A 142,450-nucleotide genomic window follows, 5' to 3' on the forward strand; every position below is an offset into this window, starting at 1 on the left:
TTTATGGCTTTCATAGCCTGGACGGGAGCAACGTACTTTCCTTTGCCGCAGTAATTCGGCAATCCATACCTGCATCTATTAGCTTTCCCCACGCTTTTAGAAAGCAGTCAATTCACTTTAACAAGATTCTGTAAAGCGCTTTAAACATATTTCCATGTTTTTCACCCTGCTGACCAAGCCAGGAGCTGCCCCTAAGGAATAGCCTGGTTCCTTTCCCTGTGCTAATTGTCTCTGGATAATTGCCACAAAATTACCTGAGAGAGAGTATTCGCCCTTGCTGCTCTCACTGTCCCGGACGAGGAAGGAGCCGTGCTGGTTGGGAGGCGAGAGGAGGAGCTGCTCAGCTTCGTTTCGGCTGATCTTGCTGAAGTACCAGCTGGGGAGGCAGAGCAGAGGGGTCAGTGCGGCGCAAGGAGATGGTGCACGGACGGGGCCGCATCCACCCCAGGGGCTCCTGCACCTTCTGAGCCAGGGAGGGGGAGCAGCTCCCTCCCACCATTTGCTCATCCCTGGCAGCCACCAAGCGAGCGGCACGGCAGCTAGCCCACGGCTCAGTGCCTGTGAATGCGGCTGCCACGCACGCCATTGCCAGTCTGCGTCGGGGCTGCTTCATTGGATTGGTTTTGCAGGCACTTGTTGCGTTTTATTGCAGCTTGCTGACTTCAAACCATTTCCTCCAGCAGTGGCAAGCTGTATCACCGCTGTATCAAGGTGGCCAGGTCTCAGCTCCATCCCAAAATCAGGAGGTTTACACCCGTGGCTCAGTGCAGCAGCTGGGCTGACAGCCTGCCGTAAATAAAGCACCAACCACCTGGTGCTGCGTGGAAGATGCTCTGGTGGGGTTGCACCCATGTGTCCCGCCACGAGAGCAACAGCTACAGGCACAGGATCGCTTTGCGCTTCTTGACCTGCAGCTCATGGACACAACCAGCTCTCAGAGCCCACAAGCAAATTGCATCAATGAAAACATCTCTGGGAATTGCCCTTTGCTGCTCCGGACTGGCAGCGCTGGTTGGGGACCTCAGCAGCACCAAGCCAGGAGGGAGACACAGCCAAACCCCTCTTCTATGCCTGATGAGCACCGAGATTCGTCACTGACTCTCCAGCAAGAAAAGGCAGGTTGGCTGGCTGGGTCCCGACTCAGCGGGACACACAGGAGCGTGGGGAAGAGGCTGTTTCATCCAACCTAATACAGCCGGGACGTGAGAAGCCAAAGGTTTCGTCATTAGCTGGGATCGCCCGCGTCTGAGAAGCCGTGCAGGAAATTATACGTGATGGGGTTACAGCAGCTGAACAAATTACCACCCAGCTCCGACCTGCGGCTCCGCAGAGTCTGCGTGCTCGCGGCTCACTCCGGCTGCAAAGCCACGCACCTTTGCTGCCAACCGCCCTCCCACACCCCGGCATCCCCCTCGCCTCCGTCCTCGCGATGGGGCTGGGCACGAACTGCGCACAGGTTGTGCACACACACACACACACACACACACACACACACACTCAGCTGTAGCCTGCCCGACTGTTTTGTGCAATGAGACTAAAGCAGCGAGACGACCCCGCGGTCCTCACCGGTGTGGTCCCAGCACGGTGCAAACCAGACTGGATTTGCCTTTCCCCAAAGCACACGCAGGGAGGCGAGCGAGGGAGGGTCTCTCTCATCCCACTGGCTGCAATCACTGCCCCTGCACATCAGGGCCCCTTCCCAGGCTCCCCCCGCTCCTTTCCTTTACCCCTGCTCCCGGCCAGCGCACGGCAAGTGCCGGGGGAGTCTGCAGGGTGATTACAGCCGCCCTGTCTGTGTGCTCCCCATCACTCGGCATGACTCAGGGCCTGGTACAGAGGGAGCAGCAGTGTCTCGGGGCGCTTCGCCCGGCGTGTCGGGACCAGGCTGCCTTACGCAACGATAAGCCTGGGCTTTCCCCAGCTGAGAGACGACTGAGACATCAACCTGAGCTCCATGTCGGGTGGGAGAGGCACCGACAGGGAGGGAGCCCCCGGCCCCAGATGAGCAGGAGGCGGATGGCAGCAGCACCACCACGGCTTGGCCCTACAGAGCTCCACGCTTCCCGGCAGTTCTCAACCCAAACTGCTTTTCCCCATGCTCCCGGGCCCTTTGAAGCTGGCAGGGCTCAGGTACAAACTTCCCCAGCTCCCTCCCTCCCTGCTGCCTCCCCTTTAATGCGGGGCAAGAGGGAGAGGAGCCGGAGCAAGCAGGAGCCCGTTTATTTGGCACTGTAGCTGCACCCATGCACACCATCGCACCGTATCCCAGCCCGGAACCACCCCATCCTGTGCAAGGGTGATGTTCCCGGGAAGGGGGACCAGCATCTCTGCCGCTCGGCGCATCCCCCAACCCTTGCTTGCTGTGCTTGAATACCTCTACCCCACTGCTGGGAGCTGCAGGAGCTTCATGGCAGGGATGCCCAGGGGAGGGCAGATCCCCACTCGGTCCCACCACCGCTGATGGCAAAAGCAGGGGATGAGGAGTTCGTGCTCCCCGCCTTCACAGAGGGCGAGCGCTGCCTTTCCCTGGGCAGGGACATGCTACCCTGGTCCAGCCTTCATCCCCCTACGATTCCAGAGCATCGGATACTTACGGCCGGTGAGCGGAGGTGCCCTGGCTGAGGTTGGCCACGTACGCAGCAGGAACGTACCCCATGGCCGGCTCCCCCAGCAGCCGCCGGGCTAAGACATACTCTCCTTCTTCTCTGAGGACACGCAGTTTGTCCCCTGCGCTTACGCTCAGTTCCTCCGCGCTCCGGGCTGTGAAAGCGTATAAAGCGATAAAGAGAGAGGACTTGGGGATGAAGGAAATGGAGTTCGGCTCCGAGTGCAGCGAAACAGAATCGGAACCAAGATACCCCAGCGAGCAGCTCTCCGGCATGGAGCGGGGACGGAGCTTGTTCCAGAAGGATGTCAGGAAGGTCAAACGCTTCCGGACAAACTGCTCCATCCCCGGCGGATGCAGTGGATGCGGTGGTCTACGCCACCGCACTTCTCGAGGCCGGAGGAAGGGGAGATCCCAGGCTCATGCCGCCGGCCGGGCAGCTCATGCTGCCGTCCCGCGTCCCTCGCGCGCGTCTGGGCGCTCGCCGGCCCTTCCCGGCGAACTTCCTATTTCTGAAAGTGAAACTGGTTGATCTGGTGGGGCGAGTCTGCAGGCGGGACGAGTCTGCAGGCAGGAGTCCCACGCTCAGACCCACGGGCACATCTGGGAGACTGGCACAGCTGGAGCCGGGCTCGCCGCTCTCGAAGAAGGAGAACGGCTTTTTTTTTTTTTTTTTAATTATTATTTTAAAGTGTGCTCTCCTGCTTGTTACCAGAGCACCGGTAAACACAGCTCTCTGTTCTTCAAGCAGCTCTTGTGACAAGTGGCTGACTCCAGTTAATAGTCTTGATCTCACTTGTGTGGGAGGGTATTTTTTTTTTTCCATAGGAAAATAATTGCATCCACCAATGTGCGAGAGTTAAAACAGAATTAAGGAAATAACCTTAGAAGAGATCTGAAGTGGTCTGGATATTTGCCGGGTGGATATTGCGGGGTTTATAACACAAGATCCTTTTTTCTTTTGGTCTGCAATGACCTCCCAGGGTTACCCCGCTAGACCATTTGTCTCCTCCCACTAATTCCCCACTGCAGAGGATCTCTAGGGAATCCACTTCCCAGATCTACCAGGATCTGGTGCTTGCTCAGCCTCCAGCAGAGATGGGTCCCCCTCAGCATCAGGAGGTCCTCATCTGATGCAGGGTCTGGATCAGCCCCAGGTGCCTGCGTGGCATCCGGAGCCGAGCCCTGGCACACAACCCCCGGCTCCTGCCGCCATCGGCACACCCACGCTCCTCACGGTCCTGGTCACACTTGGACGCAGACACACCACAACCCCCCTGCCAAACCCCAGCAACCACAGGCATCGGCCAAAGGACGGAGATTTCCACCTCGCATCTTGTACGTGCGCTTTAAGCCACCTGAAGATCGCGGCTCCAGTGACAAATCCCAACTCCAGCCCCCTCCAGCCCCTGCCTGGGTTTTGTCATTTAACTGTTCCATCTAATTAGCGGGAGTTTTGTGCCTGGCAACTCCGCTCCTGGCCTTGAGCCCATTATTTCGATCCTCCTCTGCTTGTAATTGGTCTGGGTAGCTCATTTTAGGTGTGCAGTTGGGTTTTCAAAAAGGCTGCTTTAAAAAAAAAAAAAAAAAAAAAAAAAGGAAAATTAATTGTAGGGGTCTAGGCTGCAGACTGCAACCGTATGGTGTATGAAGAACAAACTGGACCCAACCCTGGGTCAATAGCTACAGGCCTGCCGTGTCCTGTGTCCTGGGTGTCCCATGACGCCCAAACCACCTGTAAAAGCTGGATTCCAGTATCTGGGTTTGGGGGTCAGCTCTTTCCTCACCCCCTCCCAGGCAGCGAAGCCTAGGGCAGGAGTACACAGCGCTCCGTGAGCGTGCCCTGCGTGTGGCTGCACAGATGGGAACTAGGAAAAAAGGGAGTCTTTGATAAAATATTCTGCTCCCTACTTACCAAAGCAGCACCTGAATATATGGGTAATTCCCCGAAGATCTGCCCAGCACACAGCCTCGCTCTTGGTGGCACGCAGGGATGTATAATTTCTCTGTGTGTTTTTTCCCACTTCAGCATGGGGAGGGGAACAGAGGACGGAGCGCAGGAGGGTTTGCGACACGTGGGGAAGGGACATCCCCTCTGCTGTCCTTCTGCAGCGCTTCTGACACGTCTGCTCCTCAAGTCAGGCTCCATCAGGAGGAAAATGGGCTGCTTGGTTATGCATTTAGAGATTATCTGATTAGATCAAGCACCGAACGTTTATGCCTTACTGTTTTGAATGAGGACTTGGTAAACTTGTGGTTTGCAGAAGGAGACTGGAGACTGATTTACCTTTATTGACCTTTGCCAGGTTAGATTCTCTAGCGATAGACAAGTGCAGCTGATTTATAACACGCAAGGCTTTGGATCTTGATTTGCACCTAAATGAAAGAGTACTTCAAAATGACAAACATCCCTGAGGACTAAATACTGCCTCTGAGCTGAACTTACCAGACATGCATAACACACACTCATCACTGCAAACCTGCGTCTGCACAGGACACACACGCACAGCTCAGAGTCCCACGCCAGGAAATAGCTGATAAATCACAACCTTTTTCTAGTATCTTTTTTTATTTTCCTATTACGTTCCAGGAGCATCCCTGCTGCTTTGAATCCCTTTGGTACTATAAAACACCTAAAAAATAAAAAAGAAGACAAGAAAAAGCATGTTCATAAAAAGTTTCTGGTCCTTGCACCATGGGAAGGAAGGTGGGAGGATGCAGGAAAAGTGAGAAGGATAAGGATGGCACAGATATCTGGTGGATCAAGTATTTTCTCTTTAGTCCCTGTGACCAGTTTACAAGGATGTACTAAAAACCAATCTGTCCACCGACTTGGGGCTATGGTGGATACACAGGGACTTTGGTTCTAGCACCACTTAAAAGCACCTCCAAAGAGCAACAAAACCAGAAGACCTGTTCAGCAGAGCTGGTTTAGTTGCAGAGCACCTGGGAGCAATAAACACAAACAGCACTTTGCCTTCATCCGTGTGTCAAATACTGCACATCGTGTTCTCCCGTACTAATTGACAGAAACCAGCAGCTCCCCTCCGCTAATGAGAGCGCCCATTGCATCTAATTATCTGAGGTTCTGTTCCAGGTCCTGTTACATTTACACTCGAAATACATCTTCCAGGAAAGAGCCTTTTGGGGGAAAAAAAAAAACCACAAGGAAGAGAAACATAAATCCAATAAAACCCCTAAAGGGGCAGAAAGCTGGAGAATAAGGGGCATGCCGAGGAAAATGTTTTTGAGCACTGGGCACGTAGCGGTAGGTCACTTGCAGGGTCATGTAACCGAGGATGTGCCGCTTGTTACCCAACGACTGGCAAAGCGCAGCGGCTGATCGCAGCATTGCGGGCAGCCGTGGTCTGCTGTGCCTGGCATCCCGTCCTGAAGCACCCAAACAGCCGGGAGACTTCCCCGGGCCTTGGGTTCACCTCCTCGCTGCTGGCAGGGACTGCAAGCCCAGCCCAAACGGCGCTTGCCAGGGCCCTGAGGTTCCTCTTGCTCTTTCTGTTGGCATGAGAAGACGGCTGGGGGTTTGTTTTGGGTTTCACGTTTATTTAATTTTATTTCTTCTGTAGATTTCTTCAGATTCTTCCTGGCACCACAGTGCATTTGAGAAAGGTTTTGCCTCTTAATGAGTTGTTTCATTAAGGTTGGGTGCCCATGCGACATTTCAGAGAAGGGGTGGTGGATGACGACAGCATTGCGTGGGAAGAGAAGAGGAGCAGAACAGTGGCACTAAAGCAGCTTCGATTATTCTCCATTTCCTGGGGACCGTGGAAGAAAGCGGTATCTCAGCAGACTGCTGGTCTGTCACCATCAAAGAGGGCAGAGCCCATCCCCAGGAGGCTGATAAGGGCAGGAACGGTCCAGGGGCTGAGGGGCTCGTAGACAGTCAGTGCAGAGGGTTCAATACAGGCAGAAGTACGGTTGTCCTGGGACAGGGAACGGTCCAGGAGGTGTGAGAGGAGGCAGAGCATCGTGGGGTCTCGTGGCTGCTGTTTCTGAGCCCTGTAGGAGTGGGTTGGACTGGCTGGTGGAGAGCAGGAGTGCAGGTCACAGGGCACCTGAAATGGCACAAGGAAGCAGAAAAACTCTATGGGAGGCAGCCGGAGGCAGAGCAAGCTGTTCGTACAGTGCCTGGCAGGTCTGGGGCATGCACGACTGCAGCACAAAAACAGCAACAGCCCTTTAAACCCACAGAAATACTTTTCAGGGACCCTGTAAACCCTAGAATGCTCTTCAAGGATCTGAAATGATGGCAAGGAAAAGCCAGCTCATGTGTCACACTGCAATTTATGTCAAATTTCTAAAAGGGAATCGTTGTTCAACTGGAAAATCTGTAAGGACCAACACACCAAATCAGAGTGGAGAACAGCGTGGCCAGCCTACAGGCTTCCCCTTCTGCTTTCTGCTGAGATTATCAGCACAGACCAGCCTTTGCTTGCCCTATCCTGTAATCTAACTTCCAGAGGATGCTCCTTCTAGTACAGACTGCCTGGCAGAACAACACTTCTGCATAACTCCTCTGCTCCTGTCCCTGGAGTAATCATCTGCAACACATAAAACCCATTAAACACCTCCTCCAGACTGGCAGGTGCCAGCGAGTTGTTCATCCTCTCTTTCAAGGCTGCAGGGATCTCCACGGAACGCGGGCTAAGGGAGCTCAGTCTGCGCTCTCTGCGCCTCTGAACACCAGGGACCAGAGGTCTGGCGGCTTTCTGCCAGCACCCTGCCACAGCTGAGCAGCAGCCGGAGTCCCCAGGCTGGCAGGGCCTGACAGTGACTTTAAACATGCGCTTCACAGCCTTGCTCCCTTGGCTCGAGCTGAGCAAACAGAGGACTGGTGCCTTCAGAAGAGAGGTGCACGATGACTCAGACGTTGAGGGGGAAATCTCTGCCAATATGTAAGCAAATGATGGATTGCTCCATCTGCCCAGATGTCCTTGTTACCCTGAGGAGGAACCAGTCCATCTACTCCATCGCTGAGCTTTGTGATATCTCTCCCCACAAAGGTCCTTTAGAGGCTGTTGGATTTGGGGTTATGATATTAAGTGTTGTTAGAAGAAACCTACCCAGAGTCCCAGGAGAAAAGGCCTGAGAGACGTCGCCCAGTCCACCTAGTCCATCCTATACTTATGTCTTTCCCCATCTTTGCCAAACCAGTCCTTAAAAGACCTCCAGGAATGGATACGCCACAATGTCCCCAGACAACCCGTTCCAGCGAGTCACTAATCATTACTGGTAGACTGAGTGTCTAACCTGCTGCACTTAAGCCTATTACCTCTTGTCCCATTCATCACCGCATTGCTCCATTCCTTTCTGCAACAGTCTCTTCTGTACGTGAAGACTACTGCGGTGTCCCACCGCATGCTCAGCAGCACCACATCGATCCACCTCTTGGACCCCAGCCCAGAACAAACACACTGACCTTATACGAACGGACAACACCGTCATCTTTTTCTCCATTTGTCTCCAGCCTTCCTCCCCTGTCCATGCGTGCTGGTGTTCCTGCGGTGCCACCTCAGCTGGCTCTCTAGTGCATTCACCTGGTGGGGATGAGAAAGCAGCAGCTCTAAGAGGAGCCTGCACCATTGCACAGATAATCTTTAACCTGTCCCAAATACAAGAAGAAAGTGCTGGCTCAAGTTACCTTCACTGAGGCTCAAACCTGCATTTTACCCTACAGTTGTAGAGGCCTGAGCTCACAGAGCTCAGCTTTCTCTCTTCTCTCCCTACTCTGCCTCTTCTGTACCTGCCACTAGTTCCCTCTGATCGGATGGTTGCTCTTGGCTCTGGAGGACACGGAAGTCACAGAGGCTGCCCGTAGCAAATAGCTAAATCCTGCTCCTGGGGTGACTCCATGGAAGACAAACATTGGGGCACAAAGTTTTACCTGTTTCCGTAGGGAAGCAACTGTCTTCTCCAGTTCAGCCACAAGGGACTCGAGATTCTCTCTGGAGGAAGGGCTTGGAGAAGGCGCCTCATTTCTGGGGTCAGGGATAAAAAGTGAAAGGGATTATGCAAACGTCAGCTTCCTGGATGAGAGAATCATTCTGCCTTCTCCAGCATCAGCCTCCAAGTAAGCATCAAACAGAAGGGCCCAACTGCCAGATTCGCCTGCCAAGAGATGCCAACCAAACAGCCACTCAGCCCAGGTTTTTAAATATCAGAGTCGGGCTCTGCACTAAAGCATTGGAGGACTTTGACCAAGCTCAGCATCTATCTACTGAAACATCCCTGACCTCCAGACCCCTGCAGAATGCCGATTTCAAAGGTCTGAATGGATTGAGTTATTAAACACATTTCTTATGCTTCATAAAATGGAGGTAAAAGAGGTGGTGATACTACACCTGGGGAAGGCAGGCTTATGCTTGGCAGGGTTTTCCTCTGGATAGCTGAAGCCAGGAGACCTCTTGCTTCGGAACCGCTGAGAAAGAGCCCTCAATTGCCCACGTGTCTGGCAGTCTTGGGAAGGAAGGGAAAGTCTGCAGTGAGCGCTCGTGTTTAAAGCAGAACCATGTGGACTGCAGGCAGCACAAGGCAGCGCTGCCCTCCTTCACCATCCACCCTTGACACATCTCTTATGCTGGAGGGGAGGAGGCAACAAAGGGGTGTAACAGGGCATGCATCATGCATGGATTCCCATGTCTCAGCAGGACATCTGTACCCAGAATATAGCACAAAGGGACCACGGCAGGGTCTGTGGTTTAATGGTGGAGTTTTACAGACTCCCAAATGAATCTGTAAAGTGATACGTGGTGGGGATCACCATGCCTACGTCCCGTTTCAGTCTCTCCCCCAAGCACGAGCTATTGGCTGCTGCCAGAGACAGAAGCCCTCAGCAAGGCAGACCTTCAGCCAGATTCAACAAAGCTAACAGGCTTCCTAGAGAGGTGGTCGATGCCCCAAGCCTGTCAGTGTTTAAGAGGCATTTGGACAATGCCCTTAATAATTTGCTTTAACTTTTCGTCAGCACTTCAGGCAGTTGGACTGGATGATCATTGTAGGTCCCTTCCAACTGAAATATTCTATTCCACTCTCCTCTATTCTACTCTCCTCTATTCTACTCTCATCTTTGCATCCATTTGCTGACACACGGTTCTCATGGCATAGCATGAAACCAGCTCTTGGCATTTCATATAGGCTGACGGCATGTGACGAATGCTACCCAGAGCCATCCCCACGTCAGTCAGTGCTAGAGCAGCCTCCTTCCTTACCCTCACAACAGTCCTGCCACAAGCGGAGGTCCACTGCGGGAATCTCTTCACAGCCGACTATGCCCTGCGGGTACGATGCCACCCGGAAGACGTCTCTCTGGAGCTGCTGGATGTGGTCACTGTTGTCACAGATGACACGAGCAAGGGACGTCTGTCTGATCTGAGTCAGCTGTGCCGGCGTGAAGACTCCAGGATTCTCGTACCAAAATCTGCAGTGGGTTGTAATCACAGCATGACTCAGGAGTAGGAGAAGAGGATGGGGAGTGAGGCTGGGAGAGGGAGAAGAGTTCCCCTACATCTGTGTGGCAGCACCCACACCCCTCAAAAGGAGCTTTTATTCTGGTGTCAGGCGGCTGCGAACACAGACTGCCCTTTTCTGAACCCCTGAACCCCCGTGAGCTGCTGGCCGGAGCTGCAGGGTGCCACCACCTGCAGGTACAGCCCCTTGCAGGGGAATCCCAAGGCTCAGACAGCTCTGCTGCAGCAGGTTGGGACACGGGTGAACAATGCTCCTGCCCTAAGTGCATCACCAGGCAAAGACGTGTCTCATTCACACAAGCAGCAAACAGGAATTAGAAGGAAGCTCCTGCGGACATTTTCTAGCATTTTCAGGAGACATTGGGCACATCCTTAATGGTGCCCAGTGTCCTGCAGTGAAATGAGAATTATTACATCAGGAAAGGACACATTGACAGTAACTGTGGCAAGTCCTTTTGCAAATGCACTGGACAGAAGAGACTCTTCCTTGTATCATAAGAAATAATCAAAAATTACAGGTTCTGTTCCTCCCTGTAGGGAGCACGTCCCTCCAAACAGAATACCAAAGACTTTGGGTTGACTCTGATGAAAATACCTGTCTCCATCCCTCAGCCTTCTGAACTGCGTTGTTAACAGGCACATCAGCGTTGGTCCAACTCTGGTACCAGGGACAAGATCCTCCACCATCAGGGCTGGAAACAGGTCAATATTTTTGGTGGTTCCATATAAACTGCAGGATAACACATATTAAGAAAAAGTTAAAAGACTATCAAAGAGTGGAGATAATATAAATCTGATCCCATCATAGGAATTTGTGTGCAAGGAACTCATCTGGACAATATTTATAATGGTCTTATCTAAAGGACAATGGGATAAAGGCCTGCCGTGGAAAGAGGCAGCCAGTGCAGATAGGATGCAGTTTAGTCTCACTGGGAAATAGCTCCAAGGCTCAATCTGCTCCCAAACTACACCACAGCAGTGCCCGATGACATTCCACTCAGAACCAGACTGATCACTTGGAGAGACCTCATTTGTCTTACCCCGTTCTTAAACCACAGCTATTACCCTATCTTAACACGTGTGGGTAGCAATATCTGGGAAGGTTATTCGATGGGTGTCCTGGGAGGAGCAGAAACTTTTCACTGACCGATCTCCACTGATTTTGATGCTTCCAAGTCCAGGCTACAGTACCTCCTGAGCTTTTCCCTGATCTCCAAGTTCTTTATCTCATTTCTGAGGTCCTCAAACTCCTGTGCAGATGAGAGGTTGCAGAAGACCCTGAAGTCGTTGTAAGGTGGGATGCCATGGTCTCGCCCTCTCTGGATGTTGATAGCGGCCAAGTCCAGTGAGACAGAGTGTGCCATGGAGAAGAGTTTCTCCGTCAGCTCCATGTTGAGGAGTTCGGAGGGAACCCGCATTTTCCCAGGAACCCCAAACAGCCCGCGGAGGAGGGGGTCGATCCCACCCTCCTGCGTGATCCTGAAAGGGGAGAAGAAGGCCTTGTGCAGGGGGATGTGGCCTTGGCGGATGGGCTGGAAGGTTTCGTTCAGCCGGTACAGGATGGGGTTGATCAAGGTGTGCCCGAAGCGGAAGGCAGCAGTGGCAAAGGCGTTGAGAATCCCCGCATTGATGTTGGGGTCGTAGCCTTTGTACTCACCCAGCATCTTCATCCCAGCTTCCCCAAGGACCTTGGGGAGCCACTGGGCGTAGGTGATATGCTGCATCTGGGCACCCACAATCTTCCGTGCCTCGTGATACAGGAGGTCTCCATCCCAGTGGGGATTGAGGGCCGACAGCTCCGTGGCAATGCGGTTGTGTTCCCTGAACCAAAGCGTGTGCATGGCTGTGAGACCCAGCTGCTCGTTGGCACGGTGGTCTCCTGCCAGGAAGCACGGCACGGGGCTCTCGTTCTCATCTCTCATGCACTCAGTGGGTGGCCCCACAGCAAAGGGAAGGAGATGCTTCCCCGAGCTGGGCACAACTTGCCCTTGCTTCAGCAGTCCATTTTGGCTGCTCAGATCCCGCAGCTCCCGCGATTCCTGCTCTGTGCTGCCGTAAACGTTGGAGGCATCGATGTAAGACGTCAAGTGGTTGATCTGCTCCCTGGCGTAGACGGAGTTCATCAGCAGGGAGGTCATCCCGCTGCCGCACACAGGGCTCGAGCGGACAAAGAACATGCAGCGCCCGTTCCTCACGCGAGGGTCATTGGCAGGGACCATGACGGAGAAGCAAGGCGGGTCGTTGCTGCACACCTCGCTGCAGGGTGCTCCATCTGAGAAGCGGGACATGCTAATGGCTGCCACCGTCTGGTCCATGTCGTGGTCCAGAAACTGGCCCCACTGCATAAGCATGTGCGTGAACTGGTCATCAGGGGTGACGGTCTCAGTCCCGACCATGGCGGTGGAGACAAGGCGAGGTAGAGGAAGGGGCAGGTCCCTGGCATCTTCTGCCAAGGAAAACCCCCGGGGGAGGTTAAATCCGTTCTGGTAGGCGGGTTTGAGGAGCCTCTGGAAGGCTGTGAGAGATGCACCCCACATTGGGTGCTGGAGGTTGTTGCAAGAGCCGTCATGGGTCCTGTACTTCTTGTGGAAGCAGATATCCGAGCAGTTCGGCGTGCGGCGGTGGGCAGAGCAGCCCGACAGGTTGGCAATCATGTTCAGGTAGTGAGGGGACACCAAGTCATTGTACCGATAGCCTGCGAAGGTAAAGGCAAAGCACCAGGTGAGACCACGGCCACTGTAGCCATCCGGTTCCTACCATCCCGTGTAAGGGCTCCGTGTGAAACCCGCTGCTGGGACTGTCAGGGTGGGCACGGGACGGCCAGGTCTCTGATCGTGGTGTTGCTATGTAATTTATGGAAGGCAAACGAAGCACGGGATCATATCAGGCCCACAAAGAAGAAAAGAAGGGGAAAAGAGTTTAGAATAAACTGCACAGAGGTGGAAACCAGAAATGTTGTGACTGGTAGACCAAACTGTGGGGGTGGTCTCGGTCTCCATTCTAGGTTTATTTTACGTCTCTCTGGGTTATTACTGCAACCTCGAGCACCATCAACCATCCAAACTCTACGTGACGAGCAGCAGGGAAGCTGTGGGTGACTGCCAGGGCGCTACGCCATGCGAAAGCGCTGAATAATGCTGTGCTGTGCGGATGCTGACAGGGCAACGAGGAGGAGAGGCTGACAGTCCGACCAGCCCAGACAAGACCTGCAGCCTGGAGAGAGACTCCTCGCACCCTGGAATACATCCAGGCAGGAAAAAATACTTACAGGACCCAAACGTACATGCCTGCTACACGATGATTCACACGTATAGGTAGAAACATGCAGTGTACAGGAATGTCTGTTGTATATAAAGGAAGTCCCAGCTAGCAAGTTTTGGAGTCCAGCTGCTGGATGCTTGGACCTCACTAAGTATTTTTGGTGTTGCATTACTTTGTGGCTTGCTACCCTGCTTCGATAAAAGGAACCTGAGTGGCTGGAACCCATCTGAGTTTGTAGCTAAAAGGTCAAAGTAGCAGAGAGACAGAGGAGCGATATCCCCCTTCCTCCGTGACAGCACCCAAATACCCCAGAGTTTGGAGGGCAGGAAACATCTCTGACCATGCTGCTGAGGGACTGAACCTCAGATCCACAAAGGTACTCCTTTGTGAGTTAGATGGCTAAATATTTTTAAAGATTAGGGCTTTCATAGCCAGTCAAGAAATCTTTAGCAAAACAGGGAACTGAAACACTTTCCTGAGTACCGGGTTGGTACGGTAAACGCAAGACCAGCCGTCTGGCTGTTACGAAAACCATGAGATGTAAGAGAGAATTGCAACCCAGACAACACATTTCTTGATATACCCCAAACTGATCTGGCCTTTTGGTACACCGTTGCACTTTTTAAACTTTCTGGATGTCTACACATTGTTGTTTTAATTTAATCCTACGCACAAAGCTAAGAAGGGAAATAAAATCTCTCCTACCTGTGACATTCATATCCACGATTAGACCTTGTTGCACGTGTTCCTGAATCAGCTGCAAGGTCCTTTCAAAGATCTCACCTGCCCTGGCTGTTTCAATGGTGTAGGGGTCCCGGGGGTAACGGAAGAGAGCCAGCAAGTCATTGGGCGTCTTGGGGCGTCTGTTTCAAGGAATTAGAAGTGATGCAGGAACATTAAAATAAATAGACTGTGTTCAGAGCAATGAGATTCTACAGGCAGCAAGAGTCAAGGCTCTAAGCCTGGTCTGGTGCTTGACCCCCAAAACTAGTGCATAAGACCGATGTGGCTTGCCTGCATATTGCAGATGATTAAAGAAAGGGTATTTTCCCCCAGAAAAATACACTTATTTAATTTCCTCAGCATGTCTGGTTTTTTCTGCTATAGTAATTTATTTTTCCCTTTTCAACAGCTGAAACCCAGAGGTTTTGGGCTTAATACAAACTATCAAGCTTTTCAATAAAAACCGATATTGGGGTGGAAGAGGAGGGAATTACCATTCACTCGAGAAGTCATTTTTCATTGAGGAAATGGTTAGAATTATTATATTATTATTTCTGTTCACCCTACACAAAGTCCGTTGCATTTATAAAATGACTATGCTGATTATTTTCTTTTCTATGCACTGTCTCTGGAGCCATCTCCAGCTGACAGAATGTACGTTGCACATATAAGTGACATAAGAGGCGATATTCATGTATCGGATTTTTCCAGAATCCCAAATGCTTGTTATGAAGCTCTCTCACATCCTCACATCTACCTGGCGCAGCTTCAACCTCCAATACTCAAAACAATACTGTAGCTTTCATTTGCAGATTGTCAACGATAAAATGAGATTTGAGAAAGCTTCATTCATTGTCTTTTTTATCTCTTTTCTGCTTCAGGTCTCAGATCGTGGCGCTTCACGCACTTACTTGCTAAACAGCTCAGTGCGTGTTGAGTTGATGGCGTGGTCCACGCTGCTGATGGCTTCCCGTATCGATGTGGCTACAAACGTGTCGCCGCTCCGACCGACGTCCGTGGCTTTCCAAAGCAGAAAGAAAGAACAAAATATCCTAAATTTACTTTGATATTAATTTGTCTGCCAAGCGCAAGAAAATCTGCGTATCAGTACAAGCCTCGTAGTAACTCCACTCCAGGTCGAACTGAGTTTCCATTTGCGACGTAAACACCATGAATTTATTTTTTTAAACAGATATTCTGAAGAAGAAATTAACTGCCTGAAAAAGAAGGTGACTTTTTCAGGAGAGGGCTGTGGAACACATATTCAGAGTTTGCTCCTGTACAGCTTAGCAAATAAATGCCTGTTTTGGTGGGTGGTTAAACTGGAAAAATGTAAAAATCACAGTGGGTTAACCCAAAATAATGTATTTACTTCCCACAAAGGAAACTTCTAAAAGTCATGAAATTCATTTGAATGTATTGCTCATATATTCATTTTCCGTTTGTGGAACACTTCTAATTCAGTTCAAATTTAGTGTTAACACATCAGATACATCATTTTAAATCAAAAAAGAAAGCTGTTGTTTGAATACCTTCAGAAGTAAACACAAGAATTCTTGAAAAGTACTACAGAATGCATTTTTTAAGCCAGGGCCTTTGTCACAGCTGAACAAACCAGTTCCCGTTTGGCTACTGGCATATGCAATAGCCAGCTGGAAAATGAGGTACCAATCAAGAATAAATCACAGAAATTATCTTAGGAATAATTTCAAACAACAAAGAAATTTCAGATTATTCTCAACTCCTTGCATACAATCCCTGTATAGAAAATGATACTAAATTCATCTAATAAGCTACTCACTATCCACGCTGGTTATTCCTGCGTGCTTGAGGAATAGCCCTTTACTTATATTTTGAACCTTATTGCTTGCTTTTCATTTTTTTTTCCTTGCCAGTTCTTTCTTACCCTCTAAGAAGTACAATTTCCACTCTTGACCTCTGGTTTGACTAGCAGAGGAGTGCTACTCCTCTTTATTCATTACAGCTTCCCTAATGCACGGAGCAGTAGCTTGAAAATGAGCGACTTATTTCCCATCCCCAAGGGACTGAGCAAACATTTAAAACCCTGTATTTGCAGCGACAATGTTGTTCTCTTTCTCCCTCCCCTGGCGTGCGAGGTTACGGTCAGACGATGACTTGTGAGCGTGTTGGCACATTTTAATAAGTTTCTCCCTCCCAGCAGAGGCAGTAACTACACGCACGCCGACAGCTCGGCTTGCAGGAGGAGGTTGAAGACAACACCTTCGGCTTTGCATGGAGCAACTGCAGCTCAGCTGAGAAAACAGCGAGGAGCAGCTGGGAGGTGCATGGGCTTACACAACAGAGCGACTCCGATCACGCCTGCGAGGGCCCTGTCAGCAAAGAAGCTAAAGAAATAACAGAGTTATCTGTTCAAAGTGTAGATGTCGACACAGCATAGCCCCTCCTTACACGAGAGCCAGAGAAGACTCAAGAGGACCACAGGAGATACCCTACCCGTGATGGTGAGCTGCATAGCGCTGGAGGTGAAGCCAAAGGGGTTTCTTGCTATGCACTCGTATCTGCCCTGGTCAGCCACGCCGAGGTCTTGAATGGAAAGGGTCCCGTCTTGGCTTATGTGGAACTTGCCACTCTCTGTGATCTGGATACCGTCCTGTTGCACCATCAAAAGACAGAAAACGTGTCAGGGTACGGAAAGCTTCCCATCATCCCAGCCTTCAGCCTATTCAGCAAACCCGCAGACGGATGCGATGAACTAATGTGGCCACCAGATGTTAGCATTGCTCTTCCAGAGAAACCAGAAAGCCATCCAAGGACATCTGCTCCTGCCTGGACCCACTGCGAGGAGGTCCTTGCTCCGTTCCTTCACCCTGCTCCACCTCCAGGCACTCACTGCAGGGCACAGACACCCCACGCATTTCTCTGCACTTCTTACAGATGGGCTGGCTGGAGCGAGTGCTGTGCCCTGACGCTGTCACAGAAGTTTCATGGCACATAAATAAGTCTAAAAGTCTTCAGTTTTGGGATAACCCGAAATTGATGGATTTTTTGCTGGCCTTGAACTGCAGATACCAGTTTTTGCTGGCTCGGGGCAGCATTGCTGATCAAAGTGCTGCGAGCAGCAGCTCGCTCAAAGCCCACCTCTCAACCTGGCTGGTGGCTTCAGGTTTTACTTTTTTATTCTCCTATTTCTTAACACCTTTCTGCTGCCCTGCCCCAATCTAATGCTTACTCTGCTGCCCTCCCAGGCTCTTTTCTTCTGCTCCCACTGCTGGCTGGAGCCCAAGGCAAGCTGCAAAGTCACCTCCCACGAGACCTCGGCAGGGTAACCGAGGCTCAAGCATTTTCCCCTCTAATCTGTTCTGTGCCTGACTGGGCTCAAAGGCAGGTCAGGTCCCAGTGAAGGTCACAGGTGTTGTACTATGGCACAGCAGGAAAAAGCCTGAAGAGCTTCATCTAATGAGTTCTTGAAAAGAGCAGCCAGGCTGCAGTGTGATTTTGAGGGATCATGGCTTTGCCCCATCAAAGCTGGAGCCCACCAGCATCATCCAGTTCCACCAGTGGGAATCCTGGAAATAAGGACAAACTACTTAGAAAAAAAATCCATCTTCAGTTTTTTCCAGGAATAGTCAATCAAGCGTTTCTAACATCCTGGAAGGTCACTGGCTTCAAGTGGCTCATTTGGAAGGAAGAACAAGAGAAAACAGGAATGTGCTTTGCAAGGCTTCGAGCCTGAGACAGAGCAACATTCTTTTAGACCGTTAAAAAACCCAAATCAGTGGAAATGTTGGTCCTTAAATTTTCATCAAACACAATTCCTTCCATGTGTATTGCCCAAACTGATTTAACTAGTTGAGCCGGGAGAGGTGTTTAACGAGAGAGTTGTTTAACGCCCCCACGGAGGAGCCATCCTGCTTCCCAGTGACTGTCGAGCACACGATACCATCTCTTACTTTGACCCAGGTTATGGTGGGCCGCGGATCTCCTTGGGCGGCGCAGGTAACGGCAACGTCCTGGCCCGTCTCTGCCACCACGTCTTGGGGGGGATGAAGGAACACGGGTATCACTGTGCAACACGGGGGAGAAAGTCACAAGTGCAAGAAATGCATCAAGGAAAATAGAGAAATCTGCGTGCAAAACATCTCAGCACGGGCATACCAGAGCTGCTGGGCTCTGCCTGCTGTTGCGAGGGCTCTTCAAAGGGGTGTCAGTTTACTCGTGCTCTCTGTCTCTCTAGCAAGTCCTCTGTAATTTACGTTCATTATTTTCTGCTCCTGTGTGTCTCTACTTGGGGCAATTACATAGGAATGTGCTGGGTTCTCTGTCATTTAAAATCGTTAATTCAAAGGCTCTCTAGAAAAGATGCTCTAGCTGAAACAAGGATCGTGAATTGATTCAGGAATTATCGGATGAGGCTCTCTGGCAAGCGTTAGTCAGGTCAGATTAAATAATTATATTGATCTTGCTGGTCTTAAAATATTCTGTGAATTCTGTGCTTGAAGCATCACTAATTTCATGTTTCTAGATAGTTGCCTTCCCTCCAGTCTACCATTAGTAAAATTCTGCCATGTTTGTGAACAAGCAGGGACGTTTGCTTATTTAGAATAATTATTTATATGGGAACAAAAAAGAAAATTAAAATATGAAAGCATTCCTGTGTGACTTGGATTTTACAGAGGCTTGATTTTAGAATACCTAAATTTAGGTTGAATCTATGACCTCGTAGCTAATGTTTAAGACAAATATATCCGGAGCCAGAGTTAAATCTTCCTCAGAAGGAATCATTTTGTTTTGCAGAATATTTCACTTAAAAAAGAATCTTACAATACATTCTGTAGGAAAGCCAAAATTTAAAAATAGCAAAAAAAAAAAAAAAAGATTACTAAGAACTTAATTAATACAATTTTTTGTAAATTATCCAACAAAAATCCTTTGTTTCCTTTCCTTTACCAAAATCATTTCCTTAATGACAACTCCCAAACATATTAAAGGGCCCGATTTTTCACTCAAACTGGTCAGATATCAGAGCTCATCCGATGGCCGTTCAAGGTCATTTCTGATCACATAACCTTGCCCTAGTGTTTATTTGTGCAGATGCCAACCGATACCATCCCGTTCCCTGGCCACACCAGATGAGTTCCATTCCCACGCTTATACTTTTTCTAGACTACCAGATAAATTTTCAAGGAAAACTGAAGCAGCTTCTTCCAATTTACAAATCTGGAAACCTCTTTAATGTTTCCCACCAACTGATGGAGCTCTCATGGTTAGACATCTGCTCCCAGGCAAAAGCAAAATCCCATCCCAGAGGAAACAGGGCAATTCTCTGCCTTGTCAGATAGTGTGTTATTTACCATAACGTTAAATTAATGACACACATTTGCCAGCCCTTATTCCCCACAGCCTCACCAGCTTACCTCGTGGGGTCACCGACAGCTGTACTGGGAGGGTCCTCACTCCGATGGCACTGATGGCATGGCATTCGTACTGGCCTTGGTCATGCAAAGCAACCCTCATCACCCGCAGGGTACCCGTGGAGAGGATACTGTGCCTCCGGTCATTCGGCAGTGGCCCACCTGGTTAAACAAGCAGTACGATTTGCTAATTGTCTGTGAGATTTCTCTTCCCATCACTGGAAGTATCTGCGCGATAGTTAAAAATTTCATTTCCTTCCCAATATGACAACAGTCACCCTGAAAAACCATCTTGCTAAGTGAGGAACAGGACAGATGCTGCTCTTCCCACACCCAGGATCATGACTGAGTTTTCTTGTCTAAGCGACGGGAAAGGAGCTGGTACCCTTTTTCTTTCCTCATAAGTCTTTTCTTAGTGCAAACTGCAGATTTCATGACACCTGATGGATAGCAAATCTGTGTTCAATTATCCAAACTGGCTGTTTAATCAAATAAACGGAAACATTTAGCATTGTCTTTTTTTAATTTGTATGTTGATTTTCTTTGGTTTGGAAACGATGTTGTTTCAATATTTCCTCTATTTAAGGAGAAAAGTTGAAAATTAAAATGCTTTACCAAACCCAAACAAAATTATTAGAACTTCTCAGTTTAGCGACTTTTTTTTTTTTAGTATTTCATTTTCCTCCAAATAAAGGCTCTATTTATTCATCCCAAATACCAAAAGGAATCTGAATCCTCCCTACACTGTCAAAAGTGGCTTTGAGATGAGTGATGCTCCATCACGTCTCCTCCCTTGTCTTGCTCTTAGCATGCCTTCTGTGAAAGCACTGCAAAGCCTGGTTGATCTTTGGATTTGAGTGACCTAGCAAACCTGGTTACAAAGCAGTTATTAACCTTAGTTCTTGTCACTGTGCTCCTTTCCACATCTCTAAGAGATGTCTTCTGAAATCTGGGCAGTGGAGGAAAACAGGTTAAAGGAGATGGAGAACATGCTGTTGGAGGAGAATTTCAGCTGGTCCTTAACTCCGCGTCAGGGCTATTGCTGTGGAAGCTGAATACAATAGCCATGAATCCTCCACAGCACTAAACCATTAATTATGGCTTGTGAAGCATAAGGAAAAGTTGGATGGCCTCTGGGCCAAGCGTTACTGGCTTCTGTCCCAGAAAGTGTTGGATGGGATCAGTTCAGCGGAGCCAGCGCTAACAATCATCCGAGACTTTAAAAGTTCACCACCACCTGTTGGCCCAAAGTGTTTTTTCCTAACCTAAAAGAAACCTCAGAGGTGTGTTGGCGGTGAACAGTGCTCTCCTGCAATGTGTTCCCCAGGAGAGGCAAATCAATGACAATGACGGAGAGCTGGTACACGGTGATATCCACTGACTTGGAGTGTCCAGACCTTGCCTTTTCAAAGGAGGTAGGAAGCCACCGCAGGAGGAACTTCGAGGCTTTCCATGGGTTTCACGCTGATGAAAACCAGCACACTCCTTCCTTCTGACACAATGACTTAGTGTGTCAAAGACCTAAGAGGCTCCCTCCTCAGTGCTTAACATCATCCTTGGTGATCTACAACATACCTCCTAGTGTGACTAGGTCTGTGCTGATCACCATCTGTCCTGTGTCACCACTGCAAGTCATCGCCCTGGACCATCAGCTCAGCTGTTCTCACCCACATCCCGTGGATGATGGCATGGGAGAGAAAGAAATCATGAGTCCAGTGAGGCAGTACCTGCCCTCGTCCAGGCAATCACGGGTGGAGGGTGACCCTCAGCAGAGCAGGGGAAATCCACGCTTTGTCCTTCAGTTACTGTCTGATCAGTGGGAATGAGGAGAAACCTGGGAGAATCTGGAGGGGAAAGCAATGACTGAGCAGCAGGAAAAACTCAGGCAGCAAGCTCAGGTTAATTCTCAGTTCATGGGAGCAGAACCAGCCACAGGGCTTAAACACAGCCCCCCTGACCGAACACCGTATCCCAGAAATGTCATCAGCCTGGGACTCCTCACCTTGCACTATGATCCTTGCTGTCGCCTGGATGGATCCCTCAGTGTTGCTGGCATTGCAGTTGTACTGCCCCTGGTCCGAGAAGGTGACGTTCTGAATGAAGAGTCCTCCAGAGCTGGTGATAGCGAAACGGGCATCCTGCGGTAAAGGAGAGCCTGTGCCAAGGGTCCAGCTGATGCGAGGGTGGGGGTGCCCAGAGACCCCACACTCCAAGGTGACGCTTTCCCCAATCAGCACTTCAGTGTTCTGCGGCTGGATCACAAAAGTGGGCTTGGCTGGAAGGAAACGAGTGCTTCAGAAACCAGAAGCTCTGCTGCCGGCTCAGTTATGGGCAGAAAGTGCTCGGACTCCTCACGCAACCCAGCTAGCAGTCACCTGGCTCTTCCCTGACCTCCAAATCCTCGCTGTGAGCAATTCCCCCAGCGCTGCTTCTTCCTACCACCTCCTCCCTCCCAGTCACTTAGTGCTGGCGCATCCCCACTCCTGTGTCCCCTTCACCCTTGATACCTCTGTGCTGCAGAATTCATCCCAGCCTCCAAACCCCCTCCCCAGCCCCAAATTACCGTCAATCTCTAAACCCCCAGTTTCCCGCTCCCGTGAAGGAACCCCCTAAAGCTCAGACCACGCTACGCTGTCAGCCACTCTCTTCCCTAGCACACCAAGAACATCTTGGCACATACAAAGCTGGGACTGTCTCTGACTTAGCTCCACTCCCAGCCCCAACCCGAGCTGGGCCTTCAAGGGGTGCACAAGGCTCAATTACATGGGGTGCCAAAATAGCGCAGCACAACTTCTTGTGTCTTGACCTCCCCAGCTATGTTCTTGGCCATGCACTGGTAGACGCCTTTGTCCGACTCCTTGGTATTCTGGATCATCAAGGTACCGTCTTGCAACAGGTTCAGGCGGTTGTCATCTTTCATGTCAATCTCATTACTGAAAAACAGCCATAAACAGGCAAAATCTGAAAGGAGTAAAGACTGGTGGTCTTCCCTCGAGCTGCTGGGGGAGTGGCGGGGCTTTGCCTGCATTGCAGTAAGTTGGTGTTCCTTGGAGCTATTCTGAGACTTCATGAAATTTATAGCAAGAGTTACGATTTATGGCACTGAACTTCAGCTCCAGCTCTGATTTACTCCCTGGGTGAGCTACTTTTTCTCTCACCACTGATTACATATGACATTTACAGCCCATCAGGAGAGCATACTGTTCCCATGCAATATCATCATTTCTATTGTCAGGGCATCTAGACCCAGAAAGCTTGTTCTCATTATTTACTAAGTGCAAATATAATAATGAATTAATATTGTTATTTTGTGCAGCCATTTCTAGTCGAATGCACTCAAAGGCCTCAGGGGGGGCAAAAAGCTCTGAGTAAGTCACTATGGGACCCCAACACAGCTTGGACTCCAACCCAACCCGAGAGCTGTGAAACATCTTCCTTCTTTCTACAATGACCTGCGACTCCTGGATCCCAGCCCGTGGCAGAAGGTCCCACTGCTGCATCCTATTTGTCCCAGCACGAAGGAATCTTGGATGGCTGCAGATGATTGAAAAGGGAGAAGGGACCTCTCTCCCCCTAGGACAAAGGCTGAACCCACTATGCAAACTAATATGCTTGCTGGGCATTTATTTAATTCCCCTGATGTCTCCTCACTCTAGTCATATCTCGTTTGCAGAACATTTATTATCATTACCCCTCTTACAATGCTATCTTTGGGAGCCTGCCAGCATTTCCCTAACAAAACCTTCCTTCCAGGGGGACTTAACTCAACCATAAACTTTTGCTCTGTGCTGAAACTCTGCCTGGTGGGGAGTTAGCCGAAGAAGCATACATTGATCATTTTTATTAATAACCGAGCCCTATTCAGGCTCCCACAGACAAGAAGCTCGTAAAGCAGCAAAGTAACTTCACTTCCACAGTGGGTGACTGCTTGAGCACAGAATATTTTATTGTGTAGCATTTCCCAGAAACACTTTGGCATCTAGCATAGCCGTATATTTTTTCAGCGTTGCTGTATAGAATGATAATCTATACACTGCTTTGCAAGGTCTGTCTTTCAGTGGAGCACAGTGATTTTTCCCTTTGAAAAAAAGCCGTTCTCCCAGCATGCTAGGCCTTTAGTGAGGAAAACCTAGAGACTAGAAGCATTTCAGCAGTTAATAAATGGCAAGCATGGTGGCTTGCAGCAACACGAAATACTAATTTTATTTTTTTTCTGATCAAAAGACAATTGCTTTCAGCCTGCAGAGTATGTTTACGGGAAAGTTATAAGCTCTTGGAAGCCATTACAAATGCAGATGAAATATTTCAAATGTAGATGAAAACACCACTTGGATTACGTGGTCACCAGAGAATGCTACTAAAAGGAAGGTAAATACAACCCATGGAATATCCTTTTTTTTTTTTTTTTTTTTTCTTTTTTTATGTTGCGTGAAACAGCTTTTGTAATTACAGGCAGTCACTGAAGAGCTCAGTGCTTGAAAACCTTCGCTACCCCAGGACTCATTGTGTGCGACTTACTTGTTGTGCAGCCAAATAATCGCAGGCTTTGGGTTGCCTTCTGCCCTGCAGGTGAAATAAACTGTGTTTCCCAAGAGGACGTCGACATCGTGGGGTTCTGAGGTTATGCGAGGCCTCTCTGCAAAAGACCATTTTAACACAACCCAGTCTAGAGCAGCACAAAACCACCTACAGCCCAACCAGAGTGTCGTGGGTAACGGACGCAACACCCATCCTGCAACCCCCGAGCAAGCAGGCACCAGCAGAGCCCCAGGCACAACGGCACCCACTCAGAGCCAGCCCAGGACTCCTCACCAACATCAGCAAAAATGATGTCAGGGAGGGAAAAGCATCATTCACCCAAGCCCCCTAAAAGCCCTGGAGAATCGAAGTGGCTGTTCCTATTGCCAGTGTGCTGGGCAGTGGATCAGCTCCCCGCACAGCCCCAGGCAGCACTGAGAAAAAACAGACCTGGCTGTACACTGGTTCGCTATAGCTGCCCCAAGAGTTGGTCCCTGTCTCCCCCAAAATAAGCGAAGAAGTGGGTGGCATCCTCACTTGGGTTGTTTTTCTGCCCCTGGCAGCCTGCTGCTCTCAGCAACTGCCTGCTCCATCTGAACAGAGGGCCAGCTCTCTGCAAATCACACCATGCCAGCTCTCTGCAAATCACACCATGCCAGCTCTCTGCAAATCACACCACTTCCCCTTCGACAGGATTTCATTCATTACGTCCCTAATTCATCAGCCGATCCCTATTCAGCCAAGGCTTTCACTATGTGCTTCGCTTAAGATGTACTCAAGCACTAAGCAAGTTAAACATTTAAAGGATGTGCTAAAATAGGAAGGAATTTATGTACATGGTCTGGAGCGCTTGATCTTGATTCAGCAGAATACTTACCCGTCTAACAATCTGTATGCTCACCAGTAACCCAGTAAAACCAGCTGGATTATTCATGAGATTAAGTGAGAACTTGCCACCTTCTCCAGTGGAAGGTCAGTGCCCTTAGTCCTTAGACCGCAGGTTAATGGCTGGGCAACTTATCCCCAATGGCAACGCCAGTGCGGGACCAAACCCACCACAGCCCCGTGGTACAAAATGCTGATCCAGGGCAGATTTGCTCCGCGGGCTCACATCTGCTAAAAAGCGGTGGGTTAACTTGATGCCAGCAGGCTTCGTACTGACTCAGATATCAGCTGCCTGCATCATTAGAGCTTTACGCTGAATTATGCATCATTTGTCTTTCCCAGCTGGCACAATACCAGCGTAAAAGCCTAATGCCAGCAAAATCTTCCCACCAGGTGCTCTGGCTCATTTGACAGACATCCCACTGTGCGCCCATGCCTAAACCAGAACAAATTTACATTAATGGCTGTACCGTGGCACCGGGTGTGTGTCGGGGACAGCTCGTTGTGCGGCACATCCACTTGCAGCGGGTCCCACTCCATGTGTCCCCAGCTGCTTTCTCTATTCCTTCTTATTCCTCCCTCCCTTGAGGTTACAGACCTATTTGTGCCAGCTCAACTCTTTGCATGGCTGTGCCCTAAATTAAGCTGTGAAATGGTCAAGATTCTTAAAAAAAAAAATAATAAAAGCATAGGAGAAAAGCTGAATTCAAGGGAGAGCTCTTCAAAATCCAGCTGATCTCACACATCTGGCTCACAGCATGGCCACGCACACAGCTGGACTGGGATATCCAGGAGGGATGCTAATAGCTGGCCCGGGCGAGAGGGAACATCTCAGACTGACTCTGCCAGCAGTGAAGTATCAGGGAACCACAGCCGACGCTTGTGCCATCCTCCGCTGATGGCTGCACTTAAAAGTCAGAGTTCTGTCTTCTTCTGTATGAAATATTTAACTTTGAAATTTTTCAGGACAAAACCTTTCATTTCAAAATGGCATTTTTCAGTGAGCAATTATCTAAATTTAAAGAATAACAGCTTAACAAACGCAATACGCTACCAGTCAAACAAAGCATTCAGCTATGTATCTACTGTGCGTTCACTTAGGTTTTCAGTTGTGTTTCCAGCCATTGCAGCTCTCCCAGCGTTCCCCTTCCATTCAGCCTAATGCAGGACATTTCTTCTGGTTGCTGGTTTAGCCACTGACCGCAGCAGGTCCTTTACTGGCCCTACTCTATCTAAAAACCAAGACGAAACCTGCCAGCCAAAACAGAGCTGCCTTCAACCCCGACGCGACCGTCAGCTTCCTCTGCGTTATCCTGATAACTAACTTGTGTGACCGCACTGGGACTTTCCCATTTCAGCAGTAAAAGGAGGGAGAAAGCAGGATGCCAGGACAGGGAAGAGGGAGGGAAAGAGGTGAAGGAAGCAATTCCCAGACCAAAGCCCAAGTCCACCGGCTGAGGGTGGCCGGTGGAGGGAGTTTGACCTCACTCACCGCAATTAAACTCCTGGGCGGTCAAGGTGACGATGGAGCGCCCGTGCAGCTCCCGAGGAGCCTCGCAGGTGGCGGCTGTCTGGATACTGCCCTGCTCAGCGTATTTCTTCAGCAGCTCAGCCAGCCACATCAAGTCGCAGTCGCAAAGCAAGGCGTTGGAGTCCAGCCGCCTGCAAGACCGAGGAAAAGGCAGTTCATTTCCCAGCCTCTGACTGCTGCCTCCTCCTCCAGGACACAGGAGGGGAACAGTCCTCCGGAGTGAAGGATCTCTTGGCTGTCTTTCCCTGCATTTGATTATATCCCAAATGAAAATTTGAGGTATTTCATTCCCACAACGTTTAAATAGGATGCTTAACCAAGTCAGAAGGATTTCGTTGAAAAACTAACATTACCCATCAGCCGTTCCAGTTTCAAATGAAAATTATTCTGTTAAACAGGATTATGCATTTTTAGCTTAAATTGAGGCAAAGAGAGACACTGAAATATTGGGTTTTCCCCCAGGATGGAGATTTCAGCCTTTACTGAATTCTATAAGAACAGCAGATAACACTGCCTCTGTTAGAGCTTTCCATTCTCTTTTACTCCTAGCTCCAAAAATCTCCCCCTTGATTTTAGCGTGCATCGGATCAAGCTCGCTCTCTGACCAGCTGCTAGAGGTTGTAGCATTTCTGCACAACTACAAGAACTTTTATTACCGCAACGTACGCCTGAACCATGCCGAATGGAGCACCGGTGACCTCCCAGCGCACTCATGCTTTTCCCTCCACTGAATTCATTCCTACGTGCAGTGCTATGTGTAAGGACAAATAAAGACTATAGGGGAATTAGTTTATGCCTCCTTCCCCACTGACAGTTTTACAGTAGATGGGTCTGGGCCATCGAAAAAAAAACATGGAAGAAAGGTCTAATGTTTTCAGGGACCAACATGTGAGAACGTGAGATTTCACACAAAGCCATGATAGAGCATTTTACAGACACCCCACCTTTTTCGCTAGACACGTACAGACAACATTTCACAAGTTATTCCCTGTTAAAGAAAAGCGAAGCATTTTACCTGCTTGCAGAAATCACAGAGGGCTGCAGTGAGAGACACATTATTTTCCTGTAGTTTAAAATTGTGGCAGAACACCAAAATTCTTTAGTTTGGGGTGGGTTTTTTTTTTCCCAAAACGCATCATAGAACTTATTTCCAGAGATCACAAAAGACAAACAAAGCAAAGCTCTGGGGGGTTTAAGCAAGCAAGAAGTAAGCTTAAGAGACAGCCAGGTTACGTGGAAGTAACACACCAGGGCATTCCTGCATGGGAGGAGAGTCGTGCACCTTGGCACCCCTCTGAGTATTTTCAATCTCTAGAAAAAAAGCCTTTGCTTTTATGACTATGATTTTTCCTTCCATGTTAGATACTGATCTGAAGACAGGATCGAGGTCATATCTGTGACCTGGACTTTCTACATTTTTGAAGGAAGTTTCATGGTTTCAAACCGTTGTGAGGACTTTCCAGGAATGTTCATTCCTGTGGCGTTATTGAGCTGTAAACAGATTATAGTTAGATTATAATTAGACACCAGCATGAAGAAACGACTAACTGGTTAAATCAGCTCTCATGTCCAATCAAAACTGTTTTATAGACTTAGTGGTGGCCTTAGAAGTGCAACAACTAAAAGCTTTGCCAACCAGGCACATTTTTCCCCAGGTCCTGGCCATCTGATCAAAGATAAACAATTGCTCTTTGCAGGCAATGTTTTTTACTTACAGCCGTTTGAGGGATTCCAGTTGAGAGAATGTCCCTGGATGAATCCTGGAAATCTTGTTGTTGTGCAAGAATCTGCAGTGGGAGAACCCATGCCAAAACATTATTCACTATTTGCACTACACGGGTGATAACATCCCAGGTCAAAACTCAGTTTAAATACAAAGGCTGCTCATCAAAATGGAGCTTAGTTTTTAAATTTACTGTGTTTGTTTCCATGAGCTATAAGGATTTCATTCATCTGCGAGTGCCATGCAATACACCAAAGCGGAGAGCGGGTGTGGACTGGAAATGGTGACTCAAGATGTGATGTCACAGGTTTCAACTGGAACCTTAATCTGCTTCATGCTCTGCAAAGGGAGGAGAAAGGGCACAAAATCCCCACAGACCGGACCCACCCTAGGTTTTCTGTGCCTGGGTCAGCTCCAGTTTAGAAGGGACCTTTTCTTTCCCCCCCCTGCAGAAGATACGGCAATTTTACAAGGGCAGCCATTGAAGTAAGGCTCCAGCAGAAGACGCTAGACAACTCATGCCCTAGACTCAATGTAGTTATTAACCCAAATCCATGAGTAAATCTAATTCAGACAACAACAGCCTAAGCCAGGCCTACCTCTGAACAAAGCCAAGGCAAATTCTCACTTCCAGAGTCTTAGCACACAGATGAGACTCCCCAGTTCTTAGAAAAAAAACCCTGATTGCACTAAAATGCATCAGTGGGGACCAAGATGGGATAATTAACTCTCCATTCCCATAATGAGGGGGGAAATTTAGTTATGTTGGTTACATCTAAAACTCATAAGAGACCACTGATAAAAGACAGGAAGCAATTTACTAGTAGACGGTGGAACAGGAAAGAAATACAAAAGCAGTACAGCTTGTGTGCAAACGTCTGCATACACACATGTACATGCAAGTTCAGCCTAGTTGCCCAGCTTGGATGCTGACAAACCTTCCTCTAAAATTTAAATCCAGAATTTTTGTTGGATCAAATACAGTGACTGAGATCAGCCATGGTGTACTGATCCAGGTCTGAATTTTCCTAAGGGTGTTTGGATCCCATGGTTTTATTTTCCTAGCATGTATGGATATAAAGCACATTTCCATGCAGCACAGAAGGGTCTGCTGGTTTCACCGCGGAGTAGGAACCACCATGTGAACTTTTGTCCTAGTGGCTACATTACTACTAGAAGCAATCCCGGGGAGCAGGAGACACAGGACTTCATTTCCTAACTGCTTTCAAGAGGGATGCATGTTTTTCTTGTTAGACTTTCTTCTGACTTTATTCCCTTTCCACCCCCCTTTTTTTGTACACACTGCCCAACAGTGACTAATGTTGACCTTATGGTCAGAGTAAAATTTCAGTTGGCTTGGCCAAGGGTAGGGCTTTCTGCAGATTTAGCCCTACTTAGGTGGAAACGTGAACATTACACAACATGGGAAATTCCCTTCATATTCTCAGTAACTCTTCTATTTGGCAAGTACGTAAAATCTCCTTCTTCAAGGAAGCTGCTTCTTGCATTTCCCTCCATTTTGAAGATCACACTTCATGCTACCGAAACTGTTACACAAAAAGAAGGGTTTTTTCCCCTTCTCCTTGCCCTCTTACTCACACGAAAGGTCCCATCTTTACTTACAGCCTTTCAAGTTTAGGCAGGTCACTAAAAGTCTCCGGCTCCAGACTTTCCAGGTTGTTGAAATGCAGGTAGCTGTCACACAGAAAATCACAAAGGGCAGGCTTACAGACTGCAATTTAAAAGACAGAAGATCTTTCCAGATCGATCCACCAATGCCCCCCCCAGTTGGTCACCACGCATCTCAGGGCAGTTGTGGAGAAGCCAGCATCCACTTTAGTGTCTCCACTTTCCACGTGCAAACATAGTAGCCAACACTGGCTTTTCCCTATCCTGTCAATTATTTAACCTCTCTCTTAATAAACTAACACACACACAGAAAGGAGGACAGATTTGCTCTTCCCTGAAGCCTAAGACCACCACCATCACTGTGAATCGCCTGTTAAGGGTCAGGATGAAACTGCTGCCCATGGAGAACCAGCAGCAGCTGCTCCCATCTGAGCACCGTACGGGAATTTTCCCTGCCCTTCCCCTGGTGCCTCGGCATTCCCCAACACATCCTTGGATCGTTGGGGAGGAAGAAATAGCCATACTACAACGTACTTGTTCCCAGCCTAGGGATTGCAACGTTCCTCAGTGGGATCATGAGTTTGCTGAGAATTAATTTGTAGAAGGCCCTGAACAACCTGACAAAACTTTGAAATTGGTCCTGCTTGTTGCTGAAGGTGGGACTGGAGACATCCAAAGTCTCTTCCAGCCTGCATTTGCCTGTGATTCTAACAGGGGCTCCCAGCTCGTGCATCCACCCAGCAAGAGCAGAAGCATCTCAAAACGGCTGCCATAGGGCTATTCTGTTTCTGCGAAGAGAAGGCACAGTCTCCAAAGACAGAGATGGTGCAGTCAGCTGGAACACTTGGATCTAAATGGCACATTAACGTGAATAGCCCAGTTCTTGCTAATACAGGTTAATGTTTTTAGTTCCACTAAAATCTCAAGCGTGACCTGCTATTCCAGAGGCCTGGGAGACCTTCTGCACTGCCCCAGTGCAGAAACCTGGGGTCTACAGAGCAACACACCACGATACCTGAGACTCCCTGTTCCCATTAGCTGCGACATTCACTGGCATAACTGACATGTGCCTGACCTTTAGATGCGTTTCGGTACGCTTTCAAAGTTGCCTAAACTCTTCCCCCTTCTTTTTACACAGGCATAAATTTCACAGCGGACACTGATTAATCGCAGATCTACAAATACTCATTCTGCTATTGTAGCTGACTGCATTGAGAAATAATTGCCTAAGCCGCCACATGGCTGTTTGATTTGTAATGGAAGGATTCATGATAAATGGTCCGCTATCAGAGCGCAAACTGAGAGACGGTGACTCAGATTCTGCGGTGGAGGGCAACAGTGGGGAGAGACATACGTGCTTTAATACATCTCAGATGTCTGCTGTCATTGCTTTGGACCTTGAGGAAAGCATCTGATACTGTCCATCAATCGGGTTATACTTTTTCTTGAAAAGCTGGTTTGTGGGATACAGGAAAACGGGGTAGGATTTGAGCAAAGCTAATTCTTTTGGAATCACGCCTGCCTGAGATTGAAAACAGATGGGACTTTCAGCGGGTTGTTTGTTGGTTTTGCGGTTTTGTTGGTTTTTTTCTTTTTTTTCTTTTATTCGTGACATCAAGTCTGGAACGCTCATTGTTAAAATATCACTGTGGCCAGCATCATCTCCTCTCTAAGCACAGCTGAGCCGGTATCTGCTTCCTATGTTTTCTCCCAGGCATCCTTGCTGAGCTGGCTGATGAAAAACCATCTTGTACACATGGTCGGCAGCACACCTATTATTAAGCTTGCCTGAAAGTTCCCGTTATACTCTGCCCACTTCTGCTGTCAGCCTGGAGACCAAGCTGGATCCTATCCCTTTTACAGCAAAATCCTTAGTTACATTCCAGCCCTATAAACGCTGCCATGGCGGACAATCCATGAATTAGAACGGTTTCACCTTTGGTCCCTGTTCTCCAATGATGCAAATAATTCCTATACTTCAAATATCCACGCTCCCACTCTCTCCACATGCATACATGTATTTACACACATGCACATAATATATCGTGACCCCTGGCACAAAAAATCCAATCCCAGTTTAGCAAGACACTTTAGAAGAGTCAGACCTCAGTCTTCCCACCTCACCTTGAGCATGGAGCACTAAGAGTCAAAACCCAAAACTTCTTTGACTGAATAAACAGCACAGATTTGCCATTCACAGAAAGGGAGCAAATACGGACTGCTAGAGCATCACTGCGATGGGCTCCAGCTGCCAGGAAAACATGGGAGGCTCCGTTCATCCCAGAGTGCCACGCAGCTTGGAGGGAAGGTCATTACTTTGTTTGTTTGGATCCATCATCTTCCCCCCGTTGCAACTTCCAGATGCTTTACAGCATGCGAGCACCACCATCCTGGTAGGTCCCACGAATACCCCGCTGCCCCAGCTCTCAGCTTGCACTTCATCCATCCGTTTTCAGCAAAGGTTTGGATAAGAGAGAAACTCGCCCAGCACCCTCAATTCAAGCAGAGGGCCAGAGCCTACTCGCTGCTCCAGGAGTCCCAGCAGACATAAACACAGCAGGCCAGCTGCCTTCTGCTTCAAGCCATCCTAGAGACCCCTATCTCCTCCCATCGTAAGGTCCCTGGCCATAAAGGGAATCAGAAGCACAGCTGGGCTTTTCCTATGCTCCAGAGGTTTAGGGTCAGGAAAAAACACATGGGACATCAGTAGGAAGAGACCTCAGCATTAACTAACCAAAATCAGCACTGGGGCCAGCTGTAAGCCAGTGTAGTCTTGCAAAGCTGGATGATAAAACAGTAGAAGTCTCATCCTACTCCTTGCTAAGCGTCTGGTACTCTCCACTACTGGAAACACAGCACTTGGGTTAGAGGAGCCAATAAATCAGCTCTTACGCACGTCACATTCAGCAACAAACAAGGCTCGTTTGTACTTACAGCTGTTCCAGAGAACGGAGCCCGTTGAAGGCATGTTGCTGGATGCTCTGAATTTCATTTTTATAAAGGTAGCTTTCAAAAGGAGAGAAAGAAAAAAGCATTAGGCTAACTGATCAGCAGTTGTGTTTTAAAAAGACATAGGAAACAGCTATGAACCTCAACCCAAAGCAGAGCTTGCTGATTGAATTCAAGGGCGATGTTTTACAGCTGTGACATTAACATCCAGAAATTCTGAGCACAGAAAATACATCCTTGACTGGCAAACATTAGAAGTGGGTTGTTAAATTTCAAAGAGGTTAAGAAATCACTGAGCTACCAACTCACAGGTATTTCAGGTTCTCCAGATCTTCGAAGGATCTTCTCACAATTTGTTTTATCTGATTATTGTTCAGCAGCCTGTTCAAATCAAGAAATAAAAACACAACCAGTGAATTCAGCACGTGTGAGACTTGTGGCATTTCTGTTCCTGGATGCCCACCGAAAAATCCTGAGCCCATGTTTCACAGAGTTTAAGATTTAACAGGGTTAGCAGATCAAAGTTTGGATACTCACACCAGCTAAGTCAATGAGAAGGTTTCTCACCCAGAGGTGCCAAGTGCTTCCAATACGTACAATGTTCAAAGACTTTTCTTTACCACTTACCACAGTGGCTTTCACCCCAAGGTTACAATTTTGGCCAGGAAAGGGATGAGGGGAAGGGAAACAGGCAGAAGGAAGTGGAGGGGAGGGAGAAATTAAATCGTTGCTGCCACTCTTGTACAGCCGCAACCGTTTTTGAAGGTGCATGGTTGTGTTCAGCAACATGTGAGCAGGGGCGTGCAGAGCCAGTTTTTAAGAGTACAAAAGCAGATTAAAATACCAGTTCACCGTGGAGTTATAGGAGTTATCAAATGGTAACGCTTTGCTCTAATCACTTTGTATACAAATATCTGCATATGAAAAATAAATAAATACAGATCTGACTCCTGAGGCTATTCAGAGACAGCCTCTTTCGATCTAGAGAGCCTCCTGCCAGATTTTAACACAAAACCTATGGACAACATCGCATTGGCAAGCAATCTCTGACTTGTATGTGCAGTTGCCATGACTGTGCATGCAAATGACGGCCGGTGCCAATGACCAGAAACACAGCTCAACCTTGTAATAACCACGCTGTGTGCAACAGCGGTAACCACGCAGCTGAACGCTACAAAAACCTCTTCTGCAACCACTCCCAAGCCCAACACCGAGAAAACGAAATAAATCACTTATAAATAGCTCTTTAATACCTGACATTTAACTATTCATCGTGGCTGCCCAACCGCACTCCTGTGGGTCTTTCGCTGTGGTATCCCACCGATGCTCAGATCGACAAACCTTGCTGCGGCTGCAATGCTGGTGGAGCTTACAGCTGAATATCTCAGAGCAAGGATTTCACGGGCTACACTTATTTTTAAATGGAGATGTGGATGGAGAGGAGAGCTGTGACCGTATACTGCAAAGATTTGTTTTTCTAGTGTTGTAGGAAAAACTGCTATTCCCTCTGCAAGCAGCCAGACCTGACAATGTGTCAAACTCGACACTTGCATTGGATGTGAATTTTCTATTTTACAAGCTCCTCTTTGTGATAGCTATGCTCCTCAGAAATGATCTGCCACCAGACAGCAGGTGAGAAGACAGTTCAGCACTTTCCCAGCAGTAAAGCCCAATCTTCTGCGCCCCTTTGCTGGAGAAAATAGGGTAAGCAGTGCATCAGCCAGCCTCTGGCACTACAAGCAAACGTCTCTTCCTGGGAAGAACAGTTTGTGTAGGTAAAGGATGGAGAGAAAAGATGAAAAGGCAGGGAGAAATGGAAGAAAACGTGTGGGAAAAGAAGAGGAAGATAAAATCAAACGCCTCAGGGATGCAAAGATAAAAGGTGCCAGAAACACACACATGTTATGGCAGCTTCACAAGTTACCGCCAGGCACCTGAGTCACACCAGCTTTCCACCAGCTTGTTCTCAGGTGGAGTATTACATGAAGGGTCCAAAAAGCAGGCAAGAAACTCGAGTGCAAAGAAACCTTTGGAAGTCAGAGCAATAAAGGTTTGAGAAAAATCTCAGTATCCTTGATCTGACCATCCTCTCTTGATTAGCTACCCTGCTACCACGGATGTGGGTGCCACTACCAAACTGCACGTTGCCAGGGTTGTACGCAAGCAGCCCGAAGAGGTTAAGGCAGAAACTTGCTGGAAAGTTTCTGCACAGCTGGAAGCAATGGCTCAATACACACGGCTGAGGTTAAACAACCCGATTTCACTCATAAGGATGCAAAAATGATGTCAGGTCCTTGGAACACACGATCCTGCTTTGACAGCCAGATACGCTGAGTGGAAATACAGCCCCTGAACACCAACCCAAAGGTTTATTTGATGATTGAACACCCAAGGACTGGAAATAACTGCTTGAGAGCAGCGCAGGAGAGGGCTTTTGTCTATTTACCCGCAGGACAAAGACAACACAGGCACCAACCGTGCACGCTTCCTTCCCTGCCCTCTATCAGCACGCTTTCATCTTCAGCCAGAGGAGAACGAAGGCAGCTTGTTCTCTGTTATCTGATCCTTGGCCCCACTTCTGAGGACGCTAGATGGGCTGATAGACAGGTGCCAGCTCCGACGTCATTCCCACGGACGTGAGCACCTACCCCCGGCCACGCAACTGGCATCGGCCGCTTGTTTCACGGGGGGCATGAGACAACGACCAGGCGAGCAGGTCCTGGAGGCAGGGTCACGCCAACAGCCTGAGCAGCCCCCCACGCCACCATCGCTGGGACTCCTTCACTGACCCTTTATCTTTAACGCAATGAGTTCGGACCAGGACTGAAGTCCAGGGGGGATTTCAAATTGCAATATGTTGCCTGACTGCATTTTGGTGCTATTTAAAAGCATTAACCTAGTCCGTTTTGTTGTCTTGGCCATTTAGGACAGTTCAAGGGGGTGTAATCAGCGATCCAAGCCAAGTAAGACAAATACTGGAAGTTCAGATGGCATGCAGCACACAGGCCTCTTATCTCATCGTCTGATACTTAAAAATTTGTTCATCGCCCGATTAAAGGTTAAAAAGCGTACGGAAGAAGCCATCTCTGTTTCCTGTCTTAGGATTCCCCATTGTAATAGAAGGATATGTCCTGGAAAAAACTCAAAAGTGAGATAATTTATGAAGTCCATCGTAGTCTACATATTCCAAAATGCTGCTTTCAGAGAAATCCATAGACAAGACAGCACATCTGGCTCCTAGAAAGACTTTAGATGGCTTGTGCACAGCTGTCTGCTCCTCGACTTCTGTGCAATTCACCCAGGCAGAGAAAAAAAATGTGCAAAATCCTGGCATGACCTGGATATTGATCCCAGCTACAATCAATACCAAAACCGCCCAAATTCCTGCTAACGTTAAAGAGGATTGAAAGCTAAGATCTACTGCTAACCAGATCTGCTGGGAATAAACGCTCTGGCAGACAGAAGCTGGAAAGATCATTATCGATGCATGTCTTAAGTATACCCTGTAGCAAAACAAGCTAAATTAAAAGTATGAGAAGTACGTTTCCTGGAGCTTATCAAAAGATAGCAAAATGATGTGGCATTCCCCTTCGTGCCAGCTGGTGAATTGGGCTCCAAATGAGTAGGTGGACTCAATCATACAGGTTTTATTCCTGAAAAATTCTTCTGGGAGGTTTGAGATATACAAGCACCATGAGATCTGGCCCAGATTCACTCAGAGAACATTTTACATTCAGTTTCCTTTAGGTTTTATGTCCTGACCGCCCCTCCCTTCTCCTTCCCCACCCTCTCTCTGGGTTGCCAAGCACAGGCTTAAGTTGCACTAAATGAGTCGTTTTCTGTTTTGAAGAATGTATTAAATGATGTGACAGTACAGAATTCAGACTCAAACCGTGTACTCTTTCCTCTCTTCGTTTGACAAACCACATGCTACAGTCGTTGTGACATAACAGCTATTTTTTTCCTCCTACCATTAATAGAAATCATCACATAGTGTCTTTAAAGGGGGAGAAAAAGTGAGTTTAATGTTCAGCCATGCATTCTCCCTTGTTGACAGAATGATCTGGAATAGCCATTTCCCATATTTGAGGGAAAAACTTTTATCCTGAGATCCAAGCAGGCTCCGACATCCCCTCCTTGCTGGCAGGAACACATTCTCTCAAGAGCTACTAGAGGGTTCAAGACAGAGCCTCCATGTTACTCCTGTCATTCACCCTGAAACCCTTTACAAGCAGCATCTAAAAGAGAGCTGCAGAGCTCACCAGAAGCGCCTTTTGCTCTCACCTAAGCAGAAAGAGAAATATGATGTGAGCAACCACATTGACAGGGCAAAGGTACAAGCAGAAGCACATACCACGATGTGGTCTCCACAGAGTCTCTATTCTCTAGGGTGCCCATGCCACAGGCAGACAAAATACATACTGGGGAAGTTAAGAAACAGCGTTTTGGTCCCAGGGCTGGACATTTCTATAGACGATGCTGGAGAGACTCAAGTAGCAGCAACCATTTGGTTGTGATGGCCTTGGTTTGAAAATACAGCAATCGACCAGTTGGGTCAACATGGCAGGGTGCTGAGCTCCTGTGGGAACACGTAAGGGGACAGTCATGCAGGGGTGTCGTCATCCATCCCCACCCAAAGATGACTTAAAGGAGCAAAGGCTGGAAAGCAATGAGACGCTATGCCTCACCACGGGCTCGCAATGTGTTTGTTCTCTTCCACAGTCCACCGCCTGCTGTGAGCTAACGTTGGGTTAAGCGATGCGGCTGGCGTGGCAAACTCAAGCAAAACGGCTGTTGAGGAGCTGTGGGTATTTTGTGGATGGCATACAAGAGTTTTTTCTCTCCCTGCTACCCTATTGTTTTTTTTACCAAGGGGACATTATTAAGAGTTTAGAAATACATGAAGGAGATCCTGACACCAACATCTGCACGGGAACTGAGAAGAGGCAATAGGAAGGGACGAGGAAACCTTACAACTCTAAGACCTTCAGCCCAAGAGGACTTCTCCAACGCACACAACATTGCAGACAGACGATGGGCCAAGCTCCCAGTGGTGCGGCATTTAGGATAATTGCTTATTACCTGTGGTGCTGTACCAGGAATCCCCAGCCAGAAACATAATGACTGTATCTCTTCCACAGACAAACAGGGCTCCTGTTTTTAATTTTAAAGCAGTGATCTGTAATTCATCAAATCTCTGCACTACAGAGACAAAAGAAGAGAACAGAGCCAGGGGAAGGTTTGAACTGTTGAAAAGCCCCACTGGACATTCACGGCAGACTCCCCTTCTGTCAGTCTCTCAGTCCACCTCCCCGCATCCAACGGAGGCTACAAAGGTTTCCTTATCAGGGTGGTTTATAAACTGTCAAACTTGGATATAGTACAGCCATCCTGCCCAAAAGGAGATGCAGAACAGAAGCTTCACCAGGATCTGCTGCCCTTCCTCTGCCAGGCCAAAGTATTGTAGGAAAAGGCTCTTTTAAAAGCATTTATTTCCTTAAGGAACATTTATTTAAGTCCCATGGCAGAAAGTTGCAAGCTCAGAGCTCTGCATATGGAACCTGAGCTACTCTGTCCTCCAAACCTCTCGCTTCAAATATTCTGGCCAAACTTTCCCAGCAAGTCTCTCAGGGATTTTAAAGGATTTGTTCTCTTTATCACTTGAAGACCTATATGAGACCTCAGGCAAAAGTTTACCATCTAAGAAACATCAGCAAATTCTTCAGCTCTTGTCAGTTTTGATGTGGGAATTGGACAAACCAAAGCTCCTGGAGAGAAATTTGCTTTAGGAGTGCGAAGTCTGACGTTCTCTCATTCAGTTATCAAGCTCCTCATCCACGGGAGTTAACTACGAGTGTGAAAATGACTGATTTTTCCAGTTTGCTGGCCAGACCAGGAAATACAACTAAGCACACAAAGTACTATTTAAATGGAAAGGTTTCATTTGCAAAACCAGTTGATTTTCAGAATTCAAATATAAAAATGCAGTATTTTGTTAGAGCACTGTTTCACCTAGTCCAGTACTCCAGCTATGACGATGGCCGTAGGACAGTATTTAGGGAAAGCAGGAGAGCCAGCCCACCATCTGTGCAAAACACAGTCCTCTTAATGCCCCGGCATCCATAGTCATGAGATTAGGGATGTTAGGGGGTACATTCATGCCTATTCCCTTTAGTGTCTGTTCATGGACGTGCTGTCCTTGAGGTCCCTGTCTAGGAGGGTGTGGAGACAGCAAAAAGAATGGGACAAATTCATGGAGCATAAACAGGTATTATAGAGAGACAGGTCTTTCAATCTCAGCCAGGCTGTGTATCTATATCTAGCTTTAAGCAGAGTGGTAGGAGTCAGAAAGACGGAAGCAGAAGTCTTGCAGATGTCAGGGACCTGCCTAGACCGAGACACTGGCAGGGCAGCAACTGGGATCTCTTACAAAGCTCCGCAGGTTGGGTGGAGCGTCTCTCCAAGTGAAGGCCTGCCAGCATCCTTAGTTTCCCCAGGGTTCGGCTGGAACTAGCCTGGCGGTCCTGCCGAGCTGCCTGCCAAACATCTGTCCGCATCACACAGAGATGACATAATTTGGAACGGTTTGTTTTCTCGACTCAGGAGAGCTTCAGGGGTGGGAGAGCAGGTCTGGAGGCCAAGATGCCTCAGCAGAGCTTTGTGATAAGGTAAAACCCTACCGACTCAGACTCTATTTTCTCTCTAAATATTTTAGTCACATTTATCACCCTATCTGACCCTATCTCAAATGACAGAAATCCATCCAAAGTATCCTTTCTCGCTATTATTTCTGGTAATTAGATACCACACGGTGCTGTCTGGAAGACTAACGTGGGCTGTTCTTGTGCTCTGGACGAACAGCATCATTGGCAATAAAGTTTTCTACCAGACTACTAGTTGACCAGCTGTCCTATGAGCAGGGGCCTGGGCCACGACCCGGGTACTTTGAAGCATCCTGCAGTCACGGTTTGGCCAATCAGTCCCCCCCACACAGTGGAACAATCTTTACCAAATGTTGATTTTTTTTAAAAGATTGAACAGGTCTCTATGATAAAGTCCTGCTGTATTCCCACTCTTCCTACAACTTCTTACAACTGACTGAACGCCTTATCGCCCAGGTCTTCCTTCTTCCAGCATTGCCATCTTACAGGATCAGGGACTTCAGATCTCTCAAGGTCAGGCAGAAAAAACCCAATCTGGACTTTCTCTTGCCATTTGGGACCGTGAATGTACGAACCCAGGAAACCTGAGCATGTCTGTTGTGCAGTGCAGGTTCCCAAGCTCGCCAGTTTACCTCACAGAGAGATTCAAGCTTGGACCTGGAAATCTTATAGCTGCTAGCACCGTGTTACAGCTCGAACAATCAGATCTGAGTCGCAACAGGCCAATTACATCCAGCACAGTGCTGTGCTGACACAGCTTCTGTTCCTGATTTGGGAGCTGGTTTGTTTTCAACTTCTTGGCTACACGGTGCAGATGTACTCATATCTATCTTCAAACCCTCAGCCTTACAGCTGCAAGAAGCAGCAAGGGCTCCCACTATTTCCTCTGAGCAGAGTGAGAAACTTGTTAGTAGAGTAGTATATCACACCGACGTGAGCGTGCCTGCTCTGGCTGGGATGCAAGACTAAAGCAACTGCCTTCTGCTCCCATTCCTATCTGCGATAGGGTAGGTGTAGGCATTTATTCTAGGGCAAGGCATAGGGACAAGATGGCATTTGGAAGGATGCACTCTCACCTCAGTCAAAATCACGTAGAGCAACTAATGTGGTTCATGCATTTGAGCAGGCCATGGAAAGGAAGAAGCTTTTAATGCATCCCTCCACTATCTTGATCCCAGGCCAGAAGTGTTTTTACGGACTACTCTAAGGCCATACCTGCTCAAACATCCTCAGTCAGTAACAGTATGCATCAGGATTTTAATTTTTTTTTAAAAAAGACAGGTTAATTGTGAAAAACGGAAGTTATTAAACGTCACATTCAACTAAAACAGGTAAGAAACATGATCCAGGGTAGAACAGAGAGCATTTTAAAGCTTTAGCTGGATATGCACAACTTGGCTGAAATAACTAAAAGACCAAGGCCATCTTTAAGCCATTACAGGGGATAGTACTAACACGAGTAATAAATGGATATCCTCACTGCAGGATCACTGAGTGGAACTTACAGCGTGTTGAGGTTCTTCAGTCTCCTGAAGGCTTCAGGTTGTATCTCCTTGATGTGGTTGAAACGTAAATCTCTGAAAGCAGAAAATACAATCAGTGCACTCGTGATACAAACAAGCCATTAGCAATCAGCATCACCCACAGGAGGAAGGGAGAAGGGCTCCTGGGAGAGTCTGTCGTACCAGGCCTACACGAACTGGAGAAATGGAGACAAAGACCAGGGAGGAGAGTGGAGAAGGAGTGGGGATGATGGCTGGGGTCTACTATTGTCTGCAAAGTCAGCCAACAGCCAGGACAAGCCTACGTTCACAAAATTCATTTTAATTTCATAGAAAACTAAAGACTGAAAAGACTCAAGTGATCATTTCCATGCACACCGGACAAGGTCTGCTGCTCAACACCCCAAGTTCACGTGCAACTACACTTGCATCTCATACTGATTTGTAGAGGAATGCATATTATCACGTGGACCCATTTTTTAGCTCCCTAGCAAAATTATCTTTGCCCTAAAATGGTTAAATCTGATCAAATAACCTCATCTAATAAGCATTTCACATTCTGCTCTGCAATGCTCCAAGACTCAGAACAGCTTATCGCTGCCTGCATTTCAAATTTGTGCCAACTTCAATTAGAATTAGTGGAGTCCAGGGGATTCTGGCAAATTTCAAGGGCTGTCCATGTAACTACATCGACTTGAAGCCCTAAACCATGGGTTTTTGATTGCTAATGAGATAATAAAATAAGAGCTAAGTGGTTTAACCTGGTTAACCAAGTAGAAACACTTCTATAGGGAACATGCATTGATTTGGCACCTTCCATGGCCCAGCGTATAACAACAAATCGCAAAAGGCTGACAAATGGGGTTTGCTGCTAGTTTCTATCCAAAGCACAACAATGAAGTTGCTTTTTTTTCTCCTACGCTGCCTGATCTATCCCATTTAGAGAACAAGCACCTATTTCTTGGTTTAAGGCAGCCTTTTAAGGGCATTTGCTTTAAGAGGAAAAAAAAATGAACATGCTGAATTGCCCGTCATTCTGGTGGTAAGTTACAGAGCATTTGGAGGCAGAGTTTAAAACAAGAACTCTACAAATAGCTACAAGTTCAACAATTATTTTTAGAACAGGCATCAACAAGAATTGTGGCCTTTATAAAATTAAGATTAGAAAGAGGTGCATTCATTGCAGGTGGCTGTAAACTCGGACGGACAGTGAGTATCCAAGGGGGCTGAAACATCTTTGAGCAAGAACTCGAGAAGAGGATACACAGTAAGTAAAGCTGATTTTATTTTAAGATGTAATGTTTCTTTAGCTCAACAGTTGGCAAAACTAGTTATTGTATGTTAAAAAATTCCCACTAAATTTTCTTACTTTTTAGGCAGAAAATGCACGGCATTTTTACTTAAGTTACACTGAAATATTAAATCTCTGCTCTGTTACCACTGAATGCAACAGAACACACGCCAGTGGAAGCTGTCTTTTCTGTTGTGTTGTTTCCTTTCTGTAACTTTTCAACCTTGAATAAAGGGATGAGAAGACTGATGTAGGGAGAAGTCTCTCCCCTTTCTTAGTGGTAAGTATTGCACAGAGAAGAGTTAGAGGGCAGGAAGGAACACAGCTTCAATATTTCAAAAAAAAGTGTTGGAACTGTAATTTACAAGCCCCATTTGTCCACTGCAAACTGCAGTCCCGAAGGATCACCCTTTGGAATTGCAGTTTTTAACAGTAACTTTACCTTTGACATTTTCTGGCGCGTTTGGCTTTACTTGCATTGCTTCAAAAGCACGTTTCTTGCTCTTCTTGTTGGAAGGTGTTAAATATCCCTCTTCCCGGATGATGTGAATTTGAGGGTATCTGTACGGATTTTTCAAGGCAATGGCTGACACCGTAAAGCCAGATACAATCAAACACTGGCAAAGGTGATAGCACAACACGCTGACTATTCTCCACGGCCTCATTATAAGGAAAGGAGGAAAGACTAGACCATGAAAAAAGGTGAAGAAATGCAAACTTGATTTATACACCGTAACGCACAGACACCAACTCTGCCTGCCCGGGGGGGCTGTAAAGAGCTGTGTAATTAGTCCAGGCAGCTGGCTACAGGTAATAGGGAACATAACAAATAAATGGAAGAAATACACAGGGGTCAGGGCTGAAGCTGTTGATGCTCATGGAAGGCAGCGGGAAGCAGGCAGTGAAGTGTAAAATACCACTTTGGGTCACAGGCTGCAGGTGGGGAAAAGAAAAAAATCAGACTATTTTCATGAACAAAGACAACTGCAATCCTTTACACCCCAGCGTTCACACATAAGCGCATAGCTTCCACAGCTGAAACTAAAAGCAAAACCCAGAGCCACAGGTGACTGAAAACATCTCTGAAAACCCAGAAAAATAAAACACAAGCTCCTCTGCTCCCAGGGTTGTTCTCACTCTCGGTTGCTTGCCAAAAACAACTCCTTGGAAATGGCGCTGTGGAATTTTGCACCTGGTCTCCAGCTCCCTAAGCGAGTCTGACCTCCCAGGCGGTGGGCTGCTTCACCTGCGAGAGCAATAAAGCAAACCTGGGCTGCAGAGCCTGGCAGGAGTGACCCTGTGTCACGAACAGAGGTCTCATGGCTGTCACTTGGCTGGACCATCTCTCAGTAGTGCTCCTGCTAAGCACATGGATGGAGAGATGCCTCCTGATAGCTCCCACTGATGAGCGAGCAATGGGGGTCTGGTTTCATGCAGGAACCTTTCCCCTACACCACCCCCAAGGAGCATAGAATAAAACTTAGCTTATTATTTTAATGAAATATCTTGATTTTTCTTCTGTTTTCTGTTCCAGAGAAGACCTTCAAATGAGTCCCTGGACCCCAACTGTCTTGCACTCCTTTGGAAAGCTCACTCTCTGGTTTGCTCTCCATCACACAAAGGCAACAGCTTTCCCCACAGACAAAAAAGGAAACTGAAACATTGCATGTCTACTCTGAGCACTTCATTTCAAGATATGATGTGAATTAACTGGAGAGAATCCAGAGGAAAGCAATGGGAATGATCTGAAGTCTAGAAAACATGACAATGAAAAGAACTGAAATGGCTTATTTAGCCATAGATACAATAACTATGTCAGAACGTTGCTACAGATAGAAAAAAGGGCAAATAGTCACTGACTAAAACTGCAGATTCGGATTTTTTTTTTAAATCTCTTAAATAGCAAGGCTAATAAAACACTCAGGTGGACTGCAGGTGAGACAGACATTAGCCACGTACGGTTTAGGTAGGTGGATCCTGCCCTGGAGGCAGAAGGATGGACTAGACTATTCTGCTCCCTGTACCCAAGACAGCCGTAAAAAGACAGTAGCGTGGATGTCCCTACACAGCAAAGAAAGCCCTTGGAGACCCAGAGGAACCCACATCTTCCTCCTTACCAATGCATTAAAAAAACCCCAATACTTTGGCTAATCCATAGTGTTTTTTCTCCAGACCTTGCCTTAGCCTGAAGCTTAGCTGGTAATGAATGCCATGTAGGGCTGCACTGGGAAATTCCTGGCTTGCATGTATTTGATTGAGAACATTCCCTACAGAGTTTGTCCCCTCTTACACAGAAACGTTTGTTTCTCTCTATTCCCAGGGCACTCACTCTGGAAACCTTACATTTCTTTTCACCAACAAGTGTGCTTTTTACAGGGACCCACCACACAGCTTCTCCCGTGCCAGCCCGTTCCAGCTGCCGTGTGCACCAGCAGCTGGGCTCCCTCGCTCCCGCCTGCTTCTTTCCACCTTGGAATTTGCAAAATGATGGGGGGGAAAAAAAGAAATCCCTTGTGATTTAACTCTCCTCCATATTTTCAAGGCCAACAGCCTGGGATTACAAGATACCTTTCCGCAAGGAATAAAGGGGATATCTGCCGCTAGAGGATCCCAGATCCTTTTCTACCTTCACATACACAGTGCCTGGAGGCCTGGGACAGCAGTTGTCCTGCATCACGCAGTACTGATCCCTCCAGGCAACACCAGCTTGACTGGCTCAGCAGAAAATCTCACCAAACCCTCGTGCCAAAGCATCACAGCTCTGACAGGAAACTCGGCTGGAATATGTGGATAATCTAGGATCTGCTATTGAAATAACTCGCCTTTTCTGGCTCTGGGAACTCTTAACCCCATTGCAGAGGCTCATCAAGAATGCCAGAATTTGCACATGGATGGGGAAACAGGTCTTTACAGAATGACACTTGAATCTTTCTGATCCTCTCAGCTGCTATCAGAACAATCATTCCTGAAAGCATTGTGTTAAATAATTATCACTGATGAGCATATAAAGCAATCAATGGCTTTTACAAGAAACTTCCATTTCTGTTTAATCTATTTAGGCTTTTACAGAATCATGTATTACTATGTTAACTAAGCAGATAATTAGCTACAAGAGGTATTTTACTGCAGTTCCATGGAAATTACTGCATTGGTTTCATTGAAGCATCTTTTGTGTTCAAAACGTTGTGCACAGCAATGATGCTGGCAGTTCTGGACCATTTCACCCAGAACTGGTTGAGTAAGTGGCAGCCACGCAATCATTATCAACAAAGACACAGAGTAAAGGTGGTTTTACAAACAGAGATAAGACATTGAGGTTCCTTCCAGTGTTTCCTGGGGAAGGGAGGATGTGAAAGACATCCTAAACACAATTTTTAGGTCAAGTTTCCCATATGTGAGAGGAGCCAGAACATTTATCAGAAAGATGCTTGTTTCTCTTACTTACCCGCAGAACATCGGAGTCGGCTCTGCAGGTTCCCCCATCCTGCCAAACAGCTCCAGTCCTGGCAGGAAGGGAAAACAGCCTTGCTGAGATGGAAATGAAGTCTTCCAGACTCACTGTCATCAGCTCCCCAACTGAGGAATGTCCCTCTCACACACGAATCCCCAAACGGCTTTAATAAATGACAGCCTTCATCTCCAAATCCTTACATGGACAGCTGAGCATTGCCATCTCTGCGAGACAGATGAGGAGACCGCAGGGAGGCTCAGGGCTGGGGTTTTTTCCAAGTCCTGGCTATTTTGGGGCGTACCAGCTTAAGACATCAAGATTTGACTGTTCAAAGAGCGAAGAGGAAGGAAAATATGTTCAGCACGGAAATACTAGTAAACGAGATTATACGATCATGGTTGAACCACTGAAGAGCAAGCAGATGCAGAGCGCCTCATGCTGCAGAACAGGCTGTTGTTCTCTGTTGCACTGCTACACTGCTTACATTTTGAAGTTTTAGGGATAGGCACACTAGATTTTAATTAAGAAATTACCATAGGCATTCCTGAAACCAGGTTTTTAAGATTTCAGCTCCCACAAACGGGTCAAATTTTCAAAAGGGCTCCCTCTGCATCAGCTGGGGCAAGACAGTAATTCAGCAGTCAACGTACCAAGCTGTTTTGATCCCACCTTTTCTGTGCACGTAAGCTGGCGTCAATGTTGCACTTCAGAGCCTGGCCCTGAAGGCAGTGCCAGGGCAGGAGGGGTCTGCTGGTGCTTCATCCCTGCTGGAATGATTTCGTCACCTGCCACAGGGCATCCCTTTAGCTCTTGCCAGTAAAGGCAGGAGCAAGGAATATCTCCAAAACATAGTTTTGGCCCTGGACACATATTCAAATAGGGAGATTACACAGCAAACCGTTGAGCTCATCAGTCTTAGATAATTTTGAGCTATTAACAGCTGGTATGGAGATTAGGGTCTGACCCTAATCAAAACATCTAAGTCTATTCTGGGGCATTCATGTCAGCAAGGAGAAAGACTTTCTTAACCTAATGCGTATTTCCTTTGTACCATCTATTCAAGATACTGCCCACATCAAAGGAAGACAACTTTCCCTCCTGCTGAACTGTGTTCTAACCCTGATCTGGAGGGAGTAAAAGAAAATTTCAGAGCATAAAGATAGATCTATCTTTTTCATGGAGCCCAAGAAGCAGTAGCACCATGCCAGCTTAAATGAACTGCTGGGGCATTCTTTAGTATTGAGTCTCATGTAGCATAAGTGTCAGCTTTTTTCTTTTTAAGAGCATGACCATTTAAGTCTTTACCCAGAATACACACACATTCTTTCATCAAAAAATATCGACTTCTCCTTAAAGAGCACAGGAAAAAATCCTGGTATACCTATGGGGAGAAGGATGTGGTGAGGTCAATTAAAATGCAAATACTCAAGTGGGAACCAGATGATGAAGCACTGTGGAGTTCAGCGAAGGCAGGATTTCTAAACCCTTGAGGTAGCTACAATCCCACGAGTTAGGATGTTTTCATCAAAAGATGCTGGAATGTTTCTAGGAAGGAAAATATGTTTTAAATACCTTCCCTCCGCATTTTCCTTCCGATGAAGGGACTTCTATAAACAGAACATACAGAAGACTTTGGTCACCTCTAAAAGGTTTAATGAGGATTAAATACTACAGCGAGAGAAGTCAGAAAGAGATCACACCTGGCACATCCAGAATGTGTGGGTGTGCGCTTAATGGCTGCATATAAGACTATCACATGCAGAGGAAATGAGTAATCCCTTCTTCAACCCAAAGCGCACGACAGAGACCACAAAGGGAGCAGCATTTCCAAGAACTCATTTGCTCAGTAAACCTTTCCCCAACAAATGCATAAAGTTCCTTCTCAAAACTACGCTCCTTAAGATAAGACCAGGAGAGCTACACCCTGTCCTACTACAGCCTTCCCTACTGCAGCGCAACGATCTGCGGGAGGAAGAAAGGAACCGAGCGGCCACCAAACACGCAGCACGACGACGACGAGCAACAGAACTTGTCAGGCTGGCCGTGCTTACACTGCCCAATTAGCAACCAGGTCTGTGAACAACTGGGTCACCTTCAGTTCATGCCAGCGATGCGTTCAGATCCCAGATACTGCGCCGCCTTTGCTTGTGCCCTCAGCTATGTTTCTCTAGAAGTACTCATTCATTATGTGTTATGCATAATGCAGAAAGGAGAATAACCCATGGATAATTGGATTGCAATCCATTAGCTGCCAGCCAGAAGGGAACTTCTTTCCATGGATTTCTTCTACTCATGCCCACACGTTTCAACGTTTATTGTTTTAAATGTCACACTGTAGAACAAATGACTTAGAAGGTTAAAGACCTATTGAAATTTTCTGAGTGTATGTTTCACAGCTGTTCCCTTCTTTGGGCTGCTGGCGAAAAGAACTGCTTGAATCCCAGCGGTAACCAGCAGATCACATCTGGATAATCATGTTCCAGTCGAACAGACAGCAGCCAAAATACGTTTGCAGTTATACACCATGAATTTTTATAGCTTACTTATCTGTACATGTGTAGCCATTCCTGCCATCCCATTCTCTGCTCAGGATAAAACGAACAGACTTCATTACCAAAGATAAATAGTCTATTGCTAAAACCAGACATTGGGCCAGATCCTCAGCTGCACCCAGCTGGGATTGCAAAGGGAGGAGGGAAATGGCGACCAAAGAGGAGCCAGTAACAGCTCATCAATCCTGGAACTGGTTCCATGCCAACCCCAGCATCGCTCGGAGAAGGCTATGGGCTGCTCTAAGTTCCGCCAGCTGGCTACAGCCCCGAGGGGGCCATCTGCCAACGGGGCTTGTTGAAGCACAGTGTGTGCCGGCTAGAAGACTTCCCCACTCTTCTAGGATTGTGAGAGAGAGGGTGGCACGGAGTCACGGAGGTCAGAAAGTCCCAAACTCCCAACTTCAAAGCAAACTCCATCTGGAAACTGCAGCTGTTCTGCGAGGGAACCGAGCTGGAGCCTGGGATCGGTGTTTGTATCTGCAGTCACAGACTCGGTCCTATTCATACCAAAGGGCAAATGTGGAAAATATCACAATCCCACATTTTCTACTCAGAATAACTCCACGATCAAGACTATTCTTGCTATAATTCTGAATGTTCACTCTGACACAACGGTCCTCCCAGGAGAAAGATTAACATACCAAAAAGTTGGAGTAGTCAGCGGCTTGGTTAAGAAGTATTCTTTGATCTTTCACAATTAAAAAAGTTTAATTATGCAAATGCTATTTATAACAGATACAATGGGATGCTGGCTGGCAAATGCATTCCATACATTAGATCTTGAAGATAGCCAGAAAGTCAGGATTTTTACTTGCCACACACCATATAAAGGCACATGATCTGCCAACAGAGAACACTTACCAGGCTCGTATGTCTTTATATCTAATGGGATCTCTGCTCATCAGTATGGTTTTGCTTATAATTATGCAGACAGTATTAAAAGAGAATAAACCAGATAAATCTCCTTAAAAAATACTGGTCTATAAAGACAGTCATCTCATTTTGGAATATTACTACTTTTATGTCTCACCCTATACCATTTAGTTAATGTTTAAAAACCCAGTTTCCCATTCAAGGTTGTGGCTATCATGTTCAACTAAATAAACCAGCTTTCCAAATGGTTAAGCGGGCAAAACATGGACCATTTACCAGCAGTGTACATGCAAACTGGTTAGAGCAGGGGAGAGGGAATTAGGGTGACTGTATACACTGCACTGGAAAATCTGGTCACCTTTCTAGATTGAGTTTTACAGACAACTCAATGCCACCTAGGTTACAGCAAGGAATTTTACCAAAGCTGCAAGGACAAGCCATGGACCAGAGTTAGGTTTTGCCCCCTGCAGCACAGAGAATGAAGTGTGCTGTTGCCAGAGGGCATTTAGAAATAACACCATTCCAGTACTGAAAAAAAGTTGGTGACCACAGTAAATTTCCCTCCCTCTGCACTCAAAGAATCTCCACCAGAAACACACTCAGGCTATCCAGTGTGACAGCAAGTGTTGTCTCATTTCAAACAGAGAACAGAAATTAAGTTCTCTCAGTTCAGCCAATGAAACAAACTTTTCCCCCAATAAAATCTATGTTTAAACAAGGAGAAACAAGTTATTTTGCTAAAATCGAACAGTGTAAGGGTATTTAAAATATTTTAATATTTTCAAGATGCAGGGGAATAAGGGGGGGGAAAAAGTTTGGTGACAATTTGGAGAATCAGACTCTGCAAGTTGCTGTAAGAGCAGATAACCACTACCCAGACAGTTTGCAACAAGCCGTACAGTACTGACCAGCTCCACACTGTAGGATAACCACTCCATCACTAGCCTAGGGAGAGAGCAAGTCCAGATTCCGACCTGCCCCATGTCAGGGTGACTCCCAAGTAGCCCAGCTGCAATGTTTCCCCAACAGCATAGCTTTGGCAGCTGTAGCAAGTGTAGGCATTTTCCTGGGTGCCACTAATGCTAGAACCTCTGTGGTTTCCAACCACCAAAGCAGATCTGGGTGGCAGCAATTAAAATGCCAGCATCCTGCCCACATCACGTTCCTTAGGCTGCCAGCAGAGGAAATGCATTAGCAATATCAGTGAGATGTTTACAGGAGAAATTCTGGTATAGATGTTCTGGCTGAGACCAAATGTGGTTTGTTGCAGGCACAGGGAAAAACTTCTCAAACTAGTGTCGAAAAAGTTTTACAATTGGCAGCAGTTTAAGGAGGATGAGTATAAAGATAAATTTTTGACAAGTCTTTCCTACTATTTACAAAAAAGGTCTTCCAAACCAAGGGATCAGCTAAAAGTAACACAAAGGGAAGTAGTTTGTCACACTCCACTGCATCTTAAAGCCACCTTTAAGTTTAGGATTAGTTTAGAATCACAGGGAAGTGCTCCTCTGGCTCTATCAGTAAGAGCTGAGTTCAGGAGTCTCCAAGCGTTACATGCCCTTTTCCTCCACCTTTCCTGTTCGAATGGACTCAGCCAGCAGCCTCCTCACCAACAGGTACTTCATTTCTCAAGGAATCTGTGAGTTACCACAGTTGTCGCTTTCCAAATAAGCCTTAAGTTTGGTTTTGTATAGTTCAGATAGAAACTGGAAAACCAGTACTTAAAGTTTGGGAAAGAAATGGTGTTGTATGTATTAGAAAAGTGTTTGATTCAGTAGAAACAAAAGCCTGAACTGCTGTATTTCCTCTCTCTCCCCTACCCCCATATACAAAGCCTTCTCAAATGTAAACTGTGTACCTTTCTATAAGCTCAGTTTAACATTTGTGACCTTTGATTCTCCAAAACTGTCTTCCAGTGATCACCCTGGCATTATTCTTATGAAATTTTTCAATTCCCTTGATTATCCTGTTAACAATTAACTGATGTCAAAAGAAGCAGTTTCTGGTTTATGCTTTAAAAGCATGAAACAGTTTGTGATGCAGACAATTCTGCAGAAAAAAAGGAAGAGGATAAAAAGCATGCCTTTGGCCTTGACTTTTTCTGTCTTCTTTCTAAAGACCAAGCACGTAAGAAAGGCAGTAAAATGAAATGGTTACTCACAGTATGTTTGTCTGAGGTGGGATATCGGGGATGGTTTCCAACATCAGATGCATGCATCTTACTGTAGTCCTGAAGCACAGGCAGCGACTAGGACAGGAGCAGGAGAAACTAGGCAAGAGGAGAAAACACAAAAAGCCTCGAAGAGCTGAAGATTTGATCAGCATGGTGTTTGCTGGAGTGTATTTGCCTCAATTCTGAACTGCAGGGAGCTGACAAAAAAAAAAAAAAAAAAAAAGTTTCCCAGCCCTGAGGTCCAGGAGGAGGGGACTCATCAGCATGTGTTTGCAATTACATTAAGGCAGTTTGACAGTCCAACCGCCCACCCTCTCTGCCATTATATACATCATCGAAGATCAGACCGTTCCCATCCCTCTTTAATTGCGGTGCTGAAATACAAACTCTTAAATTTTGATTTATTTTTGCCTTCTCATTTTGAACAGCAAGTTAACTCCTCACCTTCTCCTCAGGCATTTATCTGAAAGCATGCAGAACGTACCTTCACGGACAATGACCAAAAAATGACCCTGGGCTTCCAAGGCTGAGCCAGGACGCAGATGGCCCAGGGTCAAGTTTTTTTATGTCAAAATTTTTGCCTTAGCACACTCTCTGCAAACTAAGGATAACATCTTATCTAACAGCCTGTCAAATGTATCAGGCGGGAAGACTTTTAGGATAGAGGCTGTCTCTTATTACATGTAGTTACAACATCCAGCAAAAATACGTTTCCAACCATTGACGGGAGTGTGGAATGCTACAGATAAGTGATTTTAAAAGGGAGATCACTAACTGAGATAAATAACCTGCAAATAAAGACAAAAAACCCTGATTGTATGCATTCTGTAAAGTTTCTTATGCAGAGTAAAAGCTGATTCATTTCAAAGACCTTTTAGCTCGTACAATTTCTTTCTACAAGGACATCACTTGGAAAAATGTCAGGATTTTGGAGAAATTAAAGGCAACTGAGGGGTGAAGAGGGAAAGAAACAATGAAATCAACTGAGTTTGAACTGTAGGAAATGCAGACCTCAGTTTGTTTCTCCCACTGGATGATAAAAATGAGATGCAAAAGGGAGGACTTGTTTCCAGTTGAATTAATCACCTTTTACTGTTATAAAGAAGCTTAGAGCGAAAACAGCTTGTCTTTAAGTTATTACTACACAAGCCCCTAAACGTGTGGGTTTAGCATGAGTGTGAGGCATTAACGGTCATTAGGATATAAAGGTACTTGAGGAATTCCAAACACAGCACCATTCCACATGACCTGGAAGATCAAACGAAAGTTTCCCATCAACCTGCACGTCTGCTTTATACTGTAAACTATAATATAATTAACGTGACAAAACAGTACTTAACAAGAGTAACATTTCAACCTCCTCGGTTCTCTTCTCCCTTCAGGTTCTTTGTCACTTGAGCATTCGGGGAGAGTGTTGAGTTTTAGGGTTTCACTTACAAATTTCACGTCATAGATGGCAAAAGCTGTATTTCTTCCCAGCTGTAAAAGGGCATTATACTGCAGGTTTTCTGCATCTAGTCCTCAGGCAATCTCGTGTTTGTTTGCCCTGACACCACTTTGAAATTTAAGCAAGTTCGCCGAACTCCTCCCCGCTCCCCCCGTGGACCCAACTCATGGTTTTGAGCAGACTGTCCTCTAGCGGCCACCCAACCCTTTGTTACAAAACCAGGTTGTAAAAGGCTAAATTATCTGCCTCAGCCTTTACACAACAAGTGGCAGCGGAGGGCAGATTGCTCCAGGTGAATGACAGCTTTTAATTCCAGTTTGAGAAGTTAAGTGCATCCTTCATGTGCATCAGAAAAGACGACGTAGGTTATGCCAAAGTCTTCAAGACTTAAGTCGTATGTTCTTCCAGCCTGATCGCTTCCCCATATCATCACTTTCCAAAACACATTGAACTCCGTGAGGACAGGGTAACACAGCTACTTAAGAGCTGCTCTGTAAAGAAGTATTTCTAGGAAAACAAACAAAAATGCTCTCTTCTAAACCATGCTTCAGTATTTAGGAAAGTCGTCAACATCTTCCCTAGCACATCTGGCCACTTTACAAATACAAGGCTTTTGCCTTCTGCCTCCAATTACATCTTGGTGCATAAACTCTGAGCTCTAAACCTACCATCTGCAAAAAAAAAAATGCCTTCCAGGTTTATTTATATTGCTAACAGGAGAGCTGGGCTAGGCATCAGTCATGTTTCTATACGTACTATCTTTGGAATCTTATTTCAGCGCCTGGCTGTGCGACGGGTGGCAGCTTCGGGAAGGATTGATGGGTATTTGCCTACTGCTTTGTGGGAATGGGATCTTTAGCCAAGTCAGCAGATGTAACAGTGGCCATACCACAGGGAATAATTTGAGTGCAAAAAGCCAAGTTCTGCAAGCTATACATTTACTTAGAAGCAGCTCTTCACTTGAACTTGGAAGACACCTCTTCTAACTTGCTTATCTCCCCCTCATGACAAATGAGATGTTTGTGAGCTGTTATGAAATGCTAGCAATCACAGTTCCCTTACTCCTGCATTAATTTATCTTATTTTCCATCAACATGACAAATTGTTTAAAAAGGAGTGTGCAGCTCTGAACAAGAACCAGAAGTTAACTCCTAAGCAACAGGAACGAAAGTGAACGCTTGTGTCCCATGCTTAAGCATTTCCAGCCTCTGCGAGACAGACTTTTTCACACCAGTAGAGTGCAAGGAAGTTTGGTTTTGTTTTTCAGGTGTGGAGTTTTTTTTCCCCCCACCCTTCGTTTTATTTTTAACGATCACTTCTGCCCCGGTAGAAAGATTTCATTGGAGTAGTTGCCCTGAGGAGCTCACCACTACTTCCCAGGGAACTGTGATGTTTTACATTTTACTATGAAGTGAACATAAACATTATCTGACAAATTTAATTTACTCGATACCATTTGTATGACACATCCATAGCTTTCCAAAGCAGAAAAGGATTTTTTTTTTCAGCAAGCATCATGTGAAGGAAAACATTAACACTGAACTAGTCTCATGTTATAGTTGGTAAAAGGACATCTATCATACACACAGATGACAGGAAAAAACAGAGACTACAAGTAATTACCCTGTGGAGTAAAGGTTAGCAGATACATTTAATTAACAACAGTGTATGTGCTATTATGATCAGCTCCCTATTACAGCTGAAGCCAAAATATTATTCTCAATACTAGTGAAACGGAAGCCTTGAACATCAGCTCTTAAAAATCTGCATTAATTAAGCACTGAAACAGAGCACAGGAGACAAGAGGGGAGTTGCACTTCAGAATGCATTAAACAAACTCCTGACATGTTTGGTTTAAGCAATTCCTTGAAGTACAGAAGTGGACTAAATGACCTCTTGCTATCTGTTGTCTACAGGTCTAGCAGCCAGGAAAGTGAATTCGCTCTTTAACCATTCTGAAACATTAGATCTAGATCAGTTCTGTGTGTGCTAATTCCAAAATACATCTTGCACAACTCCATTACATAAAGGTTCAGAAATCATCAGCTGGGCAGGTTTCTTTTGAGAGATTATATTCTGAGGAGTTCATCTAAAACTATGCACCTGCACCATATTATTAAGTGCTTTTTCTAGTGCTCTAGTGTCTTAACCTTCAGATATGGAAATAAGTACTTACCTACAAAGTATTCTAATCACAACATGATGCAAAGCCATGTTAAGAAGGCTAAAAAGTCTTTACTGAATTTATTGATACAGAAACACTTCTTAATAAAGTTTAAATTGCGTAACACTTTTGCATGCCTCAGGCCAATTTAACTCTAGTTTCTACACGTAGATTTTGCAACTTACACACTAATGATTAAAGCAGCTTGAAGTTCATTTCTTTTTGCAAATTTACTGCAGTATCAAAACCTAAAAGGAGTCACATAGCATTAAAGTGAAGACTACTTAGAACACAAAAGGAAACAAAGCAGGTAAAATTCCTAGACAGCTTACAGACTATACAAAAACAGTTATGCTACAATTACTCTATTAGAAATGCATACAAAACTACAGTGCAAGTGCTTGTGCACAGGGAAAATGTATTTACAGTTCCCCTTCATTTACAGGCTATAAGCAATACTATTTCACAATTATATTACACATAAAATTTCTACTATGTGTTTGTTTGGATCTGTGGGGTTTTCGACAAAGGGACAACTTGACAACCTAGAACATAAATTTCCTGTATATATATTTATTTATTCAACCTTATCCAGGAAAAATAGCAGTATTTTATGCACCTTATAGAAAGCTACAAAAATCTAGCAAATGTAATAAAAAAGGCAAATCTGGTGAAAAATCTGATAAAATATCTTTTACAACTGGGGGTGGGATGGGGATAAAAATCAAGCAGGGATAAATGAAAGATAATTCTCCCTCAACTGGTCAGCTTTAACAGAATCTCAGCAAGGCTTACTAATACAAATCTGAACTTTAATGTCATTTTTAAAGCAACTTCTTCAAAAGAAGTTTTGTAATTAAAACTGAAGGATGACCTGGTAGCCAAAAGTAGGAGGCACCCTGTACTACGTAGGCATATGGAAATTGTGCCACAATACAGAAAGGCACGTACCTGGTGTGACAGCTATTAAGAGAAATGCCTAACAAATACAGAGGCGACAGCCTTTGGGGAAGCACAGAGAAATATTACACGTAGATTCTATTAAGCCTCTATTTACCACCATATTCAGGATTTTCATTTGCAGAAAGAAATTCATTGTAGTTGCCAGAATTACAGGATGGGTACTTGCATGTTTACAGGAAACCATCAGCTCAGTGGCCACAGAACTGCCTCATTTAAAATAAAGAAATAAAAATGTGAGGGAGCAAGATAGCTTGGGGTACCATTTAGACCAGAAGTGGAGACTTAGGAAACCAGAGGCAAAACACAGCCTACAACTGTGTTATGCGCCAGCAGCCACATGACACCATATTATCAGATCATATTCTGAAAGATACACAAAAAGCCTATTAAGCAAGGAAGAGTTCTCCACCTCGGGCTTAGACGTACAAGAGTTACCTGTTTATTTTCAAAGCCGCACAGAACTTCGAAACACTATTTATCATTAAGCAAGTTGTGCAACTCAGTACCGTTAACGGAAAACCCAGCTTATTTTTGGCAAGACAGTCTTCATTCATTCCTCAGAAAATGAGGAGACACCGTAAAAAAAAAAAAAAGATATCAAAGTGATACCAACTTAAGTGCTTCTGATGGGGCAATGCCTTAATATAGCTTCATTACCTACTGAGATGGGGTTTTCACCCCCCCAGCTTTAGGAGTATTTCACATCAATACAAGCTCAAGGGTTTCTTTCCAGCCTTTACCAGTTTAGGTAGATTTTTTTCAAACAGGCTGAACCAAGTAAACTTCCCCTTCTAAACATGATATCTCCTTCCATCACCATTACAGGAAGACTTGCGAATAAAAATTAGAGTTCAAATCCACAGAACTGCAGAGTATAAAAGCCTTCTATATGAGCCTGTTAAAACATCTACTTGCTGCAGGAATAAAATAACCTACCAAGTCGACCAACTTCATTCCACCTACTGTATGTGGACCATGTGTGCACAAGTTGTATTCTAGCCACCTTGCTACAGCGGAGGCACACACATCCAAACACCTAAGAACTGCATCGATTTGGCTTTCGAGACTGTTTTCAGGTTCTACATACTCTCCACAAAACTACATTTGGCTGATTTACCAGGACACAAGCCACTCCGCTCAGGCTAGCGCTCTGCACTTCACTCTGTTCAGCCCCGCAGACATAAGTGATCTCACACAACAGCAAAATCCACAGATTCTGCTTTCACAGTCAGTTTTCACAAACTCACTGCTCCGCATCTCCTCTCTACCCTCTTCCCCATCCAGAATTACTCTGTAAACATCTCCAGAGACAACAGTCACAACCCTGACTGCCCTAGCATCCCGTCAAAGCTCATCAGCTTTGCAATTCTTCACTTGCCTCCATCGCTTTAAAAAAAAACCAAAAAACCAAAACCCAACAACTTTACGTCTCAGATTAATTCACTAGAACAGGCGTTTCCCATTAAGAAAACCAATATTCTGTAAAACATTTTTAACTTTTACTGAAAAATTATATATAGTTTATCAGCAAAACTGAGACCAACCAAAGGGGAGCTGATGCTTTCCTTCTCATTCAAAACCTGGATGCCGCAAGGGTAACGCCAAAAATTCTTTCCTTTCTGTAAAAGTTGTGCTTTTTTAGATTACTGGAAGAAACAAGATTCGCCAGGTCAGTTTTTACTAATAATCTTCATCCTCCATCAATCACACACCATGGTAAACGCATGGCAGGTTTAGTGGGAGAGAGCACAGACAGCAGAGGTCTTTGGGGAACTGCTTAAGAATATGTAAAAACTGCAAATCGGTAGAGCAGCCATGAGATTTTTAGAGTATCTCTGTGCAGTTAGTTTCAGGGAATTAAATCCTCCTTTCCATAAGCAGCTGAGCATTTCACCAACTTGCTTCCTAAGGAATCCCTGCTGTAGGATAAAACTATAGCACACAACTGAGAAGAAAGAAGAAACTCAAAAAAGCTATAATGTTTAAGTATACAGCAGCCACATTCCCCAGCTAGCCTACTGCCTTGGGTGGTCATATTAGCAGGCAAGCAAGTGGTATACATTTGTCAAGCCCTAAGTAGTACTTTATTTTCTGCCTAATTCCCACTTTCTAGAAGAAGGAAATTACTTTTCCCTGTAATAAAGCAGGTAATATTTCAAGGGATCAGGCAACGGCAGACTCAAGACCTTTTCTCTCAAAAAGTTTACAGGGGGATCTGGCTTTAGTTCAGAGGGTTTAGTTTCTTCCTCCTCTCGTCTCTCATCCTCGATATCCTCACTGTTGTTGTTATCATCTGATGGGTTGGAGATACGACTAGCGAAGACCTCTTTGTCCAAGAAAACAATAGTTTCCATGCGACGGCGACGCACACGTCTTCGTTTAAATCTTGGGGGGTTCTTCAGCCCATTTCCATTTTTGCTCATTGTTTCTTGATGTATAATTTTTTTAATGGTTCCTCGGATGGCTATGCGAGCCAGATCCTGGAGGCTGCGAACAGCCACTGGGGCTAAAACAAAACGAAAACCATGAACAGATATGGAGAAACTCCCCTCAAGAGTACTCATAGGAAAAGTTGTATTTGCTCAAATTAAATCAGGCCACTTGAATTCCCTGCCGTGATTACAAAAACAGCTCTATTCAACTCCTGTCAACTCAGATAAACTGTATTGTAACTTTCCAAACAAAATTTAATTATGCATTTCTCTCATTAACTGAAGAAAAAGAATGGGACGAAAGAAGAGTTTCATATTTTGATGTCAAGTCCTCACAATTATTTTAAGATACACGTCTTAAAGATTATAAGAATGCAGACTTAGTGACTGAAACTGTGACTGTTTAATAACTTAGAAAAAGATATTTTCCTACCATAGATAACTAGACCTCAAGTCTATTTAACTCCTCCATAAAATGATTTTTCTGTTGTGAAGTTACTTCAGCTTTGCCAAGTTCTTCACTTATAAAACATGAGTACTATTTATGCTCTTCAAAAACTGCTTCAGACTTAGTGGGTGAAGACAGGCTGGAAACCATTTGGTAAAAGTAATTATAGAAGCATACAATAAGTTATTGTATTAAAATACTTCCCACATTAATGGTTTGGAAAACTGTTCTGTCTTCTGCACTTATTTGCTGTCAGCCCCTAAGTGCACAACATAACTCATGCAGCATAAAGAATAACATGTATTGATGCACACACATCCATGTACTAAAATGAATTTAAACTGAAGCGAACAAAAAACCCTGTCTTCTACTGACAAGTAAGCATTCCTGTGACCTGAATGAAGGAACCAGAAAAAAAATGCATGTAATATATACGTAGGTCTCACTACAAAGCCACCATACAAAGTATGCTGAAATATGCACTTAATGGACTTCATAGCACTGTATGGACTGCTTACTGAGCTGCTTTTTGTCATGCAAAGACATCTTGCCAGAATAAGAACAAAGCCTGACTAATCTCTTTATGGAAGCATCTCCGTCTTCATGTGTTCTTAAGAGGCCTCTCTACACTGAAGTCTTAATCTAAAGATTGAGGCCACTGTGTATGACCTGCATTTCAAACAGCTAACCAAAAATTGCACAACTTCTATCCCTCAAGCATTCCAGGTTCAGGATAATTCTGAATCGGTGGGCGGTGAGAGCCTCTGAGTAGATATAATGGTTGTTCACAGGTACTGCTTGTGTATTTTCCATCACCATGGCACAGTGCCTGAGAACCATGACAGTACGCAATTCAGGATTCACACAGATGTCTGCCTGTGCAAAAACAACGACCAAACATCCCACAAAGTTTAGGTACAATTTCACAAGAAGTCATTTGTATTTAGAATCTATTTTATGCAATTCTGATTCTCGCACCAGGCCTCTGCAGATATCCTCAAAGACAGACTGGGATCCAACACCAGATTTAGACAACTGTTCAAAGAAGGAAGCAGTTGGAGTAATTTTCCTTGAAAGGATTCATAGGGATGTCACATCTAAGGAAGCAAGGTGCAGCCTACAGCCAAATAGCAGAAGAAACCTCCCCCATACTCAAGAATGTCTGTACTCACGCAAGTGAACAAGCCTTGATTTTCCTGAATCTGCGTGGTTAGGCTGAATCAAAGGAGCAAAAGAAACAGCAAGAATCTTCTTGGTCTCCCAGGCAGAAGGACCAGTACGAGTTATCTTAGTCAACTAAACCAAAACAAGGAGATTATTGTCCATTGTGTGAACCACAGTAAGATTTTTGAACAAAAAAATGAACAAATGACTTTTCTGCCTGGACAAGTGGTTAAAGTACTAGAAGCTACAACAGTTAAAGCTAGGTAATAAGGAGAAACACTGGGGTTTTTTGAGAAAATTGAGAACTCCTTACAGGACTAGCCCCGAGTAACTTCATCTGTTGCAAGAGAGCATGGCAGTTTGGGTCACCCTGCTTTCCCAGATCTTCCTCAATTCTGAACCAGAACAGCTCTGTCTGACCACTGAGAAAACATGTCAGTCACTGATGAACATTCACTCTTGAAGGAAGTCTGCAGATCACTGGATTTCTGTTCCAGCTCAAATCTCTTACACTAACTCACTGCACAGCATCTTACTGGGAAGAAACTCTGCACTCTGCTCAAGTACCCTGACAGAGGTAATAAGGTCAGGTACCTACACCTCAGCCATTCAAGTCCGTTAAAACAACACACCTTTACACCAAAAAGATAAGCTGAATTACAATCTTGAGCTCGCACACAGGGCAGTTACCCACTTTTTACTAAAAAGAATCCATTGACATTTTTAAACAGGGACAACTTGCATGCTCTTTCATAAGCTAGTTAGGGTGTAAAATTTTGTATTTTGCCATTAAGTACAACACTAGATTATATAACTTGAACAAAGCCTTGCTGACATTTTTCTGCAGCATGAAAGTAAATCTGCAATTAACAACAACAGATCAGAATAGGTGAAAGACTGGTAGAACTATGAATTTCTTAAATATTATTAAGTACGCAGAGTTCAGTTTCCACTCATAGTGAAAACTGGTGCACTTAATGCTTTCTTCAACCTGCTACAAGAAGGGCAAACTAAAGGAAGAGCTATTGACTAAACTGAGATCAGAATTAAGAATAACAGAGAGAAACATGGGTAGAAAGGCACTCAACCTTCTCTTCTAGAGGCATGACAAGAATTCCCCCAACTTTCAACAGGTTCTTCATGTAGTCTTCATGTTCCTTCTGTACTCCAGCACCACAGTAAACACGGTCATACTGAGTACAGTCCGGAGAAATCTCTAAACAATTGCCGGTAACAAAAGATGGCTCACAAAATTCAAATCTGAAAATGAAGAAGATGTGTATCATAGAAGAATATTACAATTTATCAAACAGAATTATTTTCATGATTCTGAAAAAATGATACAATGAAAAATACTTGAAAAAAACAGTTTCACAGGATTTCTCCTCCGAAGCCCATATACTGTAGACATTATCAGAACAGACCACAGCTAGAAGTCTCAAAACCACAGAACAATGAGGTGAGAATTCACAGATGAAAATCTCCAAAGTATAAGGACGTATAATTTCATCCTTGAGTTGCATATAACTCTTCAGAACGAGCTATTTTCAGTCACCTGATGCTGACTCAGTTATAATATGCAAATATAAATATTAGACCTGCAATTCCAAATATTAAAGTTCTTTAAGGACTGCACCAGGGGTTTTTTGGCATTTTCAAAAGCTTTTAAATGGTTTTCAGCTGTTGTGGCGAACTATCACCTGATGCTTCAGAAATATGCTTTGCTGAAGCCAATGGAAGTTTTGCCATTAGCTTCAAAAGAACTGTGATTTCACCCTTCATAAAAAGAATTTTTGCCTATAGCATTTCTGGTTCAGTTTAGAAGAAAAATGAATGATTCTATGATGCTTCTGGTTTTCTTACATGATCCAAAACTACATAAACTTTAAGCCCTACATTTAAGGGCTGATGTTGATAGAAGTTGTACAACATATCCATTCTTCTACTGGTATCCTGAGAGGCAGCTCCGTATAGCACCTATTTATTCCTAAACACTTCCTGAAGCTTTCTGGTTTTGCAAAGCGTGCTAGACATTCAGAGCAGCCAGCTAACAGTTCCTGCACACGGTGTTCTAACAGCATAACCCAGCAGACATTTCTCTCGGCGATGCCAATTTTCCAGCCGTGTTGATTTCTGAATTCAGCTCACTTTTGCTCCATAGCTATCTTTGTCTGGAGAGAGAAAAAAATCTTCTTTAAAACACCTATTCAAACAATAGCAATGTGACTCTGAAAAAAACCTCAGTCATCTATGTGCAAGCACCATCCACACTGAAAACTTTCGGTCTGCTGCCAACATCAAGAAAATACAGCCCTGTCATCAGCAGCTTTCCAGTACAGCAGTAACAGCACAAGGCTGAGCAGTTTAAATTCCAGCACGTAATGACTTTAATTTTCTTCCTCCCACGAGAGGAGGACTATCAGGTATCCAGAGATGCTTTACTTCCCTGTTTGAACAAACTGCGAGACGAATCCAAAAATATGACAGCTACAACTTTTATTGCTGAGGTTACTATTGGCAATGGTTATCTTGCTGGAAAGTTATTACTTGTGACAGCAGCAAAATGGAGGTTCTAAGCAAGAACATAAATCAAATCCCAAGCAGTTTTAGTACCAACTTAATCATCATAAAACTACCTTCATATTTTAAAACACCATTTTTCTTCTTCTCAGATAAAACATTAGGCCACCACAGAAATCAGTTCCTATTTTTCTGATAACCGTGCATGCTCTCAGATCACAAACATAACTATTATTGTTATTTGCAAGTTTCAAGTTGTTACCTGCAAGTGCATTTTAAAATAAGTAACTTCTTCAGCTTCCTCTAAGCTCTGCAACAGCAGCACTGCTATTAGAAACACTGCAAAAATTTCTGAAACTCCCCCACAATACACATCAACTTTGAAGGTCACACACTGCAGCTCAGCAAGCCTAAGGAGCCAGAATCCTCAGATTACCCTGAATCCAGAGCTGCCACATGGGAGCAAGGACTGCATTGACTAAAGTCAAATGCACAAAATGAATCCAAACAGGCATTCTGCATTCTTACTTGTCAAAGCTGTCACTTGTTTTAATGAAGAAGTCCAATTTCTGCTTCGCATATTCGATCACATCGGAATGAAGCTCCACACCATGGTTAACACCAAAAGGACCTGCAAATTTAGAACACTAGGATAACGGTAACAGGCAACAACACAAAATCCAACAGGACTGAATACAGTTTTGGTTACTTCCTATAACAGATTGTTCCTTGAGCGTCAGACAGTCAGCGCTTGCGTAGGGTCAGCTATCTTAGTACTACAGTGGGAATTGCAACCCTATACCTGCAATTTCTGGCAGCAAATGAGGCTGTTTTGCACAATTGATTGTGAATCATTTGCTCTTAACTATGCAGGATACTCCTCTGTAGGAGGGAAACACTGATACTATTGCTGTAAAACTGACCACCTGGAAAAAATTCCAATGCAGAGCAATAGCCCAGATGTTTTAATAAATCCCTCAAAAAACCCCTGTTATTCTTATACCCCCTTGCTGGTATGCTAAAAATCTCCCCAAAGGAATCGGGAACAGTCACCATACACTGTACCTCAATTAACAGCAAAAATAAATTGGAAAATACAGAAGTTGTTCAGCACGCACGCTTTTTATTCAGAACTGACTTGGTCACTTTTCCAAAAATTCAAAGGAATTCAAAAGTCCTGGAGTTACATATTGGCTTCCTAGGTAATCTCAACAAACCCAGCAGAAAACCACAAATGGGAGAGGGGAGCGAGGCTCTATCCTGACAACAAACATTTCAGCAGTTAAAATTCTTGACAGCCCCGCTAAAGGAAAACATGTACCCTACAGTCATTTGCTATCTACCCTGGCAGCACAATTGCTGACTGAAATACTTAAGGGCGAACTGCAATTGTACAATTGCACTTTGACGCTTTGTGCCTACCGTAGATGTGGTCACAAAGTCAGTTCTGATGCACTAACTGCTTTCCCACCTGTACATTGGTAAGAGTCAAAATTGGATCTCAAACGTGTTTTTACACTGTCCTGTCTAGACTGAACAAACAAGGCAGGGAGCAGCTACAGTCACAGGTTCTGCAGACGTGCTCAATCCTAGTTTAAACATGGCACTCCTGCTCCCGAGCTGGGTTCTTGCTTAAGGCACGACGAACCCAAGTTTGTGTCTGGTCCTGCAGGAATCCACTACAGCCACCTGTGCAATCACATCGTTGCCTGTTCTGAACTGCCACAGAAATCTGGATCCCATCCGGTTCCAGAGAGAAGGCTGCAAGAATCCTGATAAATTGGCCAGTTGGATTAATGCATTCTTTACTTTCCTGGCTACCTTTCAGTTTCATTCCTTGAGGAAATCTTCATTCCCAATTTCAAAACTTTTTCTTTTTTAATCGAACGTAACCAGTTAACATGATTGAAAAGGTATTTACCCAAGATGAGTCCAACCATAGAACTCAGATAACCAGTGCCACTGCCAAGATTCAAAAATGACAGCCCTGGTTGCAGATCCAAAGCTTCCATCACCTCAGAGTAAATACATGGTGCCGAGAGATGAATATTTCCATGCTTCCATGCCAAGTCCTTGTAGGCATTGTCTTTGAACTCTTCCAGGTAGTAATCTGCTCGATCAATGGCTCGGAACGCCTGTTCTACCAGTTCTGTCCGGATATATTGTGCCTCCTTCAGGTTATCAATTAATTCATCATTATCTTCTCCTGCACTCACTGCACCTCCCATCTTCAATAGTTTTCTATAAGCACTAAAACTAAAAGAATAATAAAGGAAGGTCAGGTATAGAGCATGCACTTGAACACTAAATTATGCTGCTGTATATGAAGTACTTTGAGAGAGACCCTGAGGTACTCTAAGGACGACAAACACCAGAAAAACATTACCACCAGCACCCCCATGCCCCATCCAAACAATGAAAAACAAAATGCAGCAGATCTGGCATCTAGTACCTGACACTAGTGGGGAAAATCACAATAGACAATTTAAATGTGCAATGCCTGTCTTCAAACACTACCAACATTTTACTAGCATGTCAGCTTTTTCACTGAACCCTTTTATATAAAGGATTATTCTAGCTCCTATGCTTATAGGTCATTTTCCATTGCAAATCCAATGAACAGCGCAAGTTTGGCTTGCCTGTCAGAATTCTTGCCACACGCACACTTTCTATCTCTAATAGCATCAAGGGGAAGTGAAGAGACGAAGACACATGCAGCAAGAATCAGAAAAAAATCTCAAGTTACATTTTCTTTGAACATGCATCAGGATGCTGATTTCACAGAGGTTAAAAAAAACTCTGATCTAGAGTTCAAGCTTGCTTACTTTAGCAAATGCACTTTCACACAGCTCATCTTTAGAGCTTGAGCCACCATCATTAGTAAAGCACTTAATGATACAGACAGCAACTGCACAGAGAATTTCCACTGAAGCCTGTGGAATTTCTTAGGTCCTCTTAAGTCCTAGATCAGCTAACCCCCAATCTGGAAACTCTTCAGTGACACAGATTTATGAATTACCAACACTTCTGACTTCACCAACACGATCATCTCCAGCAACCTGTTCAGGCTTGTTGGTGTGGGGGAAAGAAAAGCAAGCACCTTCCTTGACTGTGCATTACATGGCTATACGCTTCATGTAGTAAAATATCTATAGGTCTTAAAGGAAAAGGTATAGGGGGAGAAGAACTTATCACTCAAAATTAATCTAGATTTTCTTCTCATATCTTAAAAAAAAATCCTTTTCAGAAAACACAACATTATTTTTTTTTTAAATGCATTTATTTACAACGCCTTTCTCTGCTCACAATAATAACCACAGAAGCAGCAGCTTTAGAGCTCATTCCTGGGATCAGAAGATCTGCCTACAGCTAAATTGTTGGGGTTTATTTGTTACATTCAGCAAGAGCAAATTATACACTTTCATTTTCAGAGGAAAAAAAGAAAAGCTACAGGAGTCTAAGGAAATTTCACAGTTATTCAAATAACATACCATCCTGATTACCTGCAGAGATACACAAAACAGGATGCACTTAGGCAGGGAACTCAAGTCAGTTTTTAATACATTCATGTCTCAAACACATCAATCCAGTTCCAGACCATTAATAAAACTTAAAAAAAAAAAAGCCACCTCTCTCCCTTCCACAGTTACTCCTTCATTTTCTCTACAAAAAATGATTGTGTTTTATTCTTCACAGTGGAAACCCATCAAGTTGAAGGCTTAGCTGTGTTCATCAGCCAATTTGATTCTTCCCCCCCCCCCCCCCCCCCCCTTATGTACACATCGACTCGTTGCACCTGCACATAGAGGGCTGCTTGTATCTTTGGTCAGTATGCTTTATAAAACATTCTGCATTAAAATACTCTCTTCCCTGAGGGTTTTGATTCTCCTGACTTTCTTTTGTAGCTTTTGTTCTTCGGCTTGCTTCTTTCTTCCACTTAAGCTCCATTTGCTATTAAAAATCTACATTTTTAAACTATGACTAAAGAGTTGCGCCTTTACCAGTGTTCCACTTTGGATCCCCAACAAATTCCTTCTGATGTACGCAAGCCCCACTGACACAACTGGTCCGACCTGGTTTTAGCTCAGCTATCTGCTCAACAACTGTTCTTCCATGTTCTACAACATGGAAGACATTTTTCTACTGAGATCAAGGAATATCCAAGTTGTGACAGGTGTCAGTTACTTCTGAAGTGATCACTTCTACTGGACACGAGCTTACTTCCAATAAAATGCATGTTTTATATGCAGAACACAGAACTCTGACATTTAAATTCCTCTTCGGATAATTCCACATCTTTGTTTAACCTTGTTTCCCTTCTCCTCTTGGAAGCAGGAACCAAGACTATGAGTAGGGCTTATTTTTAACAAACTTCTCCCTCCACAATTAGCCCAGTTGCACTTTTCACGTTTCTAGGTAAAGCACAGATTTCCACAAATCTGAGCAGGGACAAAGTTCATATGCAAAAATTACAATCATTAGCTGGTCACAACACAGGTATCAAACCCAGCAGCCTTTTAGTGTTGAAACATCCCTTCAATTGCATGTTGCCATCTTCCCCTTTAAGAAAAACAAAACAGAAAAACAAACAAACAAACAAGTCTGACATGAGAAGCTGCATTCAGACGCCTGAAACAAAACACTGAAATTAAAGCAATTTCTTCCAAGGCAAACACCAGCAGATGCACAGGGGAAGACTCAAAACAATACACAAGGCACAAAAATGCAATTCTTCACCCCAACACATTTCCAGGGTAATCCCTGCTCTGACATAATACGCTCCAGAAGGAAAAAACAAAGGTGAGGCTATTTAGTGATTAAAAAAAAAAAAAGTTACAGTTGGCACAGCTTTCAAGCCGATCCTTTCTAACCCTCTCAAACAACAAATTAAAAAGCCCCACGCCACATAGCTCAATCACTACCTGCGTTATCAGGCTGCTGCCGACGAAAGTGACGGAGATGAGAGAGTGGGACAGGGGTCTAGGAAAGCCTGATGTTGATACACCACCACCCCCCCCCCCCCGCCGGCTTTAATTACACCTGGGTGGCCCCGGTCTCCACACAGCATCGCTGCCTCCAGCCATGCCCAGAGCCCCAGTGGGAGCCCAGGCCGCCCGGCCGGGGAGGCGGTGTTGGGGCGGGGGAGAGGCCAGGAGAAGGGCCGTGCCCCCACCGCGGGGCACTCCCAGCAGGAGCGGGAGCCCCGCTGCCGGAGGAAGGCCGCATGCAGGGCTGAGGCGGGGGGACAACGGCCTGAGGAGGCGGCGCGGCTCCGGCCGGGGCTGAGGTGAAGGCGGGGGGGGGGGGGGGGGGGGCTGCAGCGGCCCGGTGAGGTCAGGTCGAGCCGGGACCGGCCGCACCTCAGCGGACAGGGTGTCCTCGCCCCCTAGCCGTACCTGAGCGGCGGCTCGGCCCGGCCCGGTGCGGCCCGCTCCCCTCCCGGGCCCGGCAGCACCGCCGTCCCGCCGCGCTCCGGAGCTGTAAACACTGCCCAGCTGAGCGCCGGCCGCGCCACTGCGCACGCGCGGCGCGCACCACCGCCGCGGGAAGGGGGTGGGGTGGGGAACATACCACTGCTTCCCGGCGGGGGGGAGGGGGCGCTGTCTGGACTGTACCATGCAGATCCGGAGCGAGGGGGGAAGACTGTACCACTACGGGACGGGGGGTGGCGCTGGTTCCCTGAGGGGAGAGCGGGCAAGGCCGGGCTCGTCCCAGTGCGGGGGCGACCGAGGGGCTCGGGTCTCCATCGCAGCGGGGGCTCGCCCTTCCCTGGCGGCACTGCGGCCTGAACACAGACTGGGCCTATATGTGGGACCTACTTATGGGACCTACTTATAGGACCTACTTATGGGGCCTACATACAGTGCTACAGACCAGGCCTTAATACAAACCACAGCACACAATGCACTGGGCCTATGGGTCAGAGCTAAATACAGACTGGCCCTAAGTACAAACTGGGTCTAAATATAGCCTAGGTCAACAGGCTAGGCCTATAGGCAGGGCCTAAACATGGACAAGAGCTACAGATTGGGGCTGAATGCAGATGGAGCCAACAGACCAGGCTTAAATATGGCCTGGGCCAGCAGCGCAGGGATATCGGCCAGGCGTAAATGCAGACCAGGTCTAAATACAGACTGGGCCAACAGCCTGCACCCACAGATCCAGCCTAAATACGGACCAGGACTAAACACAAACCAGAACTCTCTTCTTTCCCCATCTGTCCCGTTGCACAGCTCCTGGGAACATCTCCCCATCCCAGTGTGGCTGCCTTCCCCCAGCCCCGTACCCCCTACCCTGCCCTAATTTCTGGCTCCCAGCACAGGGCTGCATTTCCACACCTGCTCCTTCAGCTCAGCGCCCAGTTCTCCCAGTCTTCCCAGTCCTCACCCCCTGCAGGACACCTCCGCAGCAATCCCCGCTGTGACAGCACATTGCCCTGGCTCCGGGTGGGATCGGAGCTTCCCAGGGTGCGGGAGCGGATGCATGGAGCAGCCCGGCAGTGGGAGCCGGCGAGGAGCTGGGGAGATGCCAGTCTCCAGCTGGCACAGACAGTCCTCGCGCTGTAGCTGAACCTCCTGCGGGAAGCGTGGCCAACACCAGATGTTCTGATATCGTTAGTCAGGCTTGGGAAAAAAATCATGGGAACTTAGAAAAAAAACATTACTCTGGGAGCTAATTGATGCTCTTCATTTTGAGCCTATGAACACCCAACTTCAGTCACATGCTTGGATTTTTTTTTTTTTCCTGCAACCATAAGTGCCAGATACAAATTTACTGAGAAGAAAATAAGTGAGATGCATATTCACCTGACTCCAGGGGCTGGAGCTTGAAGGAAACCTGGAGTTTTGCGAGACTGCCACAATATCTGACTTGCCATTCGTGCAGTGGAGGGATTCTTGTCCCCGAACATGATCTAGCTGAGTGTTAGGCACCTAATTTAGATTTTACCCACCCGCGTAGGCTCCTTCAGTGGTTGTAACCGACATGGCAGGACCCGACAAGACATGGGGAAAAGGTGGCTCCTGTCACCCATCTCAGACTGAAAGAAATTATCTACTAAAAGTGCATCTGTTGTGGTTTAACCCCAGCCGGCAACTCAGCACCACGCAGCTGCTCAGCCCTCCCTGCTCTCGGGGGGACGGGGAGGAGAATCGGGAAAAAAAAGTAAAATAAAATATAATACTAACAATAATAATCATAATAACAATATAGTAATGAAAAGGAATATCACAAAAAAAGAGAGAAATAAAACCCAAGAAAATACAAGTGGTGCACAATGCAGTTGCTCACCACCCACTGATCAATTCTCCAGCAGCAATCTGCCCCTCCTGGCCAACTCCCCCCAGTTTATATACTGGACATGACGTTCCATGGTATGGAATATTCCTTTGGCTCGTTCGGGTCAGCTGCCCTGGCCGTGCTCCTCCCAGCTTCTTGTTACACCTGCTTGCTGGCAGAGCATGGGGAACTGAAAAAGTCCTTGACTTAGGATAAGCGCTACTGAGCAACAACTAAAACATCAGCGTGCTATCAACATTATTCTCACACTAAATCCAAAACACAGCACTGTACCAGCTACTAAGAAGAAAATTAACTCTGTCCCAGCCAAAACCAGGACAGAGTCTGTCTTCATCTGTAAGTGACCCACACAGCGCTGGCTGAGGCTGTGCAATCTGTGTGACCGCTAAGGCTGCAGATCGAACAAAATTGTCTGGACTGGCCTTAGATCTAGGACTCGATGCTACATATAGCTACAAAATGAGAAGGAATAACTACATCTAGACAAGAGGCTTCTTGATTTAAGTTGTTTGGATTTGAATTGTGAAAAAAGAAGTAGCTATCCTTCCAGACACACCAAGCCCGCAGTGGAAAAAAATAAGAATTGCCCTGGTAAATGAGACTCAAATAGGAGAAAGTGAATCAGCATCCGAGATGTATTTATGCTTTAAGGTGATTATCTCAGCTCCCTCCATTAACAGTAACAGCAGACTCTGCAAATAGGCATGGGGTAATACTGTAGATGTCTGCACTTTCATTGCGCAGAAGACAGCTGCCTGGGAGAATGGGATTATTCGTGGAGAGTGAGCGCTGAAACTCCTCCTTGCTGATTCAACCAAAATAGGACGTGGTGATTGCGCTCGCCTCATCTTGTTTAATACGGAAAGCACTCAAACGTAATGGCAACGCCGTTGAAATCTGCAAACGCAGAACAGACGAACTCCTTACACGTGTGATTCCAGGGCTTCCGTTCAGCATCTGCTCCCCTTGCCGCTAGAGCCGCTTGAAAAATAGCAGTTGGTTTATTTTTTGCACAAAAATTGTTAAAATAAAAGCTGGGTAAAAAATTTCCCATTATTGCTAGAGCAGCTGTGCTGTAGGCAGAGAGCTCGCAGCAGCAGGGGTAGAGGGGAGCACCGCTGTGCCTCCCTGCAAACTCTTACTAAGGCAGAGAGGAAGATTCGGCCCTCGAGAAGACCAGAAAGAGCTTGAGGAGTGTTTTAGGGATTCCCAAATACCCTGAGCCCTCCCAGGTGTATTCGTGATTCCTTCCAGCCTTTCGCTGCCAGGATCGGTGAGACTTGCACCCCCTCCGTTTCCAGACAGAGAATTACAGGAATTAGCCAGGAGAAGCACGCAGGGCAGACACTTGCCCGCTGCAATGCCCCACCTCATTGCCTGCACCCCAAACATGTCAGGGGGCACAGCCACGGGGAGGGAAGAGCTGAAGGGAGACGGTCACCCCCAGGGGACAGGTTATTTCCTGCACCTCTAACTCATATACGTCTCTGCAGCACATGGCCCAAATCATGCGCTAACAGAAGACTCATGCCAAGCTGTGCCCGGGCCGGCACGCTTTCGCTGCTGCATGGGCTTGCCCCCAGCTTCCCACTGACACCCGCTGGTTCTGCTTCCCTGGGAGCTTTTTCCCCTCTGGCTTCTTCGAAAATGTAGTTATTGCTGAACACACCTCCACGCAGGTCATAGCACTGGGCTGCAGCTCTGGAGGAAACCGCACGTTGTCTGATAATATTGCAAAAATACCCACATTTAGAAAAAGAGAACGCTTGGGTATTTCATGATTTCATGGGTCTGCGATTGCTGATTCTTTGTGCTGCTTCTTTCCTTGCTCTTTAAAAAGACCTTCCTTTCATCCTGACAGCTCACCTGGGGCTGTGTTATCCATGAGTTATAGTCAGCAATAGATTAGGAACTCCTGCATCTGCGTTGTCTGCAAATGCGTGTGGGCAGCTCCCCCTGGCTTGAAGAGCCCCAGCAGCCTCTGAGAGTGGAAAAAACAGTAGGATTGGGAAAGCCGGGCCTGGTGGCACTGGTTAAATCCCAGCGTTCTTATATTTCTCAGCCATATACCACAAGGTGTCTCCAGCAGTACAGGCATTGCTGCGGGGTTTGGAGGTTGCACCTCAGCATCTTCTGCTGGGCTGGGGCAGGGCAGGGATCCTCGCAGGTGCAGGTGCAATCCCTGTCCGTACTCTCAGCAAGCCCCAGCTCTACAATCTTACCAGTGAGAATCAAGTCTCCATCCTTTGTTAGCTGAGATAATTGCTGAGAGCAGGCAATTTTCATGAGGGCGAGCTGAAGCCAAGATTTTTCTTGCTTTCCCTTGTCTTTATTTCCCTGTATGTTACAGTTTCCTCCTTCCTTTTTTTTAAACCGATTTCTTTTATAAATATTTTTAAAACGCCAGTCAGCATGAATTAACTTCCAAAGTCCATCTTAGTGATGGTCAGTTAAAATAGGATGTTTTTATTTATTTGAAAGAGCAAATAGTAAAAATGCATTTTAGCAGCCGAGTTAGGGCCGGGCAGGCTGAGCTCGTGCGCTCAGGCAGCCTGACCTGCAGCCTTGCAATACAGATGGCTGTTTAAGTCAACAGGGTACTTTGTGAGTGACAGGACGACTCACATAAATTAAGAGCTGGAGGAGCATTAAATCATGGGGTTATATTTTCACCATTTTGGTTTTTTTTTAATTTTGCAAAATATGCTCTGTTGCGTTTTCTGGTCAATTTGGCACTATACCACTTTTCAGAAGCATATACTATATATGCATACACACAGACATATGCACATATGTAAATAGATGCAGACATATGCATTTACACTAGTATTGCTATTAACACACTGACGGCAGATCACTTGAGATCCTCCTGCCCATGCAAAGGGTATATATGCGTGCGTGTGTGTCTCCTAAAGCTATCCCCTTGCCTCACTTCATCAAAGGGCTCTGTGAGTAATTGCTGAAGCAAGAGAAAGAACATATGTCTTGATTTCCACTGTATTGCGCCGTGCATACCCACTGCCACTTGGAAAAAGGACCCGTAAAGACCTGGATTCATCTCACTTAACTGTGTCGTCAAAGGCAAGCAGCCAGGAGATGGTGCAGCCTGGCTGAGAGTAGGAGAAAGCGTCACCAGAGGTCCCTGCCGTTGGGGACATACAGCAGCGAGGTGCTTCATCTCTTCTTGGTACTGCTAGGAGCACCGGTGAGCCCCGTTCCGTGTCCTGTCTCTCTCCTGTCTTGTTATGGCCCATCTGCCGTGATTTAGGAGAGGGTCGCCAAACGAAAATCTCAAAAAATCAAGCTTTTCATATTTATGGGGGAAGAAAATGATTCCTGGATCTTTCAAGTGATTCATGGATTAAATAAAATCAATGGATTTTACGGATTCATAAATAATAAAAATACAAGACGACATCAGCCATATCACATTTTCCTGCTCCTGCTTTGGCTTTGGTAGTCTTACATGTCCTACCTGCAGACTCGGCTGTTGGGCTGCGCCCATATGGGTGACATATGTCCGTCTCCCCTTAAAAACCACGGGGGCTCCGCCGTCCTGCTCAGAAGGCCTTCCCAAAACCTCCCTCCTCCAACAATAAGAAAACATCTTCAGATTTCCAATGGAAATTTATTCCTGGCCAAGATGCGCCTTATTTGATCTCCTACCCGTATTATCCTCTAACTTAAATCATTCCCCTTCCTCCCACCCTGAATGTATTTATGAAGAGTAATCATATCCCCTCTTAACCTTTGTTTTTCTAGGCTAAACAAGCCAAGCTCTTTTAATCTCCTCTCCTAAGATAGGTTCTCCGTTCTGCTAATCACCCTGCCAGTCCTTCCCTGCACCTGTTCAAGGATAAATTCATCCTTTCTTTTTCCAAAGAGAGGTCCCAGAACTACACACAATATCCCACACGAGGTCGTACCGACACCGGGACTAATATTTCTCTGCGTCTACCGAATAAATGGTTTGTTGCATGAGCCTTTTTGCACAGCAAATGGAAAATAGATACAAATCCATAAACCAATAACCATAACAGAACCTTACTCAAGGCGATCGCTGTTTTACTTGGAAGGGCATTCTGCTCCTTTGCATTTGTGGGTCCCGGTCCTTAGCAGGCCTTAATCAGTGGTTTTCCATATTTCATTTACCCTGGATGAGCATCAGGACCTTGTGTTAAAGGAGGCACTGAGGGAAGTCTTGTCTGTGTTTCACTCAGCCTTTGCTCTGGCAAAACTGAGGGTTTGAACTACGAAGACGCAGAGTCAAATGATGAAAAGCATTTTGCATTCGTCTCTTCTCTTTTCAAAATGATTTTCCAGTTTTACTTGGGGTTTAATTAAATTTCTGTGACCCAGGCAGGGAGTTCAGCCTTTCTTGATTAATGCTCTTTTAGGTGGCTCTGATAAGAATTTAGCATCAACAATTGAGCTAACAAGCCCCAGTGAACAGTTTATAGCAGGAGACTAATTCTATTAACGCTTTGCAGTGTCAGGACTCCACTTTGAGCTTGCAGCCGAGAGGAGGGATGGGGAGAGGGAGCAAATGTAGAATTTGGCAACTAAATCACCAAGCTTCAGCTTCTTTGTGGGCAGAGCGCATCTGGAAACTATTTTAGCTGACAACATCAGAATTTCACCTGTTCTTTTTTTTTTCTCCTCGCTGATGCTCTGCACTTTCTTGGCTCGTTGTGATAACGGCTGGGAATAAGGAGTGGAACTGAATGGTGGCGTTGATAAGAGAAATGAAAGGCTAATGCGATGACATGATACTGGGGTAGGGCCTCTGCAGTTAGCCCTGCCCGTGCTGGATGTGTACTGGAGTACAGGATGGTCAGGACAAAGATGCTTGTGCTGACAGTTGCAAATCAGTCTGTTGTGTGGGAAAAATTGAGGTTAACACTCTGCAGAAATGTTTCTGTTACTTTTTGGTGACAACAGAAATATCTTGCAGGTCTGTCGTGCTGTTCAGCACTGAAGAAACCCATCTGATTCACAAGCATTTTTTCTCTGTCTTTCCCTCTCCTCCCTACCCTGCTTAAGGTACCACTAAAATCTCACTCTGTCTGTGCTAAAACACCTAATGATGTCATTAAACCATAGTGCAAAGTCTTGGCCAAGACATCACGGTTGATCCATCTGTACAGAGCTTCTCATCTCCAGTACCTGCAGACCCAGCTTCATACTTGTCTGCTTTGAGCTGCCCACAAACCTCACGCAAGTCTCTCCTTTGTGGGAGCCTGTAGAAACCAGAATATTATTTCAGGGATGTTTTCCTTTCTTTCTTGGGCAGTCATCAAGGATAATTTGAGTCATCCAAATTACCTGGAAATTACCTGCAAACAAGGCTACTTGGTGCTCTCTGGGTTGGTAGCAGAACTACGGTCACACCAAATGGCGCAAGGTAAAAATCGGTGTCCGTCACTGCGTGACCCGCAGGCGCTTATCATTGCTTCTTGTGTTAACAGAGGGCACAGATGCCTTTCTCCATCGCTGGCCACCATGTCTCCTGTCGACCTCTCTTCCTCAAGGCACCCGCTTAGGGCTCCCACTCATTTCTGCTTTGCCTGGTCCATGTGGCTGTGCAGCCTTCCGAGGCTTTAGGAGGATCAGGGATGCCCATGGCCAAAGGGGCTCTTCCAAAGCCGGTGGCTGGGTGAGGAGTACGGGTTCTGCAGGGCCCTGCCGCTCCATCGGGACAGAGCTCTCCAGGAGCCATCCAGCGCCCTTCAGTGCTTTACGAGCTGTTTCTCCTGCCCTCCTCAAGAACAGGGATGGGCACTAAGTGCTGCTGGAGCTGGTTCCCCCCGAGGGAGGCTGCAGCCAGGGGCCGCCCGGCAGGGCTGGGTGGCTGCACCCCTATACTCATCCGTGCTGTGGTCTGTGTCCCATGCTCACAGTACGTGCCTGTTTTTATTTTATCTATTTTACAAAGCAGGCTAAAGATTCGATTAAATTATTTAGGCAATTCGAGTACCTCCACTGTCAGTGTGGTCGTCGGGGAGGATTAGCAGTGTCTTGGCCCCTCATCAGCAGGAGCTGGCGGGGAGCACATGTCCCACATCACACACTGCCTTCTGCTCAAACCCTACCCCCTGTGCACTTCGTTCAGATGACAGCTCTCTGCTGTCCCCGGATGAAACCGATGACAAAATATGCCCAGGGTGCACAGACACCCTCCCTCGCTCCCCCCCTCCACGGCTTTTGCTGCAGCATCGCTGCAAATTGTAGTTGTCAGCGGGGGAGCACAGTCATCAGGGGACTCCATCCATAATCACTGTAAAGAGGATGCGTATATCTAAGTCCTGGATGCTCCCCAGTATCAGATCACAGCAGGGACTGAACTAATACCCATGTTCCCTCTCCTAAAAATGTGAAGACCCAATGAGAAATCACAGATGAGGGAGGCTCTGACAACGCTCCCGACCTCAGGACAAGAGGCAGCCGAAGCATCGGTCCCCGAAGGCACCTGCCCTCGCGATGCTGCTGGGGCTGGGCTCGCCGTGGGAGCCACGTCGTGAGCAAGCGGCAAGCGCCGACAAAGATCCTCTTGCCTTCATCTCTACAGCTGTTGAAAATGGCCCCGTGCACAAAGGGCAGCGTCCTCATTAAATTTCGCGGAGGGTTGCCATGTGGCCAGCAGAAATTTTGTTTTGTTTTATTTCGATAAGCGGCACGGTAATATATTCACTACCTCCGAACGTAATGGGGTGACAGATGGGAGCTGGGCTCTGGCTTTCATGGGAAAGGCTCCTCTCAGCAGGGAGGCAGTAAGTTTCCCACCTAATCTTCTGTAACCTTCAGACTGCTAACAACTGTAAGAAGCAAAGCAATGGGTAGTTATTAAATTAATGACTTCATCCCCAAGCTGGTAATAAATATTTTACAGTTTTATCTCTCCACCCTGTAGACTGCTCTAGACAGACTAGACGGTTTATTAATCTAGTTTCTGGATTTATGTTATTTAATTGCTAAACAGCCTCAGCATGTTTGGGCTGGATTATTAAATGTCGACGCTCGAGAAGAAGTCCTCTGGCAAATGGCAAAACCCGAGGAGCTGATCCTTGATCTTGGACTTGATGAGCTTCAGGCTGTCCTGGTTTCAGCTGGGATTAAAAACCCAAACTCCCCTGCGGTGCTAAGGCCAGGTTAGCCCCTGTTTGAGCCCAAACCATTTGGCCATTGCCTCGTGCTCAGTTTGGGTGGACTTTGGGACTTGTTGTGAGTAAGGAAGAGGCAAGGAAAAGTTTTGGCATATCCTGGCTTCAATAAGGGCATGCTGGAGTTAACCACGTCCACGATGCTGCGGGGTCAGACATCATACCTTAACATGGATAGGTCCTCCCGGGGTGGTCCAGCCCTTCGTGCTAGTCCTGGAGCTCAGGCAGAGCATATGTCCTTGCTCTATCCCTCATGGCTCGTGTTTCTTCAGATCGTCAGATAGTCACTGACATTCAAACAAAAGAGCATTGCAGTTATATACATGAAAGTAGACTTTAATGGCTGTTATACTTCCTTGTTGACAGGGTCAAAAATGTCTTTAAATCTGATACTACCATTTTTACAACAATTGGTGATTTATTCATCCCACTGAAAGAAGGGGATGAAGGCATCTGGAATAACGAGAGCTATTTATCTGAAGAATGCATCATCCGCGTGCTTTCCTACAGCCTCAATCCCACGAGCCCTTCTGTACAAAGCGGAAGGTCGTTTCAGGATATATCTTCTCATAAAAGTGTAGGAGAAGTGAATGTGTTAACAAGTGCGGGCCAGAGCCTTTAATCCAGCCAAGCTGTGCTCAGTGCTGGTTGGGAGGGGAGCAGTTTCCAGCCGGAGGCTATTCCCTTGGCTGCAGCATCATCTCCAGCCCATCCAATTGCTCCCCAGCCTCAGCATCATCTTCCCAGGGCCCAAGGGGGGGAATTTGAGGCCAAATGGCAGCTCTGAAGAGCAAAGTTGCCTTCTCTCCCCAGTAACCTGATGGAGAATGAGGCAATCCCTTCCTGACCACCCGGCTGTGTATTTTTTGGGACACCTTGGTCGTGGGAGCAGGGTGAGATGGACCGAGCCTTGAGACTTCACCTGGAGGAGCTCTGGGGCAGGAGGACCAAATATCAGAAAAAATGCACGAGGCTGGGAAAGAAATTCCTTTCTGTGCGCACCCGAAAGCCATCACCGGAGCTCGTGGCTCTCCGAGAGAGGCTAGGTAAATGTTGACAAGTGGAAGGTACCACTTGAGGAGAAGAATGGAGGGATGGGTCGTTAGCAGCTTTTAACAATTAACAGTGGCATCAGGGAGGCCAAATGAGGCTCTTGTTGGTCAATGATTTATCGACATGTTTAGAAACAACCATATGCTGACAAGTATCTTTTCCCTTGCATCCTTGAAGCAAAAGACCTGCTCTCCTCTGCTGTTCAGCTCTCACCCTACGCGTGTTGGAGGAGGCTTAAGAGCTCTCCTAAGCACACCTATAAACTGACAGTGTACCATCTTAAACCAATTCAATTCCCTTCCCTGCGATAAAGGACGCCAGTTCAGAGAAGATAACATCTCACAGTGATGGCTCCCAAAGCTGCAATTTAACACAAATCTAACCGCTCTATTATACAGCACAGCCAATTCGTTAAGAAAGGACAAGCGAGCATGTCTATTAGCTCTATCATCATAATCAAATATTGGCACAAGGAACTGCTTGGCGGTGCAAAGTCTAGCGAAACCCCCCATAAAACAATTATGTGCCCTTCAGAAAAACAACATGCCAGCCAGTTTAGGTGAACCATTGCATGAGTCGCCCTGTTTTTCTCCTTTTAAGATGTGCAGCCCTTTGTGGACGGGATGAAACCCCTTCGACTCTTAAGTTGTGTCCAGCAAAGCCTCAGAGAGCTTGTCCTTGGGGCTCCGGCTCCGCAGCTCCTGGGGCTGAGCCAGCTCCTGGGAAAGCTGGGCTCAGTCCCCAGCGGTCCTTGCTCCCGAGGGTGTTTCTGCTCAGGCATTTGGGACCGTATGGCTAGGGGATCCAGAGCAGGTCCTAAATCTGACTGCTCAGAGAGAGGAAAGCCAGATGCTGATAGAAGAACCTGGAGGAAGAGCTCAGGCAGAGGCAGGAGGAGCGCTTACGTTCGGCAGAGCCGGGAGCGCTGCAGTGAAGTCTCCGGCTTGTCTCAACATGAAGATAAGGCAGGATGGCTTGTGTCCCAGGACACCTCCTGTGCCAGGAGCTGGGGCTGCAGTGGGAGCAGAGGGAAGGTCTGTCATTGCTGCAAACACGGGGTCAGCATGAAGGCTCTGAACCAAACCGTCCTCCGTGTCTCCGCAGTGGCTGTGTCGCTTCATGGCTCCCAGTAACTCCCAATTTCGCTGTTGGTCACAACTGGGGGAGACTGCGGGCCCAAAGTTTAATCGCTCTGATCAGCACCTGCCTTGCACATTTAATTGCGCCTGCAATCCCTGTTCCATGCCCTGCAAAGGAGGGGGAGAGGGCAGAGCCGGTGGCAGAGCTGGCAGCCCACTTGTCCACCACACTGGCCCTGGAAACCCACCAGCATGTAGCAAGAGCATCTACTGCAGCCTCTCCAGGAGGGATGTCCTCTCCTCCACCATCCCCACAAGCCTGTCCTAAGCCTCTGCCAATTGTCCTGCCCCAGGACAGCTTGCAGACATCCAATGAAGACAGGAAAAACTTCCAATGAACAGCCATGGCCAGGTACATGCTTGAGGAAAGGCTTTAAGAAATCTTTCTACCCAAAACTTTGCTCTAAGTTTTTCTGGTTACGGTTCTTACCCTTTTGGCTCCATTTTACTCCGCCTTTCACCTTTGTGTCTTTGCGGCATGGCCACCCCCTCCTGCTGTAACCCAGCAGCGCTTGTGGCTCTGTGTCGGGATGGTCAGTAAAGTTGAGCTCAGTTAATCAGGGAATTGAATTTTTTGGTGATGGACCTGCCTGAAATTCCCATTTGACCCAACTCACTCAGCTCCAAATGGCCTTAATATGATTTACCGTATTTCACCTTGGAAGCTACAGCTTCCAAGCAAGCTACAGCACAGCAAAACTGAATTTCGGCAACTTCAGAAATGATGTCTCCAATGCAGAGACTGGTGAGAAATTCTCTTTGTTGCCACTGCTTCAAAACATAAACTCTTGCCAGTGAAAAAGCTCCATTCTTCCAGGAAGGTAATCTGTGAACATCGTGGCCAGGCAGATAGAAGTGAGGAAATCTTGTTGACAGAAACAAGCCATCTCCCAGCATTTTAGCTGAACCTCAGAGCTCAGTTTGGCAAGGCTTTTTTGTAAATCCAGGAGGGGAAACCATCTGTCTCTGTGTCCCATCCCAGGGCTGGCATCTCCTGCACCGCTCCTGACGGCATCTCCTCTGCTTGCACACCGCCTGCGGGAGCACGAAGCCACGAAATCCCGGGGATGCTGAGTGCTGGGGGTGCCGGGTGCGACCCCTGCCCGGAGGAACGCTGCCTGCAGCCCTCCTGCCTTGGGGAAGGGGCTCCAGCAACCAACTAAACAAACGCATACCTTTGCTTGGCCTTTTGATTCTCCCCGTCGTGGGACTAGCGGGATTTTAGGCACCCGCTTGGCCGAATGGTGACAGCTCCTTATTCTTCAAAGCCTTCAGAGATACCATACCTAAATTCCCCCTAAATCCCCCAATTTAGTGCGGGGAGAGCCAGGTTTGGGGTGGGCAGTCCATGGCCGCAGCTCCGAGAGGGGGGGGACACGCTGACCCTCCAAGCCGCGGTGCAGGAGCAAGGACGAAGCCCACTGGGGACACGTCGGGGGCATTGGCAGCAGCTCGAAGAAAGACCATAGGAACTAAAGTCACAAACAGAACTGGGTTTTATTACGAAATAACCCTGCCAGTACATAAGGAAGTTCTGTCTGCAAAATACATTTCCTGAGGAAAGTAGATCACAGTATTTGTTTTCACAGAATAACATGTAGCCTGCTATAACTTTCAATGTGACTCTTTATTATTTAAATATTAACAGTATTCCTTCACATAAACAAGTACTCAGTCATCACATAACCGACACACAAACGACAAAATAAATATACAACAAGAGCACAGTTCATTTTTTTTTCCCGACTTAAATATTAAATAAATAATAAATACAGAATTTTCATTTCCTGTTATCAGTGCCTGAAACAATATGAATGAAAAAGAAAAGAAAAACTGAAAAAGTCTCTCTTCCCCCAGTGCCCCTGCCCCCGCAAAAAAACAAACCAAAAAATTATCAAAATGTCTCGGTTATAAAATATCTTTAAAAAAATTCCCATCGTTAAAAGAATAAATAACAAAATATATAAAAAATAACTTGGTTGCATCAAAATTACAAGTAGGAGTTGTAGATAGGGTTTTTTTCTTTTTTTTCTTTTTTTTTTGGAATATCATTTTTTATGGTCAAAAGTTTTAATTTTTAACTTTTTTTTTGCTTCTTTTATCTTCTTTTCTATGGTGCGGTGTCCAGTTCAAAATAAGTATAAAATTAATAAATAAAAAAGTTAAATAAATAAAAAGTTAACATAAGGTGTTGTAAATATAAATTACATACATCTTGCCAAAATTAAATAATTTACAGGATAATTAAACTAACTACTTTTTTTTTTTTCTCTCTTTCTTCCAGGAAGTGCAATTTCTCTACTTTTAAATACTAACTGAATTGCAGTCACAATCAATTTGGACTCTATTTACATGTTAAGAAGATTGTGTTTTTAACACCTCAAATTATTTTTTTTTTTTTTTTCCCTTTCTTTTGTATTTTTGCACTTGGAATGGGTTCTAAAATAAGTGAACTCATGGAGTCTGATCCTGCAAACACTTAAGTGCGTGAGTAAACCCACCCACGCCAGCTGCCCTGTTGAACTCAACAGGGGAACCGACACGGGTCAAGTCGCTCGTGAGCTTCGAGGCCGGATCCAGTGGCCGCTGCAATCGCTGGGAAGCTTTCTACCGACTTCTCCGAATCGCGGATTATGCCCTAAATATCTGCAGGATTGAGCTCGAAACGACACCACAGTCTTGCCTTTAGTATGGGTCAGCAAAATCCTCCCCAGCTCTGCCCGCCCCACCGCCAGGAGGGATGCGGGATGCGGGATGTGGGATGCGGGATGCGGATGCGCCCCACGTTGGGACCCCTTAGGGGGTTTTTCTCCCCTCCGCTTCCAAAGTGTTTGCAGCAGGGGGACAGCGAGCTCCGGATGGGAGCGAGCGTGGGGGAAAGCAAACCCGCGGGGTGACAGCCGGCTCCACGGGCGATGGAGCAGGTGCTGGAGAGCAGCGTCGCAAAGACATTCATAGAGTTGTTCTTTAAGTGCACAGTGGGCTGCATGTACCGAGCTGCTTACAAAATGCTTCTTTGGAAGAATACTCAATACCTGAATACTCTTTTTTTTTTTTTTTCCTTTTTTTTTTTTTTTGCAGAATGGCGCTTGCGCTGTGATTTTGCGCAAAACGTAGAACACCAAACCAAAAAATACCCATTGCCCTGTGGATATCTGTAAGAAATCAACTACTGATTCACGGTAGGTAAGCACTTTGCTGGCCATCAATTAATCTCTATTTGTTGGTTTTTGTTTCTTTTTTTTTTTTTTTTTGTTCATCGCAATCTCAAACGTTCTCTGGCATTGATGTATGATCTCTGGACTGGCAGTACTGCGCCACTGTAAGGATGATCACAATAATGAAAAGAACCAGAACTGTCATCAAACAGACTTCCAAAAAATCATATACACCGGACCATGACACATTAAAGAATTCTTCTGTATGAAATATCTGGTATTGGCCTATTCATAATAGCTATTCTCATATTTAAGACAGACAAAGGAATACTGTAGTTGCAAACTCCAAAAGCTTCCCTGAGAACCTTTTTTCCATTGCGCTTTCCACTGGAGATCCAGAACTGCTCTTCAGATTTCTTTCAGAAAATAAAAATAAGCTACTTTATAATACTTCAGAGTTCCCATGCCCAGTGGATATCTGAACACTTCGGGGTTGGGAGGCCCAGCACAGGTTCAGATTTACAGGTAGCTTGCAGCTCCAGCACTTGTAGCAACATAGAACATAATTCATGTGTGAGTAGGTGATCTGGACATACGATCATAGACAACATGAGGGTTTAAGCCAGTTATACGCTAGTCCTGGATCAGACAAGACCCTGTTCTTGTAACGTTTTAACTCTTGGATCAACTCTGCAAGAGCATGGCAACTCATGAAAGATGCCTGCTCTTCACCAGCTACCAAGCCCCACAGCCTACTGGAGAATTTAACCTTCCATCCTGATCTACCTCGTGGTCCAGGTAGAAAAATCCCGCTTTTCTCAAGAAGGTCCAAAGTTAAGTAAACGAGAACATTGAGTTCGATCAGTTCCACGTCTCAGAAATGGCCTCTTGGTTATGTTTTGGTCCTTTTTTTTTCTTTTTATTTTTTTTTCATTCATTAAACAAGTTTTCTAACTTGTAAACCTGAATACTTGGAGGGAAAGTTCCATCTTACAGTCTGTTTGCTTGCTCGTCTCCATCCCACGGCACTAAACCTGGATGCCCTTGACAGCTTGCTTGATGCTCTCCAGCAGGTCCTTGTTCTCCGGGTTCTGGTAGCACTCCTGGTTGGTATACATGTCGGTCAGCGTGTTCACGTACGCATCGAAGTTCTGCTCGCTAATTGGCTCCTGCAGTCAAAAAAGTCAAATAAAAGTGTTAGCAGTAGAGCAGGAAGAGCCTGAGATGTTTCTTTGCAATTAATCATCTGTGTATGTACCAACAGGCAAAGGTCTCCACGTCGGAGCCTTTTTGTGCGCGGTGCTGTACGTACAGGAATCTCGTTGTGCAACCCCTGATCCTGCCAGATCTTAACTGGGCCCTTAATTTTATGCATTGGCCTCGTGGAACTATTAACAGCATCAGGTTAAGTGCGTGCAGGCAGTCTGACAGGCTTGAGGCTGAATTAAACCACAGAAATGAAGGGCTGGAGGACGAGAGGAGGCAGGGACTGCTGAAGCATCGTGGAGGGAATCAAAGGCAAAGTTAGGACAGAAGCCCGGTCACCTTGGGCTCGCATCTGCCCACACCAGCATGCTGCTGCAGTACGACTTTTGCTTTTGAGGGGCATCGTGGAAACCTTGCAAATATCTAACTCGGAGTTAATGGGGAAAAAAGAAAGGGAGAAGGAAGAAAAAGAACAGGACTAAAATGAGCATACAAGTCTCGTGGGCATTATTTAATTGGAGTTGCCTGAAACCTTGAAAAAATATTTGCTGAACAGTTTATTTGACCTTTATGTGTCAAATACTTTACAAAAAAGCACTCAGCGAGCGGTTTTCTGCCAGTTAGGCAGCTGGGTGAATACTATCCAAAACTGCTCTGCTGGAGGATGGCTTGTCTCCAACCAGCCTGAATTTAAATACAAACCCCAATGAAAAGGATTCACAAAAAAAGAAAAAAAAAAAAAAAGATGGCAGAAAAAATAAATCAAAAGCTCATTCCTCTGATCATTGCGATGGTCTTTATGAGTTGTAAGAGGACCGCTTCCCCAACAACACGAGCCCCCCCTCCACGCACCTGGTTTTGACAACAGTAATTACATTCCGGGGACTAGAGAGAAGGTAATTAATAGCCTTTTGTGGTTTTACTATTTTAATGCAGTCTTTTCATTTTGCAGTAACTCTATGGTAACATGCTGTGGGCTGTTAGACCTTGTTAAATTAAACAAAATACACTCTCTTTAAGAATGCTATTCTTTGGCTGCCAGCTATTCAAAACTGAATTGAAACTACCTGCATTATAATAGGAGCTGTAAGATCTTTCTGACGTTGAAATCCAATCCCTCCTGATCTCTGCTTGTGCTGTCTTAGCCTAAAAGGCGCTGGGTGCCCTTGATAAAGTTTCCTATTTTGTGATAATGCTCCCAGATGTAATGAGACAGAACAATAGATACAAAGGGAGATCAGCAGAAAATGACAACAAAAGGGAGATATAATGCAAGCTTCAGAGATAAGGCAAAAGTACTGATCTTATAAAGGACACGTAGGTGTATGTAGAGAAATTCTCCCACTCTTTAATTGTACATAAGCCTTATCGTGAATTGGGTTTGGCATGGCTCCCTCGATCACGGCGGCTGGGGCGAGCGCTGTCAAAGTTTCTTACCATGTGCGGAAGGCGGATATTGGCAAGACTTTGGATTAGAGCCTGGCTCAACCCTGAGAGCTCCAAGAACAGGGCTTCGTTTTGCTCCTCTATGATTTTGTTTTCCTCCTCAATGTTCTTCAGGTTCTTCTCCATGGTGGAGATCTGCAGAGCAAGGAGCACGGCAGGGTTACCAGCCCTCACGCAACGGCACCCACCACCACACACGCAAGGGGCTTGGCCATGCGTCCCTGCTCTTGGGCGCACGTCCGATGACGCAAACCTGCGACTGCAGTTTCACCATGGCTGCTTCCATCTCCGAGTTGGACTCGTTCAGCTCACTGATCTCCTTGTTCAGCTGCTTGATCTCCTCATCGTTCTCCAGAACTGCAGGAGAGAAGGGCACGGGCAGTCAGCAAACGCTTGTGGGAAAAGCAAAAATGTTGGGCTTTCTGCTGAGCCCGTCCTGTTGCATAGACATCACCACTCACAAAGTCCTCGCCTTTGCTTTTAGATCCTCTAAACGGGATGCACATCTCACCTGGTTTTTATTTTTTTTTATTTTTTTAGTAACATTTTTAGCATCACAGTTCAATGATACTTTATAGGTCAATATGTAAATGCAAAAGCCGATGACAGCGTAGCGGTTGGAGTCCGGCAGCTCCACGCACCCTGCAAGGTTGATTGCCCTGAAAACTCAGGTCATTCTCTCCAGTTCTGAGTTTGGGAAGATGCCATTTAAAAAACTAATGCATGTCTTGATTAGAAATTACGAGGTTCATAAAATAAAGCAGTATTTCTAGCAGAGTGCAGGTATTTATAGGTTCCAAACTATATAAGTATTCAAGTAAAACGCCTGAACCTTGTCAAATACCACAGAAACCTCAGTAATAGCACTGCAAATGCAAAGTGCCATCGCTAACAAAATTCCAGATCCAGAAATATCTGCAGGATTAAAAGCCCTGAATAGGTGAAAATCGCTGAATGACTGCAAGGGATTTGTAAAAATGTCAGTGAATATTTCAAAAAATATCTCAATTTCAGCATTAATTCTTTTTGCCTGGAATTCCACTATGGAAACTCCTTCTTTATCGTTTCACCTGCTCCCTCCCAGTGTGTCCCTCAGGGAGCGGTGCCGGTACCACGCCACCCCCAATATCCAAGCCACCCAAGGAATGGGTGTTCATAGCACGTGACAAGCTTGCAAATCTGAGGCCAGATTTCAGTTGTTGAAACCTCCCCAGTCGGCAAAGCAAAAGATATACGGGCTCAATACCCTGACACACCTGCAAGGCCAAAGGAGTGAAAATCCTTACCATCGCTGGTCTTGAACTTTGTGTTGAGAATTTCATCCCCTGAGAGTTTTCCTTTCTTCCCAGCAAAAGTAGCTCTTGGACACCCTGACAAACTGAAAAGCAAGTAAAAATGGGTTTCATAAACTGTTGGTATTTATAGGTGCTTATGTTCCCAACAAGAGCACGTACCATTTGGTGGAGTTCATGCTGCGAGACAGTTCTTCTAAAAGCTTTTTATGGTACAGAGGAAATTGCTTTATGAATAATGCCACAAAACTCCCCATTTATAAAGCAAGAGCAATTTTCTCTGAACAAAGATTAAAAAACACATTGTTTCCTAAAAGAGAGGGCATGACAGGTAAGGAAGGTGAGACGAGTCTGGCTGGTTTGGGTGTCAAACCCCCTGTTTGGGGTGCCCAAGTCCTGTTCTGGCTTGCGCATGGAAGGACGTTATATTATCGATTTTCATGGTTTTGCCCAATCCACATTTCGCCATTGCAATATTAAAACAACTACGCATTTTCTTCTATGCGGAAAGCTCCAACCTTGGAGCAACCTGGCTGAGGTCAGCATCAAAAGCACCAGCTATTGAGCCTTGCATGAAGAGCTGAACGATGCTCAAGCAGCATCTACAGCCAGGTAGGTTAGTCCATGGCAGTGTTGTCACGCCTCCGGTGATTTCAACCCTGTGATTTACCTTCTGTGAGTGAGGAAGCTCCCGTTGGCGTGGCCGGAGCCGTCGCAGCCCGGGGTAGGGCAGGTTGGGCCTTCGTTCTTCAACGACTTCCAGGAAAACGAGGAGCCATTGAGTGATCCTTCCTTCTGCCTGCGGGCTGCCAGAGGGCACCCTGATGCGCTCCGGTGAGAGGCGTATTTGCCACTGATGTGTCCAAGCCCAACGCAGCCAGGAACCGGACACCTGGACACAGGGAATTAGAAAAATTACAGCACGGGAATGAAGATGGATGTAAGACAATTAGGGATGAGCAGGAACGAGGAAGCCTGGAAAGTGAGCGTTCGCATTTGAGGATCTCATCTGGAACTTATGTGGTAGATGCTTAGTTGATGGAAATGGCAGACGGGAAATGAAGCGCTACGGCTGCCCCTTCAAAAGAGCCAAAGAGAACCGAGGTAAATTCTGCAAGAGGGAAAGACTGTGGAGGTCGCATCATACTCACACTTGCAGCAAAAGCAGGTCCCAGTGGTGTCCCAAACTGTGTGTTTGGTGCCTCATCGAGGGCAAAGACGGCAAGTTGGGCTGCCTGACTTTGGATGCCGACATTACCCCGAGGCTGACACGCTCGCACCGAACCACCACGCATTTACAGTGAGCTCTGCCTGGTGTTACTGCCGAGGAACCCAGGGTCATCAACTTTATCACCCTACACTAGCATGGTCAACGGGATCTAGGAGCGCTGTCTGTGCCCATGGGGACACAACCCTTCCCCGTGAACCAGTCCCTGACCCGGGAGCCGGTCAGGCTGCAACCTGTGCACCAAAAAGCTGCAAACCTGCTCCTGCAAGGAGGGCGTCCGAGGGATTTTTGAGCCCGTACCCCATCAGACAGAACAAATAAACCCTGGGGCACTGCTCAGCCTGCAGCTGCGGCACGGCCTCGCTTGCCTCCTCCTCCTCCCAGTTCACATCCCGCAGCTACCGAGAGATCAACCTGCGCTCGCAAGGGGATAAAAGTGGGAATTACCGTCGAGGTGATGCACAAGCTCTCCCGCCCCCATGCTTCTGCTGCAGGTTATGGCCGGTTAAGGCGGGCGGGAGCTGCGAGGGGTGTCATGGAAGCGCTGACACAACTTGTGCTAATTGCCAAGAGGATGAGTGCCTCTAAAAGGCATCTCTTTCCTCCCAGCTCGCAAACTCCCCACCTAATGGCCTACTCACTAAATTCAGCCGTTCGACAAAGCCCGGTGTATCTATTAAGGTTTCTGCTGTGGTTTGCATTTGTTTAAAGATGCTAGTCAATTATAAATACAGTTAAAAGTTTATTACTCAAGGGAGGTAACTCTAAAAAAGGGGAGGTGGAAGTAGGTAAGAAATGGCAAAAATAACCCCGTGTCCTCGGTTTGAAAGCAATTAGGGACTTCGAGTTTCCCCAGCAAAATATCCGCTGAGCTGCTCCTGAAAGTTGCAAGCTGCGTTTCACCGCAGAAATGATTACCCTGATTGTTTACATTTCGTACAAAAGGGAGATGACAGCAGAAGGGGGGAGCTGTACACCCAGCCTTTTCCCAAGATAATTTGAAAAATGCTGATCTCGATTTTAATCAGCTGCAAATGCAGCACAATTCACTTATAATATCCCTGCCAGCAGGATCCTCAGTAAATTCATAACATCATTGCTTTTATATGATCACGAGCAAATTACTGAATCCTCAGGAGGAAAAGAGGGGGGGCAAGTGAGAGAGAAAGAGACAAACCCCAGCATTTAGTATGCAGCCTTTACGGCCCAATCGTTACATATTTTACGTTGTTAATTTAACTTTCATTACATTTTCACTGTTAAAAAATAAACCAGAGCCTTATTGTGCAAAACAGCTGGCTTGGACTTTTTTTTTTTTTTTTTAATTATTATTATTTAACGGAAGCACCAGTGGCGTTTGATCAATTAGGCAGCCGTGGTTGCTTCTGTTTTATGCCAGGGCTGGGCTGAAGGTTGAGGTGATCTGTTCAGTCACGTCTGTAGCAAATTACTTGAAGGATGAACAACAAAAACAACAGGGACTAAATGACTTTCTCCTCGGTGGCGATGTGCAAAACTCGGCTGGGTTCCAAGTGGCGCTCGGTGCAGACGGAGGATGGATTTAGAGACAAATCTCCTTAAGGCAAACCCGCGCCGAGCACACCTTGCTGCGGGAGGCAGAACATGAGCTTTCCAAGAGCTGGGGGAAGGCGGCAGTGAAGGGATCGTTGTACCGTGGTGTTTTGCACATCTCAGAGGAGCTTCTCCTCCTCCTAGGCGTACTGGAGGAGCAGGGGTTGCTGCCTGAACCATGGGACATTGGGGAATGCCTTTGTGCCCTCATGCCACGGAGACCCTCGTGCCCACCGGGCACTGCCTGCACCCGTGCCCACGGTCCCACTGCCGACAGAGCAGCAGAGCCAGAACGAGCCTCCAAGGCCGGTCCGGGGGTGGACAGCATCAGCTTTCTAGGAGTCAGAAAATCCCAGCTCTGGTGATGCTCCAGCCCTATTTCTTGCCACTTTAGCTTCCCAGCATTTGTACCTTTAGGGTGGACTCAGAGAGACCCAGCCCCTGGTGAGGATGCCAAGGAGACTGTCATTCTGCTGGGGATGCCCTGACAGCTCGCCCTGACAGCTCGTCCCGCGTTCCTCTACAAGCACCAGCTGCACCATAACAAAACAGCCATATAAAAGCTCCTTTCTCCTTGCACTGGGAAGCAATCTCTTTGCAGAGAAACTGCACTGGGGGAGCCGCTTGGCACATCCCTGACCGGTCCCAGCCCCGAATGGGGTGGGCAAGGATGAGCAAAGCCACGGCTTTCCCATGGGGAAAACGTGGAGAGGGGCGACCTCCCAACCGGGGGCCTCCGACTGCGGTAAAAGAAGCAAACGTGCAACAGCTGGCCGTTGCACGACAGCATTTGCTGCTTGTCCTTCCCTTTGCTGTGTCACTGGTTAATGGCACAGCATTACCATGCCACCAGCAATTTAGTGTATTTGAGCCAAAAAACGGATTTTTTCCCACAGATTCTCGAGTAGGTTGCTTAATTTTTAATAAACTCCGCTAACTCCTGCTAATTATCACATGGCTCATTTAACGGGGAGGCTTTCCTTCCTGTAGACTGAGGAGTAAGAACAGAGCAGATGGCTCAAATATCATCTTTTTCTTAAAGGTCCTTCCCCCGGCTGGCGCATCCCAGTTTCCCGCAGCCCCCGCGGGGCTCTTCCGCACCCGCTGGTTCCCGCTCCGGCTCAGCCTCTGCTCCAGGGCAAAACCCGGGTACACGGAGGTATTCACCTCTGCTCTTCTGCAAGGGCAAGACCTGCCCTAGGGCTAAAATGAGGAAAAAAGATGCATTTGGGGACAGTCTGCTGAGCCAAAGGGGTTTGGCCAGGTATGCCAGCGCTCCGGGCATCCAGAAACTCTTGGAGGGGGTTGATAATTTTTTCCGTGTTTCTTTTTACCCGCCTCCACCTGCACTTGCTGGGTGAGTGGACAGGCTCCGGAAAGGCTGGGGATGCTCTGGGTTAACAAAAACTTGGATCCTGGAGTCAGTGCTGGCCCCAGCCCTGCTGTAAAGGCTTTGATGTCCTGTAGCTGTGTGAGGGGTTGAGACACAGACCCCGAACCTCGCGTCAGGCCCTGGACGCTGAGCCCGTGATGCTCGGGCTTGCTAAAAGTCAGGACAAATGGATTTAACAGCAAATGAAAGCTCCTGAGGCGGACGAAGGGATTTAAAATCTCTGTTCCCAGTAGGAATAAACCCCCTGGGATGTTTTGAAAAATTCAGCCTGAGGCAGCAGAGAAAGGCTTTTTCTGTTCACTCTGAATATTCAAGCTGAGGCAGAGACTCTACAAAACATGTCTTATTCGGGGTTACCAGATCCTGACCCAACTTGGTGCTCGATAGTTTCCATTTCTACCGTGTTTCTGGGAGTTAAGTGAGCCCGGCAGCACCCCTCGTCTGCCCATTGCTGCCCAAAAACCCATGACGTTTCGCTTGACTGAGGGTTTTTACCCTCCTTTACAACACTGGTGATTTTTCCAGGCATTATATAAAGCACAGGTAGGAGAGGCACTGTTCGTGCCCTACCAGCCTACCTTTCACATTCGCAAAAACAAATAAGGAAAAATACACTGTTACCTCCCCCACTGCCCAGTTTTCCAATCAAATTTCAGAATCACAACGCCATTTGGGGGGATCAGGGAAAAATGCCCCAAAAACCAGCAGAAAAGCTTTGGCAGCACCCACTCCAGCATGGGCAGACGATGCTCCGAGCAGCGCGGGCGAGGGGGGATGCGGGATGGACGCTGCTCCCCCGCGTAAATCTGTGCGAGGCAAAGAGGATAGAGCGAAGGCTCCACTCGGGAGTTATCTCCAGACTTACTTCATCAGCTCTGGGTCTTCTTTATCATCCTTTGTCGGGGTGATCTTGATCCCACTTTTCTTGGCACGAGGGCAGCCTGACAGACTGTGGTTAAAAAGAGAAGAAAGGCCTGTCTCACTGGCAGAATCACTGCATTTGCTATTCCCCCGCTTCAGTCATCTTTCCCTTGAATTTGGCACAGTGTTTTTGATCTCGCTCGTTTTGCAGCTTCACATCACGAGAAGTCAGGAGAAAAAAAAATAATAAAAACTTGAGGGAGATGGACAGTAATTAATGGTGTCTAGATAAGAAGATATCTGCTAACAGCCTGTGATGTTTAATGGAATTGTTGAAACAGAAGGCTCAGATCTCTGCTATTAATGCTTTAAAGTGATAATAGAAGTCATAAATAGGTGGCATTATTAACAGGAACATTGCATCAGCTAAAATCTGACCCTTTGTCTTTTATTCTGTTGAAGGGAGCTTCTAATCAGATGCTGGAAACATCAAAAAAAAAAAAAAAAAAGAGAAGTCAGATTAAAGAGATGAAAATAGGCTTCAGTTGTCAGTAACATTAATGTTTTATTCAGAACTTTACAACTCTGCCCATGCAGGGGAAAAAAAAAAAAAAACAACAGAAAGAAGCTATGGAGAAAATAATTTAAGGGCGATCTTACCTTCTATGCGATGCATAATTTCCTGTTATGTGACCAGAGCCATCACAACCAGGAGTAGGGCACCTGCGGAGGAAAGGGAGGCTGAGATTAGCCTGGGGATGCGAGCAGGGGATCGACGCTTTGCGACAGCTCATTTCAAAGAGAAATCTAGGGACTGTCAACACAGAAGCAGGTTTTTTTCTTCCTGCCCCTTCTCCCTCCGTAGGAACAAGGTCTGGTCTGTAATATCCATGGCACCAACGTCGATGCATCGCTGCATGCACGTTGACGTTGAAGAGGAACATCGGTGGGAAGAGATGAGGATGGTGGGAGCGTGGTGGGTGGCTGCTCTCCGGGGGAGGGACACGGGTCCCACTCTCACGAAGGGGACTGCTCGGGAGATGAGAATGAGCCAAAAAAAGACCTCCAGGACAGCGTCTGTCATGTTGAGGAAGCCATAAGGAGACAGCAGGTACCATCCAGGGCCATTGGGCTGGATGCAAGCATAGACAAGAAACCAGAAAAGTAGCCTACAGCTCTGGACAACAGGGCCACCTTGGCCACCACCAAGAGGAAGCCCAACAGAAGGTCTCAGCTCAGTTCTGGGTGACTTGGCGGGGGCTAGTCTCACTGGGGCAAACAGACACCCCACCGCAGGAGGGTCCTCAGAGTCCAAAACCAGCCAATGCCTCTGATGGAAAGTAACAAAGGAATAGGAGGAAAAAGATTAGGTTAACCTCGGGTCTCCTCCTTCCGTAACACCACGGGCAGGGGACAGGGGGTCCGCAGGGGAACGGCTGCCTGCGGGGCCTGGGGCTGGGGACCACCAGGTCACCACGCAGGGTGCACCAGCAGCTTTTGCTGCTTCGGTGCAAAATCTGCCCCGCGGTCCTCAGCCGCTGCCGTTACAAAGGGGTCTTTGAAAATGCATCCATGATCATGGGTTTGAAGGTAAGCATCCAGCGCTCTGGGACGTGATTGAAAGCAAAGCCTGGAGAATACTTCTGTGATCACACAAACCTGCACAAAGGCTGGCAGGGGCTGCAAGCCTTACCGAGTGGCAGTGAAGATAATGGCACGAGTTAAACACCGCATCATTAAGGGCGCGGAAGCGAGAAAGGTGAGAGGATATGAAGTACCACGAGCACAAAGATCTGCTCCGAGTGCTGTAGGTGACGTGGCAGACATAAAAGTTGTCATGGGGACAAGGAAGAGAGACGAGGAGTCCTCACCGAGGATGTGTGCGCCAGCCTGCCAATTAGCCAGAGCTTTTTGAGTCAAGTGATTAGGACTGGGGGGAGGAAATCCACGGTGCCGCCACGGGACGAGTGGGAGATGCTCAGCCGCTCGCTTCTGAGCCAGAGCGAGCAAAGCTCACGGCGTGGCTGCAAGCTTGCAGAGTGCCCTTTCTCGTCGGGGGAGGATTTTGCTGTGTCCTCGCTTTCTCGATCCCCGTTTTTAAAGCCACCAGTGCCTGGTTTGCTACCACTGGTTGGTACCCTGCAGCAGAACTGGGATTGATGTGTCTCCAGGACACCCCAGTGAACTGATGGGCAACACGTGGTGGTGCATGGGCAGCCCTCAAGGCCAATGCCTTTGGGAAAGGCAATATGCTGGTGCCTGGCCCGGGCAGAGGTACAGTTGGGGTGCTCTGGTCCCTGAGAGTCAGTGGAGCAATGATTTCCACAGATGCCTTTAGTTTTGCAGCTTGGAAAACAGTCTTTTAAAAAGTCCTCTTTTTTTGTCAGAAAATATCAAAATTCCTCTCTTTGCACCAGCTCTGAGGGAGGGTTTGGCATTTTGCGGGTCATTGAGTAGTCTCCACTGGTGAAAAAAATTGGCACCTCACCTAGAATGGGAGAGCAGGGACACGTCCTGGTCCCAGAAGGGTGGCAGGGACCAAGGCTCAGCATGCTCCGACCCAGGAAAACACAAATGCACATAGGTCCGGTGCAGTAAGAGAAGGGACACACCCAGCAGGACCTCGATGAGGGTGCAAATTCTCTAACTCATTTAGAAATTACAGGTTTAGGAGATGACTGTGACATTTCCCTCTTATACGCTGTTAAAATAGAAAGCAAAACTATTTCTTTGTTGTTCTAGCTTCAGGGTGGGATGAAATTATGGAAACGCTAACATCAAACTCCTTTTGCCTTTCAGGACTTTTAAAGAGGGGAGAGAAGTGATTTGATTTTTATTTTTAATTATCTGGAGACAAATCATACCGACAGAGACCTTTTATTGCATGTTCCAGCCTGGAGCTATTTTTTTTATATCAGGGATATTAACCCCTGAAATAGAATTTATAATAGAAACGCTGACATGGCCTTATCTGAAGTTGTGACAAGCTATGACTGCGCTATCTGTAATATCTCCCAATCCTCTTCCCTTCCTCCCTCCTCTGCTCCCATCCTTGCCAGGACAGAGAAAAAAAGCAGTACTCGGGAAATAACATTAAAAAGCTTTGTTTTGGCCAGATGTCTCCTGTTTTATATAGTATTTTGATACAAAGCGCTGACATCGGATGCCCAAGGGGAGCAGGGGACGCTGCACAGCAAGGCTCGGCGCGATGCTCGGTCTCAGGGACGACCCCATTTGCTTTTTCTCTGGGCCCTTACTGGAAATGGGCACTGTTCCTGAGAGCTTTTAATATCTTTAACACTAATTGCCTGATCACTGGGCTATTCTTTAAGGCTGTTGGAGAAACACCAGTTCAGCAAAGCTCTCTTAAGAGGTTCTTTCAAAATGTATATCGTCTATAATGCATGATTAAGTGTACTTAGCGCTAATCATGCGAGTCCTTTCCATCCACTAGCATATTCTATTAATATCAACTAATCCAGCTACTTTTTCCACCTCTGTGATAAGGAGCAGGCGGTTAACAAACATCTTTCCTGGCACCAGCACCCGTATCGGTGGTGGAGTGCGGAGCAGTCCTGGACCCACGCTGCCCTCCGGGCCACCAAAAAGGGATTTGGGACTTTACCAATCACCTTAACGACCAAAGGGGCTCCCACTTTCCTATGGCTCCAAACATCACCGATTGCATACAGGCCACAGGGCATTATTTTTTTTTTTCCATGATGAGCCTGTGCAATGTGAAGTCCCCCATGAGGTTTTACTCTTAGTACAGGCTCTTCAGTTTTAGTTATGAATATCCCAGTATCTAAATAATCCTGAAACTGGATTCAGCAAAGCAGGGAGCTCGGAGGAGAATCGGCCTCCAAAGGTAGGCTGGCTCCGTGGAAGAGATGTTGCAAAAAAATTCACAATTAGCTTTCCCCCAAAGATGCGGGTTGGGTGGAGGAGGGTTGGGGTCCCCCCAGTGTCTCCATCTATTTTAAATACCATTTCTATTAAACCCTTCTTTAGGGGAGGCAACCTAAGAGAGCATTTGACAAACCCTCTTGTGAAGAATAAGCTCCTACTGAAAATAAGGAGTTTTGGGAAGACAGCAGCAAAGCTGAAAACAGTATTCAGAGGAAGATATTTGAAGGAAAATGTCAAAACCAGGTTCCTCCCTTCAGGAGCAGAAATGGGAACACAGAAATTTGGGGGGCATGAGCCCTTTGCCACTGGCTCAGGATCCGGCCTCACCAAGCATTTGCTTGCTCCCTCTTTCATTCCCTCACAAACCAAACTCCCATGGAAATGAATAGGAACCTCTGTCACTACATCCCGAACGGCCCCTAAAATTTAGCATAAAATTAGCATCCCAGGTTCTCCAAAAGAGTTGGCTTTGCTATGTCCTGGCGGTATTTTCCCAGCTGTGTCTTTACCCAAAAATAAAGCGTGCGCCTTTATCTAGGCTTTGGAGTATTTGAGAGACGTACAAAAATGTTGAATGAAAAGGGTTACGGCACAAACTCGGGAACAAGAGCTTGGGAAAAGACGCCAAATGAAAAAGAAAATAGCATATGTCTACAGTGCCCAAAGGAAACCTGCCAGGGGTCTAGGTTGTTTCTGATCGCTGCCGTGATCCCCCCCTCCCCAAAATAAGCCTTCCTCCGTGCCATTGCCTCTTCTCAACGCGGCAGCTGGAGGCTGGACTCCGCCAGAGCTCCTCGCTGGTGGATTTTGATCGGCTTTTTGAAAGGAGAAGGGAGGGGATGGAAAAGCAAAAGCAGAGCAAGAGGAGGAGGGGCAGGGAGGGGGAAGAAGAGAGAAAAAAGGGTGGAAAAAAAGAAAAAAAAGGAGTTCCAAGTTGAGCGCAAACATACTTGAGGTCAGCAGAGTGGGCAGCCATGAGGTTTCTGAGGCTCTTGTCAGCAAGAGGACAACCAGAAAGGCTGAAAGAGAAGAGATGGAATATCTGGATAAGCAAAAAAAAAAAAAAAATAAAAAAAAGGAAAAAAGGAAAAAGAAAAAGGGCCAGGGCGTGGGGAGGGAGAGGGGCAACAGAAGGTGGGGAGGAAACAGAATCAAACTATCCACATGGTCAAAAAATATACTAAAAGAAATAAAAAGCTGTCTTTCGAGTCCGAACCATGAAAAAAAGGTCAACCCACCTGCGGTGAGAGGCATAGTTTCCCGTTATGTGTCCGCTGCCGTCACAGCCTGGGGTTGGGCAACTGGGCAACAATAACAACAACAACAAGTGTAAGTGCTGGAAAGGAACGGATTCACCCGAGAGCCACGGCTCTGCAAAGCCAGCTGAGCCCCCCTCGGGGTCTGTCTGCGGGGGTCTCAGCCCGGCCCCAGTCCCAGACCCCTTACACCGGCTCCTTCCATCGGAACTTGGCATGGGTTTATATGTTTGCACGCAAATAAACCAGCTGTTTCCCTTTCAGCTCCCCTTCCTCCCTTTTTTGTTCCCAAAAGATCACAGAGCACCTGAGAAAAATGTGAAAAATTTGAGAAAATTTGTGGCAAATGTGAAGAAAGTGTTCAAAATACTTCGTTGCTTGGTTTGCTCGGTGGCAGGGGGAGACTTAAAGCAGCCTGCTGGGTGGCATGAACGAACGGGCAGGAACACCGCTGTCTTGGTGCTGCCAGATTGGATGATTTTTGCAATACTGAAGCTCTGGCTGTGGGAATCAGCTTATTCCCTGAAAGCATCAGATTTCAGCTTTCTGAAATGTTGTTTTTTTTTCCCCCCAGCCCTTACAGCTGCAAAGAAAAGCTTGAAAACACTGTTGACTCCAGAAAGGGAATAAAAGTAACTTCTGACTCGTGTGCCTGGGGGCTCCTAAACTGAGGACAGGCAGAAGCTGCCACGTCCTGCCTGCTGCCTTCACCGGGCTGCATTTCCCACCCGTCCCTCTCCGCTGCCTCCCCCGTGAATTGCACTCGCGTGGGCGATGGGAAAAGGTGCCATCCCTTCTTGGTGTCCAGAGAATAAAAGCCAGTTTGTGCATGAGCGGTGAGGCTCTGGCACAGTTGTGCCCTGCCTGCTCGAGGCCAGGGGGTATGCGAGAGAGCAGGGATGTCCGGGATGTCCCGGGACACTGCAGGGATATCCTGGGACATTTTGGCCCAGCAGGTTGAGGCTTGGAGGTGCACCTATTCCCTGCTCACCCTTGAGTCCTTTTCACAGCCACAACACCCACACAAACGCAGGGAGCCCTAGAGCCAGCACTGATAGGAAGATGTTGGAGCAGCAGTGATGTATTGCTACGTGGTACCCACTCGTGTGCCAGCAGCAGGGCAGCGAGAAGACGGAGGTGAGGAGCACCTTCAAAGTGACTGCCATCAGTGCCTGGAGATGGCCTAAGAACTGCACCCAGACACGGAGCATCAGACAGACACAGAGGGCAAGTCTGCTCCTGAGTTAACTACAGCTAATTCATTACAGCCCTTGGGCCAGAAAGGAACAAGGATGCTAAATGGAGAGAGAAGGCTCAGGGCTGCCCATGACACCATTTATTTCTTCCAGGGCTGTTTCCATTTAGGAAATTTCTCTACCCTCATAATACAATTATAGCACTCTACCTCAGAAATTGCTATTCACGTCGCTGCTGGGTTTTAAAAAAGCCTTTAGAGCTTTGCACAGGGCAGCTGGTCTGTGCTTTGCTCATTTAGGGAAGATGCTGCTGCTGCTCTGCCCCCATGGATCTCCTCCCTGCCTGTCTGCTCCCTCAGCCCCCTGCTTGCGTAGCCAAATAACAAGCTACATTGTATAAGGTCAGCAAAACAATGCCTGCCGACTCTTCCTTGTTTAACATATAGGAAGGTCAGATGCACAGGAAAGAAGCCAAGAACAGCAGCTCTGCTGGGATGCCTGGGAGGGGAGGCCTCCCCATCACAACCTCCAGACTGATCGCCCCGTGCCGTTAGATCAGAGCCAGGTCCAAGCTGCAGCGTTTGGGTCAGACTCTAAACATGAACCATTAGGTTGGGGATCAGTGTGGATGCAGAGCAACACTTCATCTAACAGAACAGACTGGGTCTGTATTTCCACCCACCCAATGCCATGAATACACAGATGGGAGCTGGGTTGGGATCTCTCTCCAATGTAAGATGCAGCATGACAGCAATCTTGCTGCAGCCCTAGTTCACGTTTTGTGGCCCTGCAGTATCACGGTGACGGGACCCATTGCTCTACGTGAAGGAGCCAACAAGTCCTGTCTTCCCAACAAGGCACCTTGTGGTTCAACACCCCCATCAAGAAGGTACTGAGATCCCTTGGGTGCTCTTGGACCCACAGCATCACCCAGTGTCCCAAAACAAGGGGGCAGGAGATTGGGCAGGCTCCATCACTGTGCCAGAAACACTCTTGCAGGAAAATACCAGGGAAAATGGGCCCTGCAAGGAGGTTTCCACAGCCCTGTCCATGAATCCTGAGAGCACCGAGCTCCCCAGAAAGTTCCCTTCATCACTGCAGAGTTTCAAGGCCATATGGGAACGTATTTTGCCTCAACGATCAGCAGTTGTACGAGGATAGGGTTTCTCTTAGAGCTTTCATTTGAACCACTTAGATGAAGTAAGACCAATCACAGTAAGAAAGGGAACTACACTTCTAATTTTTAAAATGTATTTGCTAACAAATTTTGTCTCCTACCAGTCTGGCTGTGCTGGGTACATATTTTATACATTTTGGAGGAAGAGACAAGAAGGCAGGACTTACGTGAGCAGCTCTTTCTTGATGTCCTTGGAGAGGAATTTAAGCTTGAAGTTGGTTAAAGTAACTTCCCCTGGGTATTTTCGTTCTTCAAAGTTTTCCTCCGACACTTCTTGCTCATCAGCTTCCGAGGAGGCAAAAGAGTGGGCGGCAGGCTCTGACTGCAAGAAAACAGCCAGGAAAAGTGGTTGTAGTGGTGGTCATTGCTGCTGAGCTGTGGTGGGAGAGGATCCCAGGTTCATCCCAGCTAAGAGTGCAGTCTTGCCAACACTCCTGAGCCCTTTGCAAGAGCCTCGCAGTACCCAAACCAGAGATCCAACAGTCTGTAATTTCTCCTTTTTACAGGAGAAATGTGTAAAACACGCCTGTACGGGGATTTACACCTGGCTCTTCCAAGGTCTTGAAGGGATGAAGATCAGTGCAATCCCCCCATACTCATCCTCAGCGGCGCCTGCCTCCACCTTGCCCCACGAGCAGAGAGGCAGCGCGCTGCTTCCAGGGCCAGGACGCTCACCCCAGCCAGGAGGGAACGGCTGGCTTCCCCCACCTGCAGGATGGATGTTAGTGGCACGCAGGGCCGTATCTGCTAATGGCAGATAGAAATCATCCTCAGGAACGTCACCAGGAGCACCACTGGTCCAAATGAGCTGAAAGGATTTACAACGAAGAAAGCACTGCAGCCCAGGACAATGCAAGTGGTGGGTTCTTCCTTGGCAAGAGCAACCCAACAGATCCAAGGCATCTGCCTCCTGCCTGATTGTCCACAGCTGATGTCTGGTAGCACCGACAAAGCTAATAATATTTCTCTCCTAGGCTCAAAGGACAAACTAGGGGTTCTGGGGGAAAACAGGACAACTGTGCAAGCAAACATGGCATTCAGTCCCCCATGAGATGTTATTCAAGAGTCACCACTCACCTCTTCTGGCTCCTCTTCCCGCTGACGGTTTGGTTTAGTGTAGTCAATGGGCCCATCCCATTCATCCTGGCGGGAGGTCTGGCTGGACTGGGGGGAGGTCATGGTGCTGCTCGTGGCACTGGTGCTGTTTTGGCGCTGGGACACGTCTGGGGACTTCATGCTGGGACTACTGCTGCAGCTGCTGCTGCTGGGAAAGGTGCTCTCCCGTTTGCGGTGCTTGTTCATACTCAAGTCCAGAGTCCCATTTTCATCCACCTCAATGTCCATGGACTGAAAGGTTGGAAACATGCCCAAAGTTAGCAGCTGCCAGCAATTCCCTACGGGGATCTTGCCCCCATTTGTCTTTTGCAGTGCAGGGGGCAGGTTATTCATGTCCCATCCTCTCCACAGTCAGTTAGAAGGAACTGAATGAAAAGGGATGCTCTTTCATAAATATTTCAGAAACATGCCATGCAAATGCACCCCTGTACTACCAGCAATGTGGCATTTTGACTCAGTCGCTTGAACACAGGCATCTAGTGCCATTTAAGATGCGCCCGTGGCATCTAAGACATCTGCCCAAGGGTGGGGGTACAACATGGGACTTCTGGAAAACCTGTGTCCCTCTGAAAAATAGTTGGAGGTCAGCCTGGACGCAACTGGGGAATCTCAAATGACATCAGATACAGACCAGTGAGCAACTGAAACCAGCTCTGAGACTCTGCTTGGGAACGATGCTTATCTCAGATGGGTAATTTGAGCCACGATGCATCTCCATAACACACTAAGAGCCAAGATTACCTCCTCCAAACTGCGTCACCCAAAGCAGGGAGCGAAAGGGTGATATGTGATAAGTCTCTGCATTCCCTCTATGTTTAAAAATTAAAATGAAAGGAAGGGTAAAACAAGGTATTTCTCCCATCTCGAACTTCAAGTTTTAACCCGCTCCCTGCGTGCTGGAGCGGTGGTCCCTGGGCACGCTCGGCTCACCTTGCCGGGGGCCTCTTGCTGCTTGGTGCTGAGATTCTCCGGCATTTCCCAGCAGCGGGTGGAGAGGTTGAGGATGGCAGTGGCAGCCATGTGCGCAGCCTCGGCGTCGTGGGAGTAGTCGAAGCCTGTGGAGGAAGATGAAGTGCTCTTCACGTAACTGCTGGAGGGGCTGTGGCTGGGGGAAGAGGCCTTTGGAAAAGGTTTGGCTGGAATAAAAAGAGAAGGAACAACACAAGGCTAATGTATAACCGGCACGGGCAGCGGTGAGAGGTTAAGTGAGTCTGACACAGCTAACGTATTAGCAGTTCCAGTGGCAGCCCGTGGTTATTACCAATCCAGGGGCTATTTTGTTGCCTGGGATGTGCAATAGGAGCAGTGCTGGCTGCGACTTGTGCAATGGTCTCTCGGTGTGAAAACTTAATTCATTAACTGACTCTGCCATCAAGTCCCCAGAACGTGAGTGCTTTTCTTCATTAAAGCTACTCCTTGGTGGAAGCAGTTAAAGGAGAAAGCTTAGAGAAGCTTCCTGGCTCTTTTTTTATTGTTCTCTGCATGTTCATAACTTATCTGCAGAGCTGACTTACGGGGAGATTTCTTGTAGCACGTTTGAAAGCTTACAATTTAAAAAATTACATTAATAGCAAAACCGTGGCCATGAAATACGAGCTTCCAATGATGACACCAGTGAAATATGGATTTTCTGACAGCTGACATATCATTTAAATATGCCTGAATAACAGGATTTATTACACAGCCGCACACGGCCACAACACCGCACTGTTACTGTATGTCACAGCACGCAGCAGTGCAATCCTGGAGATGCAATTTCTCTTTATACTCTATGAAACAAAAGTGAGTATTTCCCAGGGTTAGCCCACAATAAAACTTGTCCTAATCTCGAACCTGGTCCCGTTTAGGAGGGCCCTGACCCACTCGGAGTCCCTCTGAAGTCAGTAGTTTCAGTGGGTGCAAACAGGGGTTCATCTGATTTTGAACAGTCACAGGATTGTATTCCGAATCAATTACCAAAATCCTCAAATTCTGAATTCTTTTCACTATGCCCTTTTTGGGGGAAAACATCCCCCCCTTCAGTGGGAGTCTCACCCAGGGAAGACTCGTAAGCTTTGGCCCGATGATGGCGAAGCAAGACAACCTTGGTTGACGTGGCTACAGAGCAAAGCGATTTCATTATTCCCATTACAAACTTGTAACATAAGACACTATAAAATGCTAATCTTCCCGAGGACTGCTTTCTTCCTCATTGTGTGCGTATATAATGCCTATTGACATTAATGGGAGTTATGCACACACATGCAGGGGAATATAAATCCCTCTGGATGAAGATCTCTTTAAAATAAGTTCTCAGTGAAAGGAACAGATTTCCCTGCTATGATTGGCAATCATATTCATCTTGTCATTTTGATTAACTCATTGGAGGTTTGCCCAAATGGTTATTCTTGTGTATGGCTGCTTGTTTTCGAGTCCGGTTTAATCCATGTCTTTGCGGCGGGGCGCGGGTATTTGCCAGCCCAACCTGACAATATCCAGGATCGTGAGATGCCAATTTCAATTTCACACCGTAGGCTCAGCGATGCTTTTCCATTTCATAAGTATTTCTACCACTAATAGACTCGCAATCAGCAAATTAGTAAAATAAGTGATGAGAAAAAATAGAAAGGATTATCCTAGTGGGTCTGCTGGAATTATTTTTGTCAGTACAATTACCCTGAAAATTCTTTGCTAATATTGCAAATAACACAATCTATTCAGCAAGAGAATCACTTGTGCTGGGAAACAAATTACTTTTCCATCAGCCCTAACCCAGGATGACAGTGGCAGTTGTGCTCTTTGGCCTCCATCCAATTTCATTGTCTGATCCTTTACAGATTTAGTACTGTAATAAGGGGCGCTTCCATTGTAGTGCAACAACCGGGATGCTTTCAAGTACGAGCACTTTTTAGAGAGCAGCTGCATCAGGATTAAACAGGATTGTGGAAGTGGGATTAGGCAGACAGAAAGCCCTCTTGAGGCTGCTGAATTCTGCAACCTGGGCTCCTAAATCTTTTTTTTTTTCCCTCAAAAAGATGCCTTCAGGTACACATTTGGTGTCAAAGGGAAGAGGGAGGTTTGACATCAGTTTGCGGCAGGCTGTCTCCCCATGCAGCTTCCCGCCTGCTCCTGACAGCTCAGCCCCTGAGGGTTTATTTAGCCATTTCATTTTCACCCACGCTTTCGTTGCACAGTGTTGTAACCAGTGCAAGGTCCTCGGTACAGAACAGAGGTGGGTGGCTACGATAGGAAAGAGCTGGGAGATAGGAGGTGGGTGATCGATAGGTAGCAGAGCTGGAGAGCAGAGCACAGCAGAGAAGACAAATGGGTGGAGCGGGTCATATATAAGATGGAAGAGAAGAAAACTGTAATCCATTTAGCTAGATGAGGAAAGACAGATCAATAGATATGAACTGCAAAGCAATGGGGACCGACTGAGGACAACTGTGTAACTTATCCCACCTAGAGACATCGCTCAGATTAATGTTCCCACCACTCAATGCAATTCTTCCCAAAGCCGAAGCCAAAGCGACTCTCCCCCAACCAAAGCTTTACTGGCAGCCACGGGCTCCTCTCTCCACCACGTACATGCCGCAGGACCCATCTCAGCCTCCCCCATCCCCGTTTCTCCCCCTGCTTCGCAGCAGCAGGAGGGATCCAGCGACTCAGCCCCCAGTCTCCCATCACCCCAAAGCCACGATCCCAAGAGCCTCGCGACACGCTGAGAAAGGCAGAGAATGCAAAACCCAGCCCATCCCTGCTCCCAACTTACATTTAAAGGCTTTAGGTGAGGTTTCGCTAGTCTGAATCTTTGGGGCAAGCATGCGTTTGCCAAAAACCTGAGCATCAAAACTTGCATAATCGAAGGTGACCTTGGAGTACTTCTCCAGCTCCTTGGCCAGGTTGGCCCGGGGGGTTGCTGGGACCATGTTGGGCCGGTAGCTTCCGTACTGAGGGATCTCCAGTTGCTTCACAAAGCACATAGGCCTGAGGATGAAACAACGAGCAACAATGATTTCTCTTTTCCTTGACGAGATGGCTGTTGGGAGGGGACCAGACGTGATGGCGATGCATAGATGCACCTCGTCCCCGAGGGATTACTGGGGAAGAGGAGGCAGCAACAGCCCTTTTGCTCTCCCTCAGCACGACTGCATCTGATTTGGGTCTCTTAGATTCCTTTTTTATTTTTTCCCCTTTTTTCCCTTTTTTTTTTTTTCCTCTTTTTCTCTTTTGAAGCAAAACACCAAGGTGTCGATCTCATCCTAAACAATATTCTTGTAGGCTTCCGTGGCGTGGCAGCATTTTCCAACAGCAGTAGAGACTTGGGCGTCACTCACTTACGGAGCCCATGACACAGGATGGCACACGAAGGTGTGAGGACCCCAGTTTAGCTCCGCTCCCCGCTGCAGGTTCATTGCAAAGGCACCAGGGCCTCTCCCCTGCCTGCGGAGTCCCTCTTAAAGACCCGCTTCTGCTGGGCTGCCTATCATGAATCAATTTGTCTTGCATATAAATTGTATATAAATGGCCTATTGTTATTCTCCTTCCCGTGACCTCTTTCCACCAGCGAGTCCTCGGAGCGGGAGCTCCTTGGAGCGTGGACCGTCTTCGTGATGCGCTCAGAGCGCTCTGTGCCCGGCGTGGGCTCCGCTGCAAATAAATAAGTAATCGCCCTAAATGGCCTTTCCAAAGCACCGAGCGCCGGTGCACCAGGGTACTCAGCCGTCCTGGGGAGCAAATAAATAAATTAATCAGACCTCGATGCCTTTGTGGGAGTGCTGCTCAGGGCTCGTACTGCAGTTTTTATCCTGCTCTCGTTGCAAAATAACTAACCATATTACAATCCATCTGTAGCCTCATGAATCACATCAGCTACGGAAGCCAGCATCTATCAGGAACATCCTTAATGTGAGACAGCCCTTTCTCCCGGGAAGATAGAGACGGGCGAAATAACAAAATAAATGCGACGGGTTTGGAAATGAGTGGCAGGTTTCTCTCCTCTGAACCGTGCAGGCTAAGGAAGAAAAGCGGGTGGACTTACGCGAAACTGCCATCGAGTGATTTATACGTAGCCTAAATCTCCTCCTCCCCCTCCCCGAGCCCACCCTACTTATAATGCTAATATAATAGCCATCATTCTCTGGCAGTTTGCATTGCAGAGCAATCGGCACAAATGCCTTCTGCTGCACTGGTAAAACCCTTTGGCCTGTAGCCTCAGCATTAATTGATGCTACAGAAGCAATTCATTGTCCTCAATGCCCTCCCTGGGATCATCAATTAAATATCTCACCACCTTGGCGAGACCTATGATCATAATAACAGGACTCAGCAGTATCAAGATACAGCCGGAGGGAGCCGTGACGGCTGCTCTTGCGAGCGTGGCATCCCGGGGAGGGCTGGGGCAGCGCGGTTACGCGGCGCTGGGCTTTGCCGTCCCATTTACCTGAGTATCCGGTCAGAATTGGAGCTGGTCTTCGAAGGATCACCAGACTGGGTTTGTTGCTTTTCATGCGATTTGGCTAATTTTTCAGCAGCAGCAATGGGGCACCCAGATAAACTGTGGGAGTGTTTTTAAAAGAAGGAGGAAAAAAGAGAGAAGGAAACCAAGCATGAGGGATGAGCATGAAAATCGTCATTTCAGGGACACAGAGCTGCGCTGAGCCTATGAGAAAAGTGATTGCATTGAAAGGTTTTTTTTATTATCATTATCCTAGCTTACTTTTAGTCTTGGCAAGCAGCAAAGCAGCCAAGCATCAGGTGCCAAATCTCTCCCGGATGAGCCCCGGAGCATCCCCAGGGCCCGGAGGTGGATCAAGGAGGCAGCTCCCCCGGGCTGAGCACAGCAGGGGCAGAAAGGGACGGGCTGGTTTCTTTGAGTGGTTTTAGCAGTTAAATGGCATTTTTGGTTTGTATTTATTTGGATCTTTTGCAGAGGCCATTTGAAGGGAGCCTTCTGAGGGGCACTTGCGGGGAAACATTTGCACTTCTGATGTGCACGGCTGCCAGCACGCCAGTGCCTGGGGAGGTTGAGGGCTGTAATGGCTTTTGCTCACACACGCTCTACATGTGAGCCTGGCTCTGCCTCTTTGGGACAGCTTGGCTCTTACGGCAATCGCTCAGGGAAGGTAAAAAGCCCACATGCTGCCAGTCGACCTGAAGCCATCACAGGCACCTTCATCACTGGAGCAGCCAGCACCGAGGGAACCCCAGCCCCATGAGAAATTCAGGGCTCCAACCCCACCGGGTCTCAGCCCAAACTGTTGTGCCCAAAGCTCGCTCCATAACCCACTAACACCAGTGGATCACCTCATTCTGACTGCGATCGCTTGCTGCCTGCACCAAACTGAGCTTCTCAATTAACAAAGCAGATTTCCCTAATTTTCCTCTAGCAGCTATGGCTACAACGAAGCATCCACCAGCTTCCTCCACGGCTGAACGAGTAACGACACAAACACCTCGTGCCTGCAAACGCATCGACATTCGCAGAGCCGTCACTCTCTGCCAATTAAGCTCAAGTGCAACGAATGGTCAATCATAAATTCATGAGCGCATCCCTGTAGCACAAGCTAGTCTGGCTTTTTGGAAGGCTTCTAGCTTTTAAGCGCACTATCCCCTCCACTTGCAGCCTTCCCGTTTGTAAAAGTGCTCAAGTTTAACCGAAGTCAGAGCATGGGGTATAATTACAGGTCCCAAAGCGCAACCCTGTCCCCTCCTGACCACATCTGGGCTGAGGTCCTACAGCAAAAGAACCTAAATTCCCAGCTCATCAATAATTTCAGCCTGAATATTGTGGAAATTCCTAGAAATCCTGCTAAGTGCCACACCACCAAACACAAACACCACCCTCCAGTCAGCCTCACCGGGCACCCTCTGCTTCCCTAGTGCCAAACACCTCTTCCATGAACCCCCGTCTGCATCTACCCCTCCATAGTCCCAACTGTGAGCCTGGAAGCATTGCTCTGCTCTATTGCCCAGCCAGAAATCACTGCCCCATCGTGCTTTCCCATATTATTCTTTGTCTTAGGGTCATCCCTGCTTTGCCCATCTTAGTTGTACCATCTCTCAGTGCAAGAGTAAAGCCAAGGCTTTTTGGGCTGGTTGCCCTGCTGCCATCCTTGCCCCGGCCGTTACGGAGAAGAAGTCAAAGCTGGTACCTCCTGTGCGTGTTGCGGTTGCTGTTGACATGACCCTGTCCTGTGCAGCCTGGCGTGGGGCATTTCAACACGTTCTCGTGCATCGCCAAGACTTCGGAGCGAGAAGGGGAAGGGGAGAGGGGAAGGGAAGCAAAAACAACTTGATAAAAATCAGAGGAAAAAAAAGAAAAAAGAAAAGACAAAATCATCAAGTCTTGTACGCTGGTTTCCTAGAAATCAGGGAACGTGAAATGCTGTAATTAGAATTCATCTGCGTAGAGAAAAAAAGATTTACAAGGCAGCAGTGCTCAGGTCAGCACTAGATTAGCATCTCTGCACGCAGCTTGGGCTTTCTCCCCGTTTGCTGATTGCAATCCGGTTTCCCCCATCCAGCCCCTCCCGCCCGCCATCATTTTGGAGCCAGGTCTCCCAATTTCAGGTAGTTTTAAGTGATTGAAGTTGTATCTCTGCTTTTATCCTTAGGACTAGTCTTTGTTTGCTTTTTTTTTAAATTTTAATCTTCAGGATTATTGCTTCCTGCAGCGCTGACCTTAAAAGTAAAGAAAATAATTTGATTTGCAAGCTTTTCTAAAGCACACAGCTTGTGTTAGTTATTTATTAATATTTTTTCTCGCATTCAAGCTTGTGTGAAGATAGCTGTACTTTCTCCTTGTTTCCTGCAGTTCTGTGTTTATGGCAGGTCTGCAACCTTTGAAATTACTGATAAGGAAGGGCTCCTTTTTTTTTTTTTTTTTTGGTCTATTATGCCATTATCATAAACATACAACATTGATTTTTATGTATATGTACAGGGAAAGCTATTTAGGATGCTGGTAGAGAGGTAGAAATAAAATCTCTCTCTATGCATATATATATATAAAAATCTGTTATGATGATGATAAATATTTTCTGTGGAATAGATGAATCTTGGTATAGCACCTTGTGAATTTTACACTGATGAGAGCGTAGGAGGAGACTCAGCTATCCTGCACGTCCTGAACGACTCCTCTCCTTTGCCGTACGGCAACAGCTTCAGCACGTTTGGACAGCAAGAAAGAACAGTTTCCCCTTCTTCCCAACATGATATCCCACGTAGGGAAAAATATGTGACATTCAGAGTAAAGACGGGAACTTCTTAACACACCTCTGGAGGTGGGCAGTCATTTTTAAAGCACCTCTGATTTTCAGAGAAGGGATCTCATTCTCCACAGGATGGTGCTAAAAATCTTTAAGAAGGGTAGGACTTCCTAGTAATCTCCATAGCGTTTCCCGTGAAGAGCGATAACACTTTGGTGGGTAAAAGCATCCCAGAACAAGTTGGAAAAGCATCACCCCATGCCAGAAACTCCGTTAAACACCAAGGATTAACATCAGGCTTGTGCTAGGGACTTGGTCATAAAATTCACATCATTAGGGACTATTTGGAGCACCCATTGGCCTTGAGATGGCTCTACCCTTCAGGTGTGAAAAACCTTCTAGGAAATAAGGCTTCAGACTCATTTAAGCAAGCCTTGTTATCCCGCCGTGTACTCACTCTCGGGAGGGATCCTGTCTTTGTGCGGACAACCAGAGAGGCTGCGATGGTGAGGGTAGAGTCCCGTGACGTGGCCAGTCCCATCACAGCCAGGAGTCGGACATTTGATTTCTCGCTTCTCGGGTCTTGAGGGATCTAGGGATTGTGGGGAAAGGGCGGTGGGAAGCAGGTTAGCGGATTTGGAGGGGAAGAGATGGAAAGGAGAGAAAAATTGCCAAGGATGCTTCCCACCACTTTTCCATTCGAATGGGGAGAAACCTTTGGGTTTGGAGTTTTTTTTTTGTGAAGGTGGAATTGTAACACTGGAAGTTTCAAAAATTAAAATCAGCAAAGGAATTTGAGTAACTAACCCAGCTAGGAGCATGGAGCTGCTCACAGCGACCGAGCAGGCAGCCTGGCTCAGCGCCCGGGGGACTGTGCAGCCCGTGCCCAGTCCCTCGTGTTGCTGTGGCTGGACTCCTACCACTTCTTTAAAATCCACTTGGATTTTAAACCAGCCCTACTGCTCAGGCTGAAATTTTCAAGGCCGACAGGCAATTTAACCAGGCAATTCCCCTGCTGAGATGTAGAGGACACCATCATTTTGTGCATTCACTGTTGACCTCTAGGATGTCCCCATCCCTCTGGGCACTGAGGATTTGTGGCTAAATTCCCTCTGTGGGCTGTGAAACCCCCCAGCAGCCTAGTTTTCATGGGGTGCTGAGCAGACAAGTTCAGCTCTTTCACTGGGGATGGGAAAGGAGGAGACACACGAAGCCTCGTCCCCATACCTTTGCCGTAGTAGCTCTTTCGGATGCTGTCCAGCGGTTTGCTCTGTTTCTCGTCCACCTGGAAGTGCTTTACGTGCTCTCCTGGCAGTCGGCTGGGCTCCCGCACAATTTTCACCTGCTCGGCTTTCAGCGCAATGGCTTGTTCCAGCAGCCCCAGGTTCCCCCTCGTCATCATGTCATACATCTCTGACTCGTCGGTCACTGCCGATTTCTGGGAGCGGGCGTCGTCGTCTTTGTCGTCATCTGACCGGACCTCCACGATGACCGAGTACTCGGGCTTCGGGCTGAACTGCCCTTCACAGTGGCTTTTCTGGGTGTCCTGAGAAGTGTGAGGAGCTTCTTCGCAGATCACTTCAGGAGCCATCTCCTCCTCCTCGTCATCCTCCTCTTCTTCTTCCTCTTCCTCCTCCTCTTCTTCCTCCTCCTCCTCCTCATCTTCATCCTCCTCCTCATCCTCCTCATCCTCTTCTTCTGCTTCAGCCTTCTGCAGTTTGCAGGACTCCTCGCAGTTTGCATCGTCCCGGTGCTCTGGACACAACTCGCTGCTGCGTTCACTGGTGACCTCGATGACCTCCTCCGCATCCTCCGTCTGGATGATGATCTCCTTGTCGCACTCCTCCTCCACTAACTCCTCTCCCACGTCCTCGTGGACCAGATGCACAACGTTGGATGGCGGCTTGGAGACCTGCAGCTCGGCTTCAGGCAGCTGCCCTTCGATGGCGAGGGTTTCCTCCGCTATTTGGCCTAGGTTTAGGAGAGAGTTGGCAATTATTTCTTGATAGCTGCTATAGTTGGCCTTGCTGGGCCCAGACGTACTTGTTGCCGTGTTTTGTCCATAATGGGTCGATTTTGCTGGGCTTCTCTCTGAGGTGGGGGGGAAAGAAGAAAAAGAAAGAAAAGGGGAAAAAGAAAGAAAAGAAGGAAAAGAAAAAGAAAAAAGGAGGAGAAGAAAGTAAATATATAAGCTTGTAAACATCTCTTTGTCTTACTTAAGCTTAATTAAAACCAGCGCCTGGCTGTTATACCCCTGGAGCAGCCTAATTTATTGCATTTGGGAATGGCAGGTAGAAAGAGGATTTCCACGTGGAAGCTTTCGTGGGGCTCAGATGCGTGCGGCTCCCCAGCCCTCCACTGTCAGCAGCCATCTGGCCCCCTCGCTCCCAGTGCTCCCCAAACCAGGGGCTCCAAACTGGGGAGCAACACAGTGCCAGGACCCCGGCTGGACACCCGGTTCATTTCCCTGTCATTCCTCCTCTTGGATAGCGGCCAGATCCGGCCAGGGGGACGGTTCCTGCACCGGGGAAGCCAGCCGAGCCCCTCGAGGCACCGATGCGGGACCCTGGCTGTCTTCCCCGCTGCCATCTGAGCCACGCAGCGAGCTCCTCTGTGCTTTCCATGGGTCTTTCCCCAGGGAGCATCCCTGATGGAAAGGCTCTCATTTTTAAGAGGCTGGAGACAATCTGTGCGTATCCCCTCTCAGCTTAACCAGAGCTTTGCCGTTGTGCTTCCACCAAATGTAATAATTGAAGGACCCATTCTGTACATAATTCACAGGAGCTATAACTCCTGGTTATTAACACTCCTTGCCCTTTATTCATCTGCAGAACACAGCTCTGCAATCAATAATGATAAAGCACCTTCTGCCGGCTCAGGGCTGCGGGTCTCCTCCTGCTCCATCACCTCCGCCTCGTCTTCCTCCAACATCCCCTCCGACTCTTCGGAGCCGGACTCCTCCTTCGCCTCAGCCTCCTCGCTGCCGTCGCTGTCGACATTGTAGCCTTCATCCAAGGCCAGCTTGAGCGGATGGGATTTTCTCTTCGACACCAGATGTTCGGCCTCCGCATCCTGAAGTTTCCTCTTCTTTGCTAGAGGGCAGCTTTGTAAACTGCAGATGGGATCAAGGAGCAGAGAGGAGGCATTGCTGAGTGAGAAAGGCATGGCTACGGCATCTGAACCAGTTAGGCAAAGGCAAGTGGGACAAATACACAAATACTAAAAAAAAAAATAAAAAATCATCCGGTAGCCCAGACTTTTAACTGGTTTAACCCTTCGTGGCCAGAAGATCTGCTCTCAGACCTTGACTTTGTGCAACTATGTCAGCTTTTCTCAGAAGTCAGCGCAAGGATGCTGGGCTCACTCCAGCGGTCTGGTCCATGGGCAGTTGTTGTCCAGGGACCAGCAGGACCAGCAGCTCCCAGCACCACTGGTGGTGATGGCCATCAGTGCCACCATGAAACCAGGCAGGGGATGCAGAACCGGCCCCTGGGGCATGTCCACCAACTGCTTTGATTTCACCATTACTGGGTGATGAAAACCATCAGTTAAGGCTAGCACGGCCTCCAAGGCAGCCAGCATGCTCTCATTTCCCCTCCCTGTCCATAGAGGCACTGAGCAGACCAAAATCGCTGCCTGCCGACAGCTCCCATCAACCCCAGGCACCTGAGCCAGGTACTTCTGCCGTGGTTTGGGGTCTGTGGGAAGGCTACTGTCAGCTGGGTGAAGCAGATCCCCCAGGATCCCTCACAGACTGATGGAAAGACAGAAATAGGCTCTTTGGTAGGCAGATTTGGGGCAGGTGAGTTTGGTTGCTGCTCTGAACCGGCCTCTCTCCAGTGAACGTCTGTCTTTGGGTTTCTTGCTCGCATTTTTCCATCCCCATTACCTCCAACCCAGCCTCACCTTCTGTGTCTTGCATACTTTCCACGGATGTGTCCTGAGCCGTTACAGCCTGGGGTTGGACAGCTTGAGAGGGAAACAAGCAACCGTCAAGAACAGCAATAGGACTCGGAGAATTCATTTTTAATTAGAAGTGTATAAACTATGGTCAGTTAAACAGGTCCTGTGCACAAGGAACAAAATAACCGCAACAGGGAAGATAATTTCCCTCAAATGGTTCAGCTTGTCCCTTTGAATTCCAAGTGAGGAGGGCAGGAGAGGAGCCTTGCAGTTTGCTAAAAATTAATGAAATGACTCACTCCATTTAATTAGATGAACGGTTCATTATAGTTTTATGATTATGTTTAATTAAAGATTTGCATGTGTAAGAGCAAGCTTTTAAAAAGCAGACAACTACTGCACTCTGCCTCCCCAGTGCCACTCTTCAGTTTTCTTTTTTGCTGGTGCAGGAGGAAAACATGGGCTTTTCACTTATTTGATGGCTTATCAATCAGGGAACTGGGGATCCTTGCACCAAGAAATGGGTGGCTTTTTGGAAAGAGCAGGCTGGGAGTGGATCAAGGAGGTTCTAGCCAGAGCACGTTGGGTGGAGATCACCAGGACAAAAATCCTCAAAAGCACCTCAGAGCCTCACTTTTGGGGGAACAGATGGGATTTAGCTAACCAGATCTCCCAAATCCCTGCATTTCTTCCTGCTGCTCTGCAGAAGAGGATGAGTTAAAGACTTCCAGGGAGCTCTGGGCAGTGCTGGCAGCCACTGCTGCCTTTGCCACGGGCTGCGGCGATGCAGCCTGCTTGCTGCATCCCTCGGCGCAGGGCTGTGCGCCTCCCCTGCAGGGGTAATTAGTCCCAGCTCCAGGAGCTATAAGGGCTCCAGATAAGAAGCATTAAAGCAAACATTTTCTGGCAAAACCAGATTATGCCATTGATTATAGGATGCCCAAGTGACTTGCCTGACGTCTGAGGAATTCTGGAGTCGTGTAGGATTAATAACCTCATTTAGCACTGTATCACCCTCGGCCTGGGAAGTTGGAAGTGCTAATCAAATCTCTTGATGACAGTGCAAAGGGAGAAGGCATCACCAGCCCAGAGGGGATCTGGCCAGCCTGTTATTCTTGGAGTAAAAGACATGGGACAACATTAAATAGCACCAAATGCCAAGTCAGGCTTTAGGGACTCAGAATTTCTGTTCTCAGCAGAGAGCTCAGCCCTTGCAGAAAGCTAAGGACAGGGAGGATCTGAGTGTGCTAATGGATGCAGCAGCTCTGGGTGCACCGGTGGGTTATTAATGGCTCAACTCCCCAGAACACTGTGCGCAAGTCAGATCGCTGTGTTCAAAGAGTATAATTCAACCCAAAACCGGGACAGGAAAGGGCTACCGAACTGTCAGGAGAGTAGGAATCCTTCCTTCAGGGAGATCTGCTTGCTTTAGCTTAGCAAAGCTAATGCTAAGAGGGCAAATGATGGCAGCACGTCCCCTAAGGGGACACGGCTTTCTAGATGAGGCGTGGGTGTAAGCTGCACCTCCTGGCCCCTCCAAGACAAAGTCCCCCCTTCCTGCTGTCCCCTTTGCTCGTAGCCCAGTTTCAACCTGAGATGCTGAGCATCCTCCAAGGCCATCGCTTGGGGGATGGCTCCCAGCTTTTTTGGCACGCACACACGGCCCAAGGCCCGCCACGCCTGGGGTCTTGCCTGTCAGCGAGGCATCCCTTCCAGAGCAAAATGCTCGAGGTCATATCTAAAAAGATCTTGTCCCGCTAACGTGCCTAATTGGAAGAGGGAGCTCCCCCCTTCGCTGCTCCCTCTGCTGATGATCTGAAAGTCTATTTAATTTTAATTTCCCTCAGTCATGACTGAGGCTGCTCTGTACTGAGCAGCCCCAGACACACTTTAAGTGACTGCACGCCAAAAGACAGAGCGGTGTTTATGTTACCAGTGACTTGCCTGAAAAAGGCCTTATTCAGTGGGAAACAAGAGCAGCTCTGATGAAGATGTTACAGGCTTTTATAAGCTTTCCTGCATCAATTAAAGCCGATTCCCCCCCCCGCCCCCCCATTTTTGATGTGGTGAAATGAAGCCTGCAGTAGAAAGTAAGTAGGAAAGAGCCAAGTGGTTCGGCATCAAGGTTTTCCACAGCAGGTGGCGATTTGGGATGTCTCTGGCGTCGGTGTGTCGATTTAATCCCTTTAAAAAGCACCAGCGCAGAGGCGATGCTCGGCACGATCTGGACCAGGCTTTCCCGTCCCCGCTCTCCTCCGGGGAGGTTTCCTCTATTTTGGCAGGAGTCCCAAAAGGGGAAAGGGCCTTCGAGGTCTATTAAAGCCGCTCTCCTTCCGCGCAAGAGCTACCGCACCGACCTGCTCTCCCCATCTCCCCAGCCGTCATGTGCTTGACAAAAGGGCCTCTTATTGTTATGCAGACGATGCCCTGCTTCCAATTAGTCGATTAATCGTCCAGTTATTCAGGCAATTAGGTGACAGCTGCAGAGATGGCTTTGTGGAGCACTCTGTCCTGCCCCTTAGATATGTCACCTGCTCCAATTACCACCTCCACTCAAGTGTTCAGCAATAAAAGTTGGAGAAGTGGCATGCCCGCCGCTCGCTCCTCCCGTCTCTCCAGAGTAATAGGAGAGCGGAGGAGCAGAAATGCTCTGAAATTGGGTTGGTTAAGGTCCAATTACTCTTTGACACACACACGGCTTTCTAACGGAGGCTGCTAGGAAAGGCAGCCCCTGCTATTAGCGCCTGTCCAGGTTAAAGACTCCTACCTCTTGCGTAAGCCCTCGTGCAAGGTTTAAAGGGAGCTTAGAGATGGGGGAGGCTGTTATTTATAATGAGAAGCTCTGTAGGGCTGCAGAGGCTCGCTCCGGCTCTTTTGGCTGCTGCTGTTCGCATGCCAGTGCTGCTAAATGAGTGACAACAGGACCTCGGTGACTCAACAGGGGACATAGGGCCAAAGGAGGAGCATCTGGCACAAGAAGCGATGTGACACAACATTGTTTAGGGGCAACAAGAGGGTGTAAAATATATGGAAAAGAAACTCTGGTGACTAGGATGTTGTCCCTAATGATCCTGCAACACAAAACGTGGGCATTAGGTTTTGCTGGGATTTACATCTGGGGTGGGACAGAGGATGGCTGGGGGGTCTTCAGTCTAATGTGACCCATCCAGAGCTCATGTTTTCATCCCTTTAACTCCTGCGGTTCCTCTGATGTGTGTTGTCAAGTGGTGCCCTGAGGACTTGGACACAACGAGGTGCCCACCAACATAAGCCCCCCAGCAAGACCTCCACCCCATTCATCCCATGGGTTTGCTCCCCTCACCCAGGTTCCCAAGCCTGCAAGGAGCTGCAGGGCTTCACCCAAGCCAGTCCCAGCATGAGGCCTCCCCTCCCACCCACCGCCGAGGAGGAGCAGGGTCCTTACCTCACCTCCTGGCCGATGAGCTCCGTGGGCACTGGGCGAAGGGGCAGGATGCAGCAATGGAAACAAACACAAGGTCAAAAATACAACAGGGGTGCCAGCCCCCCCAAGACATCCCCCTTCTCTGGAGGATCTTCTCCTCCCTGCAGCTGGGTTTCTATTGCCTCCTCGGGCATCCCGTTTGGGAAAGACAGGGCAAATCTGTCCTGCCATCATTTACTGCATGCCAGCCTGTAAATCATAATCCTGCCTTGTAAATCCTCATGCCTGTGCTTAATTTCAAGCACGTGAGTGCATGTTTACAGCATCAGGGATTACCTCTCTCTCTAAATACATGATGACTTTGAAGTCAGTGGAGCTATACTGATATACATGCGTATAACTCAAACACTTTTAAGTAAAGACCGAGTTTTCTCATGCCTTCTTCTCTATGTTTGCCTTTTTAAAATATGCTCCTCAATTACTTTTTGCACAGTTTACTACTGTTTTGCTGCAATGGACACATTTACCTCTGTAACATCAACAGGCACAGCCACATTTTTCTCCTTCCCTTGTCACACCGGACTGATGTGGGAGCCCCTGCTTATGCTCAGACACAGGTAGGGGATGTGTTACTTGGCTTTTAGGGGAAACAATAGTTTGTAGGGGTTTTAGGGATTATTCCCCACTTGTGAATAAGAGGACTTCTCACTGCATACAGTAACAACATACAACAACATCGTATCGCTGCTGAAACCTTACATCCAGCCAGGAATCCAAATAATCAGGAGGAAAAAAACCCACAACACAAGTCTAAATTTGCCCAGGCTAAAAACCATAACACGTTTGCTCAATTTGTTTGAGCTAATTGGGTTTCCTGGGATCCAGCTCCCGGTGGGATGACTCACAAGCGTCAACAAACTGGAGGCAGTGGCAAGTCGCAGGGTGTGTGCAATAAATTACCTTTTCACATCAAGAAACCCAGATTCAAGTGTGGGGAAGGCAGGGCATGAGAAAAGAAATAGAATCAGGGCACCCTCATTAGCAACCTGAGCGAGCACCTTTATGTACGTGCAACAAAGCAATGAAACCCGAGAATCCAAGCTCGATTCAGCGCAGTTGGCAGCATCTGGGTTTTGTTTTGTTTTTAAAAAGATGCAGATGCTGAGAAGAGCAAGGAGGAAGAGGGGTCAGGACAAAGGAAGGTGGTCCAGCACAGCTGTGTGGGTGAAGCTGCAGTCCCTGCAGCCATCACACTTTTTCAGCCAGCCCCGTTCGTTCCTCACTTCCAGTCACCTTTGCAATTCATCGAATCCAAGGCCACAAAAAGGAAGGAAAACGGAGAGGCCAGTCTGTAACCATCACACGTGGCTATAGGACCACCCGAGGTGACGCTCTGTGCTCTGTATCAGAGCACCTCGCCTTCTCCCGGAGAGAAAGCACGCAAAGAAAGACCTGCACGTTTTTTTCAAGTCAGAAAATAAATAGCCATCAAGCTTTGCATTAACATGTCGTTTGTCCTCACGTCCCTGCCGGGGGACAGCCCCGTCTGCTTCTCCAGCATGCGCTACTTCTGCCAGGCGCTCTCAGATGTGCAACTTCAAAGCCGCTGGCAGAGTGTGCATGATGAAAGCCCCAGGGAGCTGATCTGAAGCGCCAGTGATTGCGATCCCCCTAAAGCAAAGCATGCAAAGGGGCTTTTTTTTTTTTTTTTTGCCTTTTTTCTTTTTTTTTTTTCCTCTCCTGGGTGTAGGAGATGAGGCTTAACTATTATGAGGACCTGTAAAGGTTTGTGGTTGGGAGTTTTCTGGGTTTGTAGACAAATTTTGGTGGGGTTGGAGGCGGGGCAGTGAGCGTAACTTAAAGAGTTAAGCCTGGACCTGAAAAATCAAAGCCTATTTGGAACAAGCAAAGTGCAGGGAGCTCAGGTCTATACATCCCCGCGCTGTGGATAACCAGCTGCTCACCTCTGATAGACTTCGATCGCGTGCGTGCTCTCTTATCGTCATTTTCTAAACTCATCTGGAACGGAAAGAAAAGATAATTGTTGAAAGACAGCAAGAAAATTATTGTTAAAGGACAATCTCACATGTGGTTGTTGCTCTGTGTAAATACCTAGGCGGCAGAGAAAGCTTTCCTGCGTTTCTGAGACAGAGGTTTCTTGCATTGCTTTTACCGTTCAACCCACAGTGCCCAGATTTAGCAACTTTAAATGAATTTCCATATCCTGGGACACAACAAGGACTCTCTGCTGGTCGGGTACCACAGAGGGACAAACACCCAGATGTAATGGCCCGTGATGGAAAACGGCTGGGTTCGAGGTATCACTTGTTAGGGCCAGAACTGATTTCTCTGGATTTACACCACGGAAGTTCTGTGAGCACCTAGGTGAGTAGCCGGCACATATTCAGACATCTTTGAATATGCAGCCAAGCTGATCTCATGCCTGGAAAGGGCAACTTTTCATGTAGTGCCCTAAAAAGCAACCTCTCTGCTTAAATTTGACACAAAGAGGGTTGCATCTAAATAACCCCTGCAATGTGAACATCAAACAGGAGGGTCTGTGGGGAACACGGGCATGAATAAGTAACGTTGGGGACTTCAAAGTGCTTGATATTAATTAAACATCACAACATGCCATAAGGTAGCAGAAGGCTGAAGTGCAGCCACCTCTGGGGTGCAGCACGGGCTCCGCGCCCCGGCGTCAGGGGGAGCTTTGAAATCAGGCTGTGCCTGGAGGTGGGAGCAGGGAAAGCAGGGGACCTCCACGGCGGGGCAAAAAGGCATAGCCAGAATAATAGAAATGGGATTTCACTGAAGTTGTCAATGAGGTCGCTGAAGTGGTCAAAGAGCAGATTTTACATCTCGCCCTCGACACACACGCTCTCTCTCTGCGGGCAGGTGCATTTGGCAGCAAATGGCAAGGGGGTACGCAGGATCGGGGTGCGAGCAGGGAGGTGGATCACAGCCTGGTAGGCTGGGGACAAGACAATTTTTGGGGTTTTATTGCGGTGTTATCAACTGGGACATTTCCTCCTGGGATAATGAGAAGAAAAGAGAAAAGGCAGGGAAAGGATCATTTCCAAGTAGGATCTGACATAATAAAAACAAATTCTCTTTGGAGCATCCTCTACAAGTCCCAGTTGGAGAGGGATCCAACCAGCTCCTGTGCCATCCCCAAACAAGGAGGCTCCACAGCTAACCCTCCGGCACCCTGACAGAGGGGGGACACGACCGGCTGCTCCCCCTGGTTGAGGAGCAGGAGGGGACACACATGCAGAGCACGTGTGGGGACAATGCACACATGGTATGTGTCACCGCAATCCCCAATCCCCACGTGCACCTTGAAACTCTTTCTTGATGGCTGCTGCTCGCAGTCCCCAGCAGAAGGGGCCAGGGGTCCTCACCCATCACCCTCGAAGGATGCACTGCTTGGTTTGGGCCTCTCTTGTCCCCCCTGAGGTTTTGGGGGTGGCGAGGTGGGAGGGAGGCTGTTGGGCAGGCAGGGAGAGGGGACGGAGGTCCCCAGCTGATGGGGCACCGCAGCTGAAAACACCTCAAAGGGGAGGGATGAAATTTCCCCGAGTGCCTCTCTCCCTCTCACTGCCACCCTCCAGAAATGCAGTGTTAACACACAATGATTTATGTGGTTTGTTTGATGAGGAGATTGGGGGGGGGGGGGGGGGAGGGGGGAAGCAAAAAAAAAATCAAAACCTGGAGCAATTTATGCGTCCTGTCGGCATTCAGCTCGTGGCACCGCGGTGTCGTGCTCCACGTTTATTACAATCTTCCCAATAACACAGCAGACAATTACTATAATTTCTATTTTTAAAGCCCCGGTTCCCTGCGGACCAATGGCTCACGTTTAAAGTGTGGAGAGGAGCAGGTGTCAAAGGGACTTCATTACATTTATGAGCCTTTCAACATCGGCGTGCGCTGAGCAAGCTAGCTAATGCCGCCGCCGCACGCCGACAATACGACTAATACGTTTGATTGCTGGGAGCCTGCCTCCAACCAAAATGAATTTCAGAGAAGGCTTTTTCTTTCTTTTTTTTCTTTCTTTTTTTTTTTTTTTCTTTTTGACAGTTTTCCCAGGGAATTGGCACGCGTTGGGCTGGTGCCTTGGCAATGTGGGTTTCCTGCAGATAAATTATTCAAAGCTGCAGAGGAGGGCAGGCTGCGGGAAGCACAGTGCCAGTGGCAGCCAGTGGAGCCGATGGCTGTGGCATTTGTTTCCAAAAAGAGGTAGGGCTGAGACCCCGTGGGGACAGTGAGGGAAAAGCAGAGCAAAACTTCAATTTTCTTAAACCTGTCCTTCAAGGACAGGCAGGCGGGAAAGGCTCAAGCTACTTGTCTATAAATGGGGAAGATCCCATTTCATGTCACATTTGTCTTCAAAAAATTAGGTATCACGTCTGAGCTAACATCCATAGCACCTCATAAAGCAATTCCTCCCATTGCCTTCGGCACCTTTTTTAAACCAGGATCAAATGCCCTGGGAAGACAGGAGCACGCTCGGTCACCACATGGGCCAAGGGGACAGGAGCCACCTAAGGCAAGGACAGAACTGACCTTGTTAAGGACCAAAAGGTGGAAAAGCAAATAGGCTGCCTTGCCTGGCCTATAGTAAAAAGCAGCCTTTTAAAAAAAAAAAACAAAACCCAAACAAGAAACCCAAACCCCCCAAACCTAAGTTTTTGGGGGTTTTTCCCATAGGGAAGACCCCATTACTTGGTTAGACAACTTGACACAGCCCCACCACTGTGTATTGAAAATGTTTTGCTTACAGCACTGGAGGGATGGGGTGGGCTCTGCACATCCAGACTCTGTTTTCTACGATCAGGCTCCTTTTCTCAGCTTAAATCAACAGCAGCATCGTCCTCAAAAATCTTCATTTCCCACCAAAGTGCAGAAAGACCACGAAAAAGATCCATTTCTGAGCTCAGCCCCTGCTCCTCCCAAGCAACTTAAATTAACTGACGAACTGACACGGCCATTGCTGCGCTTCTGGAGCCTCCGTGGTTATCGGGCTCAGATGCATGAACGTTGCATGAAACCACTGTCCTTTATTGTTCGCCTCCTCAGCGAGAAGCCCTCTAGACAGATCGTTTTAACGCGAAATTTCAGGTCACATAGTGCATGTTTGCAGTCTTGGAGACTGACGGGGTATTTTCATTTGTTCTCTCTTGCTCGCATAATAGCCAGGCTGAGAAGCTATCTGGATTTCACTCTTATTATTTTAACTCTGAATGGAAAACAAAGCAATCTGAAAGGAAACCTGCAAATATGTTATTGCTACCAGATGCCAGCCTCAGAGCATGTTAGTCCAGCTAGAAAAGACAGAGGTTTATTCCCCTCCTCCTCACCTTATCGCTGGATTATCTCTCACATTAAACCAAAATAAGCATCTAGCAGATTTCCTAACCCAACACCACAGGACAACGCAGTAGAAAGGACCCTGTGCTGGGTCTCGGGGTACTCGCTTCAGGATTCAGCTCGAGGCTCTGCCACTGACAGTCAGGGTAACCTTGAGAACATCACTTCATCGCCGGGGGCCCCTTTTTTATATCTTCCCTCTAAAGGTGCTTTGGGGCAGGGGCTGTTTCTTACCATGTGCTTGCCCCGCGCTAAGGAGCTTCCTGACACGACCATAATACAAGCTATACTGACAATGTCCTGATGCTGCACATCGAAATCAATGAGGTTCAGACAGATAAACCTGAAAGACAGTTTAACCTGAGTACAATGTGTATTTTAACGGCCTGCTTCTATAGGAACGGTCTTGCTCTGCTGCCAAGACTACAGCAATACAGCGTGGGAACAGCAGCATGGATCTGAAGTTTAATTTTATGGAGTACCTACAGGGTAGATATTTTCTTCTTCTTTCTTATCTTAATACACATTTCTTTTCTGATGGAAGACCGAGGTGCTAGCGTAAAACCGCTGGAGCCTCCCATGCACTGATGCCCAGGTGGTGCCTGGGCTTCGACAGCTCTATGCAAATATACCATTAAGGGCCATGCTGAAATTCCCCATGGTCAGCAGTAAACGTATGTATTCAGGAGCACCACGGAGCTCAGAGAAAATAAACACGCTGAAAAAGCCTTCAGTTGGACAAAGGGAGGTGAGGATTCAGCGGGAATATTTATTTTGCTCTGAAAGCAGCAGAGCTGCCATCAGTGCTTATTTGTGGATATAGCCAAATGCCATTTGCAAGGAGCTGTGTCTGAGCTTTAGAGGGACAGACAGACAGACAAAGCCTCTATTTTTAGTTAAAAAACCAAAACCTAAATTTGCCTAGTGGCAGGTAAAGCAGGAGGAGGAAAATGCCAGAAGAAATGACATTTTTGCTACAGAATTGTTGAAAGGTGATTTTCTACTTGGTCCTTCCCCTCTGCCAGGTCCAAAGAGCCCCTTCTTTAGCTCCTCAAGGGATCCGACCCAAGGATCGCCTTATCAGCACGAGCCAACGAAGGGAGCAAACCCTGAGGTCCAGCTAGATGTAGACTATGGAGCAAATCACAGCCAGGCAGCAAAACTGCCCCTCGGCACCCACCAGCCGGTGAGGGTGGGTTTGAATGGCCTGTCCTGATTTCTCCTCCCTCTGCTTTTATTTTTGGAGGGTTTTTTCCCCACCCCATGAGGAATCCCCCCTCGGCTGCTGCAGGCTGAACACGGGTGGAGAAGACCTGGATCTGGGTCTCCAAATCTCTCCCACTTGCTCTCTGCAAAGTGCCACGGCATCATCGGTCCTTGCAGAAAATGAAGAGGGCTTCGTCCCGCTGGACCTTCTCTAGCTGTTAGTTTTTAAAAAATAAATAAGGGGTGATGGAGGAAGAAATACCCTTGATCAGGTGTCTGCCTCTACTTTTAAAAAAGGCTCAATAGTAGCTCCCAGCTGCTATTTTATAACCACGCTCTGAGGTTAGGGGTTTTTTTTTTTTCCCTTCTTCCTTTAGGGTCTTCCTTGCTGCTTGATTTAAATCCTCCTGACGTTCCACCTATTGTGAGTCCCGGCTGAATAAACTACCGTCTGCCTTTTGCTCTCTGACTGCTTCCAGGAAAGGACACCCTGTGCGGTGTTCTCGGGCTTGGAGTCGGGGGGAGGATTTTGCCTTGACATGTTTAGATGCAAAACCACAGCTTGTACCCACCTCAAATTAAACATTACAGCTGTGTCGCAAACATCCTCCTGAAGCCGTGCTGTCAGTTTGCGTTTGCAGAAAGGGTCCAACCCTCACCCAAAAAAAGCTCAATGCTGTGAATGAAACACTTATGGAGCGCTAATGCTCTGTAGCAATAGCAGAGGCATCCTCTGCACAAGTGAAGTAGACCAGAAAAGATGCTCCCGAGCATCACGTTTGCCACAGCCGCAGCTGTATCGTGTGCCTCTGCAGCGCTGACATTCGAGCATTAGGGTGATTTCATATGCAGTAGTTGAGTTGACATATACTTTCCTCTTGACTGTTTGAAAGTGCTACAACATGCAATCCAAATGCCATTTCACGCACAGAGAGACCTAAGTGGCTCCGTACGTGCAAACAGCTCTTACACCAGAAGAGGAGGGGCAGGGGAGGAAAAAAAAAAATTAAAAAAAAAAAAAAAATCACAGCTCTTCAACCTCATTGTTTTCAAGCTCGGTAATAAGCTGCCTTTTTCATAAGATTATCCTCGAGCGGCACAATGCAAGACGATTGCTGAAGCAGCTACGTGCATATCTCCAAAGAGGACTGCAGCAGCCGGTGCTCGTGGCAGGGGACGGGCTCTGGTGGCCCCATCACCATCAGCCGGCCTTCAGCAACAGCCTGCCTGCTATTCAGCGGTACCCCCAGCTAGCTCACCACGGCACAGGAAAATAGAGAAGATTTGGGAGACAAAGATTCATTTCTCCATCAGCCACCGTGGTCCAGGACGAGCGCAAGCAGGAGCGTCCGTGCGGACGGTCGCAGCTGGCTCCGTGCAGAGCGCACCTCTCCCCAGCACTCTTCAGAGATCTCATTTCAGACCTGTCATGGGAAATTTTATCCTGCGCCTGGGCTTCTTTAGAGGCAAAAATAAATAAGTAAACGTGCCCCACATCCCATTGTCCTTCACCGCTGCGCATCCTGTGGATTACGAGCTGTAACCGGCATGAAAAACTACATTTAAATACAATATGTATTTATGAGCACACATGCAAGTGCAAGCATGCGCACATGGTGCAGATCTGAAGGTTAGAGAGGGATTGAGAGCTCTCTCCCCTCTGTGAGGTAAGGGGGCTGCACACACACACAATATCCAGGCCTAAACTATCCTAAGTTCTACCTGGATTTTAGGAAAACATAGCAGAAAATAAATATGCTACTGCACTGATATGCGGAGAAATATTTTTTAAATTTGCGTAAATAGATTTAAAGTAACCCATGGGGAAAATTGCTCATAGAGAGCCGGTGATAGCCTTACCAAAGCCAGCCTCCTCCTTCCCCCTTCAAGTTTAATTTGGCTTTTATAAGAAAGAACCAGAATTCACCTATTGCTCACTCACGCACCTCAGGCTGACAGGCTCAGCCTTGCAGCCAGAGATGCGCAGGATCAGGCCCTTGTGTGCCCTCGACATCCCATGGTGTGACTCTTCGTGAGCCTGGCTTTGCAGGACCAGCACTAGCACCTCCAAAAGCTGCAGCTCCCCAAATCCTGCTCCCATGTCAGATGCCCCCCTCCCACCTCCTCCTCTTGTCCCCAGACCAGTCACTCTGTTAAAACACAGATAAGCAGAGCTGGGGGTTGCAAGAAACGGTTAATATTAGCAATGTGGTTGGCAGAGGCTGAGTGCTAGATGAGCACCAGGTACTAGGAATATTACCTTTTGTAATCATTGCTTTATTAACATACAACAATCTTATTAAATCTAATCTAAGTGCTTATTTGGCAGGTTCAATAGAAAAGCCTTAATTGAGCTCGTTTTAAATATAGCAACAACTGCTTACTCTGCTTTCTAAGAAGGTGTGAGCTTTCCCGGCGACACCTGCTTGCAGCTGACAGCTTGTTAGTGAAGAAGGATGGGTTTTAAGGGTGGATTTTTGCTGGTTTGGGGTTTTCCCAGGGCTCGGTTTATTTGGGGACACAGGAAGAGTCGGTAACATCAGTCACCCAAGGAGGGCTTCCTCTACCACCCAGGTGGGTCCATCTGAGATGGTGCCTCGCTACCGAGAGGCCAAAACGGGACAGGAAGCGCCATTTGCGTAATGAGCAGCCCAGTTCTATGCTTAATTAAAACTTCCTAATCTGCTGGCAGTGAATCTGCCAGGAGGTTTGACAGCCTTGGCTGGACCTCTTTCATCAGCCACAGCTGCAGCAGTAAATGAGCAGCTCTGTTGAGCCCCCAGGAGCTGCCCGGGGTCCCGGTGGGGATGAATGCCTCGCTTGTCTCCTCCAAAGGCACCACGGCTTCACCTGGTGTACGAGGGGCTTCTTCCGACCAGCCGGCGCCTTGGAGAAAGGGTCTATTTTAATAGGCCTGGGACTGACCTAAATATCCAGATCTGAGCCATCCTTGAAGGATGGGACCGAAGAGGAAGGCAAGGATTTAAATATCTGGACTCAAAGCCAAATCTTGACAGCTGGAAGCCCTCTCTGCCCGGATTCACCAGGCAGGAGGTTTGGCTGTAGCAAGGAGACAGAGACTTCCAAGTCCTGCCCATTGCTTTGGGTACCGGAAAGGCTCCGTTCCCCCCGGGACCACCTGGTCCATACGGGCTGGAGCAGCACGTGGCCCTCGTCCTGTGGCCAATGCATGGGGTGGGAGGTCACCGTACCGAAAAAAATACACACCTGTGGAGGACCGAGGGCTTTCTGCTCACCTTGATGTGTGTGCCGTGCAGGCTGGTGGCTCCCTCGCAGCTGCTGATCTTCTCTCCGCAGGTCCACCTCTGATTCAGCAGCTCACCCCGAAACTCATTTTCTGAGGAGGGGAAGAGGAACATGGGGTCAGGACACAGAGGCAGCCCGGCACCCCATCAGCAGCATCAACCGGAGGCGAAAATGCAATATTTATTCCCTGCCTGCTTTCTTTAGCGGCCATACAAATGGCTCCATGCCCCGAGCAGGACCCCAGGGTGCCACGCCAAGGCCAAGAGCCCCAACCACGAAGAATTTGCGTGTGCGCCATTAGCCTACCCCAAACACTGCAACGCTGCTCGGCTTGGTCCTCAGATGGAAAACACAGTATTAACAGCGAGTGTCACTGGTGGGCTGGGCAAGGGAGCTGCCAGCACCGGCCTGGGAGCCTCGCGGTGCCCGTGGCAGCTGGCAAAGGGCTTCTCCCTTACAGCCTCTTCTCTTCAAGAGATGAAGTTAATTTTTAATCTTCCAGAAAAATTTGCACGTCTATAGCAGTGGATGGGACCCATTAGCTGGGCATCACTGAGAGGCGAGTGGGGTCCCTACGCAGGTTGCCATGACAACTCTCTATGACATCAGCGTTTTGGGAGTAGGTCATTACAGCGATACACAGTGAAGGTGCAAAACAAGGGTCTTGAAGTTAAAACTCCCAGACACAGAGCTGCTTTGGGAGCAAGGGAGAGCAGGCAGAGAGGAGCCTCCATCTGAAGAGAAAGATTACGGGAAATACATACTTTACAAGCAGATTCTTGGCACTTTCCCTTCATCTAGTACAACTTCAAACATCTTCAAGGGGCCAGCACCGGCCCTGCCGCACACGGATGGATCTGCAGCGGCTGGGCCAGCGCAGAGGAGCTGCCGTGGCGCAGGAGCTGCACGGCACAGCTTCCCCTCCTGTGCAGTTATTGCTCGCAGCGATGAGATCAAGAGCGTTTGCCCCCAGACTCTGGCCTCTGGGCCCCCAGCATCACAGCTCACCTGGGCAAACCGTCGTCACTTTGGGTGCCACCACCATGAGCCTTCCCCTCACACCTTTAATTGCAGCTCCCTCTGACATTCAGTACTGAGTAATTTACTGCCTGTTCTCCAAGTCTTGCTCCATTCATCTTCTACCACCGATGCACAGAAAAAAGGAGAGCATCCCCCAGGAGGAGGCACACGAGGAGCTACACACGCGCCGGCACGCTCATTCACCTCAGGCTGCTAATAGCCTGGGGAAGAGCTCAGGGCAGAGGTTTCGTTTCCTCTGCCAAACAGGCTCCCATGCTTCCTTGACTTGATGTTTCTATTATTGGGGTGATCTCAAAGACAGGGAAAGCAGGGAGAAGGCTCACACACGCTAAAGGAAATCTGTGGAAGGTGGGTATTTCCAGCAATGGACAGCTTGCTGAGTGTGTAGGACACCAGCTGAGCAACTTTGGATCTGCTCTGCCACAAAGCAGCTTTTAGAACATGTAGAAAATAGCTAGGGAATTTATTCCTCCCGTGCCTGTGTCTATTCTCTATCTACAAAACATTAAGGAACAACCAGTATGTCCCACAGTGCTCTTGCAAGAATGAGTACATTGAAAGACTGGGATAATTCGATCCTATGGTGATGTGCAATCCAAGTTAGTGCTAAAATAGAGGACCGTGAAAGTCACCTTCATGTGTTTGTCCTAAAACAGAGCTGTTCTGCCCCAGGAGGGCAGCTGGGGGCACTTTTCTAGGTTTCACAGGAGAAACATCTGTGTTGGAGACTCCACTCCAAACCTTGTCTGAAGGACTGTGTTCCAGCCTGGACCCACACGAAAGGCACAGGGCTTGGAAACAAAATCCAAGAGTTGCTGAAACATTATTCTGCTTTGGAGAAGCTCCGAGGAAAGGGAGCAGGGAGGCACAGATGGCCAGGCAGATGATGAAAACCAAGCAAAATGTGGGAAAGAAGCTAGAAAGGGACAGAAGAAAGGAGAACAGAGGGGGAAAAAAACATCAAATAAGAAGAAATAAAGATGTTTCTATAGCACATTCATAGGACAGTACAGCCTGCCTGCTTATGTGAAGCATTTCCCTGAGCATCCTTCTCCCAAGCAGTGTTTTAAAGCAGGAGCATCCTCTCTGGGAAGCAGTGGGGGCAGGAGCAGAGAGTGGGTTAAAGTGTAGAAACAATAGATCCTGGATGCAAGATAACCCTAAAGAGAGCTTAGAAGATTTTTGAAAGGTTGAGAGGTCGTGAGATTCAAACCCAAGGAGGAAAAAATAGCAAAACACACATGCACTTCTCCTCTTTGGGCCTGTTTTGCTCACGTGTGCCTAAGTCACAGGCTAAGGGGGAGTTCCAGAAGCTGCCGTGGTAAATCCGGCCCGAGATGCCACCTTGTCCTTGCCACGGGCCCCATCCCAGCCTCCTGTGCCTTCATCCCTGTGAGCAAGAGGAGGGGAAGGGGCTGTGTGTTGGGGCGAGGAGCCTCGGCCAGGCTGAAGGTGCGTTGGCCACACCAGCTCAGCGCCTTCCTGCCTGCTCCCATCCCTCTGGGCAGCCCAGTTCAGATGGCCAAGGCAGCTCCGCCAACACACGAATCAGATTTCCTCTACTGCATGCTGCTTAAATGCATCTGGTCTCCGGAGAGGATCAGCTTGCACTGCTGGCTGTGCCCTTTCTACCTCGCCTCCGAACGCTGGGTTCAGCGGAAACGCAGCTCACTGGTTATGTGAAGGACACTTCTTTTAACCCCTACCTGGATCACCCAAGAGGAGATGGGGGATATTGCCTTCAATGCAAGTTTTTTTGCCCACGGGAAGCAGATCCTGGAGGGAACAGCACATTCTGGGGTCCCCTCCTGGCACCAAGCTGGGACACAGCCAAAGCTCACAGCCGGGAGCACTTGCATCCACTCCCCCTTGAAAAATAACCTAGATCCTCAGCTGGTCTGATAGATCACAGCCCGATGTTCACATCCCAAAGGAAATCACCAGCTTTCCCCCACCCGCTCCATCCTCAGTACCCACCACCTAGTCGGGACTGGGTCACACACTGGGGTCCCGCATTAGACAGGCTGCGTTTCCCCATCAACATTTATGACAATCCACCACCAAAACAGCAGTGTGTCCTCTTCCAAATGAGGTTTTTTCGCAAACCTTGAATCTATTTGTCCCCTTCTCTCCTTCAGAAATATCTACAGAGAAAGGCCAGCTGTGAACCATAGCATTGCGAGTTGTGCAGAATCCTGGCACAAAAGAGCAAGTTCTGTGAAACCTTTGGGTCACCCTCATCAACTCAAACAAAGGTCACCCTCATCAACTCAAACCAGAAGATCTGGAAACTTGGGAGGGAGATCACGTGCAATTCAGAGCGTTAATCAGACTTGGGTGTGTTTTACTTTCCATTTCCAAATGGAGAAGAAAGCATTGATTGGCCAGAATAAAATTAAACCCTCCAAAGAAAGGCAGAAAGTTTTGGCAAAAATAAACCCAACAAACCTCATAGGAAGCTTTGGAGTGCAGAAGGTGAATAGAAAACCAGCTCCCACACGTGTCCTTATGGTGCCGGGGGGAGCCCCGCTCGCAGGCTGCCTGCAAGAGCAGCACCACCCTGCCTCCAAATCTATGCAGGGGTTACATCTGCTATAGCAAAGCGATGGGGTGAGAGACAGGTTCCTTAGAGAAAAGATGGGGGGTGAAGCCTTCGTTTCCTCATAAGATGCGTCACTGCGTATTTAAACTGAAAGACTAGAAGAAAAACATATCAATCTTCATTTGCTCCTCCAAGTGTGAGAAAAGAAAAAGGAAGAGAGTAAGATTTTTCTTCATCTTTGTTCAGGCACATTTTTCATGGAAAAGGTGAACCCTGTGGTAACAGGGCAGCAACGTGCCGAGAACAGGCTGGGTCCTTCAGTGTCCCACCAGACAACGTGGGCTCACTTCTCAGAGCAAATACAGCAGCAGTGTCACGGATCGGAGGGTGTCCTTTGGACCCCATCTTTCATATGAATTTAAAAAAATAATAATAATAATCTCAAATCTGAATTTTACATCTTCTCTAAGCTGCAAAAGCCACCCATGGGCCCCTCTGCACTACTTGCTGGCTAACACCCCTGCATTTTGCAGCACATCGCCCACACGCGCTGCTCTCTATGGCCACTGACCACTGCCTGGAGAACACCGATAACTGAATTTGCTTTCCTGCGTGGCCCCAAACCCACGGTGCAGTGAGGGCTTCTCTTCCGGCAGGCGACGTGAGTCTTATCTTTGATTTAAGGCTTCAGTCTCAGATCCTAGCTGCACCACTGAACCCCCTTGCACAGCCCCCAGGACTCAGCACAGCCCAACCCAGCCTGAAGCGCGACTAACTGCCCCACGCTCCTGCCGGCCCTGGCCAAGAAAAGACTCCTCTGAGCCGATACCCTGCACAAGTGCCTGCCAGTTCAGCCTTCAGGCACGCAGGAGCGCAGCAGCTATGCATCAGGGTGCTTTTTTCAAGGGAGATGAATTAAAACCTCCGTAGGGATCAAAATACACTGAAAAAGTAGAACCCAGCTACTTTAGCAATTCTTCTCCATTCTTCTCTGATGCCAGGAGTGTTGGTTTAACCCCCTCTCAGGGCACAGAAATACTGTCTATTCAATGCAATTATCACTGTTTACTGTGGCACGGCTACGTTCAGTGCTTCAAATTTAGTTTCCCAAACATGCATTTAATTTAAGATCTAATACCAGATGTTAATTGTATACTGCACAGTAAACGACTGATCATTAAAACATATTAATTGAGGTTTAACAACTGTGTAATAGATATTACATCCCATACTTATCAGCAAATATGATTTAATAATCAGTTAGGATGGGATGTATGGATGGGAGACGTAGCATGGCCAGCTAGATTGCGGGTTGTTCATTTGCTGACCTAAAGATACTTTTCCGTAGTGTGTTTGGAAAGGAGCTTGGCAATCACCAAGCGGATGTTGAGCTTTGATGCTGTCACCTGGGGAGCTTACCTGGAGAAGCTCCAAAGAGTTTATAATCTCTATAAAAGGAGAAATGGGGGAGCCATGAGCAGTTTCCTCCTATAAAGCTGGGGCCGAGCTGCAGGGACCTGGCCCCATGCCTAAGTGTGCACCGACAGCAAAGCGGGGAACCGGTGAACCCTGGTGAATGGGGAGCAAACGGTGGGAGATGGTCGTCCTCCCCCAGCCCCTGGGGGATCCTTTCAATGGTGTGCAAGAGTCACGGCCACCCTGTACTTTCTAGTAGTGACTCTTATTTAAAGCAAGTTGACAAACGTCATTGCCCTTGATGAGGGATAGGTATATCCCAGCCCGTACGCCCTGGGCTGGTCTCCAGGGCAGTTCACCCGAGTGCTCGGTCTCCCACTGCTCCCGTCCCCTGGCTCCATCATTGCATTGACCCAGCACATCCCGCTCTCGCAGCCCGGGCTTGCTGCTCCTCGTCCCTGTGTCACTCCGAGCTCTACCTCCTCCTGCCAAAGCGCAGAGCCGGACGCTGCCTTGCTGCACTGCACGGCTGTTCGGAGACCCAACAATTCATCGTACCAGAGCGCTGAATTTTTGATCCCACGGCCCTGACAAACACGCAATGCTGGCTTAACCCACTGTGCTACCACACGCTGCAACATCAAAGGTTACGAAATCTGTGATGCGCACTCTGATCTTTTATTTTCCCCTTACCCAAAGGAATGGAAGGGTTTTGATTTCAGTAGGATCAAGCCTTTCTAGTGCTTTCACTGCCAAACGGACGCTTGCGGCACAGCGTGCGTTGCTAACCCACTAAGCAACCGGCTCAGCACCAGCACGGCTCAGAGGTGTTCGCTGCCAACAGCCAAGTACAGCCCTGCTCAGCTCTGCAGGTCCTGGGGGCACAGAGGAGAGGAGGGGAGCACCAGGGTTTCCATCTGGCTATGCAAAGGGGAAGAGGACAGGTCATTGCTAGCACGATGTTGCTGTTTCTCCATCTCCAGTCACAAGAACCTGCCACCCTCCTTCCAGCGATTCCTACAGTGCCCAGGGGCCAGCCAGCAGCCCAGGGAGCATCGCCTGCCTCCGCTCCCTCCTCCAGCACTGCATGCAGCACAAGTGACTCACATCCTCCTTCCCAGCCCCATGCCACCTCACCTCTTGGCTCATCCTGCTTTTGATGTCATCAGCTGCCACCTCTGCCTAGGTGGCCGTGTCAGCCCCTGCGGCCACCTCGGCCATGCCAGCTCGTGCTTTGCCCTGTGATACCTGGCACCTTTGGATGCTTTTGAACTCTCTTTGCCAGGTCCTTGATGGGAAAAGGGAATCATCCCTTGCCCATGGCCCTGGGACAGGACACGGAGCAACTGGCTTAATCGCGAGAAGATTCAGATTTCCCAAACACGAGGACATGTTGCAAGAGGAAGGGAAGAAGCACCGAAACCCGCTCCTGGGAGAGGGAGCAAAGCCCTCAGCAGTGGGGTTCAGCAGCGGGTTAAAGATCTTGCACCAGGAGCAAGGAACGGACATCACCTTGCCACGGGACCCGGCATTCCCAGGCCCCTGCGACGGCTGCGCTGCCGTCCTTCGCCCGGGGCCCTCTCTCCACCCCTGCCCAGCAGCTCTGCACACCGAGCCGTGAAGTGCTCTAGGGCAGGACCAACAGTTCATCCCGTTTCTCTGTATCACCCAGCGCTACAGGAGCTGAAGCCCTCAGTGCACCTACGATGCAAAGGAAGCAAATGAGGCTACAGTCTCTCCTCATTAAGAGCAATATTCACGCTCCAGTGTTCATGGCCAGTTAATAAGACTTTATTAGAGGCTTTTTTCTTTTTCTACAGAGTGGCAGAAGCACACTACGCAGCGCTGCAGAAGATATAAAAGAAGATGGTTTTCACTTTCCATCTTTGTATCACTTGTGTACTCTTCAAGAGAGGAATAAATGCTGCGTGCCCACAGTAGCACTGCTGTCTGTGCATTGTTCTTCAGTATATTGATCAAAAAGAATAACGAGTGAATGTTGGTCAACATCCCATCTTCCCCCGGCTCCTTGGGGGAGCTGTCAAAATGCAAAGCCACTCCGAGCATGGCATGCAGGGCCACCAACAAGAGGGAAAACAAAGCGATGAAATTCTCCACCGGAGAATCCCTTTGGGGTTTCCAAGGCCCAGGGCAACAGCAGGGCCTGGAAAAGCTCTCAGCCGATGCTGACCGCCTCCAAGACAAGAGCAAGACCTGAGCCGTGGGCTTCTCTGCCTCCTGCCTGTGCCCTGCCAGCCACAAAGAGTTGCCCAAAGTGTGAATTTTCCTGCTGCAATAGCAGGAACTTCATATGAGCCTGCTGATTAATTCCTCTCCAAACATACTGGAGCCTGAACACAAAAAAAAAAAAAAAAAAAAAAAGAAAGAAAATATCAAGCAAGCCCAACTTATCACTTCCAAATGATGAGTGCCAGCGTCCCCCCTTCTGCCAGGCTTATCCACAGCATGGACCGCTCCTGCCACCGGCTTCGTCTCCAGCCTCCATCCTTTTGTGCATGCAGAGGGAGCCCTGCTCAGCAACGCTCATCTGCTTGTGCCTGGTGCGTGTGCAAACAGGCGTGTAATGCGTTAGGAATGCAGGAGAGCATCTCCGAGAAACAGGATGTTGCTTCTTTCTTCTTGCACATTTCCCTCATTATTTTGTTCTAATTTGGCTTTCCTGGTACCTTCTCTATTTAATAAAAGCCAAATGCAAACCGCGTCCCTTAATCTCCGAAACAGCAGCTCACTGCTGAGAAAATAATATAGATGTAACTTCCAGCATCACACACTTTCTTTTCCATTTATATGCAAATGCTGACCTTTCACCCAAGCTGTCTCAAAGAAGTATTTCCTTAAAAATGCAAATAGCATGTTGCAGGCAGTTACTCTGGCTGAGTCTTTCTTATATTATTATTATTATTTCTTTTAACCTTACCAGCACTATAAAACACAACTGCTAAACTGCACCCTGGTAATAATTACTTTTCATACCAAATCAAAAGCCTCCGTGGAGCCGATGTGTCGAAACACTCGCAGGAGAATTCAGCGCAGGTGAATTTTCAGAGATGGTTTTGGATAAGCGTGTCTTGGGCCAGTGGGAAGGAAGCAGCTCCAAGACAGCGTTGCTGCCAAAGGGAACGTCCTGATGGCTCAGGGTGAGGTTACAAGAGCATCTTCTGTCTTGTAAAGCCCTTCCCATGGTGCTGCGGACACACAGAAGCCCTCAGGAATGGGAAAACAACCTGTGTAAGCCGAGGAGGTTTGCGTGGGGTGAGCACAGCGGGCACAAGGAGTATGTCCGCTGGCACTGCCGGTGTTGGACACGGATGTCCTTCCTCAACTGAGGTGGTCTGGGAAGACCTTTAGGGTTGTGCGTGTGTGTGTGTGTGTGTGTGTGCACGGTGTATCTGTGCTGTACAAAGGGGCTCCGGGGCAACGTTAGGACTCCTGGGGCTGACGATGAATAGTGAGAAGGCTGGTTGAAGAAGAGGCCAGTGGGGTAGCAGCCATGATGAGATGATGCATGCAGAAGAACAAACCAGATTAGGGGATTTCAGCTCCAAGACCCTCCCTAGTTCACCTCTCCTTCTCTCAGCCATTGAGAAAAGGGTAAACCTCCAGGGAAAGCAGCGTAGTGCTGTTTCCATCTCCACCGTGGCAGCAGTCCTAGTGCCAGCAGCCGCATGCCAGACAGCCCTTGGCTTGCATCTCCTCACCCATGGGGATGGGGACAGGGTTGTCCCCCCAAATCGGGAGCATGAGCCCACCCCGGCAGGTTGAGGGGTGAAAGGAGACATCAGCAATTGCTGCAACCAAAGCCTCCCCTTTCTCATGGCTGCTCTACGCCCGCACAGGGAGGCACTCCCAGTGCGGATGGATGTCAAACAGACCGGGCTGGATGCATTGATCCAGCTCGGGTATTTGACACCCTGTGTCCAAGCCGCTCCATCATCAGTTCGGAAATCAAGAGAGAAGAGGAAGAGCGAGCCCAAGCGTTGTGCTTGCAGAGGGGGATACAAGGCTGCGCGCTGGGGGGAAGCCAAATGTAAAAAGCAAAGGTTATAAATGAGGTCCTTCGCAAACAGAAATAGGAAGCGTGAAAAGCCAGCTACCGACGGCCTGCCTGGGACAGGGCAACGCATCAGTTACCCGCTTCTGCTCAGTACCCGTTTCTGAGCAGCAAACGTAGATTTCCCCAGTGTGTAGGGAAAGAGAAGAAACAGGTGAGATACGAACTGATCTTTCCTCTATCATTTTAGTCATCTATAGATTTAGCTGTCAATGACTCTTTAGTTCCTTCTGGGCTCCCAGCCTCCGGAGATGCCCCCGTGTTGACTGTCACAGCCCAAGTGAATTTGAATCTGCTCTGGGACCTTACCCTCAGCCCCGCAGGTTCTGGGCAAAAACAGAGCTGCAAAAAAACCCACAAAAGCTGCAGAAAACCACATTGCTTCTGCCCAAATTTGGCCCAAGCTGGGCACACAGAGGTGTTGGAGGGACGCAAACCCTTTTGCCCCCCAGCACAGGACTGGGGTCCACCAACAGCGTTTGCTCAAGCGGGTGGTTTTCTGGACGGGGATTTCTACCATGCGTGACACCAGGTCAGGCAGAGGAGGGAGAAGCTGCCTGGAAGAGCCGGGGAAGAGGCTGGCAGCGCCTCTGACGCAAAGTTAGATGACTAAGTGGGCTACTTCCCAGCTGCCAGCTTGTCTTTATGATATTAAGCCTTTCCTCTCTGCTGCCATATAAGAAGTGAAAAGTTGACACGTAAGCGTGTGTCATACGGAGTTAGAGAGACAGAAGCAATAAGGCATAAAAGGAGGTGAGATCATCGTGCAGCGACAACTCCCCTGGGGTAAGAGGCAGCGCTGCACAGCGCCCGCTGGCTCTCAGCCCCCCACCACCATCCCTTCTCACGGCACAGGCTCGGCACACTCAAACTGAAGCCCCTTTCCACACCAAACCTCCCGGACCAGGGCACGCACGGGGTGCCACGCTGCCCGCCACGAAACGAGGCAATTAAGCTGACCCTTCAAATGGCTTTATTGAAAAGGAGCCTCTGCCACTGCACATGGTTCTGCCAGCCGTAATGTCGCAGCCCCCCAGGATTATCGCCGCTGAATGGGGCGGCCGCTGTGTGCCACTTGCTTGAAAAGAAGGAGAATCGTCAAATTTGTTAAGTTTATAGCCCTGCTAGCACCGCTCTTAGCGCTCCTGCAGACCCCGTGTAACTGAAATTAAATAGAGGCGAGTGATACCTTTCTGTCCTTCCTACAGCAGCCTGCACTTGCTTGTGAATGTGAAGCGGGGACAACGAGGAGGAGGGATGGGGCGGCAGCTGGGTGCCCACGGAGCAGCTTTCATCTCCACTTCCAGCCGCTTGCATGGGCTGAGCCCGCTGTGCTCCATCGGTTTTGTCCCGGTACCAAGCTGGGAGCAGGGAAAGCCCAAGGTCCCCAGCAGTGCGCTCGCTCCCCAGTCCCCGCGGCCAAGGATTAGCTCATATCTTGTAAGTGGGAAGTTTATCTCTCCTCCAAATCCTTCTTTTCCCAATCCTTCCCTTTCCGACGGGGTATCCTTGCTCCCTGCTTGGCGGGCAAGCGCAGCAGGGAAGCAGCTGACCTGCCAGAGCCACTTTGCTGGCTCGGCAGCAACCGGCCTCGCCGGCAGCCAGGAAAGTCACTCCGTGACGGGAGGGAGCCGAAAGATTCTAGGGGATGCAGGAGAGGAGCTGACAACTCCGTGCTCTTCTGAGACACTGCAGGCAAAGTTAACTGTTTAAAGTAATAACATTGCTCCCAAGCATTTTTTTTTTTTTTACTTTTTTTTTTTTTTTAAATGAAAAAATGGAGCAGCTCTCTCCAGAAGGCTGTTAATCCTCTCCTGTCACTTGTGTTCTTGGAGAGAGCATTTCTCTGGGCAAAAGCAGCGAGTTGCTCACTGACTGATTACATCAAAATATTGAGGGCAACAAACAAACCTTTAACTCCACTTGCCAGAAGCTCGCTAGATGCAAAGCTTCAAAATTATGGAGGAGAAACGTATGCAACAGCAGGAGAAGCTGGGACTCCAGACACGCTCATGGCCACGTCAGCTTTCAGAGGCATGAACTTTCTTTCCTCTCTGCCGAGCTACTCAAGCTGGGCTAACTTTGCCCAAGATAACTTTACCCAGAACATCTCCCACCCAAGGCTTTTGTTTTCTTATAAATAAAGAAATTTTTTTGCCTTTACCAGGGAAGGGAATTAATTTATTTTCTCTCATTCCCGCACAGGCGCTTGGGTTTTGGGTACGGAGCGAGGACGGGACATGTGTCCCCCAGGAAGGCTCTTGCTTAGGCTTCAAGCCCCATTACAAGACAGTTTTCAAAAGTGCTTGGCTGAAATCAGGCAGCTTCTCTCAAAGCCCCTCTGACACCTTCACTTATCCCACGTAGCAGCGCACAGGAGCAGCCTCCCCTCGGGACGTGACTTCGCAGACCTGACTCAAAACTGTCACCGAACACTCAGCCAACAGGGTTTGGGCTCTGACTTCACTTCCATCCCATCACCCCACGTCGCCCATACAGCCAGAACGGGAAAAGCCAGTGCCGAAAGAGGAAAGCCCAATTCTGCATTTAGGCGCTAAACCTGATGTTCTTCCAAGAGGGTCTGGGTGTCCAAGAGCTGAAACAAGTCACTCAAATGCAAGCTTTGGCCCCAAACCCATGGCTGCCAGACAGACATCGCCTTCCACCCCCCAGAGCTGCCTCTCCCGGGCTGGAGAGCACCAGGGGCAGGGAAAGACTCCGGCTCTGAAACACGGGTTAACCCAAGGCAGCCGCTGGGGAGGTTTCTCTGCACTATGTGGGTGTTTCTCCGCACAGGTAATTGGGTACTCATCACAAAACTTAACAAGCTGCGTTCGGGAAGCCCGGCGACAAGCACAAGGCAGAGTTATTCAACATCAAATTGTTGGTTTTGAGGGATTGTTTAAAAAAAGAAATTCAAAAGTGCTCAGAGTGTCACCTACAGATTTTGCCAGCAATACCTTGGTTTTTAAATATTGTGTGCAGGAAAGCTCCCCCGGAGCCACCTTTTGTACCTTATAATAATATTCACCAGGGGATCCTCCTAATGCAGGGTTTGAATCCATTGCCGTTGAATACACCTGACTCCTCGGCTCGCAGGGAGCGTTCGGGTAAACACGCCCGCGAGCTGCTGCTCAGAGACACGATTACGGTCCTCGGCATTGATCAGAAAGGTCTGATCGTGCCCACGAGGAGCGAGAGGCTTCCCCAAAACGGGCAGAGAGCTGGCTTGCAGATGCTGCCCTAAGGAGAGCTAGGCGCTTGCCAAATGGTTTCAAGCAAAGGAACGAAGAAACCCGAGTCTCTACTGCAGTTTATATTTAATTAGAGGAAAGGCAGCTTACGCAGCAGTTTCGGAAACATATTGTCTTACAGCATATTGGATATTTGTATCTTAACAGCTCGACATCGATTTCTTTTATGTAAAGGAAGAGGGGGGAAGAGAACTGCGTGCCCTAAGTTGTGTTCGCTCCAAAGAGACGCCTGTACCGCTTGGACTAATGTTTAGAGTAATCAAAGGCGTGAACTCATGTATTATGTATGGCAACGAGAGTTTTCAGTCTTCTGCAAAAAGGAATCTCCAGCGTTTGGTATTTTGTTAGCAGGCTGGCACCATATGGCTCTCCCCTGCTGATATTCTTTCACACCAGAACTTTATGTTCAGATGCTTTAGTTAATATTTTACCCAGCAAGCATAAACAAGATGCAAAGATTGCAGTCGACAGCAACCTTCGCTTAAACCATATACCCATGTTAATAGTGAAGGCTGCTTTCAGCAAGTAGCTTACCGAACACATGCCTGGCTTTTTTTTTTTTTTGTTTCCTTAGGGGTCCAAGCTGGGCCATTTACTTTAACTGCCTTAGCATCCAACAAAACACAAGCAGCAAACCCAAGAAGGACATTTTTCACTCCCTTCCTACTCTGTTTTCTGGCTGGTCCAAGGCAGCACGGGATGCGTGCAGGTGCCACACACACACGAGCTGTATTTGTGTACAATTTAAGGCTGCATCTCTGCTTGTTTTTCGTTTCAGACTAGCTTTTCTCTCAGGAAGGCAGAGTTGCCTCTTCTCCGCTACTGAAGCGAGGACGGAGCACCAGGCAGAGCTCGCAGCCCGTGGGGAAGCCTCACCCAAGCTCTTACGAGCCTAAACTGGCCAAGCAAGACCAACAATACGGAGCATCCAACTTGACGGGCTTTACCAAAACTTGTGTTTCCCCCCACCCTGCTCCAAGTTAGACACAGAATCGCTTTGGAAAACTGCAGCTTGGAGATTTGGCTCTAAAGATTACATTTAGATTTCCTCCACCCCCCCACCCTCCAATATTCTTATTATTCTTTAATATTCTTAAAACAAATAAGACCTAACAGATGTCTTTCAGCCTGCACTCTTATTAATGAGAATATTGTAAGAATGGAAATCAGGTCACAAATGTTTAATACTTTGTTTAAAAAGTCTTCAGCTTCTTTAAAGAGTTCCACTAATCCCAACATGACAGATGTACAAGGCAGTTTTGCTTGGGGCAGATTAAAATTCTCGCTCTGATTTGCTCTTTCATTTGGTCTGATTAAAATAACATTGCAATTTTTTTTTAATGTGCTGACTTCAAAATAAAAAAGGAAAGAATAAAAAGTGACCAGTAAAGGCCAGCATGATCACAATAAAAGCAAATTTATTGTTGTTAAGATAAAAAAGCACGACAAAAGGAACTGAGGGACAGCCAGCCCATACCCAGGTTAGCATTAAAGCTCTGTGTTAAAGATAAAAGGGGGACCTTTCCAAACTACTTTTTTCCATTTGAAAGTGTTTATTAATCTATTCTCTCTGAAGCAAAAAGTTCAATGAAAGACAAAGATCAAAAGTATTTTAATTCAGGTGAAAATTATTTTTTTTATCTTTTTTTTTTTTTTTTTTTAAAGTGAAACCAAAATGAAAAGCAGAGTATTGCAGAGTGTGTCACTTCATTATTCTGCTATAAGACTGAGACTTGCTGGGAGCAGCCTGGCTGGTAGGACAAGGTGATCTGGGCCACCCTTTCCTCAACCAAACTGTGCCTGGAAATTCCCCGTTTCCCTTTCCTGACATCCTTTCACACCAGACCGCCCTTCCCTGGACAAGCTTTCACAGCTAACTTCATTTCCTCGCTGCTATAAAACACACCAGGCGTCTGAGTCACGTATGAACGCGTGCGTGCCAATCGATACACCAGGATGCTCTGATCGGATCAGCAGAGGAGCAGGGAGGCGGGATGGAGCGTCGGCCACGCTCGCAGCCTGTATCCTCTCCCCACGCACATCTGTAAACCAGCCAGAGCCACGTGTGTCTTTGCCCTCTTGGATCTGCCCAAAAACGGCCACGGCTCCCAGTGCCGGGTCCCTCCAGGGCACTGCCAGACCAGTTTCATACAGGCATTGCCTCACCAAAGGCTCCTGTAGCAGGGACGGAGGCATTGCTTTAAAAAGCAGCCAGTGATGTTCAAAATACAGTTCCCCAAAGGGCAAACTCCTTAAAGGGACCAAGATTTCACGCTAAGATCCCAGGCTGTTAGTCTGCACCTTTCTGGCCCAGAAACCTTCTCTGCCTCCCCATCCCCACCTGCAAAACCCCAGCAAGGCCTCACAGAAGCGCTGCAGGGATGAATAACCTCAACAATAGAAAAACACTAGTTTTGTGTTGTATATTTAGCCGTTTTTCCTTAAAACTCCAGCTTGTGCCTTCTATAAAAGAGTCCGCAGAAAATCCACAAAACATTTCCAATTTTTGAGGAGTTGCTCCCTTCAGGTGATTTTTAACATTTACATTCTTGAAACGCAAGTGTTCAACGCATGTCCGTGCCTCTGAGATGTCCTCACCTCGGTGCCCACGTTCAGCTACTCCCGGGGCAGAAACACAAACACACACACACCCCCCAGCAAGATCCTGCGGCAAAGCAGCTCGGAGAAGCTGAGGGATGCCCTCCTGCGCTGCTGCTCTCACGCAGGGGAAGCCCAGCGAACCTGCACAGGGAGGAGACGCTTGGAAACTGCTCTTCACCTTCCGTGTCCCAGCCCTGTCCCAAAGGGCCAAGCCACCACGCAGCTGCTCCCAGCGAAGCAGCTCCCGAGTTCGGCAAGGGCAAACGCTGCACTTTCAGAAATCCCCTTCGACGGATTAGCCTGCCAAGAGGGGAAACTTGCTTCCTCCAAATATACGCACACAAAGTCCTTTTCTCCTTGGTGAAAATACGTACGAGGATGGGAGTGGGGGGGTGACAGACTTCCCATCTCTGAAGGAAGCAGAAGGGATGCCCCAGCCCTGCTCTTTGCCATTACTCATGACCTGGCTCCCAGATCCCGGAGTAGAAATCTCATGTAAATTCATTTCACTCTAGGAGCAAGGTGTTTCAGGGCATTTCTCCCACCCCAGAAACTTTGCACAGCATGTGCTTATCACCCCGCTTCTCTATTCACACCGTGATCTCCTCTCTAAGGACTACGTGGTGGATCAAGTTTCTACTTTGCAAAGGTAAACAGCCTCAGAAGCGATACAGAATATTTTAAGACAGAAGGTTTCACACAAGCCAGCCTTAAGGATGTCGAAAACACCGGGGGACTCTGCATCACGTGCCCAGGGAGAGCAGTGCTGGTACATAGGTGGTGGAATTATTCTTTGTACAAACCAGCAAAACCCAGGAGAAAGATGGAAAAAGTGGGGAAAAAAGGTGGAAAGAGTGAGGTTTCCTGACAGCGACGTCTGCCCTGTCAAAACTCTGGAACTACCTGGGAACTGAGAGGATGGGTGGGAGTTAATCCCAGCCTGATAATCCCTTTCACGGCCGCTGTAAGGCTATCATCTCCCCAAAAGACAAATAAACCTGGAGTCTGGGGCCACCTTAGCCTCCCTCCTGCCTGTCAGCATCCTTGTCTGCACAGTCAGGGAGTAAACAGCATTTGCACAACGAATAACCCAAAGAGGGGATTTGTTGGGGGAAGAGGAGTAACACAAAGTGGTGTACTCCCGGCTCTGGAAGTTTACACCGTGGATCCTCCACCCTCAGCTCCCGTCTATGAGAAAGAGGAACAGCTATAAAGTGACGACAGGAGATGTCCTTTGTCATTAAGGAAAGAGCTCTAGCAACTAAGCCACACAGTTTACAGCTGTAAAAATAAGTCCTTCCATTTTACAAACTGACACACACACACAGCGTGAAGGGGAGACCGGGTCTTGCCCCCCACTTTGCCATTAAACTCTCATGTCTGACTTCCCAGCGATAACGCGATGCTTCCCCCCTCCGTCTCCCTCCCCTTCCCACGCCTGATTTCATGTCTTCTGGGAAGCCCAGCCCAGCCGTGGCAATTTCCCCCGCACGCTCCAGCCTTTACTGTAAACCTGCCGCTTCCCCCTCCTCGCTCTGCTCTCGGGGAGCAGAGGGTCACCCCAAACTTTTGAGTGGGGCAGATGCCAGCACCCCTTGCAAAATAAGCACCCCCAGGTTGCAAAAGAAGGGCTCTATCCCTCACTGGATAGGGAGCTAGGGACCATTTTGCATGTGCACCGACTGATTTGGGGGGCTCAGGAGTATAAACTCACCTACCCTCCTCAAGCCCTGATGCAGAACCACGGTGAGATTTGGAGGAGGGAGAAGAGTTTATATTCTTGAGCTCCAAAAGCTGTGTAATTCAGCCTGTTTAGGGTGTATTGCTGACTTAGGGTGCACTGCTCCCCCACCCCAAAGCCCAAGAACAGCATGCCCCAGCAAGAAGCCAAGTTTGGAGGTGCCACCCCAAAGCCGAGGCTGCCGGGGGTTGAGGTGGGGGGAGTTTAGCACTGTCTGCTAAAATGGCAGCTGCTCTGACGCCGAGCTACGTCTTGCAAAGTCAGCCCTGCCCTCATCATCTGACTGCCAGGAACCGGGGCCGCTCCGCTGCCGGCTCCCCCGGGGGCTCTGCGGGACGGGGACGGGGGGGCCCAGAGCCGGAGCTTCGCCTGCCCCTGCCCACCCCCAGCCCGCAGTTTGCCGTTTCGGGTTGTTGGGGAAAGTCCCGGCCTAGCTGGGTTAAGTCGCCGGCCTAATGACTTCCCCAAGCCCCCGGCTGGAAGGCACCCGGGCTGGCTGTGTGCCCCCCCTTCCCTCCCACCCCAGCCCGGGGCCATTAACCGACACAGCCCGGCTCTACAAAACAAAAGCCGGGGGAGGTGGGGGGGCCGCCGCCCCGACCCCCGGGCTGCTCTCCCCCTGCTCCGTGTCCCCCCTG

At 47.7% G+C, this 142,450-nt stretch overlaps 4 protein-coding genes across 4 annotated transcripts in view; all 4 read right to left on the bottom strand.

Moving 5' to 3' along the window:
* Nucleotides 1–2,950, bottom strand: part of SRMS (src-related kinase lacking C-terminal regulatory tyrosine and N-terminal myristylation sites) — a 7,583-nt gene extending 4,633 nt beyond the window's left edge. The window contains exons 1-2 of the mRNA XM_050907338.1: nt 2,595–2,950; nt 255–376 (exon numbers count right to left, since the gene is read on the bottom strand). Coding sequence (XP_050763295.1) covers nt 255–376; nt 2,595–2,950 — 478 coding nt within the window. The remainder of the gene's footprint in view (nt 1–254; nt 377–2,594) is intronic.
* Nucleotides 2,951–8,064: 5,114 nt separating this feature from the next.
* On the bottom strand, nt 8,065–51,357 carry LOC127023277 (peroxidasin homolog). Its single transcript, XM_050907339.1, has 22 exons — nt 51,194–51,357; nt 40,869–40,940; nt 33,011–33,082; nt 32,687–32,758; nt 29,747–29,818; nt 28,116–28,187; nt 26,362–26,531; nt 23,985–24,102; nt 22,230–22,399; nt 21,469–21,741; nt 21,194–21,310; nt 19,470–19,628; nt 18,006–18,118; nt 16,549–16,705; nt 14,985–15,093; nt 14,056–14,213; nt 11,281–12,784; nt 10,685–10,819; nt 9,832–10,040; nt 8,965–9,079; nt 8,508–8,601; nt 8,065–8,160 (listed from the first exon to the last, which is right to left on the bottom strand). The coding sequence occupies exons 1-22, from the start codon at nt 51,355–51,357 to the stop codon at nt 8,065–8,067; spliced, it is 4,221 nt and encodes a 1,406-aa protein (XP_050763296.1).
* Nucleotides 51,358–54,042: 2,685 nt separating this feature from the next.
* PCMTD2 (protein-L-isoaspartate (D-aspartate) O-methyltransferase domain containing 2) lies at nt 54,043–67,786 on the bottom strand. The gene is made up of 6 exons (XM_050907122.1): nt 67,740–67,786; nt 64,265–64,599; nt 62,872–62,974; nt 60,912–61,083; nt 59,832–59,955; nt 54,043–58,285 (listed from the first exon to the last, which is right to left on the bottom strand). Exons 2-6 carry the CDS (start codon nt 64,569–64,571, stop codon nt 57,903–57,905), a joined length of 1,089 nt encoding a protein of 362 aa, XP_050763079.1. The 5' UTR covers nt 64,572–64,599; nt 67,740–67,786; the 3' UTR covers nt 54,043–57,902.
* Nucleotides 67,787–83,120: 15,334 nt separating this feature from the next.
* Nucleotides 83,121–117,318, bottom strand: MYT1 (myelin transcription factor 1). Its single transcript, XM_050907602.1, has 21 exons — nt 117,264–117,318; nt 115,321–115,351; nt 111,900–111,962; nt 110,856–111,105; nt 109,221–110,082; nt 108,451–108,585; nt 106,938–107,028; nt 105,227–105,340; nt 103,556–103,770; nt 100,735–100,859; nt 99,766–100,035; nt 98,856–99,010; nt 96,298–96,360; nt 96,010–96,078; nt 91,811–91,873; nt 91,155–91,238; nt 86,767–86,988; nt 86,091–86,182; nt 85,058–85,161; nt 84,796–84,939; nt 83,121–83,321 (listed from the first exon to the last, which is right to left on the bottom strand). Exons 1-21 carry the CDS (start codon nt 117,316–117,318, stop codon nt 83,181–83,183), a joined length of 3,348 nt encoding a protein of 1,115 aa, XP_050763559.1. The 3' UTR covers nt 83,121–83,180.
* Between the last annotated feature and the right edge of the window lie 25,132 nt (nt 117,319–142,450).

Source organism: Gymnogyps californianus, chromosome 17 (assembly GCF_018139145.2).
Source record: "Gymnogyps californianus isolate 813 chromosome 17, ASM1813914v2, whole genome shotgun sequence".
NCBI lineage: Eukaryota > Metazoa > Chordata > Aves > Accipitriformes > Cathartidae > Gymnogyps > Gymnogyps californianus.

Coding starts and splice junctions, on each gene's coding strand:
- PCMTD2 (XM_050907122.1), bottom strand. CDS start 64,571: ATGGGAGGTGCAGTGAGTGCAGGAGAAGATAATGATGAATTAATTGAT. Junction 61,084..62,871: donor ACAAGTGACAGCTTTGACAA/GTAAGAATGCAG, acceptor CTTCATTTTCAG/ATTTGAATTTTGTGAGCCAT. Junction 58,286..59,831: donor ATCAAGGCTTGTTCACTTGC/GTGAGTACAGAC, acceptor GTTTTGTTTTAG/CCCCAGTGGCTGTTCGCAGC.
- LOC127023277 (XM_050907339.1), bottom strand. CDS start 51,357: ATGCTGATCAAATCTTCAGCTCTTCGAGGCTTTTTGTGTTTTCTCCTC. Junction 21,311..21,468: donor AGCAAGGATCATAGTGCAAG/GTGAGGAGTCCC, acceptor TTTCCCCTCCAG/ATTCTCCCAGGTTTCTCCTC. Junction 15,094..16,548: donor TATGCAGCTCACCATCACGG/GTAGGGTATCTC, acceptor TGCTTTGGAAAG/CCACGGACGTCGGTCGGAGC.
- MYT1 (XM_050907602.1), bottom strand. CDS start 117,318: ATGAGTTTAGAAAATGACGATAAGAGAGCACGCACGCGATCGAAGTCT. Junction 115,352..117,263: donor GCGATCGAAGTCTATCAGAG/GTGAGCAGCTGG, acceptor CCCTTCGCCCAG/TGCCCACGGAGCTCATCGGC. Junction 86,989..91,154: donor GAAGACCCAGAGCTGATGAA/GTAAGTCTGGAG, acceptor CCCTGTGTCCAG/GTGTCCGGTTCCTGGCTGCG.